General features: G+C 52.2%; 10 protein-coding genes across 21 annotated transcripts; 4 read left to right on the top strand and 6 right to left on the bottom strand.

Annotated features, from left to right (window-relative positions):
• Positions 1 to 5,076: 5,076 nt before the first annotated feature.
• Positions 5,077 to 17,186, bottom strand: PGGHG (protein-glucosylgalactosylhydroxylysine glucosidase). Of its 3 annotated transcripts, none has more exons than XR_008714485.1 (14): positions 16,753 to 17,184; positions 16,198 to 16,481; positions 15,615 to 15,825; positions 15,106 to 15,541; positions 14,401 to 14,520; positions 13,892 to 14,023; positions 13,585 to 13,696; positions 13,338 to 13,410; positions 12,865 to 13,001; positions 12,588 to 12,721; positions 12,374 to 12,469; positions 12,204 to 12,301; positions 11,918 to 12,047; positions 5,077 to 11,843 (listed from the first exon to the last, which is right to left on the bottom strand). XR_008714485.1 is itself a non-coding variant. In XM_055580407.1 (14 exons), the coding sequence occupies exons 2-14, from the start codon at positions 16,454 to 16,456 to the stop codon at positions 11,788 to 11,790; spliced, it is 2,076 nt and encodes a 691-aa protein (XP_055436382.1). In that variant the 5' UTR covers positions 16,457 to 16,481; positions 16,753 to 17,184; the 3' UTR covers positions 5,077 to 11,787. The 3 variants fall into 3 exon arrangements, 2 of the variants coding, with proteins under 2 accessions (XP_055436382.1, XP_055436381.1); XM_055580407.1 differs by having other exon boundaries at positions 11,918 to 12,129; XM_055580406.1 differs by having other exon boundaries at positions 12,374 to 12,721; positions 16,753 to 17,186.
• On the top strand, positions 7,431 to 8,578 carry IFITM5 (interferon induced transmembrane protein 5). The gene is made up of 2 exons (XM_055580408.1): positions 7,431 to 7,645; positions 8,311 to 8,578. Exons 1-2 carry the CDS (start codon positions 7,454 to 7,456, stop codon positions 8,521 to 8,523), a joined length of 405 nt encoding a protein of 134 aa, XP_055436383.1. The 5' UTR covers positions 7,431 to 7,453; the 3' UTR covers positions 8,524 to 8,578.
• A 1,891-nt stretch (positions 17,187 to 19,077) lies between the features above and the next one.
• Positions 19,078 to 24,849, bottom strand: NLRP6 (NLR family pyrin domain containing 6). Its single transcript, XM_055583241.1, has 8 exons — positions 24,570 to 24,849; positions 24,363 to 24,401; positions 22,406 to 24,119; positions 21,461 to 21,553; positions 20,260 to 20,430; positions 20,016 to 20,183; positions 19,287 to 19,554; positions 19,078 to 19,180 (listed from the first exon to the last, which is right to left on the bottom strand). The coding sequence occupies exons 1-7, from the start codon at positions 24,847 to 24,849 to the stop codon at positions 19,416 to 19,418; spliced, it is 2,604 nt and encodes an 867-aa protein (XP_055439216.1). The 3' UTR covers positions 19,078 to 19,180; positions 19,287 to 19,415.
• A 19,248-nt stretch (positions 24,850 to 44,097) lies between these two features.
• Positions 44,098 to 45,691, top strand: LOC129652162 (cytochrome c oxidase subunit 8B, mitochondrial). The gene is made up of 2 exons (XM_055580405.1): positions 44,098 to 44,282; positions 45,525 to 45,691. The coding sequence occupies exons 1-2, from the start codon at positions 44,172 to 44,174 to the stop codon at positions 45,624 to 45,626; spliced, it is 213 nt and encodes a 70-aa protein (XP_055436380.1). The 5' UTR covers positions 44,098 to 44,171; the 3' UTR covers positions 45,627 to 45,691.
• Positions 45,692 to 46,090: 399 nt separating this feature from the next.
• PSMD13 (proteasome 26S subunit, non-ATPase 13) lies at positions 46,091 to 57,300 on the bottom strand. 2 transcript variants are annotated; one of them, XM_055580392.1, is made up of 14 exons: positions 57,079 to 57,300; positions 55,766 to 55,844; positions 51,367 to 51,401; positions 51,230 to 51,285; positions 50,960 to 51,003; positions 50,689 to 50,775; positions 50,484 to 50,588; positions 50,058 to 50,229; positions 48,922 to 49,001; positions 48,720 to 48,845; positions 48,282 to 48,344; positions 47,607 to 47,687; positions 47,292 to 47,408; positions 46,091 to 46,580 (listed from the first exon to the last, which is right to left on the bottom strand). In XM_055580392.1, the coding sequence occupies exons 1-14, from the start codon at positions 57,171 to 57,173 to the stop codon at positions 46,485 to 46,487; spliced, it is 1,236 nt and encodes a 411-aa protein (XP_055436367.1). In that variant the 5' UTR covers positions 57,174 to 57,300; the 3' UTR covers positions 46,091 to 46,484. The 2 variants fall into 2 exon arrangements, with proteins under 2 accessions (XP_055436367.1, XP_055436368.1); XM_055580393.1 differs by lacking the exon at positions 50,484 to 50,588 and having other exon boundaries at positions 57,079 to 57,291.
• A 139-nt stretch (positions 57,301 to 57,439) lies between these two features.
• Positions 57,440 to 81,316, top strand: SIRT3 (sirtuin 3). Of its 3 annotated transcripts, none has more exons than XM_055580395.1 (7): positions 57,440 to 57,596; positions 64,779 to 64,967; positions 65,057 to 65,289; positions 67,814 to 67,914; positions 77,783 to 77,944; positions 79,109 to 79,318; positions 80,806 to 81,316. In XM_055580395.1, exons 2-7 carry the CDS (start codon positions 64,921 to 64,923, stop codon positions 80,827 to 80,829), a joined length of 777 nt encoding a protein of 258 aa, XP_055436370.1. In that variant the 5' UTR covers positions 57,440 to 57,596; positions 64,779 to 64,920; the 3' UTR covers positions 80,830 to 81,316. The 3 variants fall into 3 exon arrangements, with proteins under 3 accessions (XP_055436370.1, XP_055436371.1, XP_055436369.1); XM_055580396.1 differs by lacking the exon at positions 57,440 to 57,596 and adding an exon at positions 57,831 to 57,849; XM_055580394.1 differs by lacking the exon at positions 57,440 to 57,596 and adding an exon at positions 58,051 to 58,196.
• A 708-nt stretch (positions 81,317 to 82,024) lies between these two features.
• Positions 82,025 to 87,333, bottom strand: RIC8A (RIC8 guanine nucleotide exchange factor A). 2 transcript variants are annotated; one of them, XM_055580391.1, is made up of 11 exons: positions 87,157 to 87,333; positions 86,815 to 86,862; positions 86,439 to 86,729; positions 86,139 to 86,318; positions 85,565 to 85,656; positions 84,944 to 85,094; positions 84,039 to 84,134; positions 83,808 to 83,952; positions 83,590 to 83,734; positions 83,108 to 83,227; positions 82,025 to 82,701 (listed from the first exon to the last, which is right to left on the bottom strand). In XM_055580391.1, the coding sequence occupies exons 1-11, from the start codon at positions 87,238 to 87,240 to the stop codon at positions 82,581 to 82,583; spliced, it is 1,473 nt and encodes a 490-aa protein (XP_055436366.1). In that variant the 5' UTR covers positions 87,241 to 87,333; the 3' UTR covers positions 82,025 to 82,580. The 2 variants fall into 2 exon arrangements, with proteins under 2 accessions (XP_055436366.1, XP_055436365.1); XM_055580390.1 differs by having other exon boundaries at positions 86,139 to 86,729.
• Positions 87,334 to 88,310: 977 nt separating this feature from the next.
• Positions 88,311 to 102,560, top strand: BET1L (Bet1 golgi vesicular membrane trafficking protein like). 5 transcript variants are annotated; one of them, XM_055580400.1, is made up of 5 exons: positions 88,336 to 89,148; positions 90,307 to 90,398; positions 90,638 to 90,694; positions 90,823 to 90,922; positions 92,641 to 93,398. In XM_055580400.1, the coding sequence occupies exons 1-5, from the start codon at positions 89,130 to 89,132 to the stop codon at positions 92,697 to 92,699; spliced, it is 327 nt and encodes a 108-aa protein (XP_055436375.1). In that variant the 5' UTR covers positions 88,336 to 89,129; the 3' UTR covers positions 92,700 to 93,398. The 5 variants fall into 5 exon arrangements, with proteins under 5 accessions (XP_055436378.1, XP_055436375.1, XP_055436377.1 ...); XM_055580401.1 differs by lacking the exon at positions 92,641 to 93,398 and adding an exon at positions 102,211 to 102,560 and having other exon boundaries at positions 88,338 to 89,148; XM_055580403.1 differs by lacking the exon at positions 90,638 to 90,694 and having other exon boundaries at positions 88,311 to 89,148.
• On the bottom strand, positions 94,741 to 97,579 carry CIMAP1A (ciliary microtubule associated protein 1A). Of its 2 annotated transcripts, XM_055580397.1 has the most exons (6): positions 97,471 to 97,579; positions 97,090 to 97,290; positions 96,517 to 96,618; positions 96,219 to 96,340; positions 95,217 to 95,357; positions 94,741 to 94,830 (listed from the first exon to the last, which is right to left on the bottom strand). In XM_055580397.1, the coding sequence occupies exons 1-6, from the start codon at positions 97,577 to 97,579 to the stop codon at positions 94,741 to 94,743; spliced, it is 765 nt and encodes a 254-aa protein (XP_055436372.1). The 2 variants fall into 2 exon arrangements, with proteins under 2 accessions (XP_055436372.1, XP_055436373.1); XM_055580398.1 differs by lacking the exon at positions 95,217 to 95,357.
• Positions 99,196 to 100,544, bottom strand: SCGB1C1 (secretoglobin family 1C member 1). The gene is made up of 3 exons (XM_055580404.1): positions 100,490 to 100,544; positions 99,668 to 99,867; positions 99,196 to 99,228 (listed from the first exon to the last, which is right to left on the bottom strand). The coding sequence occupies exons 1-3, from the start codon at positions 100,542 to 100,544 to the stop codon at positions 99,196 to 99,198; spliced, it is 288 nt and encodes a 95-aa protein (XP_055436379.1).
• Positions 102,561 to 114,009: the final 11,449 nt, after the last annotated feature.

The raw sequence follows: 114,009 nt of genomic DNA, 5'->3' as shown, positions 1-114,009 counted from the left end.
GACACTGTTTCCACTGTTTCCCCCATCTATTTCCCATGAAGTGATGGGACCAGAAGCCATGATCTTCATTTTCTGAACGTTGAGCTTTAAGCCAACTTTCCTACTCTCCTCCTTCATTTTCATCAAGAGGCTTTTTAGTTCCTCTTCAATTTCTGCCATAAGGGTGGTGTCATCTGCATATCTGAGGTTATTGATATTTCTCCCGGAAATCTTGATTTCAGCTTGTGCTTCTTCCAGCCCAGCGTTTCTCATGATGTACTCTGCATATAAGTTAAATAAGCAGGGTGACAATATACAGCCTTGATGTACTCCTTTTCCTATTTGGAGCCAGTCTGTTGTTCCATGTCCAGTTCTAACTGTTGCTTCCTGACCTGCATACAGGTTTCTCAAGAGGCAGGTCAGGTGGTCTGGTATTCCCATCTCTTTCAGAATTTGCCACAGTTTCTTGTGATCCACACAGTCAAAGGCTTTGGCATAGTCAATACAGCAGAAATAGATGTTTTTCTGGAACTCTCTTGCTTTTTCCATGATCCAGCGGATGTTGGCAATTTGATCTCTGGTTCCTCTGCCTTTTCTAAAACCAGCTTGAACATCAGGAAGTTCACGGTTCACGTATTGCTGAAGCCTGGCTTGGAGAACTTTGAGCATTACTTTACTAGCATGTTAGATGAGTGCAATTGTACAGTAGTTTGAGCAATCTTTGGCATTGCCTTTCTTTGGGATTGGAATGAAAACTGACCTTTTCCAGTCCTGTGGCCACTGCTGAGTTTTCCAAATTTGCTGGCATATTGAGTGGAGCACTTTCATAGCACCATCTTTCAGGATTTGAAATACCTCAACTGGAATTCCATCACCTCCACTAGCTTTGTTCATAGTGATGCTTTCTAAGGCCCACTTGACTTCACCTTCCAGGATGTCTGGCTCTAGGTGAGTGATCACACCATTGTGATTATCTGGGTCGTGAAGATCTTTTTTGTACAGTTCTTCTGTGCATTCTTGCCATCTCTTCTTAAAATCTTCTGCTTCTGTTAGGTCCATACCATTTCTGTCCTTTATTGTGCCCATCTTTGCATGAAGTGTTCCCTTGGTATCTCTAGTCTTTCCCATTCTGTTGTTTTCCTCTATTTCTTTGCATTGATCACTGAGGAAGGCTTTTTTATTTCTCCTTGCTATTCTTTGGAACTCTGCATTCAGATGGGAATATCTTTTCTTTTCTCCTTTGCTTTTCACTTCTCTTCTTTTCGCAGCTATTTGTAAGGCCTTCTCAGACAGCCATTTTGCCTTTTCGCATTTCTTTTCCATGGGGATGGTCTTGATCCCTGTCTCCAGTACAATGTCACGAACCTCCGTCCATAGTTCATCAGGCACTCTGTCTATCAGATCTAGTCCCTTAAATCTATTTCTCAGTTCTGCTGTATAAATCATAAAGGATTTGATTTAGGTCATACCTGAATGGTCTAGTGGTTTTGCCTACTTTCTTCAATTTAAGTCTGAATTTGGCAATAAGGAGTTCATGATCTGAGCTACAGTCAGCTCCTGGTCTTTTTTTTGCTGACTGTATAGAGCGTCTCCATCTTTGGCTGCAAAGAATATAATCAATCTGATTTTGGTGTTGACCATCTGGTGATGTGCATGTATAGAGTTTTCTCTTGTGTTGTTGGAGGAAGGTGTTTGCTATGACCAGTGCGTTCTCTTGGGAAAACTCAATTAGCCTCTGCCCTGCTTCATTTTGTACTCCAAGGCCAAATTTGCCTGTTACTCCAGGTGTTTCCTGACTTCCTACTTTTGCATTCCAGTCCCCTATAATGAAAAGGACATCTTTTTGGGGTGTTAGTTCTAAAAGGTCTTGTAGGTCTTCATAGAACCGTTCAACTTCAGCTTCTTCAGCATTACTGGTCGGGGCATAGACTTGGATTACTGTGATAGTGAATGGTTTGCCTTGGAAACGAACAGAGAAGGGATCAGAGGGCAGACAGACTGAAAACCACAATCACAGACAGCTAGCCAATCTGATCATATGGACCACAGCCTTGTCTAACTCAATAAAACTAAGCCATGCCGTGTGGGGCCACCCAAGACGGACAGGTCATGGTAGAGAGGTCTGACAGAATGTGGTCCACTGGAGAAGGGAATGGCAAACCACTTCAGTATTCTTGCCTTGAGAACCCCATGAATGGTACAAAAAGGCAAAAAGATAGGACACTGAAAGATGAACTCCCTAGTTTGGTAGGTGCCTAATACGTTACTGGAGCTCAGTGGAGAAATATCTCCAGAAAGAATGAAGGGATGGAGCCAAAGCAAAAACAATACCCAGTTGTGGATGTGACTGGTGATAGAAGCAAGGTCTGATACTGTAAAGAGCAATATTTCATAGGAACCTGGAATGTTAGGTCCATGAATCAAGCAAATTGGAAGTGGTCAAACAGGAAATGGCAGGAGTGAACGTTGACATTCTAGGAATCAGCAAACTAAGATGGGCTGGAATGGGTGAATTTAACTCAGATGACCATTATATCTACTACCGTGGGCAGGAATCCCTTAGAAGAAATGGAGTAGCCATCATGGTCAACAAGAGTCCGAAATGCAGTACTTGGATGCAATCTCAAAAATGACAGAATGATCTCTGTTTGTTTCCTGTTTTTTGTAGGCGCAGTTAATAGATTACTTCACAGTTACATCCAAAGTGAGATGGCATCGCAATGCCTAGACCCATTAGAGAAAATCAGGCAGAACAGTAAAACTTTCTTCTAGGGCTTCAGAAAAGAGATTCTGACTACAGATATCCTGCTATTTTCTGTCTCTTTAATACGATTTCATTGTCATTTTACCGTCTCCCATCTGTCTTGCAGTAGAATTGATGTGTGCCAATTCCAATGCTGGATAGGGTTAATTTGTATTTGGAACATGAATATGATACACGGGAATAGGGTTAAATGTTTTGGGTCATATAGTTAGCCATCAAAGTCAAGGTCTTAGTCACTCAGTCACGTCCAATTCTTTGTGACCCCATGGGCTGTAGCCCACCAGGCTCCTCTGTCCATGGAATTCTCCAGGCAAGAACACTGGAGTGGGCGCCATTATCTTCTTCAGGGGATCTTCCCGACCCAGGCATCGAACCCAGGTCTCCTTGAGCCATCTTGAGCCACCAGGGAAGCCCTATAATTAGCCATGTTGAGTTTTCAAAACAAATTTCAGATTTGCTACCATTCTGGGGCTTCCTCTGTGGCTTGGTGGTAAAGAATCTGCCTGCCAATGCAGGAGACGAGAGTTTGATCCCAGTCGGGAAGATCCCCTGGAGGATGAAATTGCAACCCACTCCAGTACTTTTGCCTGGAGCGTCCCGTGGACAAAGGAGCCTGGTGGGCCACACTGCATGCAGTCACAGAGAGCTGGACACGACTGAGCCACTGAGCATAAAAGCCTTTCTCTCCTTGGCTGCTCTGCCAGCCCTGTGCAGAGCTGAAGTTCCCAAGGGTGGAGCATTTGGCCAGCAGGATCCTGGGGGAAGGAGCCTCCTGTCTGCTCTAGGTAAGAAGAGAGCATTCCCAGGTGGTGCTAGGTCCACAGGGCCGCACAGAGTCAGACACGACTAAAGTGATTTAGCACACGTGTTGAATTCAATTGTTGACAGGTATTGTTTAGTTCCCAAGTCATGTCCAACTCTCTGGGACCCCATGAACTGCAGCACGCCAGACTTCCCTGTCCTTCACTATCTCCCTCAAACTCATGGCTATTGAGTCAGTGATGCCATCCAACCATCTCATCCTCTATTGCCCCCTTCTCCTCCTGCGCTCAATCTTTCACAGCATCTGGGTCTTTTCCAATGAATCGGCTCTTTACATTAGGTGGCCAAAGTATTAGAGCTTCAGCTTCCGCATCAGTCCTTCCAACAAATATTCAGGTATAAACTGCTTTATAAAAGGGTGGGGACAAGGGCAGGGCCATAGCCCCAGGTGCAGGACCAGCAGTGGACAGGGGAGCTCGTGGGGTGCCTGTCATGGGCAATAGCCTCTGCTATCCTGCACAAACTATAAAGTCCTCTGGTGGCGGTCAGGTCTGCACACACAAGAACAATCAACCTGATGGTCAGAAGGAGGCCCAGGCCCAGGGCGCAGATGTCCAGGCACTGGGCAGTGGAGCGTGGCTCTGGGCCCCGGTGGTATTGGCCGCCATCTTCCGGCCCCTAGACTAGGGGAGAAGAGGTCGTGAGGGTCCAGGTGATAGCCAGGGGCCGTGACTCAGGGGCCCCCCTGCTGGACCGCAGTGCCCATCCTTCCCGATGGGGACCCACCCCTGCCCATCCCCTGGGGCCTGAGCAGGCCAGTGCCTGGTGGGCCCCCCACTCCTGGGCCTCCATCTCTTCCTCCCAGACTCTCAGCCTCCCCAGGAGCCTCGGGGCTCACCCTCCCTCAGCTCTGGCCCCTCCGCTGGCCACTCACCCACCAGGGGGCAGTGTCCTTTCAGCACCTTTCTGTTTTCTGGACCAGATTCGAGATCTGAATTTATCTGAGTGTGAAGGATGTACCTTTTCTAAGGAGGCTGGGAAGGAGGACGTCTTGGGACAATGGAGACAGAGACCCCCCCACCCCCGCCCCTTGGGCACCCACAGCCTTGCCTTGGTCGCACTGGGCAACCAATCTCTCACTGGGAGGGTCCCTCAAGCTGCAGTTTTCAGAGTTCCCTATTTTGGATGTAAAACCCCAGCCCCCCAAATCTGTCTCAGCACCTATGTGGGAACTGTGAATCCCAACGCACAGTTTCCGGTCGGTGTGGGGCCCCCAGCTGCACTATTCACATGTGGAGTTCTGCTGGTCCAATCCTCTCCCAGTCCTCAGACTCCACATTAGGAACTGTTGGTGTTTACCATCTGGAGTCAGGCTGGGTCTCATTTAAAAACCGAACTGCATCTTGAAATGAGTTACTTCCAGTTTAAGCTGGAGTGGGTCTCGTGCAAGTCCTACTGGGAATGCAGAATTTGCAAGTTAGAAAGACAAGCAGCAAAAACTGGTAGTGCAGATTAAGCATTTAAAAGCTGCTACACCACTGCCCTCCTGACCTAAGGACTCACATGTTAGGGCAGGTTGGTTATGGAATTGGTTGTATTGACTCCAGATTGCTCATCAAACCCAAGAAAACTGAGCAGCGAGGTACACCACGAATCACGCACAATCTGCATTGCAGCGGCATGTCCTTTTGAGGTATTAGTTTGTCTCAGACAGAACCCAAGGATTAGATATAAGAAAGGAGCTCGCCACCTGCCGGCACAACTGTTTACTTTATATCTAAGAACTGTCCCAGAAGCTGTATATATCACAAAAACGCCAAAGTCCTACTAAAACCTAGAACAGAATGGCCATTTATGAGGGATATTCCAAATAGGTAAGATCACATAAGAGGTGGACCTGGAAGCAAACTTCCTGAATCAAAGAAGTTGAATGGAACATGTGCTTCCTGCTGTAACAAGCCCACTCTGGCTGCTGTAGAGGGAATGCAGAGCAGCTGCGCTAATCCAGGGGAAGGGCGCTTGACTTGGCCTCAGTGGCGCTGAGATTCTGCCCAATCAGGAATTGGGACCAAGTGGATTCGGTGTGAGGGGCAGGGGAATGGGTGGAGCTGGATGGGTGAGGGACGTATAATTAAAGCCCAATACATTAAAATTCCTTTAAGAAATGAGTAATACAAAGATTAAGGCACATCTGATACAGCTTCTTGAAGGGCTGCTCAAAGATTTATAGGCAGAGGATAAATTGGCTCTGATGAGAGAAAGAAGACGATGTGTCTCAGCGCTCACCTCTTCCAGTGGCAGGTAAAGTGTGCAGAAGAGGACCATCATGCAAGATGGCCAGTGGCCACCTCCTGTGCCGGGAGCGGGGACTGGGCAGAGGGTACAGTGGAGTGAATGCTTGTGTTCCCCCAAATTCCTACTGAAATCCTAAAGTGATGGTATTAGGAGGTTAGAAGGTCATGAGGGTGGATCCCTCCCTCAGCTCCTTCCACCAGTGAGGAGCAGGGAAAAGTAGGCTGTCTGCAATAAGGGCCCATCCACGCTGGCACCCTTATCTTGGACCTTCAAGCCTTTGGAAAAGTGAGAGATACATTTCTATTATTTATGAGTCACTGGTCTGGGCACTAGCTATAGCAGTCCCAACTCAGACAGAAGGTTTGGGAGCCTGAGGTCTCTCTTAGAGGAGCAGGCTGGAGAGCCAGGAGCCCTCCTCCACGGAGCGGGCACTTGGTTACATCAATCTCAGTCAGTTCACTCAGTCGTGTCCAACTCTAGGACCCCATGGACTGCAGCACCCCAGGCTTCCCTGTCCATCATCAACTTCTGGAGTTTGCTCAAACTTACGTCCATCGAGTCAGTGATGTCATCCAACCATCTCATCCTCTGTCGTCCCCTTCTCCTCCTGCATTCAATCTTTCCCAGCATCAGGGTCTTTTCCAATGAGTCAGCTCTTTGCATCAGGTGGCCAAAGTATTGGAGTTTTAGCTTCAGCATCAGTCCTTCCAATGAATACTCGGACTGATTTCCTTTAGGATGGACTGGTTTGCTCTCCTTGCAGTCCAAGGGACTCTCAAGAGTCTTCTCCAACACCACAGTTCAAAAGTATCAATTCTTTGGTGCTCAGCTTTCTTTATAGTCCAACTCTCACATCCAATCTGGCCCTTGACATACATGTAATTCGCAGGCACACAGATGCTGCTGGCCCGTCTGGAGGGAGATGAGACCAGGCTTAAGACATAAAAAGCTCATCCCCCACAAACAGCTCTGGACTGGGGAGGAAGAAGCAGCCAGCCTGAGCGGCAGCTGACTGCCATGAGGGAGGAGGGCTCCCTGCAGCCTCCACCAGCAGGGCCAGGTCACAGCCCGCCCCTCAACACGCGCACCGCAGGCTTTCTCTCTCCACACTCCGTTTTCTCCTTAGCACTGTCCAGTTCCACCTGGACGTGGCCTGCTTCCTTCCATCGGCACTCACGGGGACTGTCATATCCCTAAGGCTGGACACGGGTGATCAGACGGTGATCTGGGCATTGCCGAGGACAGCAGAAGCCAAGGCGGCCACCCAGCCACAGCGGCCCTGACCCGGTGCCTCCACCCGCTTTTGTCCGCGGGGGAGGGGGCTCTGGTGGGCAGACCGCAGCCACCGCGTGCCTCGGCCGGCCGCCTTCGATGGGGGCTTCCCAGCTGGACCCCAGGATAGGAGGCGCTCTGGCGGCTCCCCACCGCCCGCCAGCCTGTGGGGTAGCGTTTCCCGGTGAGGGGGTAGCTCTCTGAGGGGCGGGGCTCCCTGCGGGGCGGGCGGTGGGCTCGCGGGCGGGGCGGCGCTCGGCGGGCTGTCATTTGTCGTTATATTTAGCGGCGGGCGATCAGCCGGGCGGCGGCGACGGCTATAAGCGGCGGGGCGCCCACCCTCGAAGCAGGAGTCCGAGCGAGGAGACGGCGCTGGAACCCATGGACACGTCGTATCCCCGCGAGGACCCCCGGGCCCCGACGCCCCGCAAGGCGGACGGCAACGCCCACACGGCCCTGACGCTGGGGGCACCGCGACCCCCACCTCGAGACCACTTGATCTGGTCCGTGTTCAGCACCCTCTACCTGAACCTGTGCTGTCTCGGCTTCCTGGCGCTGGCCTACTCCATCAAGGTGGGCCTGGGGGGCTTCATGGGGGCCCAGGAGCATTTCATGGGGGCTGCTTGTCAAGCCGGGATGCAGGAGGACTCTGCTGGGTTTCCTCCAGCCTGATGGTGGGGGGAGGCCTGCCTCCCATGAGGGCTTCTGAGTCTGACTGCTGTTCATAAAAATGAAGGGCGGTGTCTAGTCTGTCCCAAAGGACCCAGGGTAGATCAGACCTTACCCAAGGGGGTCTCTTCTTTCAAATGGGGCTTTTCACACGTGGGGGCTCCTGTTAGCACAGCTCCCTAGCTTCAGCTCCTGTGGTGGCGCCCTCCCAGCACCAATGAGGACTCCCTACCCTTGGGAGTCCTAGAAGGTAGATGCTGGCTTGAGATGGCCACTGGGTCATTAACTGGAGTGGGAGGGTGCAGAGGCTCCCTTCAGCCCCATCTTAGGCTGAACCTTTTACCACCCAAGGCCCCCCAAGGAAGGTCATGCCCATGTGTCCAGCTGGGGGCAGTGAAGGGAGTGACTCCAGCCCAGACAGTATCCCCTCAGGCCTCTCCCCTCCATCCAGGTTTTGGGTCCAGCATGGGTCCCCCAAGGTGTGGACCCAGTGGCTGTGTGGGATGGGGGTGGCGGGGCCACCAGTCCCCGCGAACCTGTAGAGACCTGGCCCTGCTGCCGGTTCACAGGCCCGAGACCAGAAGGTGGCTGGAGATCTGGAGGCAGCCCGGCGTCTCGGCTCCAAAGCCAAGTGCTACAACATCCTGGCCATGATGTGGGCGCTCGTGCCACCGCTCCTGCTCCTGGTGCTGGTGGTGACCGGCGCCCTGCACCTGTCTCGGCTGGCCAAGGGCTCCGCTGCCTTCTTCAGCACCAAGTTCGACGACGCCGACTATGACTGACAGGCCGGGCCCTGTCCCTGTCCTGACCAGGGACCCCAACCCCGGGGCTCTACCCCAGCCCCCTGGAGCCCTGACCATCTACAGGGCTGAGGCCCACCCCTGCCCTAGCCCGGGCACCTAACACTGACTCTGAAGGTCTTTCACTTGGGCCTCAGGGACTTCCCCTCAGCTCGATGCCCCCAGTTCCCTAACCCCTGGCCCTCAGGCCAGCTCCTTCCTCCCCACTCACCAGCCTCGGCTGTTCAATTAAAAAGACCTGGTTCCAGAAAGTGCCTTCTGGGACTGTTCCTGGCTGGGGCTGGGGAGGGCGTCTTCCCGAGGGGAGCTACCCTAGGGACCACCACAGCCAAGTCCCCCTGGACTGCCCCCAGCATCCGCGGCGGGCCGCTGTGTCCCGCTGGCTTGGCCGTGCCGACTGTCCCCTTCGTGCAGGCACCAGGCAGCTTGCGGCTTCTGGGTGGAGGCGCCTGAGTATTTTAGAATGAAGTTGGGAAACTTGGGCTTTTGATCTCTGCCACGCTGTGGTTTAGTGGCCTCACTTCCAGAACATGTGTGGTGAGTCTCCGAGTCCACGTGTGTGCCCATCCTCGAGTCAGCGTGTGTGCACGAGTGTTAAGGGGAGTCCCTGGCCAGTGAGATCCATCCTTGCCCTGCACATTCCTGTCTGTGGCTGGGCCTGTGCTGACCTCCTTCTTTGTGTCACGCTGTCCTCCTGACCTCACATTCCTTTAATTCTGATTGATCTCCGTCCCAGCAGTGGGTTCCCTCCCTCCTAGATCGGGGGGCTGGACAAAGACACACAAGCAGACAGGCGCGGTCACACCACCATCTGTGCACACGCCATCACACACACAGGCGCAGGAGCACCCCCCAACGATTGTACAGAGAGGGGGACACTTGGGGTGAGGACATTTCTAAGTGTCTTTGGCACCAGTGCCTGTTCTCGTTTCATTTTACCTCCCTGTGCAACCCCCTACCAGATGCAGAGAAGGGGGTTGCTAAACACACACGCACACTCTGTGTGGCTGGGGGCGAGGCCCTTGGGGCCTTGCTGTGGCCAGGCCAATGACAGGGCAGGCTAATTGCAGGGGCCTTAACCACAGGGTGGCTCAGGGCTTCGAGCACCCCACCCATGGTCCCTTCCCACCCGGCCTGGGCTGGGGGTGGAGGTCTCTGTGGAGCTGCTGCATTTGGAGCCCCTGGAGCGGCCCCTCCTGTGACAGCCAACAGCTGGCCCAGCCACACGCCAGCAGTGCGGAGCCCCAGCTGCAGGCCAGCGGAGCCCCAGCCCCGTGCCGAGCGTGTGCTGCTCTGAGCCAGCCCGGGACAGAGGTTGTGCTGGAGGGACCTGGGGTGGAGGAGTTCTGCCCCTTCCTGGGCTGGTCCTACACTGGACCAAGGGCAAGGCCAGTGCTCAGACTAGCATGGAGGCAGTGTTTCAACACGAAGCTCCAGGTCTGACCCAGGACGGGAACAACCCATGCTGGACACAGAGGCTGGGAGCTGGGGTTAGCCTGTGTGTGGTCGAATACACGTCTCCAAGCAGGGGATGGTTTGCTGGTCCCATTTGGTGAGGGGAGCCGAGTGTCCAGCCCATACCCAGGTGTGAGGACAGAGAATGCGCAGTTGAGCAGGTACAGGTGAAGGCCACCAGCAATGCTTCCGGCCCCAGGAAGGGACCTGGTCAAGTTCAGACAGTGGGCTGCCGTGGACTGGATCAGCCAGGCAGCACACACGTGTTGCCACCCTGTTAAGGCCCCTCAGAGGGTTGCCCCTTCCCCTGCACAGGTGGGTGCACACACACACGCCTGGCACACACGCCTGGGGAAATGTCAGCTGATGTCAGTCCTGTGGACAAAGGGCTGCCTGCCAACCCCACCTAATGCCTGCGCCCACATCTGGCTCCAGGGCTGCAGAGCCAAGTGTCTGCTTCATGGGGACCATCCATGGCCTAAATGCTTGGCTCCAGCAGACCTCCTGGGCCTTTGCTGCACTGCCAGCAGCTGAATGAGAGCCTGTGGGCACCCGGGGGAGCCCCATCAAGCGCTGCCTCCATTCTGAGGCCACGTGCACTCAGGAAGCTGGTCTGCAGCTCGGCCACGCTCCCTGCAGCCGCATGCAGGCAGGCCCTGGTGACCCCAGCTCCTCCGCCACCCCGTCCTCTCTTCCTCAGGGGCTTCAGTTTATCACAGTTCACCTGCTGGTCTCTGCTTTTGGGAGAACTTGGGCTAACTCTCCACTGAGAAGAGAGAGCAGCAGTTTGCCAGACGAAGGCGGCGGGGGGTGGTGGTGGGGTGGGGAGGGAGGCAGGTGCAGACGTGATGGGACCCACTTACTTGTTCCACACGAGCAAGGGAAGGGAAGCCTGACTTTTGACCAGAGCCTCCCTTTCAGGAGGGTGCCCGTTGGCTCCTCAGCACAGACACAGTTTGCCCGGCACCGACCGAGCTTTACTTCCCCAGCAGATGCCGTCCCACCCTGGAAGACCCGAGAGCCCAAGTCAGCTGTGCCAGCTGGGGGGCTCAGGCCCGGAGCAGACAGCAGGTGGAGCCTCGGCCGAGTCCGCGTGCCCAGGCCAGGCAGGCCCAGCACCGTGGCCCCATCCTTCCCGCTGGTCGGGGGGAGAGCAGGTCCCTGCTCCACACCCCACACCCCTTCCTTCCTTGAGGAAGGCACGTGACGGAGACCATCAGATGTGACCGAAGTGGCCCAGAGGCAAGAGAAGCCAAGGACTGAGGGTGCTGGGCCCCCAGGCAGTCCAGGAGCGCCTGGGCTCAGGCGAGTGACACAAAGTCCTTTGTGGTGAAGCTGCGGCCTAGGTCCTAAGTCCTGCCCACGCCCCGCACCCCGCGGCCCTCCCCAGACGGGCCTGCACCTGCCTCAGTCTTCTTCGCAGAACTGGCCCCTCGGGAAGGGCACGAGGGGGCTGGGAGCAGACAGGGCTGAGCAGCAGGGAAGCGGCCTGTTCACGGGGGTCACTGGGGGCTCGGCTAGAGGCAGCGGCTTGAACTCAGGCCAGAGGGAGCCTGGCTGCCACATAGAGGCGGGTGGGGGTCCAGGAGAGCATTGAGAAGGGGCAGGTACAGCCACTCGGGGTCACCCGTGGGGGGAAGTGTCGGGGGGGGCACCCCTGGCCATCTGCGGGGAGGGGTTCATGAAGCTTCAGGGCCCAAGGGTGTCCCAGAGCAGGGCCTGTGGGCTCGGGGCAGCTATTCAACGTCTTCAGAAAGCCTCCCAGGAAGTTCGTGGGGCAGTGCGTGCGGCCTACAGGCCTGACCTTTGTATCCGGCCCGCTGAGCAGGGAAAGCAGACTCTCTGTCCTGCAGGGAGAGGGGCATCGTGGGGCGAGCCACACACTGGGGCCGCCTTGGGTGGGGTCTGGGCGGTGGCCTACCTGGAGGCAAGGGGAGGCGAGTACATGACGGCCACAGCTCGGCTTCCAGAGAGGGGGCCCAAGGCCCTGCCTGGGACGTGACCTCTACTGTCACGAAGCCCACAGAGACGGAGAAGTTAAGCCTGCTCCCCTGGTAGGAAATGCCAGAGACACACACTGCAGAGATCCCCACTGGACACATGGGGTTGAAAGTCAGACCGGCCCTGGTGATTCTGGGGGGAAGGGAAGGTTCTGTGAGGAGGGCAGGGGGCAGCAGGCAGTCGCCCTCCGCTGCTACTGCACTCACCTGAACCCCGTGACCCCGAAGAGCACCGCCTGCAGGAAGCCCCCCATGCCCGTCAGGAAGTTCACAGCACCCGACCCGTCGGCATTCTCCGTCCACACCTGCAGGGGTGAGGCGGTCAGGGCAGAGCTGGGCACGGTGGGCATGGAGGGCCAGGCTGGGGCCAGGCTGACCTTGAAGGGCTCTGTGACGTTGGCGAAGCTCCTCTCCAGGAGGGCCCATGCCCGCCCTGGGTCCTTCAGCTCCATCCAGCCCACTGCAAACATGCTCTGGGGTCAGAGGACATGCTGGCGTGAGGCCCACAGCACAGGGAGGGGATACTGAGGCCAATGGGACAATGCCAAGGTGCTGTGAGGACCACCACCCCACGCCCCGCAGTCTCCTTACCCAGGTCATGGCGGGGCCGTGGGGGGACGTCACAGCCTCATAAATCTCCAGGTTTTGCCTGCGAACGTGGGGACTCAGGGGGAAGGGGACAGGATACCCCAGGAGCACAACATCTGCCTGCTTCACTTCCTCTCCTGGGGAGGGGGGGGAGGGCAAGGTGCTGCTGAAGGGGTGGGGGTGGGGCGGGGACTGCTCTGTTAGGAAGGGAGTGTCCAGGGTGGACACAAGGTCCTGTGGGAGGAGAGAAGGGCCTTGAAGGAGCTGCGAGTCCACTCACCAGGCTGGTACCCATCAAACTCAGGGTGAAAGTTCAGTTTTGGGTCAAAGGGCACCTTGATCTTATCAGCCACCACCAGCCACTGGTTGGGGACAGGATGCCCCAGGTCCTGGGCCAGGGCAGCAGCAAAGCGCAAGCTAGGAGCAGAGGTGGCAGGGCAGGGGTGAGGTGGGGGTGGGGGCAGGGAAGGGGGCAGGGGTAGATGGGAGGAGGGAGCAGGGGGAGGCAGGGGAGGGGGCAGGGGGAGAGGGCAGGGGGAGGGGCAGGGGGAGGTGGGGGGAGGGAAAGGGGGTAGGGGAGGGGCAGGGGAGGTGGGGGAGGGGCATGGGAGGTGGGGGAGGGGCATGGGAGGTGGGGGGAGGGGAGGGGGGGCAGGGGTGAGGCAGGGGGAGGTGGGGGGAGGGGGCAGGGGGAGGCGGGCTGCAGCCACCACACTCCTTCCCCTTCTCAGTGGAGGCGGGGTGGGGTCTGACCTGTTCTGGACCAAGACGTTGGTGTACACAGAGTTGTTGACCCCTGGGTGGTACTCATCGGGGGGCATGACTCCTGGGCACAGAAGGGCAAGATGGTACTTCTTGGAGGGGCTTAGGGACCTGCCCTGGCCCAGCTGCCACTGTGGGGCTGGCAGTCACACGTGTCCACCTGCCCCTCCACTCGTGACTGTCCATGCTGCACATCCCTTGCCTGTCACCCACACTCCCGTGACGGCCACGGTCTCACCCTTCAGGTGGTACTTCTCCTCCTCAGGGTTCCACTCTACACGGCTGCACCAAAACTCAGCCACGGCCCTGACCACGTCCCAGCCACCAGCCTCTCGGAAGAGCTCCAAGTCCTGAGGGGAAGGGGCATGTCAGAGGCCACAGCGCCTGTGATTCTAGCTCCCACCGGTGACGGCATTTCTCGTCAAGGCCCGCCGTCTGAGTGCCCAGCAGTGAAGGCCTGGCTCCGAGATGCTCCACAGGACTAGCCCCAGACAGGCAGTCATGCAGCGTGGAGAGTCGCCCCGGGGGGCACAGTGACACCTCACCTGGGTGGTGTGGTAGTACAGCTGGAAGGCCAGCACCACAGCCCCGTTGACGTGGATCTCCTGGGTCCCGTAGATGGCTTCAGGGCAGACCTCCAGGCCAGAGCCCGCGCTCTCCCAGGCAAACTTGGCTCCCTGGGGGTTGGGGGATGGAGCAGATGACTGTGTTCCTGGGGGCCAGGGGTAGCCCACCCCTTTCCCTTCGCTGCCAGCCTTCAGCCATGGAGGGCAGACAGAGGCGGGGGCCGTTGTGGGCCCCTGCGGGCTCTGAGTGCCCACGGTGTCCCTGCCGTGGGCCAGCTTACTTCCGCCCAGCATCTACTGTGTCCCTGCCCTGGGGCAGGGCAGCGAGAGAAGCCCTGCAGGGCCCCTCGGGCTGTTGTTCCCACTTGCGCAGTACAGGCTGGGGGAAGAATCCAAGACGTCCAGGTCCCACCCACTGAGGGGGCCTGGGGCGAGGGGTGAAGGCCTGAGAGGGGTGTGGGGCCTCAGGCCCTTTGGGGGCCCCTTACCTGGTAGCCCAGACTCCGGGCGTTGTCCAGGGCCCCACTGAGCGTCCGGATGCGGTACTGCAGGAGAGCCTTGGCGGCCTCCGGGTGGAGCAGCAGGAGACCCGGGAGCACCCAGAGGTCCTGGAGCACAGCCATGGAAGAACCCCTGGTCTCTCCCTGCAGCCACATCCAGCTTCCTCCTCCAGCGCGCCCCCAGGTCTGTCCCCGATGACGCTCTGCACGCCAACCCCATGGCCGCATCCCCCAAACCAAGACACTCCTCAGACCTGGTGGGCACTGCGTCTGTCGGGGCTCAGGCCAGAGTCTGGGTGTGGGGAGCGGGTGGAGGGCCCCGCGTCACCTGGTCCTGGCTGCCTCACCTTCCTCCGCCCCCCTCCCCTCAGCAGCCCCAGGGGTGTTTCCAGAGCACACTGCTGGCAGCGCCCTTCCCCAGGTAGAGTCTGCGTGGCTTCCTCGGCCCCCCTGCAGTGACTCCTTTCCCAGAGGGGAGTACCCCTCGCCCCGGCCAGGAGTCCTGCAGCTGCGTAGCTCTGGGCCTCTGCACCTTCTGGTCTGACCCCTCCTCCTTCAGCTGCGACTCTGCTGCCCCCAGCAGGCCTCCCCTGGCCACGTCCCTGTGCCTCCCCAGCCGCAGCCCCAACCGGGCAGAGCAGAGGCCCGCAGCGCACGTGGACTGGGGGGTGGGGGTGGGGGGGTGGCGCGCACCTGGTCCCAGAAGACGTGGCCCCAGTAGCACTCCTCACGGCTCCCATTGGAGAGGCCCCCGGGGCTGAGGCCATGGCAGACGTATCCTGAGGCCCCGGGCTGGGGCAGGGCGCTGAGCAAGTAGTAGAGTGCGCCACGCAGGGCCTGGCGCAGGGCCAGTGGCCCTTCCACATCCAGGCCACAGTCCGCCCAGAGCTGGGCCCAGGCCTGGGCGTGGGTTGTGTAGAGAGCGTGCCTGGCCTGCAGCTGCAGGGCCTCTGCGAGGCAGGCCTGGGCCTCAGCCTGGCTGCCACCCACCACCGTCAGGAACTCCCACGTCGCATCCTCCTGCTCTTCTCCGAGGGTCAAGGCTGGGGGGACCGGTGTCCACAGCATGTGTACCTCCTGCTGCGCGCCCCCAGGCTGCTCTGGGGTGAGCGTGTGGCCGCACAGGTACCTGCAAGAGGGCAGCTGTGTCTCAGGGACCAGCCTCTCCTCCGCCACCCAGCCGGCCCCCTGCCCATCCTCACCGGGCTCCCTGGAAGTCAGGACCCAGATGCAGGTCCAGGTCTGGACTTTCTGGGGAGAAGGCTGACTGCAGCCGCACTGTGACCGGCCAGCTCCCCTTGGCCAGGCGGGTGATGGACACACTGAAGGCCAGGACATGAGGCAGCGTGCGGTGGGCATAGATGCGCTGGGAGGCGCGGAAGCTTGGGCCCTCCAGGGTGTGCAGGAAGGAACCTGGGAAAGGGTGGAGAGGAAGACGGGGCAATTCTCACACCCGCCCTGGGGCCACTGAGGACAGGTCCAAACCAACGGTCTTTCTGGACTGGGAATGAAGTCCCCCTCTCCCTTCAGTGAGGGAGCCACCTCCAAGCCCCAGCTGTCCTGTTCAGGAAGCAACAGCTACATGGGGGCTGCCAGGCTCCTGCTCGTTCTGGAGGCCTGCCGGCTGGAAGCCTCACAAAGCGGGCTCTCAGAGCCTCCTTTTGCAGGATGCTGGCATCCTGAGTGAGGAGGTGCCGGGGTAGTACCTCTGGCCTTCTGCTCGCTTGGAAACGGCGGGGGGTGGGGGGTGGGGTAAGGGGTGGGCAGAGGGCAAGCAGTGGCTACCTGTGTTAGTGTCCAGAACATAGGTCTTGGTTAGCTGCTCTCCGGTCCCTGCTGGGGCCTCCAGCTGGACATTGAGGGGACTGGGCAGAATGGCCCGGTGGGTATCCCCCAAAGCCCCATTGTACACACCGCTCACATGCAATGTCTCATGATACACGCGTGTGCCCAAGTATGCGTTGGTCACGGTGGCCAAGAGCCGGGGGTCACTGGGCAGAGAATGGGCAGTGAATCTGGTGGCGTCCTTGCTAGCATCCTCCATGGAAAGGGTGACTCCGCGGAGGGGCCTGCAAAAGTGGGGGACAGAGGCCCCACAATTGGCTGGGCCTCTGTTTTCTGTAACTCCCAAAGCTCTCCTTGGAACTCGACTAATGGCCCCAGAGGTGGAGGGAGGGGCGTGTGCCCTCCTGGGTGGCCCCGATTTTCAGGCCGCCCCAGGAAACACCCTCCGTCCCAGGAAACACCCTCCGCCAGAAGATGCCCACCCCCACCCCCCACTACTGATCCAGGGACCCAACGGATGCCCCAGCTCCCACCTCAGGGCCGCACCCCACGAACCGGTCCTGCTGGCAGGAAGGGCGGAGCCTCAGCCCGCGGGCCTCACCCTCCCGGAGGCCAGTCGGTACAGGGCGGGGTGTGGCCAGTAGCTGGGGAAGGGGACGGGCAGGCGGGCCAGAGGCCCCGTCTCTGGGTCCGCAGCCCCGCCGCGTCCCTCGGCTCCAGCGGGAGCTGCCTCTCAGGGGCAGGAGGAGAAGCAGCCAGCGGCGGCCGTGCCACCGGAAGGTCCCGTGGTCCCCGCCCCAGGGCCGCGCGGGGCGGGCCAGACGCGCGTCCCCACCCTCGGGCGTCCTCGAGGAGGGGCGAAGGGCGGGCCGGGCCGCCTCTGGCGCCCAGCCTACGAGGCCGAGCAGAGACAAGCCCAGTTCCAGCTTTGTCCTGAGGCTTCTCCAGGGTGGATCTGACAGGGCTTTCGGCTTTCACCGCTCCCCTCTCCGGCGGCCGGTTCCTTCCTCTCTCCCTGACCGCCCTCTCCCAGGAGAGGTGGGGCCGGGGTTCTCCCCTGGAGCCCCGCCTTCCTTTGTCCCCGCCCCACTGGCTGGCTTTGCACCCCCTCCTCAGTCTCCATCTTCCCCACGTGCCGCCCTGCCTCTGGAAGCTCCGGGCTCTGGGCCTGTCTGGACCTTGTCTCTCTAACCCAGGCCTGACCCAAATGACTGCTGGGACCACTGGCCCAACCAGACACTCGGATTTAGCCTGTGCCTGGAACCTGGCCTTCCTCCCCCTCCCCCCACAAGCAACGGTGACCTCACCATCCCCCCCAGGCCCCCCCGGGCCCCCTTCCCGGCTCTCCCCATCCACAGGCGCCGCCTCCTCTCAGACCAGGCCAGCCTCCTGGGTTGGTGCAGGCCTGCTCTGGCCCCACAGCTCTTGGAGCACAGCCACAGCCACCCTGAGAGTAGTCGGGTTCTGCTCGAAGCCTGCAGCGGTGCCCACCTTACGGCAGGAGGCGCCCCGGCCCCTCCGCTCTCACCGCCCCCCCCAGCCGCTATCTGGCGTCCCTGCTGCTTCTGCACCATCCCAAGCAGGCTCCCTAGTATGGGCTCAGTGTGTCCCCCCACATCCATCGGTTGGCTTCTGATCCCCACTGTGATGGTGTCTGTAGGTGGGGCCTTTGGTACATAGGTCAAGAGCAGTCAAGAGTAGGATTAGTGCCTTTATAAAGAAGGTATTTTGAGTAAACTGCGGGAGTTGGCAATGGACAGGGAGGCCTGGTGTGCTGCAGTCCATGGCGTCTCAAAGAGTTGGACACGACTGAGCGCCTGAACTGAACTGAACTGAAGAAGAGGCCTTAGATCTCCCTCCTTCTACCCTGTGAGGACACGGCTGGAAGACAGCCATTTGTACCAAGAGGGTCCTCACCAGACACCGAATTGACTGGCACCTTGAGCTTGGACATCCCAGCCTCCAGAACTGAGAGAAAGGTACTTCTGTTGTTGGTCAGCTACCTGCTCTGCGGTATGTTGTTAACAGCAGGCTGAGCCGCTGTGCGGCCTTTACGCTTGCTGTCCCATTGCCTTTTCCTCAAGACATCCTTAGGTTGGCCCCTCACTTCCTTCCATTTTCAAGTGCCCTGTCTTCCCTAGATTGTCCCAGACTCCTTACAGGTAAGAGCAAACCCTTTGCTCCATCCCCCACCCCTTCTTTTCCTTCCTTCACAGCATTTATCAGCTGCCTAGAATGCCAGCTCCAGGAGGGCAAGGATATTTTGTCTGTTTTGTGGAATGAATAACTGGATTTGAAAATGGGTTATGGAATGAAGTTTGGAGGACATGAAGGGACCCAGAAGGCCCTTCTGACTAGGGCCTCAGAAGCTGGTGGAGTCCAGCAGCTTTGAGCAGAGAAGACTTGAGGATTCAGGCTGTCTGCTGCTGGCCCTGCCCGTCAAGGCCAAGCTTCCCATCAGAGCTTCCTGAATCCAGCTGTTCCCTCGAGCTCACCCAGGAAATGGGGGCTGCGGCCCTGCCCCATTCAGATGGGCTGGGGAACAAAGGCAAGGGCATGAGCACCCGTGAGGATGCCTGGCTAAGTGCAGCAGAGAATGACAGAGCTGAATCCCAAGGAGAATTTATTATCAGCACATGGGGCTCATACCATCTGTGCCATCACGGCCCCGTTTAGAGCTCCATCCCCACTCCCCTTAGTCTCTGAAGTCCTCAGGGAGCAACCGGACTCCTCTGGGCGCCTTCGGCCCCTGCTTGGTCCCCTGTGGCCAGAGCAGAGTGGCGGGGCTCTGGGTGCCTGTACTGAGTGGGGCAGGGTCTGCAAATGGGTCATCTCGCGCTGAGCTCACCAGGTGGAGGCCACACATGGTCGGTGCTCAGTGCCTGGTGCTCTCAGCTTCACCCTGCAGTGACAGGGCTGGAGGGTCGCTGGAGAGAAACCTGGGTGGAGCAGCGGCGAGGGTTAGGGGAGGAGGCCCTCTTCCCTGTGGGGAGGACAGAGACATAAGCTGTCCCCAGGGTGTGGGGGAAGGGACATGTCCTGGGCCTGCCCCGAAGCAGGTGAGGGGTGTGTCTGTCTGAGTCTCCCACCTGCCTGTCCCGGGCCCCTCAGGCTCAAGGGTTGCCCAGAGCAGAGAGCACCATCCTCTCGCCCTTGAAATGGGGAGGTCTGCTCTGTAGGGCTGAGCGGATTCCTCCCTAGTTCTGGCCTGCAGGACCTCAAAGGGCACTGATGGACACTTCGGGGGGCTTGGGATGGGCGTCCAGCGCTGAGTGTGTGATGACTAGTCTTGGGTTTGCCGTCTCCACAGCTCGCAGCTCCTGCAGGGACTGCTCGCTCAGCTCCACAGAGGTCAGCCTGTAGCCGTGTGCAGAGAATGGCAGCGGGGTTGGTGAGGGAGGGGGCCTGCAGGTGCAGTGACGGGGAGCAGCGGCAGGGGCAGTGCTGGGCTGCTGGCCTGGGTTGTGCCAAAGGCACGCGGTGACAGGAGGTGGTCAGTCGGGGACTGCCAGAGGGTGGGGAAGGGGCAGGGACTAGGGGCCAGAGCCTTCAGGGCACTAAGGGGGATTTGGGGGCACTGGTCCATATTCTGGGCACGGGCACCTGACAATGGGCATTTGGTCTAATGGCGTGGTCCAGGCCCTGGGCCGGAGCCAGGGAGTTAGAGGGTGGGGCTCCAGGGCCTGAGTTACAGCGGGGTTACCTCAGGAGGGCCCTGGGAGAGATTCCTCTTTAAGGTTTGGGGGAAGCCCCGGCATCCACCCCAGCCCAGGGCTGAGAGGCTGCGTTCCCAGCACCCTTCCCAGCCCTGTCTCCACCTGAGGGTTTGCAGGCGGCATCCTGGGCACTTAAGGGTGGTGCACAAGCAGGTCACCGTAGGTCCTGACAGCTGGCAGCCACTGAGATCCAGGGTGGTCAGTGCTGGGATCTGCTGGAGCTGGCCAACCATGTACTGGAGTGCTTCCTGCAGGCCTGGCTGCTGAACCCTAGGGGAGGGCTGACCTCAGGAGCTGCTGTGGGGGCCCTGGTCCCTCCCTCAGTCCCTCCCAGGCTGCTCCTCACCTGAGTGTCTGCACCCGGCACTGGGGCGAGGCCAGGCCCTCGCTCAGCACACGCAGGCCGGCCTCGCTGAGCCCATTGTGGAAGAGGCCCAGCTCTGCCAGGGCCGGGGCCTCCCTCAGGGCCTCAGAGAGATCTCTGCAGACCGAATCGGGGAGTTTGCAGCGGGACAGCCTGTGGTCAAGAAGCACACGAGTCCGCAGTGTGCGAGCTGCGTGCTCCCTGAGGGGCTGAGGTTCAGTCTGCAGACTTGGCTCCACACCCGCCTCCCTGGGACCCACAGAGCTTCTCCTGCACCATCGCCACCCGTGTGCACACCTCGTGTGCACCCGCTGGACGCACTCCCTTGTCTCTTAGGACATTCTCCACGAGCTTGCTCTCGACGTGTCTAACTCCATATAATTATCCACCAAGTACAGGGGGACCAGGCTTATTTAGTTAGCCAGTCCTAACGGTTGGGCAGGGTGTCATTTCTACTTTTTTGCCATTATAAATAATGCTGTGATGAACATCTTTATGCAGTTAGTTTGGCAGCAGAATTGATGGGTTCCTGATGTTTATGCCAAGTTAAGTTACCATGTCAGCATTGACACATGACTGTATCTAATTCACCATACCTAATCAGTACTAACTCGTATAATGTATCTTACTATCTGCTTACTTGGTGGTAGTGAAGAGTAATTGAAAAGATTACATACTAAGTACTGCCTCAGTAAGTCTCACATCAACCTTCTGAGGTGGAAGCTACAGGCTCCGTTCCCCGGGAGAAGACTGAAGCTCAGACAGACTGGCCTGCCAAGGGCAAAGAGGCAGGCAGGCTGGCCTCAGAGCCTGCGCCCTGAGCACCTTCCACAACTACTTCTGAGATCCAGAAGAACCACCCAGCAGTGTCCAGTAGCCCTTAGCAGCCTTCCTGGAGAAGGGAAATGACAGTCTGGCCTTTATCCCTCTTCCAGAAGCTCAGCGTACTCTGCTCCCCGCTCACACAGGGGCCAAACCCTCTGTTCTAAGTAGCACCCAAGTGCTTCCCTCCTCTGTCCTGTGTGGGCAGAGCCTGCTGATCCTGCCAAGGGACCATAGGCTCTCAGCCTGTCTCAGCGCCCCCTCGGTCAGCCGTCCCCAGACAGGGCTACACCCCTGCCCCTGCCCAGGGTATCCTGCTCTGTGTCCTTTCCAGGGGAAGGGCTGGGATTTGTTCACTCACGTCAGGCTGTTCAGACCACACTGCCGGTCGGTCATGGCCTCACGGAGTGGGCGCAGGGGGGAGCCTGGGGATTTTCTTGTGGTGGCTCGAGAGCTACGAAGAAAGAAAAGAAGGTGAAGGTCCCTGCCCCTTCCAGTCCCTCACTCCTGAGAAGGACTCCTTCCTGCGGTTCCGAGACATTGGAGCTGCTTCTGCCCTTACCCTCAGGCTGGGCCAGGACCCCCTCCCTCTTCATCCCGAGCCCAGAGTGAAACCACTTCTCTGTGACCTCGTCCACCTCCCCACGGAAGCTGTCTGTGTGAGTCCCATGGGACAGGTGGGCCTGTCCTTGTGCCTGCAGTGGGTGTCCCCAGGCCCAGCCCCGTCAGCATCCTGACATTCATTCTCCCAACAGATGCTGAGCACCTGAGTCAGGTGAGGGTTGGAGTCAAGTGCACAGAAACAATGGCACGAGCTTTGCCCAGGAGACGAGGGTCTGGTGGAGGAGAGGGGTATGGGCAGATGTCATGGCATGCAGTAGTCAGTGGGGGCACTTCTGAGGCCAGACGGCTGCAGACTAGAGAGGAGAGTTTGGAGCGGCTTTGAGGATAGGCAGTGCTCTGGGTGGAAGGGACGGCAGGAGCAAAGGCTCAGAGCACAGCACGAGTGGTGTATTCCAGAAATCATTACGAGAAAGCCTCGTGTCGGTGATGGGAGAGGGAGGTTTGCCTTGGACATGGATGCTAGGGTGGGGAACATGGTGAAGGCACCCTGGGGAAGAAGATGGGCATTGGGAGCTGCCTTGAGGAGGTAAGAAAGACCAGCCATGAAGTCGTGCCTCTCCTCTGGGGAGCAGGCATCAGGTCTGCACACGCTCCCCAGGCCCAGGTGGACATAAGATGCTCTGGCACACATGCCCCACACAGAGGGCCCACAGAAGAGGGCAGCCCTGCCCTGGAGACTCACGAGCTGCCACCCAGGCTGCCCTGTAGACGTTTCATCAGGCTCTTCTTTTTCTTCTCCTGCGCAGTGGCCAGTCTGCAGCTGACCAGCCGCAGCGCCTGCCCTGCCGGGCAGCACCGCACACAGTAGCTCAGGACGGCCAGGTCCATTCTGCTGAAGTGTACTCGCTCCAGCACCAGCTCAGGGAGGCCGCGGAGGGCCTGGTGCACAAACGAGTCTTCCTGTGTCTCGTGCAGGCAGTAGAGCAGCTCCAGCGGGTAGTTGAGCTGCTCGCCCTCCTCCTCCTCTGACTCCTCAGTGTCCTGGGGTGCCAGGATCTCCTCCGTCCCCTCTGGCGCCGCCCTGGGGTGACCCTGGCCCTGGTCCTGCACCCATCTCAGGACACGCTGCTTCACGCGCTCTGAAACTGTGCAGCCGAAGTGGCGCTTGATCTCGCACATCCTCTCTGTGTTCAGTAGTCCAAAGAGGAAGCGTGTAGTGAGGTTGAGGTGGCCGCGCAGCTCCGGGTCCCCCTGCAGAAGTGCCTCTATGCCGCCAGCAGGTGCCCTGGGAGCCCCGTCGTCCTCCAGCAGGTAGGACAGAGCAGCTAAGAATTCCTGGAAGCTCTGGTCAATGAACTGGTAGGTGACCTCTGTTTCCAGCACGCCTGGCATCTCCTTCTTGCTGAGAAACTGCGTCTGGACCTTGGAGCCGCAGAGCTGCAGGCGTTCCAGGTCCTCCTCCGAGAACCGCGTCCTGCCCCCGAGGACGCCGTCACAGGCCAGGCGGCACAGCTTGCGCAGCTCTCTCTGCAGCTGGGCCCCGTCGGCCTCGGGCGCCGATCTCAGGACGCTGGCCACGAAGAGCAAGTACACGGCCGTGGTGGTCTTGGAAGTGCGCCACAGGTCCTGGCCGCGCTGGAGCTGCTGGCGCAGAACGGTGCAGACGATCCAGCACACGGCGGGCACGAAGCACAGAGAGAAGAGCATCTCGTTCTCCTTCACGCAGCGGTAGGCGTGCTCCGCCTTCCACTCGTCCTGGAAAAACTTGTAGAAGTACTTCTTCCTGTCCTTGTCTGAGAAGCCACACACCTCGGCGCACTGCGGTGAGCACAGGCGGGCCTGCAGCCTCCCGGGGGCGGTGCCTCGCCTGGTCACTAGCAGGCGCGCCGCGGGCAGCAGCTCCTTGCTCAGCAGGCTCCCCAGCACCCGCGCGCCGCTCGCGGCCTCGTGGGGGTCTCTGCAGGGCGCGGCCTCGGCCGGCTCCGGTGTCAGCATTTCGTCTGCGCCGTCCAGGATGAACAGCAGCCTCTCGGACTGCGCCAGCATCTGCTGCACCGGCGCCTCGCGGTCGGGGCACTGGTCTAGGATCAGGTCCGCCAGGCTGCACGTGCCCGGTCGCTCCAGCAGCTCGCGGCAAGACAGGAAGAAGGCAAAGTCCACCTGAGTATGGTACAGCTTGCCCGCCGCCCAGTCATACAGGATTTTCCTGGCCGCCATGGTCTTGCCGATGCCCGCAGGGCCCTGCAGCACCACGGTCAGCCGTCTCTCGCCCTCCTCGTCGCGGCCGAACAGGCGGTTGAAGGTGTGGGTGTCTGAGCGCCGGGCGCGCTCGGCCTCCGGCTCCTCAGCGATGAGCAGCTTGGTGAAGCGCTTGTTGATCTTCACTGAGCGAGCGTCCCGCTCCTTCACCTTAGCGTGCTGCCGCAGCACGTGCTCCCGGTACTTCTTCTTGTACTCTGCGGGTAGGGGGGCGCCGGACGGAGGGAAGGGGAACAGGGGTCGAGGAGCGCTGTGTTAGTGCCGCTCCGGGGCCCGTTGCCCTCCCCGGCGGGCTCCGGCCTCAGTTTCCCCTGTTGCCTCACAACCCCCTCTCCGCGCTCCTCCCCGGGGCCAGCTGTGCGGAACCTCCGAGTGACTCTGAGGACACCCGAAGTGTCCGGACAGCTCGGGGCCTGCGCTTTCCGCCGAGAGAGACCTACCGGAGACGGAGAGCAGCGCCGGGGAGCTGGGGCCGAGACCTGGAAGGGAGAGCTGCGGTGGGTCCCGAGGACCGGGCCGGGTGCAGAAGGGAGCGTCAGGGGTCGGGGCCCCGGGGCGCGCGGGCGCTCTTTGAGGGAAGCGAAAGGAACCTGCCCAGGCGGGAGAGGCCGAGGGGGGACCCAGGTGAAGCCCCACCTGGCACTCACTCTGCAGCCGGCGCTCCTTGAGCCGCGCCGCCACGTCGCGCACGTCTGCCCTCTTCAGGGTTTTCTTGGCCACGTCCAGCGCGCGTTCCGGCCCGTAGAAGTGGACCAGCTGCTCCACGAGGTCCAAGGTGTCCGCGCCCTCCAGCCGCCCCCACGGGATGCTGCGACCATCCACCCGCTCGTCCCGCAGTTTGTGGCGGAAGCGCTTCAGCTGCTCTTGGCTCAGGTCTTCCAGTGCGCCCAGGAGCAGCTCGCGGGCAGCGGCAGCGCGGGGCTCCATGCTGGGGGTGGGCGCACGCGGTCAGCAGGGTGCTGCGCCCCGGTGACCCCGGCCTCTCGCCGTCGTGTCCGACCGCAGCCCCGGGCGCCCACGAGCACCAGGGGTTTTGACGCGCCCCCATCTATCCAGGTGGCTCCAGGCCAACGCTTGAAAGAGCGCTCTACTGGAAGTGTTGTCCTCTCCTCCCAGGATCGCGACCGAGGACTTTCCTCCAAGGCTTTCCAAGGCTTTCATGCCTCCGACCGCATCGCGGTCTGGTGGCGAAATGGAGTTACTCCCAGGCGGGCACTGGCCGCCGCTGACCCCAGCGTTAGGGGGCGCCTTCCTACCCCGCACCCCGCTTTCTGCTCATCCTTTCTAGGCATCCATGTCAAATGTCCGGAGTAAGATGTGTCTGTAAGGGCCTGTGCTCTCCCTTTTCCTGCTTCCCTCCCATTCTCTTCCCCAGGAGCTTGGAGCAGACTCACCACGGGGCCCTCACAGTGCTCCTGAATTCCCCAGGACACCTGTGGTCACTGCACCCTTTAGTGGGGACTAGCCTGAGGGCCTTGCACCAGTCACTGAGACTGAGCTCCTGGTGGGGGACAGACCCTACAGGTACCCTCTGAGGGGATGGTGTCCCCAACACCTGGAGCCTGGGGTGCAGTGGGGGAAGGATGTGTCTGCAGGGTGCCAGGTGGAGGACCTGGAGAGCTGAAGCCAAGCGACCTCTCAGAAAGCCAGTACTCACCTGGAGCAGGAGGCCTCTAGCTGGTCTGCAGAGTCGACCACTAGGTCCAGCACTCAGGCGCAGAGGTGGGGATCCGGGAGCCTATCTGGGGTCAAGTCCTGGGGGATTTCCAGCCCTGTCCATACCCCAGACCAAAGTGTCCTAGCTCAGCCAACTCTGTGATGTCCGTCCAACAGCCACCAAGCTCTCAAACTCAGGGGCTGTGGTGCACGCTTACCACCAGCCTTTAAGAGCTCTGCTTGGTGACCTTTGATTTTTTACTGTCCCTTTGTTCAGCTCAGTGCTCTGAGAACCTGCGGGTGTGGCAGCGAGACAGGCTGTGAGCAGGAAATGGCAGAGCAAGGTGGGCTGCGTGGAGGAGGCATCTAGCTCAGAACGAGACCTTAAACTTCAAGGCCTCAAGATAGGTTAATTTCTGAAGGTAGGGGAGAGCCAGGGCTTCCTAGGCAGAGGGGACAGAGGAGGGACTTACATGGTTATTTTGGGGAAAGGAAGGCTGTCACCTGGTAGCTGTGAGATAATGGGACTGGAAAGAGCTCTGTGGCCTCCCAGACCTGGCTTAAGGAGGTTGACGGCAAGAGGTTTGAATGGGCGTGTGACCGTGTGGGACCCATGAATGTGGGTTTCTACTGACAGTGTCTGCTTGTGTGGAACGTGGGTGTGTGTGTCTGTCTGTGTCTGTCTGTGTGACTGTCTTCATACTGTGTTTGTGTGAATGTATCTGTGGTGGGCTAAATAGTAGTCCCCAAAGATATCGGATCCTAGTGCCTGCTTCGTCTGTCAAAGGGGACTTAGCAGGTGTGGTTAGATCAGGATCTTGAGATGGGTCGTCTCAAGTGTCACGGGATGGAGACAGAGGGGGTTTGGCACAGAAGGCAGTGTGGCTCTGTGGCGAGGTGCCAGGCTGCTGGCTTTGACAGAAGGGACCACAAGCCAAGGAGTGCAGGGGACACAGTCCTAGAAGCTGGAGATGCTACTGGGAAAGGAAGACATTCTCCCCCGGAGCCTCCGGAGTGAGTGCGGCTGAGCCAGTCCTGACCTCAGCCAAATGAAGCTTACTTGGGACTTCTGCCCTCCACACCTGGAAGAGAATGAATGGGTGTTTTTTCGGCTCCCAAGTTTGTAGTAATGGCTCAGGGTCTCCCTGAGAGAAGCTCTGTGAGTGTGGATTTCCGTGAGAGGGTCTCTGCGGAAAGAGGGGCTCTCGCAGCGTCACAGACTCTCAGGCTCCACAAGCCACCCCCACGTTCAGTCCTGCTGCCTTCAGGCCTTGGGAGCTGCCCTGGGGAGGGACCCAGAGTCCTGGAGCCTCTGTTCTGCTGCCCTTCCCCAGGAGGAAAGCATCCACAGAGATGCCCCATCTACTTATGAGTTTTGTTTCTGTGTGAGACAAATAAAACCCCACCTGTCCCCGAGGAAGTCTAAGGGAGAAGAAAGGTAAGGCTCTGTTTATCCACACTCAGGCCTACACAAGGTCGCCTCCTCACTCTCTCCTGCTCCCAGCTCCTGCCGTGTGCCCCCTACACAGGCAGCCTCCTGGGCACAGGCAGGGTGGGTGAGGAGAGAGCCTGGAGGAGACACTGTCGGCACACACCCTGCTGGGAGGGGACCGCTTGTTCCCACAGAACCCCGAGAGGGTGGAGCAGAGAGCCTGCCTGCTGTGCCAAGCAGCCCCCTCGGGCCAGGCCCAGAGCAGGGACAAGACTCTCCTTCCATACCGCAGTGTGGGCAGTGTCCAGCAAAGCAGAGGAGCGGGTGGGGTCTCCTTGGAGTTGAGTCCTGGAGACAAGCCCTGAGCAAAGTCTGGCCTCAGCTGCCAGAGGGACCACTGTGAGCCCTGGGTGAGATCCCAGATGCTTCAACTCGCTGGCCCCTCTCTCAGCCCATCTGACATGCTAGGATTCTGCAGAGGGGGCTTTGCCAGGGAAAGCAACAGCCTAGACCACAAAAGCAGATGGTTTAGAGCTCAGCTGTGGACAGAATCTGGCCCTACACAGCTGTTGGGCATCTCGGGGCCCCTGACCACAGCCCTAGTCCTGATCCCCTCCTTGAGCCTCTTCCTGATCCCCTCCCTGATTTCCTTTAGGAAATCAATCCTAAAGGAAATCAGTCCTGAATATTCATTGGAAGGACTGATACTGAGGCTGAAGCTCCAATATTTTGGCCACCTGATGTGAAGAACTGACTCATTGGAAAAGATCCTGATGCTGGGAAAGATTGAAGGCAGGAGAAGGGGACGACAGAGGATGAGATGGTTGGATGGCATCACCAACTCAATGGACGTGAGTTTGAGCAAACTCCGGGAGTTGAAGATGGACAGGGAGGCCTGGTGTGCTGCAGTCCATGGGGTCACAAAGAGTCGGACACGACTGAGCAACTGAGCTGACTGACCTCCTCCAGGGACCCCTCACGGAGCTGCTGCACAGACAGACGTCACCCACAGGCCACGGCTGTTTCTTCTAACTGCACATTCACTTGTTCCTCTTCACAGTACAAATTCTAGAAAGCGAGTTCTCTGCAAATGAACCATCTCCCTTTCACTGTTTTAGATGGACTACCTGAGATCAAATCCTGGCCCCACAGTCCAGTAGCTGGATGACCTTGAGTTACTTAACCTCTGGGCCTCCATCTCCTCTGCAGAATGGCATGGTGCTGGCACTTCAGTGTGGAGGGCTGAGGGGAGCCAAGCTGGAAGGAATGTGCCTGCCGCATTCTAGGTGTGTTATTATTATCACTTATCTCCTGTGGATGACTTCTCACCATGAAGTCATGTCTTCTGGGGTCACCAAGAATGTCCATATCTCTAAACTCCAGTTCTGATTCCACTTAACCTCTCCCCAGCACTTAACACCTGACCATGAACTTTTCCTCAAAATGGCCTTTTCCTCTTGTCTAAGGCACAAAGATAGCCGTGGGGCCCAAGCAGCGTGTGTCTGGTGCGTTCTGCCACAGCCAGCCTGCGGGGGGCCCTGGGCCCTGTGCTGTGAAGGGTGCCAAGGTCAGCCTATCTCCTGAGATGGACTCTCCCTCAGTGGACTCTGTGCCCCCATAAACTCTTCGCACCTGCTGATAACAGCCCTGGAAAAGCCTTTGATAACAGGAACCAAGGTTTCAGGGAATCTTTGCCACGATGTGAGATGTGGAAGGAGGGGTATGAGGAGGAGAAGAAGGAGAGGAGAAGGGGACGACAGAGGATGAGATGGTTGGATGGCATCACTGACTCAATGGACATGAGTTTGAGCAACTCCAGGAGTTGGTGATGAACAGGGAGGCCTGGTGTGCTGCAGTCCATGGGGTCGCAAGGAGTCAGACACGACTGAGCGACTGAACTGAATAGAGGGAGGTTGGGTATTGTCACCCTGCTTATTTAACTTACATGCAGAGCACATCATGAGAAATGCTGGGCTGGATGAGTTATAAGCTGAAATCAAGTTCGCTAGGAGAAATACCAGTAACCTCAGATATGTGGATGATACCACTCTAATGGCAGAAGGTGAAGAGGAACTAAAGAACCTCTTGATGACAGTGAAGGAGGAGAGTGAAAAAGCTGGCTTAAAACTCAACATTCAAAGAACTAAGATCATGGCATCAGGCCAGGTGTTACTCATGGGGCCACTCCCAGCTGGAGGAAGTATGGGCCACATTTCCAGCCTAAAGTCCATCACCAAAGATTGCTCTCCCAAGACCTGTGGTCTGACCACAGCAGTGCCCTGACCTTGAGAGTATGCCAGGGACCAGCATGGCTCAAGTCTAGCGAATTTGCATCAAAATTCAGCAGCTGGTGGTGCTGGTGCTGCTCTTCCTGGCTCAGGAGAGGATGGTTTCAGTTCAAGGTGCAGCAGACAATTGGATTTAGGTCCGAAGTCCCTACAGATCCCAACAGAACCCTCCTGAAGCTGGATAGCCTCACGGCTCAGGCTCACAGCCACATCCAGAATCATCTGGGTGGTGCTGGGGGCCTCCAAACACAGTGCCCTCTGGGCTTCAGCTCCTCCGAGGGCCCATCACAGCAGGATTTTCCTCGAAGAGACCCTTGGAGCCTCTCCCTCTGCCTGAAGTCCGGTGCTCAGGGCAGTGGCTGACAGTCCTGTCTCCCCTCTCTGTGTCCCCTACCCGCTGTCCGCATGCATCACTCCCTGTCTCCTCCGCCCTCTGTGGTCCCCCAGCACTGTAACAGCCATGTCACTCCAGGGGTCACAGACGGACCAGAGGTGGCAGGCCCTGCCAGCTGCGGACCCAAGACCCATGTTGCCCTTCTCCCGCAGCCCTGTGAGCCTGTAGTTCAGTCTCACCCTATAAAGTCTGATTGCCCAAGACAACCATGGGACAGCGCCTTGGCCAATGAGAGGGGAGAGGAAGCTGCCTGGTGAGTGTCGGGGAGCCAAGTGCTGCTGGTGAGGAGAGCAGATGAGCCGGCGCAGCCTCTGGTCTTGCCCCCTCCCTGCCCCGTGTCCTGTGTGGCCGCGGGCACAGAGCCTGGAGGTCAGGAGTGATGCTCTTGCGAGGATGGAAACAGCTCTCTGAGGGCAGAGGGCCAGGAGGAAAAAAGGAGCCTGGCTGGGGGAGGCCCAGCTCTGAGCCTGCCTCCCGAGCCCTTGCTGGGTGGGAACCCCTCCCCTGTGGGTCTGTGTCCCACGTGGCCCCAGGCAGCGTCCCTGATGCTCAGAGACCCATCTCCGAGGCAGTTCCTGCTCAGACTCCTTTCTGACGCCTGCGTCCCCAGCAAGGCCCTCTGCTGCTTTGTCTCTCGTAAAGAGCAGACCAGCCCCCTGCACCCTGGTACCGTGCCTAGGCATGCCCTCTTCTTCTCCCCCAGAGCAGCGGGAGGCTCCTTCCCCCAGGATCCTGCTGGCCAAATACTTCACCCTATGCAGAGAAGCCAAGGAGAGGGGCTTACAGGGGCCTTTAAAATAAGTCAAATGAGTATTATTCACCCTTCAGAAGGAAGGGAATTCATGCTACAGTGTGGATGGACCTTGAGGACATGATGCCCAGTGGAATAAGCCAGTCACCAAACAACATATCCTGTCTGACTCCACTCACAAAAGGACCCTGCAGGCGTCAGATTCACTGACACAGGAAGTGGACGGTGGGGCAGGGGCTGCAGGAGGGCAGCGGAGGGGAGTGCATGTTTCCGGGGACGGCGTGTCCCTTCGGGAGGGTGAGCACGTCGTGGAGGCGGGTGGTGCCTGTGGCCGCTGCACAGCGTGAACGTGCGTCACGCCCCTGAGCTGCGCGTAGGCACGGCTAAGGCGGTGTTGTGTGTGTTACCACAGTTAAGAAAAAGACAAAGTCTCGTGTCAATAATCTGATTAATGATTAGCTCAAGTGCTCTCCCCAGGTTGGAAACCAGGCCTCTGTTTAGCCGGAAGGGCTGCTGGCAGGACCTTGGCACCAGCAGGGCCACCCGGGGAGAATTGGGGCCCTGAAGTCTGATAAGGCTTGGGGGGCTGCTGAGTGCCCGCCCCATGACCTCCTCCATCTGCGAACTGGGCTTGTAAGAACACTGAGATCCCCTGGTTGTCCTGCTGCAGCTGTGGGGGCCTCCCACCATCACGGAGTCCAAGTCTTTGGCCACAGCCCCACTTGCGGGGAGGGAAGGGCAGGCCCTTCCCTGACAGACCCCCAGGTTCATGTTGGTCTCTGCTTGTGTGTGTGTGGGGGTGTCTTGCTCCTCAGCCCCTCCATAGGTGGGGCTTGGTAGAGGATCATGGATGAGGTTCTTCTTCCAAAGGTGGTCTGGATTCATCAGGTGGATGAGGGGCACCATCCGGATTCTCGGGAGGCTCAGGGAGGATCGGATGGCCGGCAAGTGCCCTGAGCCAGGGGGCACAGAGACGGGGCTGCCCTCTGCACGAAGCTCTTCTTTAGGAGGGGGTTGCTGAGAGTCCCTGTCATCTCGCAGGGCTGGGGGCTCTCCTGGCCGCGGAGGCCACGGAGGGATGGGAACAGGGAAGCCCCCGGGGCCTTGCTGCTGCAGTGGGGAGCCCCTCGCGGGCCCCAGCTCCTCTTACAGACCAGGGAGGGGCCTTTGTCCCTGAAGCCCCGCCCCTGTCCGTGGCTCATGCTCTGCTGTGGTCTGTGGGCTCACCCCGACCCGGCACACACACCTGTGAGCACCTCCTCTCCCTGGGCAAGGCCCACAGCACAGCTCTCGTGTGGGCACGCAGAGTGGGCACAGCGTATCACTCACTTCCTCTGCCTCCTGCTCAGATGTCCCTCCCCAGAGGCCTCAGCCACCTGCCTAAACAGCCTCCCTCCACTCTCCTCCTCTCATCCTTGACCAGGTGTCCACGGGCGGTGAAGTCTGGGGGCCAGCCGGGTCTTGTGCACAGCATAATTCTTAGTTCTGCAACTCACTGGCCACTATGGGACCCTAGAAATGCTCTTGACATTCCTGTGGCCAATTTCCTTCATCTGGTTCATCTGAACTTCTTGGGATTGTGAGCTTAAAGGGAGGAAATACAAGTAAAAATAGTTTAAAGCCCCTAGCTCACATCACATACAGTACCTAACTCAAAGTGAACCAAACAGCTAAATTCAAGAGCTAAAACGATAGAACATAGGAGAAAATCTTCATGATCTTGAATTTGGCAATGAATTCTTAGATAATGACAGCAAAAGCATGAGCAAAAAAACAATTTTTTTACTTCAAAATTAAAAACTTCTGTGCACCAAAGGATACTATCAAGAGAGTGAAGAGACACCCACAGAATGGGAGAAAGTATTTGCAAATCATATATCTGATAAGAGATTAATACTTAGGATATATAAAGAGTTCCTATTGCTCTTTAAGTTAAAAAAACCCAAAAAAGTCCAATTAAAAAATGGGCAAGGATTTGAATAAACATTTCTCCAAAGAAGGTGTACCAATGATCAATAATCACATGAAAAGATGCCCCAAATCATAGTCATTGGAAAAATGCAATTGAAAACCACAATTAGGTACCACTTCACATCTACTAGAATGACTTCTAGTTTTAAAAAAAAGAAAATGGAAAAAACCCCAAGTGTTGGTGAGGATGTGGACAAATTTGAATCCTTGTGCCTTGCTGGTGGGAATTTAAAATAGCGCAGCCACTGTGGGAAATGGTTTGGTTGTTTCTCCAAAGACTCAAAAGAGTTGAAAATAAGGACTTGGATGGATACTTGTACACAAATGTTCTTAACAGCATTATTCACAATTGCCAAAAGATAGAAAGAAGCCAAGTGTCCATTGATAGATGAATAGATAAAATGTGACGTGTAATACAGCGGAATCTTATTCAGCCGCACAGTGGAATGGAATTCTGACCTAGGCTACGACAGGGTAAACCTTGAAAAATGCTCAGTGCAATAAGCCAGACACGGAGGGCAAACACGGCACCATTCCACTTACATGAAGTAAACAGAACAGGTACATCCCTGGAAAATAGACTAGAGAAGTTACAGGGGCTGGGGGAGGGAACGGGGATGGTGGTGAAAGGGTTTTGGAACAGTGGTGGGTGTAACACAGCGCTGTGAATGTGGTCAATGCCACTGACGCTCACACTGCACAGTGGTTAAAAGGAAACATGTTGCATTAGGTATATTTTAACACAATAAACAGAAGGACCTGCCCCACAGCCCCTGAACATGTGGTGTGGAGTGACGGGAACAAAATCTCCTGCCTGGAAGGAGCGTGCACCCTTGTTGGGGAGACAGAAAATAAACAGGATAAATCAGTAAACTACACACGAATTAAACAGTGCCAAGGACAGAGCGGAGCAGAGAGAGGAGACAGGAAGTGGGTGCACAGGTGGACGTGGGGGACGTCACAGGGCACTGTGGGGAGCACCCTGGCCCGGGGACAGCTGTGCTGAGGTCTGGCGGGCGCCGGCCTCTTCAGGACACAGGCGGCTGTGCAGGGAGAGGAGGTCTGAGGCCTGCTGCCGGGGGAGGGGCTGCTGCTGGGACTGGGGGCCAGGAGGGCGAGGGGGGGCGCACTTTCCGCACAGCTGACGAAGCCTCAGGGGGAGCACCGAGGCAAGGGGAGGGTGGAGGTGGGGAGGCCCCCTCAGCCCCCAGGAGGCCTCCCCTCCAGTTCACTCCCCCGGACTCCACCCACCAGGACTGCCAGTCGCGAATCCCAGTCTTCCAAAGTCCTTGTCCCTTGTGTCCACTGGCTCATAGGCCACGGCAGCCACTGTGGTCACTACGAACACCCTGGACCTCCCCTCTCCATGGTTCTCACTTGGATAAAGTCTAACTGACCCTGTCTGACCTGTGGCACTGAGGGCAGCTGGAGAAAGACTGGAGAGGTCACTGTACCCCTGCCAGCCGGGGTGGCCAGACACTCACTGCCTCTGCACCCACGGTCCTCACCCCCCACCCCCGCCGGGCTCCTGCCGTGCTCTGGGCCCACCCTCTGCCTGCCTCCTTTTCCCGTTGGCCGCCTGTGTGTCTCTTACACTTAAACAATTGTTCTGGGGTGTAGTTGCTGTACACTGTTGTGTTACCTTCTGCTGTGCGTGCTCAGCACTCAGTCGTGTCTGATTCTCTGAGACCACATAGACTGTAGCCCGCCAGGCTCCTCTGTCCACGGGGTTCTCCAGGCAAGAATACTAGAGCAGGTTGCCATTTTCTCCTCCAGGGGATCCTCCCAACCCAGGAATCGAACCTGTCTCTCACATCTCCGACATTGGCAGGCAGGTTCTTTATCGCTGTGCCACCTGGGAAGCGCTGTACAGCTATGCATCAGCTATGCATAATCTGTATCTCTTCTTTGGGAAAATATCTCTTCAGATCCTCTGCCCATTGTTAATTGGATTATTTGTTTTTCACTATTGAGTTGTATGAGTTCTTCATGTATTTTGGATATTAATCCCTTATCAGATATATGATTTACGCATATTTTCTTTCATTCAGTAGGTTGCCTTTTCATTTTGTTGATGGTTTTCTTTGCTGTGCAGAAGCCCCCACTTGTTTATTTTTGCTTTTGCTGCCTTTGCTTTTGGTGTCAAATCAAAAAAATCATCACCAGATGTCAAGGAGCTTACCCTGGTCTGTTTTTCCTTCTAGGAGTTTTATGGCTTCAAGTGTTATGTTCATGTTTTAAATACATTCTGTGTTAATTTTTGCACATGGCGTAAGATGGTGGTTCACTTTCACTTTTTTGCATCTGTTCCGTTTTCCCAACACCTTTCATTGGAGAGACTGTTGTCTTTCTTCATTGTTACTCTTGGCTCTTTTATCATAAATTAAGTGACCATTTGTGTGTGGGCTTTCTATTCTCATTGGAACAGGCTGGATTTGACACACAGCCCGCAGTGTATCAACACCTGAGACTGCGTGTTGTTTGGGCCCGAGTTCTGTCACGCGGAGTAACGCGTGTGGGTGCCTCATGTGGCTGTGCATCTTGGTTCCTTTTCGTTGCTGAGTGGTAGCTCATGTGTGGATATCATAGGACACTTTTTAACTTCGTTTGTTCATTTAATAACCGTTATGCTTTGGACTTTTCATGCTGGTGAAAGTGAAGTCACTCAGTCGTGTCCGACTCTGCAATCCCATGGACTGTAGCCCACCAGGCTTCTCTGTCCATGGGATTTTCCAGGCAAGAGTACTGGAGTGAGGTGCCATTTCCTTCTCCAGGGGGTCTTCCTGCTTAGAAGCCTGATCAAGCCCAGGTCTCCCGCTTGCAGGCAGACGCTTTGCCCTGTGAGCATACACCTCATTCTCTGTAGCTTCATCATACTTGCCTGCGGTGTGTGACCAGGGCCCTGATAATAAACACGGGATTAGTCCACTTCCCCTGCTCTAGAGTGCTGACGCGTGACGTGCAGATCAGGAGGCTGTGTACGTCTCTTCCACTCAGGATCGTGGCGCCAATCCTGATGGCAGGCAAGGTGGGAGATGCCGTCTCGCCTCGTGTCAGGAGGGCAGGAGCATTGTCAGGAAGCATTTAACAGGAGGCTTCCTGTGTGCTGTTTTGGATCTGTCAGGAATTCTCTGCTCCTTGTTAATTCCTGAATATTCAGGAATTAAGAGGAGAGGCAAGCCTCTCCCGGGACTGAGGAATCCAGGCATTTCCTTCATTAGCGTTTCTATATGGTGATAAGTACCCTCTTCCTTCTTGTGACCCATACGGTAAAAGTGATTGTTTACAAATCTCTCTCTTTAATATGGATTGCCTATGTTTTGTAAGTCTGGAATTTTAATCTTTATCTTTGCTGAGAATAACTACTTTGTAAGACGGTATATATACCCACACCATGTGATTAAAACACCTTTGCTCCATCAGAGCTCTGGTCCCCTGTCTCTCTCTCTCTTTTTTCAGGCTGATCCCCTGGAGCTCAGAGGCCCTCTGAGTTCACTTTCCTGCCTGGGCTTCTAAGACCTTCTTGAGAAGGCGCTCTGTGTCTTCACCCCATCGAGAGGGCACCTGAGGCCTCCGTGAACAGAGCAAGTCCCGTGTCAGGGGCTTTATTGGCTTTCTGTGTAAACCAAGGAATATCAGCCTCTTTCTCTCCTTTACTTTCTTATCATCGACTTCGGACCACCAAGTTCCGGTCCATTAAAGGACCTCAACAGAGCTTGACTAGCAGTCTCAGCTGTGCTGCTCAGCCCTGAATTCTGCAGAGCTGTCTCTCTAGTACCACCCACAGGGTTACACACATATACATATGCACACACAGACATGTATACATTCATATGTATACACTGTGTATGTAAATTATGTATGCATTTGTACAGAATTACATAAACGTATGTGTATAAACACACACACACGCCATGGGGAAGCCACGTTATGACTGGAGGACAGAGCTTACTTATTGGCAGTTTCTTTTGCCTTTATTCTTACAGAGTCCACTCATTTCCAGAGTTTACTTAGATCACAACTTTCCCCACTCTCTTCCTTAAGATTCTTCTTTTAAAAATTGATTTATTTTTAATTGGAGAATAATTACTTTACAGTATTGGGCTGGTTTCTGCCATACATCAACAAGAATCAGCCAAAGGTATACATATGTCCCCTTCCTTGGGACCTCCCTCCCACCTCCCATTCCTTTCCCTGAGATTCTTGCGTACATCTGTGTTATGGTTAGAATCTTTTGTGACATGCACTGTATTAGTCCTGGAGTACAGGACTGGATTAGTGTATTAGTCCTGGATTCCCTGACATCTCGAGTGATATTTTTAATTTGCAGACATTAATGTTCACTCTTTATGCTGTAAAGTTATGTGAACTTTGACTGATACATATTGTCACATTCACCTGTTGCCCAGATCCTGGTTTCTAATGCCATTCACCAATAAAAAGATCAAGGTTCCTTGGTTTATTCTAGGACTGGGTCAGAATATATACAGGGTGAGTGTGGAGCATTTTATAGTGCAAGTAAGTAAGAAAATGTTCAAGACAAATTAAAAAAGATCAGAAAACTCCATAAATGAAAACGGTTTGCCAAGGGGGCACAGCAGTCAAAAGAAAGAACTCCCAACACCGAACCCAGAAACATTCAAGCAACAAAATGAAGTACAATCAGATCAGATCAGTCGCTCAGTCGTGTCCAACTCTTTGTGACCCCATGAATCGCAGCACGCCAGGCCCCCCTGTCCATCACCAACTCCTGGAGTTCACTCAGACTCACGTCCATCGAGTCGGTGATGCCATCCAGCCATCTCATCCTCTGTCATCCCCTGCTCCTCCTGCCCCCAATCCCTCCCAGCATCAGAGTCTTTTCCAATGAGTCAACTCTTCGCATGAGGTGGCCAAAGTACTGGAGTTTCAGCTTTAGCATCATTCCTTCCAAAGAACACCCAGGGCTGATCTCCTTTAGAATGGACTGGTTGGATCTCCTTGCAGTCCAAGGAACTCTCAAGAGTCTTCTCCAACACCACAGTTCAAAAGCATCAATTCTTCAGCACTCAGCCTTCTTCACAGTACAACTCTCACATCCACACATGACCACAGGAAAAACCATAGCCTTGACTAGACGAACCTTTGTTGGCAAAGTAATGTCTCTGCTTTTGAATATGCTATCTAGGTTGGGCATAACTTTCCTTCCAAGGAGTAAACGTCTTTTAATTTCATGGCTGCAGTCACCATCTGCAGTGATTTTGGAGTCCAGAAAAATAAAGTCTGCCACTGTTTCCACTGTTTCCCCATCTATTTCCCATGAAGTGATGGGACCAGATGCCATGATCTTCATTTTCTGAATGTTGAGCTTTAAGCCAACTTTTTCACTCTCAACTTTCACCTTCATCAAGAGGCTTTTTAGTTCCTCTTCACTTTCTGCCATAAGGGTGGTGTCATCTGCATATCTGAGGTTATTGATATTTCTCCCAGAAATCTTGATTCCAGTTTGTGTTTCTTCCAGCCCAGCGTTTCTCATGATGTACTCTGCATATAAGTTAAATAAACAGGGTGACAATATACAGCCTTGACTTACTCCTTTTCCTATTTGGAACCAGTCTGTTGTTCCATGTCCAGTTCTAACTGTTGCTTCCTGATCTGCATGCAGATTTCTCAAGAGGCAGGTCAGGTGGTCTGGGATTCCCATCTCTTGAAGAATTTTCCACAGTTGATTGTGATCCACACAGTCAAAGGCTTTGGCATAGTCAATAAAGCAGAAATAGATGTTTTTCTGGAACTCTCTTGCTTTTCCCATGATCAAGTGGATGTTGGCAATTTGATCTCTGGTTCCTCTGCCTTTTCTAAAACCAGCTTGTACATCAGGAAGTTCACAGTTCACATATTGCTGAAGCCTGGCTTGGAGAATTTTGAGCATTACTTTACTAGCGTGTGAGATGAGTGCAATTGTGCGGTCATTTGAGCATTCTTTGGCATTGCCTTTCTTTGGGATTGGAATGAAAACTGACCTTTTCCAGTCCTGTGGCCACTGCTGAGTTTTCCAAATTTGCTGGCATATTGAGTGGAGCACTTTCACAGCATCATCTTTCAGGATTTGGAATAGCTCAACTGGGATTCCATCACCTCCACTAGCTTTGTTCGTAGTGATGCTTTCTAAGGCCCACTTGACTTCACATTCCAGGATGTCTGGCTCTAGGTCAGTGATCACACCATCGTGATTATCTGGGTCGTGAAGATCTTTTTTGTACAGTTCTTCTGTGTATTCTTGCCATCTCTTCTTAATATCTTCTGCTTCTGTTAGGTCCATACCATTTCTGTCCTTTATCGAGCCCATTTTTGCATGAAATGTTCCTTTGGTATCTCTGATTTTCTTGAAGAGATCTCTAGTCTTTCCCATTCTGTTGTTTTCCTCTATTTCTTTGCATTGATCGCTGAGGAAGGCTTTCTTATCTCTTCTTGCTATTCTTTGGAACTCTGCATTCAGATGCTTATATCTTGCCTTTTGTCCTTTGCTTTTCACTTCTCTTCTTTTCACAGCTATTTGTAAGGCCTCCCCAGACAGCCATTTTGCTTTTTTGCATTTCTTTTCTATGGGGATGGTCTTGATCCCTGTCTCCTGTACAATGTCATGAACCTCATTCCATAGCTCATCAGGCACTCTATCTATCAGATGTAGGCCCTTAAATCTATTTCTCACTTCCACTGTATAATCATGAGGGATTTGATTTAGGTCATACCTGAATGGTCTAATGGTTTTCCCTACTGTCTTCAATTTAAGTCTGAATTTGGCAATAAGGAGTTCATGGTCTGAGCCACAGTCAGCTCCTGGTCTTGTTTTTGCTGACTGTATAGAGCTTCTCCATCTTTGGCTGCGAAGAATATAATCAATCTGATTTCGGTGTTGACCATCTGGTGATGTACAATATTATTGATTAAAACCCAAAGTATAAGACAAACATGCATGAGCCCGTACTGATCTGGACTGTGCCCTCGATATGATGTGACGAGAAGGGCGCTCCACCTCTGTCGTCATGCTCCCAAACCTCATAACCCCGATAATCCTGAAGAGCAGGAGACAAATGCTAACAGAGGGGCTCCCGAAGACATACCCAAGCAGTTCTCAAAACCTGTCCATTTCATCAAAGTCAAGGAAAGTCAGACTGGTCACAGCCCAGAGGAGACTACAGAGATGAGAGGACTGTCATGTGGGGCCCTGGACGGGGCCCTGGCACATCAGAGAGAAAGTGAAGAAATATGAAGAAACTATGAATTTGTTTAATAATGGTGTATCAATACTGGGGGCTTCCCAGGAGGCTCATGGGTAAAGAATCCACCTGCAGGCAGGACACCGGCTTTGATTCTTGGCTGGAAAGATCCCCTGGAGGGCGTGGCAACCCACTCCAGGATTCTTGCCTGGAGAATCCCGTGGACAGAGGAGCCTGGCGGGCTACAGTCCATGTGGTCGCAGAGAATCAGACACGACTGAGACAACTGAGTACTTACCAGTGTTGGTTCACTGACTGCGACAAAACATGGCACATCAGCTGAAATTCTCCAGAGAAACAGAACTAACAGGATATAGATACAGATGTAGATTTATTATAAGGAGTGGCTCGCATGACCATAGAGGCTGAGAAGTCCCAAGACCTGTAGCTGGCGAGCTGGACTCAGGACACCTGACAGTCAGCTCCGTCCTGAGAAACGCAGGCTTGAAACCCTGCAAGAGGCGAGAGCTAACATTTCAGCTGAGTCTGAAGGCAAGAAGAGACCATGTTCCAGATGAAGCAGTCGGGCAGGAGGAGTCCTCTCACTCGCGGTAGGGCCAACTTTTTGTTCTATTCAGTCCTCTGATTGGGCGAGGCCCACCCACATTTTGGAGGGCAAACTGCTTTACCTAGTCCCCCACTGTGAATGTTAATCTCCCCCAGAAACACCTTTACAGATGCACCCAGAACAATGTTGGACCAAATGTTGGGCATCATGGCCCAGCCGAGCTGAAACATGAAACTAACCACCAAACCAACAGAACTGTGAAAATGCCCTGTTGCTGGGCACCAGCATTTGTCTGTGAGCTCGTCCTGTGTGAAGGGGGTAGAAGCTGAGTTTCAGAGGAGGGGTGTGCAGAGTGGCGGCTGGGGGCAGAAATCGGGCAGCAGGCCTCTCACAGAATCTCTGCCGGTGACCCTCGGTTTCAGTACTTTTTGCTAAACCTGAAAAACACTTAGTGGAGGTGCATATTTGTAGGTTAAGGGAGTGCGAGGTGAGTTTTGCAGCCTGGGTGAGATTTTTAACCTCTCTGAAAGTGGTCATTTAGTTTTCAGTGGTTATGAAGCATAAAGCTTTCATATGACATGAAAATAGTTCTCAAACTTGACTGCGCATCAGTAAAGCCTTGGGTGGGGGACATCTTGTAACAGATGACTGGGACCATCTGGAGCTCCTGGTAGTTCTAACAAGGTCCCAGGTGATGCTGTTGCTCTGGTCTAGAGAGCATACTTTGAGAAGCTATATTTTATGTGTTGAAAACAGATTTCCAATGTAATAAAAATAAGATGCAAATGTTTGCATCCGTGTGCATTTTGTCTGGGTCCTTGATGTCTAGAATGGCTGTGCCCCATGGTCAGTGCTTCTCTTCCTCAAGAGCTTCTGTGGTTCCGAATGTGGACACAGGGTGGTGCCATGTGTCCACAGAGTCTGCCCCAGACCTTCCGGGTGGCCTCTGGGAAGGATGGTGTGCACGGTGGCTATCTCCCTGCCCTGGGGGGCAGTAGGGACAGGTCTAGGGCCTAGATCCAGCTCAGACCCGGATCCACAGACATGTGCTGAGGGTGAAGAAGGGGTACCTCTGTCCATAGAGCCCTGCGAGGCTTTCCTGACGCCACCCCTGCCCAGGACAGGCCAGAACGGGTCTGGCCGGCCCCAGCCTCTGGCTGTGCTCCCTCTGCAGCTCGGTTTGTCCAGCTGTTGCAGGGGGTCCTTGTCCCCACCCTGCCCCCCTCAGGGCCCTTTACTTCCTTGTTCAAAGTGACCCCCACTTGGCCACCACTGCTTTCTCTACAGGGCACATTGTTTTCTTTCCAGAAAAGGCAGACTCCAGTAGAGCAAGGGAGTCGAGGACTTAGGGCTGCAGTGTGTGTGGGGTGGGGGCAGCCTGACCTCGGGCGATGGAGAGAGAGGCTGTGCTGGGCTTCCCACCTCCGGCAGCCGCAGTGTGGGTGGGGGAGCAGGGATTGGCACAGAGTTTGGTTTGAATGACTGGTTCTGGGGGCTGAAATCCTGGTTCGGGTGCAGCCTGAAGCTGAGCCCCAGAAGCTGCGTGAACAGAGGGCGAGGTGGGCCGGCTTATGCTTGGAAAGATTGGGAAGGTCAAAAGGGCTGGGGAAGGTGGATAGGCAGGCTGGAGTGTCCATCCATGCTTGAGCACAGGCTTGGAATCTCTTTCCCCTGGAGAGTGGCCTCCAGTTCCCCTGTCCTGCTCAATTGGGCTCCACCCATTTGCGCTGGGCTGGCCAGGGTCTTTCTTGGGAGCCTGGGGCTCATGCCCCAGAGCACAACGGGCACTCTACTGCCCCCCACCCCCCACCTACACCTCGAGCTCCTCAAGCCAGGATGGGTGGAGAAGGAGGCCTCCCTCAGAGCCAGGCCTGCATGATGGGGGCAGGAGGTCTTATCCGTGAGAGAAGAAATGCCACGGGCAGGGTGACTGAGCCTCTGATCCACAGCTTTATCTCCAACTGAACCCCAAAGCTATAATTAAAGGTTCAGGCGGAAGGGATTATTCTAGGGGAGGGGCAGCGCCCCCCACAGCCGAAGGCTGGAGATAATGTTCAGGACACACTTCCTCCTCTGGCCTCCCGGGACTTGGCTCCTTCCTGGGAAACCAAGTTACAGGACGGTCAGACTGGGGCCCGGGAAGGCGGGGCTGGGAGCCCAGAAGCGAGTCCCACATTTAGAACAGGTGTAGCCCCCAGGGAAGAACAGGTAAACTGATGTTCCTTGGGGAATGCAGTCACATCATCAGTCACCATCAGGGTGTAATCGTTCATGAGGATGGAGGCCAATGCTAAGTCTGGGGCTTAGGACCAACGTGGTGAGACGTCCTGCTGCTTGGCCTGCTTGGCGCCTGGGCTCACACCGAGACTGCCTGGTCTGGAGACAGCTGAGGAACACACTCTGGGCTGTGGCCTTGCTCACTGTCACCAACAACCTTTTAGTCATTCTGACGGTGGGTCGTGACCCCACAGTTTCCTATCATCTCGGACTCTGCACTCCTCCAGCTTAACCCTCAGCGGTGCAGAACTGAGGCTCCGCCCAGCCTCCTAGCTGCCCACTCGTCCACCCATCCCTTCCTTCCCCACCCTCCATCCATCTAACATTGACTGAAAACCTTCTCTGGGCCCCAAAGTGGTGAACGCACTAGTCCCTGCCCTTGTGGGCCTGACAAGATACGTCCGAGGAGACATCACTTGCTCAGGGCCTGCATGCCCTGAAGACACATGAGAGGCTGAGGGGAAGGCCCCCGGACTGAGGCACCGGCGTGGGTCAGGGTGTGGCACGTCCAGGACAGGACAGGAGGCCAGTGCTGGGTGCAAGGGGAGCAGGGAGGGCCAGGTGGCAGCGGTCAGACCGCTCAGGCCTCTGGGCCCTGCTGGAGGGTTCTGGGCAGAGTTGTGCAGAGACCTGAGTACTCTGGAAGGCGCATCCTGGCTGCTTTGGGGAGCACCTGTGGAGGCTGGGTGGGGAGGGCAGGCGTGGGTTCAGTGGGTTAGGCACTCAGAGCCCCAGGCCGGGACAGATGACACCTTTGGCCTCTGGCAGAAGGCAGTCTGAGGGCACTGGCTAACTGGGCCCCACGGATGGCTCTCTGCTCTCCAGAGGACACTGACGGGCCAGGCAGCGGTCTCCTCTGGCCACTTCCATTCTCTCAGGGAAATTAGCACAGGGTTTTCACTGCAGGGGGTGAGGGGTTGTTGCACAGGACTGTGGAAGACTCTCAGTGTGAAAACAAACTCACTAAGCAGCGTTTGGTGTGGGAGGGAATGAATAGCTCATCACCTGCAGAAGTAAGAGAAAGAGGCTTCAGCTCACACGCAGTGACCGGCAGCGCTACAGCGACCTCCCGGGGGCCAGCAGGTGGTGCCGACCCAGGGCATTCAGCCCTGAGTACCTGTCCCTGCACGTGGGCCTGGAGGCAGATCCTCAAAGTGTCTTGTCTGCTGAACTTCCCCTCTGCTCCTCCGCAGCCCAGCCCCTGAGGAACAGCGGCCTCTGGGCTAGACCCGGGCTGTGCCCAGGGTAGAGCGGGGTTGCCCAGTACGTTCAGGTAGAGAAGGCCTGACCATTCAACCAGGAATTCCGGCGTCAGAGAACTTCAGAGTAGCTCCACAGCGCACTGCCTGCTGACTTCCCAGATATTTAGGGTTAACTCTTATTAAATTATGTCACTTTTCCCTGTTGCCTTCTCAAACCAACTTCTCTGGTCCTGCTCTTTTGTTGAGCTCCTTCCCCACAAAGAAGTGAACATACTTTCCAGAGAGGCTGAGGCCCCCTCGGGAGCCATAGCAGGGGCTGGGCCTGGAGTTGCTGGTCTGAGGCCCTTTCTCTCTGTTCCAAGCAGGCTTCCCTCTGCCAAGCCCTGTGACAGGAGGGGACAGCTGCAGCTGCCTCCGTGAGCTATAAAAAGCTCCAGCAACCAAGTGAGCAGAGGGCACACCGTGTGCACACCCGGAACTTCACTAGACTAAGGAGCTCAGCCCTACAACTATGCTGCGGTTGGCCCCCACCGGCAGGCTGCTGCAAGCCCCGCTGAGGGGTTGGGTGGTCCCTAAGGCACACATCACTGCCAAGCCAGCCAAAACACCCACTTCTCCGAAGGTAGGTCCCACCAAGGCAGTGGGGAGTGGGGGGTGAGGGGTGGGGGCCCCTACCCCAGGCAGGGCGAGTGGGTGGTCCTGAGATGTTTTCAGGATGAGGTGGGTTTGGGGCAGGAGGCAGAGGGGAGAGGGGCTTCCTTCAGGCCTGCTTACAGAAGGGACCCTGGTGCTCAGTCTCAGGAGCACCAGGCTGGAAGTGTCCCAAGTTTCCAAATGGGGTCCCTGCAGCCATCGCCCACAGGCCAGGCTCCCAAAGCTGCAGTCAGTCGGTGGGCAGGGGCCCTCTGCTCTCAGGCCCCGCTTGTAAACACTGCTGCCGGCTGAGGTCGGGGGGTGCCCAGGGCATCTCGCTTTACCACCTATTAAAAGCAAAGAGTGGGCTGCTTTGAGGGTCTGTGAGAGCCCAGGTGAAAATGCAAACCTGCGACCCTGGGGCTCCAGGACAGTCAACAACTATCTCTATTTTAAGCATAAATAAGCCAAGGTCACCGCCCAAGGTCATAGGACTAGATCTGAACCCAGCCTTCAGTCCCTATTCTGGGCCAACATTGCTTAAATCTCTGGGAGTGAAAAGTCAGTAAGGAAGGATTGGTCTCAAACCTGGCGTCATGATTCACTCCGGGGAGGGGTGGGGCGACTAGTCTGGGCTGTTTCAGGAGGAAACAATGAAGGTGAAATATAGCTGGTGCTTTAGAACTGGGCTCCAAGGGTGCAGCCGCTGAGAACACAGGGTGCCAGGTGGCGTGGCCTCCACGTATGTATATGCATGCGCGTGCGCACACGTGCACACACACACGTATAGGGAATCCCACCCAGGCTTCTGAACAGGACCACCACTCAGAGAAAGGGCCCTGGACTTGTTCCAAGCAACCTGACACCACACCTGACATGCACAAGTCCGCAGGTAACCAGAAGGGAGGGTGCACATCATGCTCAGTGGGAAGGAGCTCAAGGTCAAGGAACAGGCCGGGCTCTCAGGCAGAGGGTGGGGCTGTGATAAAAGGCCCCACCCAGAGAATAGAGTCCAGTAGGCTGTCCTCCGTTACCACGGCAGTGCTCACTGCTCACATCTTGCAGATAAGGCTATCTGGGGCAGATGGAGCAAACACTGCTGGGCCAAGGGTCCAGCAGGAGCCAAGGGGCAGGGCCGCGTGTCTAGCTCTTCACCCTGCTCTGATTAAGCCCCAGGGACAGAGGCAGTGGGCCTGGGCCAAGTGGACTCGTGTGCGTTTTCTTGACCCAGGAGCAGGCCATTGGGCTCTCTGTGACGTTCCTCAGCTTCCTGCTTCCTGCCGGCTGGGTCCTGTACCACCTGGATAACTACAAGAAGAGCTCAGCAGCATGAAGGCTCTGCGGTCCCCACACCTGGCACAGACAGGAAGATCAGATTAAAGCCCTCCTCTTTCCTCATGTCTTTGGTGATTCTCTGTATGTGCATCATGCACCTCCCCCACTCCCCCTGGATGCCCAGGACTGGGCTGTCGGAAAGCTGGTTCCTATCAGCACCGGGGTACTCGGGCCACAGAAGCTGCTGGCTCGGTGGCAATGGGAAGACACATATTAGAAGGAAACAGACACCACGTCTCCCTGAGCAACAATAGAGGCAGCACTCGCTTCCTTGGCTGCTGTGCCCACCACCCTCTGTTCTGGCTCTGCCCCATGGCCAGTGTGGTCAGGGATGCCTTCTCCTCAGAGTAGACAGTGAGAACCAAAGCCAAATTTCCACCAGGTTCCATCTCCTGCTTTTTAACCACTTCAGGCATAGGCTTAACCTGGGAGCTAAGCCTAAGGAAACTGAACCACAAAAAGGACAGAGCAAGGCATTTATTACAGAAACATCCTCAAGCTGCACTGGAGAAGCCATTCACACATGTGGGTGCAGTGAAGGCCAATGCTGGAATGGGTGCCCTCCACCTATGAGGGGCTTTCCTCCCCATTCCTGGAGGTATCCACACATTCCTGCTGCCTCACCTGAGCCCCAGTGACCCTTCTCCACTGCAGGCTACAGCGGCATCCAGAAAGGAGGCTTTTGCCTATGGCTGGCTCCCTCGTCAATGACAGTCCTCCGTGACAATGTGCACAGGAAGAACAGTCCATACTCCAAACTGACTCCCACTCCCACCCCCGATTAAACGCAGGTCTTCTTGCTGCCTGGGTCACCCGCCACGAAACACCTCTCCAGGGATGGGCTGAGGCCAGGGGCCTAGGTGAGGATGTCGTGGGCCTGGTGCTCCACCAGCATCTCCATGCTCTTCACGTCGGTACACCAGAACTCCAGACGGTCCTTCATCCCCTTGATCTGTGTGCAAGCCAGGACACATGCGTGTTAAGGCGTGCAAGCCAGGACACACGCGTGTTAAGGCGTGCAAGCCAGGACACACGCGCATTAAGGCGTGCAAGCCAGGACACACGCGCGTTAAGGCGTGCAAGCCAGGACACACATGTGTCAAGGCGTGCAAGCCAGGACACACGCGTGTTAAGGCGCTTGGGAATCATGGCAGTTGATGGGGCAGTCCTAAATGTCCATCTAATTCTTTAGGGCAGCATTATTAAAAAGGACATCAGACCTGGGGGAACTGGGTGTGTGAGATGGGATTGTCCCCGTCAATTCTTACCAGAAGGACATTAAGAAAAACTTGCATGAAAGAAAACAGGCAAGAATAGAGGAAATCCAGAGGATTAAATTTCCAGAAAATAAAAATGAGATAGATTTTAGCTCAAATCACAGACCCAGAGGAGTATTCACTCGGAAGCCATCTTAGGGTTGGAGGCATCGCCAGGCACCACCAGCAGCGGCACCGCAGGCCTTACGTGCAGGCTCAGGCCTCAAGCTGGCGCTCAGCCAGGGTCTCGGAAAAGCCCTCAGTCCACAGAGCAGTGATTCATTCTCTGAAATCTCCTGTCTAACCACGCTTTATTCCTAAATGGCTTCCATCCAAAGGAAACTAAAGACAGCACAGACACAACCCCAAACACCCAGGAAGGTGACTCTGTATTTCAAGCACATTACCTGCTGCAAATCCAGCACGCGGGGCTGCACCCAGGTCATGTGAACCCGCTTATCCACCTCGTCAATACTGCCTTTCACCAGCCCCACCGAGAGGGCCTTCATCACCAGCAACTCCACCTGCGCATAGAGGGGCTTGTGTAAGACACTCTGGCGCCAACACGCACATCCCCATGGACCCTGCCAGCTGTGAAACACGAGGGGAGCACGGCTCAGTGTCTCTGTGACCTGAGCCTAGGGGCGGTGAGCTCACACCGGAGTCTGGACCCCAGGAAGCAGCTCTGCCGCTGCAGCATCCTAAGTCTAAGAGCTACATACCTCGTTCACAGTGATTTTAGCACTTTTGGCAATTTCTTCAAAAGTGAGTTGCCTATGATTGGCGGGTCGTGTAAAAGTCATCTGAAAAAAGTTTTTGTAAGTCAGAGAACTGATAAAGATATTTTTGTCAATACTGCTCTGAAAACACAGACCTTATCAGTGCTCCAGATACTAACACTTTCTTAGCATTAGTCACATTATCTTAACTCAGACTAGGCTTCCCATTCCTAGACGAGAAGGTGAAATAGGCTTTATGGTCATTTTCTAGAACAGTCATTGCTCATTTCCTGCACGAGTACTTGAGGCTGCCACGTGCCAGGGCTGTGTGTGGAGCGGGCAACCCTGCGATGAGCCAGAAACACCAAGCGCCTGTGCTCCAGAAGCTCACGTTCCAGGGCAGGACAGAGGGCAGGCAGACCAACAAAGGCAGGCCGCAGTTCTCTCAGCACAGGTGGACGGGGAATCCCACCCTGAGCAGGGGTCACCCAAGCTAAGGCTCAAATACAAACTAAAAAAAGCAAGTGGTGGCAGAGGAAGAGCAGAGGTGGCTGGCGGGCGGGGCAGGAGAACCACCACCACAGCTTAAGCTGCACCCCGAGGGCCTTCAGAGTCTGCAGGGCCCCACGGCTCCCGGCAGGGTCTTAGGTCACCATGTAGGTCCTGGGTCCTGCTTACCTCCATGAGGCATAGTAACTGAATTTTCCTGAGAAGTTGGGCTTCGTTGGCTGCTAAATCAGGCTGTAAAGCAATACAACATCGGTTACCTAACCTGGATTTTGAAATTCTTTCTACAATCGTCAATAGAGCAAAAAGAAACTGGGCAGGCCCAAATATTTCCCACTTTAGATCACTGAGGCTTATTATTAGCTTCAAGTGATTCGAACTTCATTTTTCTCAGGAAATTATTAGAAGAGTGCTTAGCTGAAGACCCAGGATTTTCCAAGACAAAGAATTTACAAAGTAAGATTTGTGCCATTGTCACGAACACCAGGGGCAGGACCACAAGGCGCATGCTGGCGTTTCAAGAGGACTCTCCGCACAAGCAAAGGCAGGAAGGGTGAGGGTTAGAGAGCAAAGTGACCCCAGGCGCACAGCCGATCCCACGGGACTGACCTGCTGGCCCCAGGCGGTCTTCAGGGTCTGGAATTGCTCCACGTTGCCGCTGTTGAAGGCGTAGAGGGTGTCGATCAGCCACTGCCGGTCCGTGTCCCTCAGCGACTCCAGCACGGGGTGCATGAGCTGCGAGGACAGACGTGGTCAGCGACAGCAGCTCAGCCTCCCCGGGCTCAGGAAGCTGTGCCCCTGGTCCACGTACCAGCTCGCCAAAGTTGAAAACTCCCTCGCCAAGAAGTCCTGCCAGTCCCAGCGTGAAAGCTCTCTCCTGCTGCTCAGACACTACGGCAACAACACACCTCCAGTTACACTCCAGGCCTAAGAATCAGTTCTGTTTTGCTTCAGAATTCTCCCATAAGAAATAAACTGTTTTCTGTAGTGGTTATATTACAAAGCCCTAACATCAGTTATCTCGTTTCAAGTACTGGACTGACTCAGACTGTACCTGGAACCATATATACAGCTTTGGTAGCAAAGGCATTCGTTGCTTGTTTTTACCTAAGTGTGTGTGAATCTACTTGTATTTTCATTGTACCCACTGCCTGGTGGGGTGTGCGCCTCACCCCTGCTGTGGAAGCAGCACTGTTTCTTATCCAGCTTAGAGCCACCACGTTTAGCCTCCTCTGACTAGAATTAACCTACATTTTGTGCCCTTATTCTCTTGACCATATTAGTTGCTTTTTCCAATATATTTTTCTTGAAATGTAGCAATTAAAACTGCACTAACAATTTTAGGAGTTGCTCATCTCCTTAGCTTCAACAGTATACTCTGCAACATCTAAAGTATGTTAAAATAGGGTAAAATTTCTTTTGTAAACACGTCTTTCTTGCACTATCCCCCAAAGTCGCTGGTCACTCTTCTTCCACCCCCAAACCCTTGGGAGATTTTTGTAATTTACTGCCCTGGGTGTAGCACTTCCGTTTCATGACGAAAGTCCCCACCCCCAAACCCTTGGGAGATGTCTGCAATTTGCTGCCCTGGGTGTAGCATCTCCGTTTCATGACAAAAGTCCCAGGTTCAGGGCCGTCACGGTGCCTTGTGGGGGGTCAAGGCGTCCACATCGCCCTACGTCTCACTGACGCAGACCACAGAAAGGAGCAGTTCTGGAGCAGGAACAGTAAAGGGGCTATGAGGGTCAGCCTCACTGTCAATGAATTAAAGGCTGAAAACAAATGCGAAAACTAAGGCTCAAACAACGCTTCCTAGCACATGGGCTTTCTTCTAGAAGAAATACACACATTTGGGTAATTTCTGAGATCAGCTGCCTCAGGCGCGTCACAACTGCTAGGTCATGTGAGCGAGCTCCTCATGTGACACAGACCTTTTGGTCACGTTACCTGGCAGATCCTTGATGTCCACACAGCCCAGAAACCGCAGCGCGTCTTTGTAGTAGGACGCGTGGTTTCCAATTGTTTGATAGTATTTACTGGAGAGGTCGTAGAAACGACTGTGAACGGATGTCACCCCAGGGAGGTTGCTGAGCATTTCCTCAACATCTTCGATAGTTTCCTATACACAGGAAGAAAGAATGCTTTCTAACTTAAACGTTTTTCAAGTAACGTATGACAAGGTGAAAAGCATAAACCACAAAGACTGATAAATTTGGCTACATTAAAATGGAAAACTTCAGTTCATCCTGTGTGGTATCCTGCTGGATGTACGTGCTCCTAAGGGACAGAACTCTGTTTAAGGGTAACAGGCATCATATTAGCAACTTATTCTTAAGCGGCTTTGGAAAAAAAAAAAAAAAAAAAAGAACCTACATGCACACACACACAGCACAGAATGGTGGGGCAAAGAGGAGCGATGTGAACAGCAACCTGAGGTGAGGGCAAAGGAGGGTCTTCTGTGCTATTTTTGCAACTTTCCTGTAATTTAAAATTATTTAAAAATAAACGAAGAGGAACATTAGGATTTTTTCCCCTTACAGTTTTAAACAGCGACCAATCTGTACTGTGGCAATCTCACCTTTGTAACCTGCAGGTCACCGATATTTAGCTTCAGAGCTCCAATTGCGGTTTTGCACAGGATCACCGCCTCATCACTACTTTTCACCTAAAGACATCAGAAATGAGGGACCCTCAGAAGTGTGGGCAGTGGAGTAACAAGGAAGGTATCTGCACACTGACTTAACGTGCACAACTACGGACACACTGGTCTCCAGAGTTGTGAACAGTGGGCACAGACACAAACTGTAATTCACATGTTTTAAAAGATCTGGCTCAGACGTCACGTTTACCTTCTCACGAGTCTTTTCCAGAAAACTAAGAGCCACATTAGGATCTAGAAAAGAAAGACCAAAGTCAGAAGCATTGCCAACAGAGTGTCTTGTTGTACCTGTAAAGTATCCACCTTTACAGGTGGGATAACCTTTAGGCTTAGACCATAAAATACAAAACTCAGAATTTTATATTGTCTATTGAAATCCAAAAGCTCAATTAACTTATACTTTGAGATCATTTTAATTACCATTAGGATCTGCTCCTTTATGAAACAAAGTGAGACTCACCAGTCATCTGTCTAACTACATGTAGAATGATTTCTACCAGGGACAAAGGATTCACCCTGAAATAAAAACCCAGTCTTTGAACGTCAACAAATCAATGTCTTCATTTTCAAAAACAAAAACAAACAAAAGAATTTTACCTGTGTTCAAATTCACTGATGAAGTTTTCATAAAGCTGTGGAACCAAAACACGGAGAGTAATTACAAGATGTCTTTCATTCTGCAGAATCAAGACTTCAGACACTGGCATGACACCCATCACACAGCATGCACCGCATAAGTATGTGCTGAGTAACAGAAGACCCAAATTGGGCCTTATTAAGCTCACATAAATGATCACCACTAGGGACTTCCCTGGTGGTCGAGGCATTAAGAATCCACCTTGCAACACAGGGGTTATGGGTTCAACCTCTGGTTGGGGAACTAAGATCCCACATGCAGCAGAGCAATTAAGCCCATGTGTTGCAACAACTGAGCTTGTGCCACAACTAGAGAGCCTGTGTTCCTAAACAAAGATTCTTCACGACTCTAGAAAGATTCTGAGTGCCACAACTAAGACCCGACACAGCCAAATAGAGCTAGAGTTGGTTTTTTTTTTCCCCTAGCATTTAGAATTAGAACCTTGTCCCATGAGACTCTCCCAAGGACCAACTCATCTATTTGTCCTCCAAAGTACTCTGAATAAAACAGACTATCCGTTTGAAAGGCTCATTAACTAAACAGAAGTCAGAAGGTTGCAGGCTAATTATGTCCCATTATCCAGTATCACAGTCACTCAGCAAACACTTGAGCGCTTACTGAGACTGTGTACTAAGTACTACAGCACAGAATGCGGAAGATGAAAACCGAACTTCTGAGGAGCTTCTGGCCTAGGGGAGAAGCCAGACTTGCAAACAAATGGCAACACTGTGAGTTATAAAGCAAGGAAAAAAGCACACAGCTGGATTAGCCAATGAGAGAGATTGCCAAGGTTATTTCAGAAACTGATAGTTGAGCCTTAAGGAATGAAGAGCAATAAGAGGTGGACAAATTTGATGTGGTAGACAGGGTAGTTGGGACACCATTCCAGACAGGAACAAACATACGCAAAAGCACCAAAGAAGTAACTGCATTATGTTTTAGAAGTACTTCGGAAGGACACAGAGACTGGGCCTTGGTCTCTATCCTAAAGTCAAAGCTATACCAGTGGACACATACAACCACATTTGTATTTTATACACATGGCTGGATGCAAAGAGGACGGGAAAGAAAATGACTGAGGAGACAGAACAGCTGAGGTCATGAGTAGTCATGACAGAAGAGAGAGGAGCAAAGGCAGTGAGGTTGACAGTGTGTCTGAGAAATCTGCAAGTGAACTGCAGACCTGCTCAGTGTGGGCAGGTCACACAGAGGGGAGCTGCTGACAACCTCTGAGCTCACAGCTAGGCAACAGGGTGGCAAAGGGAGTGCCTAGTATGGGCAAAGCTGGGAGAGGGAACCCTCAGACAAGTCAACTTTGGAATAAGGAGCATTTAAAGTTCCCCTGGGTATGAAGACTGAAAGATGGAAATGTCTCTGTGAAACAAAATGTGGTGAATATATATACACAATGGGATATCACTCAGCCTAAAAAATGAAAGTCCTGCCATCTGTGACAACGCAAATGAACCTTGAGGGCATTATGTGAAGTGAAATAAGTCAGAGAAAGACAAGTACTATTTAACCTCACTTAAACGTGGAACCTAAGAAACTAACTCATACAGAAAGCAGAAAGCAGAAAGCTGCCAGAAGCAGGGGTAGAGGTGGAACAGGTCAGTGTGCAAACTCCCGTCTATAAGGCACCGAAGTCCGGGGGAGTATGGCGCACGGCACGGCGACGACAGCTAACCGCTCCGCACAGCACATCTGAAGCTGCTAGGAGAGTGGGTCTCACAAGTTCTCATCACAAGAAAAACCAATCAGGAACAACGTGAGGTGATATGCTAACTAGATTCACTGTGGTGAGCATTTTGCATACATATGTACATCAGATCATTACACTGGACCCCTTAAACTAAAACAAAGTTCAGTTCAGTTCAGTCGCTCAGTCGTGTGGGACTCTGAGACCCCATGAATTGCAGCACGGCAGGCCTCCCTGTCCATCACCAACTCCCGGAGTTCACCCAAACTCATGTCCATAGATGTCAATTATTTCTCAATAAAACTTAGGGGGAAAAATGAACCTGTAGCAGCCAGTTAGATATTTATATCAGGCACCTGGCAAAGAATCAATGTAATAAAGTGGATTTTTCATTACAGACAACTATTTGAAAGATACCTTTATCATTAAGAGGGAGTGTTTCAACTTCTCTGATATGTTATGATTTATAAAATTACCTAAAAAAAAAAAAAAAAAGCTCTCTAAGGCAAAAAGTTCACTAAGTCTAGAAAGTCAAAATTATTTCCGGGGACTGAAAATTCATGAATACTATTGATGAAATAAATTTATATTAAACACTAAAATATATAAACTTAAAACTTAATAAAGAATACGAACAATTCATATTTTTAAGCAGGACAAGAAAAACCACGCGTGCGTTTCTTGCTCTGGGCCTCCTGTCGCCCTCATCTGCACTGCGCATCTGCACTAGGGCGCCTGCTCCACCACACACACCGATGCTTCCTTTCTTCTGACAATGTAACTTCTTAAGTGAAGGGCGTATTTTTCCAGCTCTGTAGTGGTCAAGGTGACTTGCTGCTCTCTTTGTACGACCCTACCTGGCCGTGCATCCTTGATGGACTGTATGTAAAGGATCAGGACGTCATTCTGGTGCACTGCCCTGTGTCTCACATGTGTATGACTGTGCTTTTGACCGGGGCTTGGTTTCTATCCTAACATGTTGCACAGTTCTCTGAGCATTCTGAGAGTCTTGTCTCCCAGGTTATAACCCTCAATTTGGCTCAAATAAACCCCCCCCATTCCTTTTTGATTATTAATTTGCATTTTTGTCAACACTATCTATCTGAGAATGATGAGGGCTGGGGCCCAATACTTTTTAAAGGTTTATTTTGTCCAAGGAAATAGCAAACAAATCTACTGACCTAAATATGATGTCACATTCCCAAGAGGCTGAGCAAATATTTTGCTATGAGGTGAAAGTGATTTGAAGATAAGAAACCAAAGAATAGAAATGAGCAAAAAAAAAAAAAGAAATGAGCAGTTATGAGTTATCCACCGCTATGATACAGAACCTTAGGGAATAAATATTGAGACAGCTCTAATTTATCATTTTTTCACATAATCCAGAAGATAGCATGGCCAGCAAAATCTCCAGGCTTACAGAAGATTACAAGTTCCTTTGAGTAGTAAAATGTCAAACGGACAGATATAAACCACAAGAAAACCTTAGAAGCCCAGATGGTGGAATATCAAAGTGGTAAGCTTCACTATAAGTACAATTAAAGCAAATAACTGAAACAATCATTACAAACCAGCTTTCAGTTCCAATGCATTTATACACCTCTGATTCATTCAGAATCCAAGAGAAAGGCATCAAGGAGAAAGATATCAGGAAAGATTTCAAAGAGTAGTCCCAGATCAGTTCAGTCGCTCAGTCATGTCCGACTCTCTGTGACCCCATGGACTGCAGTAGATCAGGCTTTCCTGTCCATCACCAACTCTCAGAGTTTGCTCAAACTCATGTCCATCAAGTCAGTAGCCTGCTGCTGCTAAGTCACTTTAGTCGTGTCCGAGTCTGTGCAACCCCACAGATGGCAGCCCACCAGGCTCCCCCGTCCCTGGGATTCTCCAGGCAAGAACACTGGAGTGGGTTGCCATTTCTTTTTCCAATGCATGAAAGTGAAAAGTGAAAGTGAAGTCGCTCAGTCGTGTCTGACCCTCAGCGACCCCATGGACTGCAGCCTTCCAGGCTCCTCCGTTCATGGGATTTTCCAGGCAAGAGTACTGGAGTGGGGTGCCATTGTCTTCTCCGAGTCAGTAGTCTACCAGTATACAAATCTGGGCAAAGGGAGGGGTTTGTGGGGTGGAAAGCAGGGGATCTGGGAAAGGCTCGGGCAGAGTGTGTTTTTCTGTTGACAAAATTCTACAAGGCTCTATTAGAGGCAGCGTGATACTAAGCAGCATTCCATGATACTGAGCCTCCCACTCCCAGTGAAGCACATCCTCCACACTATCCAGGACCGTGTTGGGGGAACAAGCAGAGTCGGTGGGGGAGGGGAGGAGGAGAGAGGGCAGGCGTAACAGATGTCGACAAGGCTGGGGTTGTAGAAGAAGCTGGAAAGTCTATGTGTGAATCTTCCTTTGTCACGTATCAGCTGTGATCTATGACGAGTCACCTAAGGTCTTGGTGTCTGCCTCTACATAAGAAAAACAGAATAGCAGTAGTACTAATCTACCAATGTTGTTATGAGGAGTAGATGTGTAAAGCACTCAGAATGGTACCTGACATAAAGTGACTGCTGAGTAGACATATATATATATAATTGACAAGTCCACCTTTTATTTTTAAAAAGTACTTGAGCATAGTTCAATACTGTGACATGGCATGGCAAATCATTTACCTTAATGAGACCATCTCCTTGGGCAAAGCAGGGGTCCTGCACAAAATCAAGCACTTGAAGTGTCAGCTGATGCCACAACCTGAAAAACACAAGGCTCGTAAGACCTATAACCTAACGTCAGTCACAGACACCTTCACCTTTGATGGTCCTATCATCTCTAATGTTTAACACAAGAAAGCTAAAGCACATGCTTTTTAAAGCTTAGTTCTTTCCCTGTCTCTGCCACTCAATGGTTATGTCACCGAGAGATCACTTTCTTTTCTCAGCTATAAATGGAGAACATCTTTCTAGATTACCTCAAAGGGTTACTGCAAGGCTTGACTGGAAACAAGAAGTCTGGAATCATATGTATGGAATTTGAAATTCTGGCTCTTCTACTTATTAGCTGACTACCTCAGGGAAGGAGCTTAAACTGAGCTTCAGTTTCCTCATCTATGAATAGGATGAAGGACTGAATGAGCTAATACAGAAAATCTCTAAAACAATGACATAGCGCATTTGAAAGCAAAGGCTAATTCTTAAGAATGCAAGTAAAATGCATGAAAAGTACAAAGGGCTACACAAGCAATTATTTGCCAAAAACTAAGATTTTTTTCCCTCAAAATCTGCTAATAGCAGAAGGCTGCTATCATCAAAACACATATTGAATATCCATGCAAAAGACACAATGCTTAAAGGCTAAGGTTGTTAACAGGGGAGCATTACCAGAGCTGTGTTTTCCTGTGAAAAATCACTAACCCACTGCTAACATTTTATTCTATATTTAAAAAGAGATTGTTGTTTAGCAACTGATACTGTTTGAAATTCATCCTGTTTCTAAACAAACCCATACTCTAAGATCTTTCTAGGCGCACAAAGCCCAATATGAAACGCAAGGGAAGCAGGGGCCATGGCACGCGGAGAAGGGGTTGCACGCCAGCAACCACTGGTCACTAGTGGCAGAATCAACAGGGGAAAAATATGCACTGGTCTCTGGTTTGTCTTGTTTCTCCAGACTGCTGAGAAAAACAACAGTAGGTTATGACAAGGCTAAATGTAAGATATCGGTATCTGTTCAGTCACAGGTCCAGAAGGCAGTGAACGCTAGATCCCAAAACCCAGTCTGGCTCTCCTCCTCAGTCCTCTGGGATGTCACCCTTTTCCCTCCTCGGTCCTGCCTTCCGGGTCCCTCAGCACACCTTCTCTGTCTAGCTTGTCCCCATTCAATCCACAGGGGTCCGAGCGCCCTCAGTCCACCAAGATCCAGGCCCACCCCGTCCCTTCTGTCGCTCTCCTATCCCAGGAGGCCCACGGCCCTTCGGCTCGGCGCTCACTTCTTGGTGTAGAGCTCCTCCAAACGGTGCCACACGGCGGCCTGGCCGGGCCCGGAGCTCTGACTCTGTTGTAAGAAGCCGGGTACGTCCTTCATGACTGCAGGAACAACCGGGGAAATGAGTACCGCGGAGACGCCAGGGCGAAGGGGAGGCCGCCGGAAGTGCTCACTCACTTCCGGCGCTGCGTCACGCGGGGCAAGCTGGGAGCACTAGGCTCAGCTTTAGGCGCCGGCTGGTTGTCATAGTAACCGCGCCTCTTGGCTTTGGACCCAGTTCTCTCCAGGGTTTGTAACGGATTTCCCCTCGAAGCTGGCCGTGCTACTGAGGCATTGAAGAGTACGGGCGCCTAGGTCGAGCTGGCTTTGTGACCTTTGTGACCCAATGTTCTTGATTCAAGTGGGGTTAACAATACCACCTTCCTAGTAGTGGCTTGCGAGGACTAAGTATAAATATGATGCCTGACCACAAAAAGCGCTCCCCAAAGTGTTAGTTCTCATCTCCATCTCAACAGAAAAAAGGTGAGAGCGAGGGTAGAGAAATGCAGGTTCCAGGTTTGGTCTTGGGAACCAGAGGCTGGAACTCAATAGAATAGGAAACCACCCCCACCTAACGTCCACCTCCACCTGGGCTGCTGGGAGGGGGAAAGAGAACGTGAGGCTAGGGTAAGGGCTCGCGAAGACCTGGCGAAGGTGCGCTTGGAGGGGCGGGACGAGCTGAGCGGGACGGCCAGGAAGGACGCGCAGGAAACACGCACAGGGGCGGGGAAAGAGGGTGAGGCTAAGAAAGGGCGCGCTCGCGGGGGGCGGGGCGCGCTCGCGGGGGGCGGGGCGCGCTCGCGGGGGGCGGGGCGCGCTCGCGGGGGGCGGGGCGCGCTCGCGGGGGGCGGGGCGCGCTCGCGGGGGGCGGGGCGCGCTCGCGGGGGGCGGGGCGCGCTCGCGGGGGGCGGGGCGCGCTCGCGGGGGGCGGGGCGCGCTCGCGGGGGGCGGGGCGCGCACGAGACCCCTGGGCACCTGACCTTGCGCGCTGCGGAGAAGCATGGCGCTGTTTCGTTGTTCAGCTGTTCCAGCCCTCAGGTTCTGGGGCCTGCGAGGTGCGCGGGCGTGGACCCGCTGGCCTCGGTTCGTTCCGGGCGGGGGCGCCTGCGGTGCCGGGCGGGGCCCAGGGAGGACACCGACCCCCTCAGGCGAGCAGGGATGTCAGGCTTCCCCCTGAGTGGTCAGTGGGACGATTGGAGAACCTGAAAAGGGCAAGTCACGGCTCAGGCGGCTCAGAAGGGCGTTCTGGAGTCCCGGATGGCAACGGTTTCTCGTTTCTTCCCAGGGGTATTTTGGACGTGTGTAAACAACACTTAATGTTCATTCTTGACATCCGGACCCCGTTTTAGTTAGATTCTGTTCTGTACCTCTCCTTTTTTTTTTTTTTTTTTTCCACTTAACGTGTTTTGGGGTTACTTCCATTCTAAACTTAAATGCTTTCTCAGTCTTTTATGCTAATCTGTAGAATTCCATTCTTTGGACGTTTCATACTTAATTTAACCAGTCTCGTGTTGAAAATGTTTCTAATCTTTAGTTATTACAAATAGTGCTGTGTTGAATAACCTTGTTCGTACTCCACCTTTTGGATAAATCTCTAGTAGTGGAACTCCTGTGTCAACATTTTATTGCCCCACATAAACGTCGTGCAATTAATACTCCCACCAGCATATGTTCCTACCCTTACTCAGGTTCATACACTGGAATTGCACATTTTGAATCCTTGCCTAGAAATCGGACGTTCAAGTGGAAAAATCTTAAGACCATAGTTGTTAATCACAGTTGTTAGGAAACTAACTTCATGCCCAATAATGGACAAATATTTCAGTAAATAGTGGTACATTCACTTAATGCCTTCTTACACAACTACCAAAAATACTGAAGACTTTTAATAAAGAGGTACCAAGGAGGAGTCTTTCTTTCATCCAAGAAACTTATCATCTACCAGACGGTTCTAGGTGCAGTGATGGAGCAGGGGTCAAATTGTTGCCTCCATGGAGCTTATTTCAGTTTCAGAATCTGCAGGCAGTTGTGTGGTTGGGGCCTGGCTAAATAGTGACCTTATCAATCAGTAAATCCTTGCTACCACTTGCAGCCCAAACTGGAGGCATGAAGGTACCTGTGAAGAGCAGTTTGCTTGCATAGGCTGTCTACAATTTGGAATTTCTGCCTTTTGAGCTTGTAGGGGCTCCTGTTTGAAAGTGTCCTTTGTCTCCATTTCCCAAGCAGCATCTGTGCTTGCTCCTCAGCTTACCCCTACTCTCAGTAGATCTCATTCCATGGAGCATTTACTTTAAGTCATACATCTTCAGTATTTTCTAGACGTTTGGTAAAATTCAGTCCGTGTGTTTTTCAGTGGCAGACGTTTTACTTGTGTAAATGAGAAGTACACATTAAGTACTCGAGTAAGCACTGAACAATGGGTTTTATTTCAATACCAGCGAGCAACTTTTCAGTTTTCCACAGACACCAACCGGATGTCAAATGTAACTGAATCCTGACTCTGTCAACCTGGAGACCGCACCAGATTCCGAAGGTTAAGGGCTCAGTCCCATAGGACTGACATCACTTCAGCCACTGATCCAGGCCCACTTGTGCTTCTGACCAACGGACTACAGATCGGAGCTTCCTGTGACCCCCTCCTCTGATGTGATTAATTTGCTAGGGCCGCTCACAGAGTTCAAGAAACTGGTTTACTTAGTAGATTGCTAGTTTATTATAAAGGATATTAAAAAGTATGAATGAACAACCAGATAAAGAGATGCCCAGGCTGAGGTTTGGGAGAATTCCAAATGCAGGAGCCTCTGTCCCTGTGGAGTTTGGGGCCTGGCACGTGGAAGCTTTCTGAACCTCTTGCTTTTGGGTTTTCATGGAGATTCCAACCCTCTAAATGGTGGTTGGTTTCCCTGGCAACCATACCCCATCCTTAGGGGATTTCCAGTAATCACCTCATTAACATAAACTCAGCCTAGTTGTAAGAGGCTTGTTATGAATAACAGGACACTTATTTCACTTCATAACTCTGAAGGGATTTCAGGGCCTGAGGCCAAAAGACCAAATACTGTAACAAAAGGTGTTCCCATTGCTCTTAGGAAATTCTAAGGGTCTGGGACTAAGACTGAAAATATATATTGTTAGATATAGTCAAAGCTATGGTTTTTCCAGTAGTCATATATGGATGTGAGAGTTGGACTATAACGAAAGCTGAGCGCCGAAGAATTGATGCTTTTGAAGTGTTTGGAGAAGATTCTTGAGCATCCCTTGGACTGCAAAGCGATCCAAAGAGTCAATCCTGAAGGAAGTCAGTCCTGAATATTCATTGGAAGGACTGATGCTGAAGCTGAAACTCCAATACTTTGGCCACCTGATGTGAAGAACTGACTCACTGGAAAAGACTGATGCTGGGAAATATTGAAGGCAGGAGTAGAAGGGGTGACAGAGGATGAGATGGTTGGATGGCGTCACTGACTTGATGGACATGAGTTTGAGCAAGCCTTGGGAGTTGGTGATGGACAGGGAAGCCTGGCGTGCTGCAGTCCATGGGGTTGCAAAGAGACACAACTGAGCGACTGAACTGAGCTGAATAGATATATATGATTCTAAATCACAGTATCACAACTTTCCTCTGATTCCTTTTGTATTTCCCATAATTTGCATTTGGAAGGAGCACAGAAATGTTTGGTTGAGGACCTTAGGTGAACAGATGTTCTTGACGCTATGTGAAGTGGACATTTAATAGCTGTGGTTGTAGCCAGAGCCATCTTTTTCCTTCCTAACTATGGTTTTCACTGGAAACCCCCCTTTGGAGATTTCATTGATGTGCACTCAGGAGAGCTGCCTTGTCTTGTGCTTTTATGGAAGACTTGGGTGGAGCAGAACTTTCTTCAGAATCCATGGGCATCTCTGGAAGAGCATGGGGAGGAGTGGGAAAGCATTGTTTCTCTGCTGTATTTCCTGTACTTTCTGCTGGGAGATTTACAGCTGTGGGTTTTTTCAAAAGACTGTTGGAATAATCTCTGGCTCCCTTGCTTTTGGCTTTGGCAGCCAAGGCTCAGGGTGCTTGAGTGACTTAATGAGGCAATAGTGACTAGGGCTCTGACTCCCCTTTTCGTGCCCTCAGCCCTGCCTTCCCTTGCCAGTTCCTCTTTCTCATTACATACTTTTCTGAGGCCTGTTCTTTGGAAAACCAAGATGATGGTTTGCCAGGAGAGGCATCACAAGTGGACTGAGTGGCCAGTGAGCTCCTGAGTTGCACTGTCATTGACCTCAGAGTGGACTGTGAGAGGCAGCTGTGCAGTGTTACTTCAGGAGGGAAGGGGTGACAGGCACCCTAAAGTGAAGAAGGGGAGCCAGTATTGTTACTCTTTAGAGGAGGGCAAAGGTGACTTCTTACTGGGTTGGGCAGTGGCTTCATGAAGGAGGTGGCCTTGGCTCTGGGAGATTCTAGACATGCTGAGGGGTAAAAAGGTCTTTTCAGGTAAAGGAGCTGGGTTTAGAGTGAGTACAAAACCAGGAAAGGAGAGGTCTATGAGAGGGAGTAGCGGGCCTGAAACTGTCACTGGGGTGGGGTGTGTGGTGCTAAGATGCTCTGGCACTGTGGGGTCCGAGGGCATCAGGGAGAACCTCAGCAGCAGGGTGTAAGCAGGTGAGTGTGCAGATTGTGCAGGAGCAAAAGGAAAACCAGAGACAGCGGGCAAAACAAAGTGAGCTAGGACCACACTCCTGGAAGATAAGCTCTGGATTGTCCTGGCCTGTATCTGAAGATATGCTTTTAGGGTGCTTATTTCTTAACTGTATCACAAATGAGTAAAATAAATACTCTCTTTCCTCTTTTTGTGTCTATTCACTTTAGATTTATCAATCATTTGGGGTGGGTTTTCGTTTCAGTTTGTTTAATCTCTTCCTGTCAGGGTGGAGGGGTCTATACCGAGGGCCGAAGTCCTAGCTGTGGGTCATCGGGGCCTTCTGGAAGATGGGCGTGGTGGCTGCCAGCCTTGGGGTGAGGGGCAGATGCTCTGTGGAGTGGGGCTGGCCGTCTTGAACTCTGGACAGGTTGCCAGCATGCTAGCAGCAGGTGATGAAACTGTGTAGCTCAGGCAGATACCGAATGAGGCCCTTGAGCAGATCAGGAAGTCTAGTGCCTTCAGGCCCGCACTGGGCCCTGCCTGTGTGCCCCACTGCTGCAGACTTGCCTCAGGTGGGCGTATTCAGGCGCTGCGCCTGTTGTGCGGTTTGTGTTGTCTTTGTCTTCTTTCTGGTTGTGGAGCCTCTTAGTCCTGATGCCTCTCCGAAGCCTGTGGCATCTTTATTGTGTGTTTTGCTCTTTTTCTCTTGTGGAAAACCATCTCATACTCCAAACAGTTAGTGTTGTGAGTGTCTCAGTTCCTGGCTTCTGCAGATGACCTGAGACTCCTGGAGTTTTGTAGGGTGACCCCCAGCTCCAGTCGGCTCTTGCCTTGCCTGGGTTGTTTCATATGTTTGGCTGCTATAAAAAATGAGCAGCCTCCTGAATGGCTGCGAACATAGAAGATGGAGGCTCTGCAGCAGTTTGAATCCCTCGGTGTCAGGATATGAGTGTTTCTTTTTGGAATGGTGTCTTGAACCTACTTAACATTCTGTTAATATTTGGCAAAGATGGGTACAGTAAAGGACAGAAATGGTATGGACCTAACAGAAACAGAAAATATTAAGAAGCAGTGGCAAGAATACACAGAAGAACTATACAAAAAAGAGCTTCATGACCCAGATAACCACGATGGATGGTGTGATCACTCACCTAGAGCCAGACATCCTGGAATGTGAAGTCAAGTGGGCCTTAGGAACCGTCACTACGAACAAAGCTAGTGGTAGGCAATGGAATTCCAATGGAACTATTTCAGATCCTAAAAGATGATGCTGTGAAAGTGCTTCACTCAAAATACCAGCAAATTTGGAAAACTCAGCAGTGGCCACAGGACTGGAAAAGGTCAGTTTTCATTCCAATCCCAAAGAAAGGCAATGCCAAAGAATGTTCAAACTACCGCACAATTGTACTCATCTCACATGCTAGCAATGGGATGCTCAAAATTCTCCAAGCCAGGCTTCAACAGTACATGAAATGTGAACTTCCATATGTTCAAGCTGGATTTAGAGAAGGCAGAGGATTGATCATCATCGAAAAAGCAAGAGAGTTCCAGGAAAACATTTACTTCTACTTTATTGACTATGCCAAAGCCTTTGACTGTGTGGATCACAACAAACTTGTAGAAAATTCTTAAAGAAATGGAAATACCAGACCCACCTTACCTGCCTCCTGAGAAATCTGTATGCAGGTCAAGAAGCAACAGTTAGAACTGGACATGGAACAACAGACTGGTTCCAAATTGGGAAAGGAGTACGGCAAGGCTGTATATTGTCACCCTGCTTATTTAACTTATGTGCAGAGTACATCATGTGAAATTCCAGGCTGGATGAAACTCTAGCTGGACTCAAGATTGCCAGGAGGAATATTAAGAACCTCAGATATGCAGATGATACCACCCTTATGACAGAAAGGGAAGAAGAAATAAAGAGCCTCTTGATGAAAGTGAAAGAGGAGAGTGAAAAAGTTGGCTTAAAGCTCAATATTCAGAAAACGAAGATCATGGCATCTGGTCCCATCACTTCATAGCAAATAGATGGGGAAACAATGGAAACAGTGAGAGACTTTATCTTTTTTGGGGCTCCAAAATCACTTCAGATTGTGACTGCAGCCATGAAATTAAAAGACGTTTGTTCCTTGGAAGAAAAGCTATGACCAACCTAGGCAGCATATTAAAAAGCAGAGATGTTACTTTGCCGACAAAGATCTGTCTAGTCAAAGCTATGGTTTTTCCAGTAGTCATGTTTGGATGTGAGAGTTGAACTGTAAAGAAAGCTAAGTGCCAAAGAATTGGCGCTTTTGAACTGTGGTGTTGGAGAAGACTCTTGAGAGTCCCTTGGACTGCAAAGAGATCCAGCCAGTTCAATCCTAAAGGAAATCAGTCCTGAATATTCATTGGAAGGACTGATGCTGTAGCTGAAACTCCAATACTATGGCCACCTGATGCAAAGAACTGACTCATTTGAAAAGACCCTGATGCTGGGAAAGATTGAAGGTGGGAGGGGAAGGGGATGACAGAGATGGTTGAATGGCATCACCGACTCAATGGACATGAGTTTGAGCAAGCTCCAGGAGTTGGTGATGGACAGGGAAGCCTGGTGTGCTGAAGTCAATGGGGTCACAAAAAGTCGGATGCGACTAAGTGACTGAACTGAATATTTGGCGTAAAGTCTGAGATGTTTAATTTGCTTTAAATGTCACTGAGTATTTGTCACATCCTTTCTATGTTAGGGTGTATGGCTCTGCAGAGAGCATCCCCAGGTGTCTTGGCTCTAGCTTGAGCCTTCACTAGCTTTTGATAACAGGAATTGTGAAATGATACTTTCCTGAATTGCACAGTTCCCATTAACCTGAAATTTTTGCTCCCAAATACATCTTGATTTCAGAGTTTCTGTTTTATCCCACGATAAGAAAGATGGTCGTTTGTGGGGCGGGAAGGAAGTGTAGTCATTTTTAGTGGTGGGGCTGGTGGAAGTCAGACATTGCTCATTCTTGCCGGCATCAGCTCGATTATCATCGGTTACCTGGCTGCTCTCCTTTTCTATCAGTATTCCAGGTGGAGGATGGTCCATATCTTGTTTTGCTGGTGCCTCAAGTGACACTGGAGGTGGAGGCCACAGTCAGAAGAAGTTTCTCCTGCAGGACATCGCTGAGCTGATTAAGACCAGAGCCTGCCAGAGGGTGGTGGTCATGGTGGGGGCCGGCATCAGCACACCCAGCGGCATCCCAGACTTCAGGTGCCTTGCACTCCCAGAGCTCTTCCCACAGCTCCCTCCACTCCCTGCTGTCTCTTGAAGGGCTCAGAGCCTCTCGCTTCTCTCTGCAGGTCTCCAGGGGTTGGCTACTACAGCATCCTCCAGCAGTACAAGCTCCCCTACCCTGAGGCCATTTTTGAGCTCTCATTTTTCTTTCATGACCCCAAGCCATTTTTCACTTTCGCCAAGAAGCTGTACCCTGGGAACTATAGGCCCAATGCTACTCACTACTTCCTCCGATTGCTGCACGAGAAGGGGCTGCTTCTGCGGCTCTACACACAGAACATCGACGGGCTCGAGAGAGGTGAGCCTCGTTCCTGTTCCACACCTTTTCGATCCCGCAGGGAAGGCTCAGGTGCCTGTTTCTAGGTAGGGCTGAGTCCTAGTTCTTATTCCCCATCCTTGTGGCTGATTTTGACCCAAGAAGTTTTGCCATCATCTCCAGCAAAAATGTCCTCTTTGTGTTTTAAGTATCACTGTTAGGACCTCATTGGTGGACCCACTTTCTAGGTTGTGAGTTTGGGATAGAGCTAAAGTTGACATTGGGAGCTTCTGGTTTTGTTGATCTGATGGTTTTCTTTTTTCAAGTTTTCATTATGGAATTTTTTGAGCACACAGTGAGAGGAATGTGATGAACACTCATGGCCTCATTATCTCATCATGGCCATTCTGTTTAACCTGTGTCCTACCCCCGTCTTCTCTCACCCCTGAGTATTTTGAAGCAAATCCCTCTCATCATAAATTTAATCTATAAATCCAGCAATGGGTATCTTTAGAAGATAAAGACTTCTAAAACACAACCGTGATATCATTATCACAGAAAGAAATCACTAACAGTTCCTTAATATCAAATTCAGTGTGGTGATTTCTTGACTGTACCTAGATGGTGGCCACGCGCAGTGACTCGTGGGTCATGCTGACCTCTGGCCGTGCACCCTGGAGAAGCAGTTGCTGGGCCTTTTCTTTTCTGCAGGTGCTGACAGGCAGCTCTCTGCGAGCCAGCGGCAGCTCAGCCAGGCTACAGGTGTCTTGTGAATTGAAAAAAGGAGCTGTCTCAACTCCAGGAAAATGTTTACTTGCTAGAAGGACTCTACAACTTGGAACCGCATAGGCAGTAGTGAACACCCCAATGGGGATGATCTCTTTCCTGGAAATGCAGCAGCGCAGGCTTGTGGGAAGTGGGAGTGTGCGGCTGTGACCTTCACATGTATAGAGTGGGGACGGTGGGAACATGGCAGCAAGAACCAGGTCTTCATACCCATGGCCTTCCAAAGCTCATGGTGGTAACAGAACTTGCATGATAAGTCACCTTTTGTTTGTTTTTCCACAGGTTTTTGGAAATGTATTTATATTAGCAGTATTTTCTTACTCTTGGTGTCTGTAGCATAGAAAATGTTTTTCTTGGTTGGGTGTAATTTGATCTAGACTTACGTCAAATGTTTTTCTACTGTGTTTTCACAGGCTTTGTTTTGTTTTTTTTTTTTGCTATTCATTAATTAAAAAAAATGTCCATACATTAACATGAATCAGCCATAGGTATATATGCGTCTGCTCCCTCTTGAGCCTCCCTCCCGCCTCCTGCCCCTGTAGGTTGCCACAGACGCACAGCTGAGCTCCCCGAGTCATACAGGGAGCTATAAAAAGGAATGCATCTGACAGCAGACGAGCACCGGCGGTCCAGCGTACAGTAGTGTGTGTGTGTTTCCATGCCACTCTCTCCATTTGTCCCATCCTCTCCTCCTCACCCTGTGTCCATAAGTCTGTTCTTTATGTCTGCATCTCCACTGCTGCCCTGTAAATAGGTTCATCAGGACCATCTTTCTGGATTCCACATACATGCATTAATATACGATGTTTGTTTTCTCTTTCTGATTTACTCCACTGTATAACAGGCTCTATGTCCATCCACCTCGTTAGTACTGGCTCCGACGCGTCCCTTGTTGTAGCTAGCACTCCCCTGTCTGCATGTGCCACAGCTGCTTTATCCACTCGATGTCGATGGACATCTGGGTCGCTTCCGTGTCCTAGTTATTTGTAGATGGTGGTGCAGTGAACATTGAGGTACTTGTGTCTTTTCAGTTATAGTTTTCTGAGTTTATGCCCAGTAGTGGGACTGTTGGGTCATATGGTAGTTTTATTCAGTTTTTTAGGAATCTCCATATTGTTTTCCATAGTGGCTGTATCAATGTACATTCCCTCCAACTGTGTAAGAGGGTGCCCTTTCCCCCACATCCTCTCCAGCATTTATGGTTTGTAGATTTTTTTGATGATGGCCATTCTGACTGGTGTGAGGTGGTATCTCATTGTAGTTTTGGTTTGCAGTTTTTTAGTTATGAGTGATGCTGAGTATCTTTTCATGGGCTTCCCTGGTGGCTCAGATGGTGAAGAATCTGCCTGCCATGCAGGAGACTGGGTTTGATCCTTGAGTTGGGACAGTCCCCTGGAGAAGGGAATAGCAGCCCACTCCAGTATTCTTGCCTGGGAAATCCAATGGACAGAGGCGCCTGGTGGGCTATAGTCCATGGGGTTGCAAAAAGTACCAGACACAACTGAGCAACTCACACACACACACACACACACTTATGAGCTATGTTGATAATTTTTTCCACGTGATATTAGACTTTGTTTTAACTGTGATTTGCCTCCTTGTCAGAGCCTCATCACGGAGCTTATTCTGATCAGCAGGCTTTTGTCTGTGGGTTATAGAGGTAAGGCTTCCACAGAGGGCTGAGGCTTCTCCTGGGGGCCTGCCATGCCCAGAGGTGACACTGGGGGGCTTGTGTCCCCACCCCAGAGGCAGCAGCACTTACCTTCAGTTTGAATTTCAGCATCTGGCATCCCTGCCTCAAAGCTCGTTGAAGCTCATGGATCCCTTGCCTCTGCCACGTGCACCATCTGCCGAAGACCCTACCCAGGGGAGGACTTCTGGGTAAGTTGTCACAGAGACTTCTTTTGCTCTGCACTTCTCACTGGGAATAATCTTGAGAAGTGGTATTTTATAAGCATTATGTTGGAAGGACAATAGAACAGTAATACTATGAAAATGATTTTCTTTAATTTTAAAATAAAAAATCAATATTTACTTGTCAAAATTAAGGCAGTACAGACAACAAGGATTTACTGTACAGCACAGGGAACTATATTCAGTATCTTTGATAACCTATAAGGGAAAAGAATAAAAACAGAATACACACACATACATGTGTATAGTTGAATCACTTTGCTACACGCATGAAGCTAATGCAGTGTTGTAAATCAGCTGTACTTCAATTTTTTTTTAATGTGCAAGTCCTAACTCCCAGTATCTATAAATATAAACTTATTGGGCCATAGGATATTTGCAGATTAAAAAAAATTTAAGCACATACAAAATATGTAGGGAAAAGTGAATCTGCCTTCTGGCAGTTCCTGTAGCCCATTGGGTATGTGTGTGTATATATAAACATACATGCACATTTCTATGTACCTACACCCACACACAATCAGTTTTTTCCATTAATGAGATAACTAATATTCACATTGCTTTGTCCCTGGGCAAATTTCATAGATATCTTGTGTCAGTAACTACAGCTCCGCTTACTGTTTTTGGTTAACTATAGAGCATTGCTATTGTTCATTTGCTATGTCGTGTCTGACTCTTCGTGATACCGTGGACTGCAGCATGCCAGGATTCCCTGTCCTTCACTATCTCCCAGAGTTGGCTCAAACTCATGTCCCTTGAGTCAGTGATGCCATCCAACCATCTCATCCTCTGTTGCCCCTTCTCTTCCCGCCCTCAATCTTTCCTAGCCTCAGGGTCTTTTCCAATGAGTCAGTTCTTTGCATCAGGTGGCCAAAGTATTAGAGCTTCAGCTTAGCATCAGACCTTCCAATGAGTATTCAGGGTTGATCTCCTTTAGGATTGACTGGTTTGATCTCCTTGCTGTCCAAGGGACGCACAAGAGTCTTGTCTAGCACCACAGTTTGAAAGCATCAATTCCTCAGAGCTCAGCCTTCTTTATGGTCCAACTCTCACATCTGTACATGACTACTGGAAAAACCATAGCTTTGACTATATGGACTTTTGTTGGCAAAGTGATGTCATTGCTTTCTAATACGCTGTTTAGGTTTTTCATAGCTTTTCTTCCAAGGAGCAAGTGTCTTTTAATTTCATGGCTGCAGTTACCATCCACAGTGATTTTTGAGCTCAAGAAAAAAAAGTCTGTCACTGTTCCATTTTTTTCCCCATCTATTTGCCATGAAGTGATGGGACTAGATGCCATGATCTTAGTTTTCTGAATGTTGAGTTTTAAGCCAGCTTTTTCACAATACACAGCCTTGATGTACTCCTTTCCCAATTTTGAACCAGTCCATTGTTTCATGTATGGTTCAAACTGTTGCTTCTTGACCTGCATACAGGTTTCTCAGGAGGCAAGTAAGGTGGTCTGATATCCCCATCTCTTTAAGAATTTTCCACAGTTTGTTGTGATCCATACAGTCAAAGGCTTTAGTGTGGTCAGTTAAACAGAAGTAGATGTTTTTCTGGAATTACCTTGATTTCTCTGTGATACAACGGATGTTAGCAATTTGATCTCTGGTTCCTTTGCCTTTTCTAAATCCAGCTTATACATCTGGAATTTCTCTGTTCACGTATTATTGCAGCCTAACTTGAAGGATTTTGAGCATTACTTTGCTGGCATGTGAAATGAGCACAATTGTATGTTAATTTGAGCATTCTTTGGCAAAGCATTTCTTTGGGATTGGAATGAAAACTTATCTTTTCCAGTCCTGTTGCCACTGCTGAGTTTTCCAGATCTTCTGGCATATTGAGTCTGGCTAATGTTTTGTCAATTTTGTTTATCTTCTCAAAGAACCAGCTTTTAGTTTTATTAATCTTTACTGTTTTTTCTTTCATTTTTTTTATTTATATGATTTATTTCTGTACTAATTTTTTTTTGTTCTTCTTTTTCGAGTTGTTTTAGGTGTAATGTTAGGCTATCTATTCGATGTTTTTCTTGTTTTTTAGAGGTAGGATTGTATTGCTATAAACTCTCTTAGAACTGCTTTTGCTGCATCCCATAGGCTTTGAGTTTTTGTGTTTTCATTGCCATTTGTTTTCAGAAATTTTTTGATTTCCCTTTTGATTTCTTCAGTAACCTGTTGCTTATTTAGAGATGTGTTGTTTAATCTCCAAGTGTTTCTTACAGTTTTTTTCTTGTAATTGATATCTAGTCTCATAGCATTGTGGTCGCAGAAGATGCTTGATATGATTTCAGTTTTCTTAAATTTACTGAGATTTGATTTGTGACCCAAGATATGGTCTGTCCTGGAGAATGTTCCATGTCCACATGAGAAGAAGGTGTATTCTTCTGCATTTGGATGGAGTGTCTTGAAGGTATCATTGAGATCCATCTCATCTAATGTATCCTTTAAGACTTGTGTTTCCTTATCAATTTTCTGTTTTGATGATCTGTCCACTGGTGTGAGCGGGGTGTTAAAGTCTCCTGCTTTCAGTTTCTGCCTTTACGTCTGTTCGTGCTTGTCTTATGTACTTTGGTGCTCCTGTGTTGTGCTTGTCTTATGTACGGCGGTGCTCCTGTGTTGTGCTTATGTACTGCGGTGCGCCTGTGTGTCGTGCTTGTCTTATGTACTGCGGTGTGCCTGTGTCGTGCTTGTCTTATGTACTGCGGTGCGCCTGTGTCGTGCTTGTCTTATGTACTGCGGTGCGCCTGTGTGTCGTGCTTGTCTTATGTACTGCGGTGCGCCTGTGTCGTGCTTGTCTTATGTACTGCGGTGCGCCTGTGTGTCGTGCTTGTCTTATGTACTGCGGTGCGCCTGTGTCGTGCTTGTCTTATGTACTGCGGTGCGCCTGTGTCGTGCTTGTCTTATGTACTGCGGTGCGCCTGTGTGTCGTGCTTGTCTTATGTACTGCGGTGCTCCTGTGTCGTGCTTGTCTTATGTACTGCGGTGCGCCTGTGTCGTGCTTGTCTTATGTACTGCGGTGCGCCTGTGTCGTGCTTGTCTTATGTACTGCGGTGCGCCTGTGTCGTGCTTGTCTTATGTACTGCGGTGCGCCTGTGTCGTGCTTGTCTTATGTACTGCGGTGCTCCTGTGTCGTGCTTGTCTTATGTACTGCGGTGCGCCTGTGTCGTGCTTGTCTTATGTACTGCGGTGCGCCTGTGTTGGGTGCAGAGGTATTTACAGGTGTCATGTCTTCCTCTTGGTTCGATCCCTTGATCATTATGTAGTGTCCTTCCTTATCTCTTGTAATACACTTTATTTTAAGGTCTGTTTTGTCTAATGTGAGGATTGCCCCTCCAGCTTTCATTTGCTTCCCATTTGCATGGAATATATGTTTCCATCCTCTCCCTTTCGGTCTCTGTGTGTCTTCAGGTCTGAAGTGGGTTTCTTGCAGACAGCATATGTGTGGGTCTTGTTTTTGTACCCATTCAGCCAGTCTGTGTCTTTTGGCTGGAGCATTTAATCCATTTTCCTTTAAAGTAATTATTGATATGTATGTTCCTATTGCCATTTTCTTAATTATTTGGGGTTGATTTTTATCTTTTTTTTTCTATTTCTTGACTATATAAATCCTTTTAATATTTGTTGTAAAGCTGGTTTGGTGGTACTGAAGTCACTTAACTTTTGCTTGTCTGAAAAGCTTTTTATTTCTCCACCAATTTTGAATGAGATCCTCGCCGGGTACAGTAATCTTGGTTGTTGATTTTTCTCTTTCAGTACTTTAAACATATCCTGCCATTCCCTTCTGGCCTGCAGAGTTTCTGCTGAAAGATCAGCTATTAAACATATGGGGTTTCCCTTCTATGTTACTTGTTGCTTTTCCCTTGTTGCTTTTAATATTCTTTCTTTGAGTTTAGTCTTTGTTAGTTTGATTAGTATGTGTCTTGGTGTGTTTCTCCTTTTGTTTATCCTGTATGGGACTCTTTGTGCCTCTTGGACTTGATTTACAATTTTCTCATATCCTTTCTTTTTCTCTTCTTCTTCTGGGACCCCTATAATTTGAATGTTGGTGCATTTGAGATCGTCCCAGAGGTCTCTAAGACTATCCTCAGTTCTTTTCATTCTTTTTACTTTATTCTGCTCTTCAGAAGTTATTTCCACCATTTTATCTTCCAGCTCACTGATTCATTCTTCTGCTTCAGATATTCTGCTATTGGTTCCTTCCAGGGTATGTTTAATTTCAGTAATTGCGTTGTTTGTTCCTGTATATTTATTTTTTAATTCTTCTAGGTCTTTGTTAATTGACTCTTGCAGTTTCTCCATTTTGTTTTCAAGGTTTTTGATCATCTTTGCTATAATTATTCTGAATTCTTTTTCAGGTAGTTTGCCTATTCCCTCTTCATTTATTTGGACTTCTGTGTTTCTAATTTGTTCCTTCATCTGTGTAGTATTTCTCTGACTTTTCATTATTTTCTTTTAACTTATTGTGTTTGAAGTCTCTTTTTCCCAGGCTTCAATGTTGAATTCTTTCTTCCTTTTGGTTTCTGCCCTCCTAAGGTTGGTCCAGTGGTTTGTGTAAGCTTCCTATAGGGTGAGATATGTGCTGAGTTTTTTCTTTTTGTTGTTTGTTTGTTTTTCCTCTGCTGGGCAAGGCTGAGTGAGGTGGTAATCCTGTCTGCTGATGGTTGGGTTTGTATTTTTCTTTGTCTGTTGTTTAGATGAGGCGTCCCGCACAGGGTGCTGCTGGTGGTTGGGTGATGCCAGGTCTTATATTCAGGTGGTTTCCTTTGTGTGAGTTCTCGCTATTTGAAACGCCCTAGGGTTAGTTCTCTGTTAGTCTAACGTCTTGGAGTCAGTCTGCCCACTCCAAAGGCTCAGGGCTTGATCTTCAGTGCCGTCTCAGAGAGGGCCTGGATGGAGGAGGACCGGCAGGCCAAAGCCGGGGGGCTTGTAACACACAGTCTGGGGAGAGTTCCCACGTGGACGCTGGAGGACCTCACACAGTGGCCTGGGCTAAAGGCAGGCAAACACCGTCTCTCCTCTCCTCTAGACAGTGGTTCATCCGAGTGTGATCGCCAGACCTGCAGCCTTGGGCTCCTCTGAGCACGTGTTCTGGAAGTAGCTTCTGGTATCCCTGTGCTGTATTTTAGATTCCACATACAAGTGATATCATATGGTATTCATTTTTCTCTGTCTGACTTCGCTTAGTATTATAATCTCTAGGTCCATCCATGTTGCTGCAAATGGCATTATTTAATTCTTTTTAATGGCTGAGTAATATACCATCATGTATATATATATATACCATATCTTTTTAATCTTAGAATGGCTTTTTTTTTTTTTTTTAAGTAGAGTAAGGTAGAGTGGAAAATCTTAAATAAAGGTGAAACTGAAATAACGACATGGCACAGAAGCCTGTCTTTTTTTAATTGAGGTGAATTCACATAACATAAAATTAACCATTTTAAAGTCTACACTTTATTGGTATTTAGTATTTTTACTATATTGTGCAAACACCACCTCTGTCTACTTCTGGAGTATTTTCATCACCCCCAGGAAAACCCTGTATCCAGTAATCAGTCAACCTTAATTCCCTCCCTGAACCCAAGCCCTTAGCAACCACAGATCTTTATGATCATTCTTATTATTTTATTGAAGTATAGTCAAACCAGTCAATCCTAAAGGAAATCAACCCTAAATATTCATTGGAAGGACGGATGCTGATGCTGCAACTCCAATACTTTGGCCATCTGATACATGAAGAGCCAACTCATTGGAAAAGACCCTGATGCTGGCAAAGACTGGGGGCAGGAGGAGAAGGGGGCAACGGGCTGAGATGGTTGGATGGCATCATAGACTCAGTGAACAGGAGTTTGTGCAAACTCCAGGGGATAGTGAGGGTCAGGGAAGCCTGGTGTGCTGCAGTCCATGGGGTTGCAGAGAGCTGGCCACGACTGAGCAACTGAACGACAAACGACAGTAGCTGGTTGGCAGTGTTGTTAGTTTCAAGTGTACAGCACAGTGATTGAGTTTATACGTGTGGATCCCTTTTCAGATTCTTTTCCCATGTAGGTTATTACAGATTACTGAGTTCCCTGAGCTATATAGTAGGTCCTTGTTGGTTATCTGTTTTATGTTTTATATTTAGTAGTGTGTATATGTTAAACTCCTGATTAATTCTCCCTACCACAGTTCCTCATTGGTAACCATAAATTTGTTTTTGAAATCTGTGTGTCTTTTTTTGTTTTGTAAATAAGTTCATTTGTATCATATAAAAAATTGGATTCCATATACGACAGACACTTCATGATATTTGTCTGCGTCTGACTCGGTATGATAATCTCTGGGTTCATCTATGTTGCTGCAGGTATCATTATTATTATTTTTTAATGGTTGAGTTATATTCCGTTTGTGTGTATGTGCCACATCTTCTTTATCCATTCCTCTGTCATTGTGTCAGTGTTTCATTTAGGTTGGCGATCATAACTTTGCCTTTTCCAGAACATCATAGAGTTGGAATAACACAGCATCGGCCTTCTCATTGACTTCTTTCACTTAGTATTATGTATTTAAGGTTCTGCCATGTCTTTTCATGGCCTGATAGCTGTTTTTTTTTTTTGAGGCTGAGTTGAAAAAGTTGGCTTAAAGCTCAACATTCAGAAAACTAAGATCATGGCATCTGGTCCCATCACTTTATGGGAAATAGATGGGGAAACATGGAAACAGTATCAGACTTTATTTTTGGGGGGCTCCAAAATCACTGCAGATGGTGATTTCAGCCATGAGATTAAAAGACACTTACTCTTTGGAAGGAAAGTTATGACCAACCTAGATAGCATATTTAAAAGCAGAGACATTACTTTGCCAACAGAGGTCTGTCTAGTCAAGGCTATGGTTTTTCCAGTAGTCGTGTATGGATGTAAGAGTTGGACGGTGAAGAAATCTGAGTGTCCAAGAATTGATGCTTTTGAACTGTGGTGTTGGAGAAGACTCTTGAGAGTCCCTTGGACTGCAAGGAGATCCAACCAGTCCATCCTAAAGGAGATCAGTCCTGGGTGTTCATTGGAAGGACTGATGCCAAAGCTGAAACTCCAATACTTTGGCCACCTCATGCAAAGAGTTGACTCATTGGAAAAGACCCTGAGGCTGGGAAGGATTGGAGGCAGAAGGAGAAGGGGATGACAGAGGATGAGATGGCTGGATGGCATCACTGACTCGATGGACATGGGTTGGGTAGACTCTGGGAGTTGGTGATGGACAGAGGCCTGGCATGCTGTGATTCATGGGGTCACAGAGTCGGACACGACTGAGCAACTGAACTGAACTGAATATTCCATTGTCTGGATGTAACATAGTTTGTTTATCCATTCGCCTACTAAAGGACACCTTGGTTAATTCCAGGTTTTGGTAATCATGAGTAAAGCTGTTACAAACATCCACATGCAGGTTTTATGTGGATGTGTTTTCAACTCCTTTGGGTAAATACCAGTCAATGTGATTGATGACCCTGTGGTAAGACTGTGTTTAGTCTGTGTCTTCCAAAGTGGCCACCCCATTTTGCATTTCTAGCCACAGTGAATGTGAGTTCCTGTTGCTCTGCATCAACAACACTTGGTGTTGATTTTGGCCGTTCTTATACGTGGATAGTGGTATCTCATTGTTTTAATTTGCAGTTTCCTAGTGACACATAACGGAGAAGGCAGTGGCCCCCCACTCCAGTACTCTTGCCTGGAAAGTCCCAGGGACGGAAGGGCCTGGTAGGCTGCGTTCCATGGGGTCGCTGAGAGTCGGACACGACTGAGCGACTTCACTTTCACTTTTCACTTTCATGCATTGGAGAAGGACGTGGCAACCCGCTCCAGTGTTCTTGCCTGGAGAATCCCAGGGACGGGGGAGCCTGGTGGGCTGCCGTCTATGGGGTCGCACAGAGTTGGACACGACTGAAGTGACTTAGCAGCAGCAGTAGCAGCAGTGACATATAATGTGGAACTTGTTTCTTATACTCATTTGCCATCTGTATCTTCTTTGGTGAGGTCTTGGGCCCATTTTTAAATTGAGTTGCCTATTTTCTTATTGCTGAGCTTTAAGAATTCTTTGCATTATCAGATTTGTCTTCTGCAAGTATTCTCTCCTAGTCTGTGACTTCTCTCATCCTCTTGACATTGTCTTTCACAGAGGAGAAGTTTTTCATCTTAATGAAGTCGGATTTAGCATGTTTTTCTTTCAGTGATCATCTTTTTCCATATTGTATCGGCTAGTCTGAGTCTTCCGCTTTCTGTATAAACTTTGGGAGCACTTTTCGCTCTTCTCTGACCATCTGAGAGCTCCTGTCTGTGGGGTTTCGCGCTTCACTGCTTTGTCTCCATGTTGTTGCTCAGCCCTCAGTTGTGTCTGACTCTTTGCGACCCTCTGGGCTTCTGTAGAGCTTTCTGAATCTGTAGTTTGATATCTTCTTCATTTTTGCTTAAAAAAACCCAAGCCCTCAGTCATGGTGATTCCTCTGGACAGTGGCTGCCCCATGCATGTGGACCCTGTATTCCCTCTTTGGACCCTGGGTTAAACACCTCTGAGATTGGCTCACGCTCCGCCCAGAAGCCTTGGCCACTCTTTTCTGCATCCTGTCTTGTTCCCCTGGGTGCTGCATTCTGAGTCTTCCTCCTGATCTACTTTCCAGTTTATTGATACACTGTTCTTCCATAGAGGATAAAGCCCCTCCACTGAGCTTTAATTTTCAGTACTCTACTTTTTATTACTTCAAGCCCTATCTGGTTCCTTTCCAAATCCACTGCAATGCTTTGTATAGCTTTTTATCTCCAACAAGTATTTCAAACCTGTCCTTTAAAAAATTTAAGCATAATACAGTTTTTATCTGGATCTGCTAATATCTAAGTCTTTGAGTAGTCTGTTTCTTTTGTCTGTTGCTTCTGCTGCTCCTTACTGGGTTCAGCCTGCAAAAACAAATTTGCATTAGCGGTAAAGGTTTACCTTATAAGGCAAGTGTCTTTTCCCGTAGTTTCCTCTTCTGATGTCGAGCCCAAGCATGGACAAGTGTAGCAGGATATAATGACTCACACTGCTCCACCCTGGCCTGCAAGTAGGAGGTCTGTGGATAGTGTTGAGAGTCCTAACTCCAGCCAGTGAGTTCAAGCTGACCTGAATGTCTTCAGGGCTAAGGTCACGTCAGGATCGCTTCAGCTGAAATCAGGGACGAATTTATACTGTCGTTTTCACTGAGTAACACCTGTTGTAAGCCAGATGCCTACAGAGTACTGCTGAGGACTATCTAAGTAGTACAATTGACTTTGAACATGGGTTTGAACTGTGTGGGTCCACTCATACGTGGATTTTTAAGAAAATAACTGTGAACTCTGGGAGTATATGATCCACAGCTGATTGAATCACAGATACAGAACCACAGATATGGAGGAACCATGTGTACAGAGGGCTTAACCTACATTTTGTGCAGATTTCAGTTGTGCAAAGGGTTGTTGCCCTGGCCCCTGCGTTTGAGGGTCGGCTGGGTTTCCTCACCAGCTGAGAATCTCTGACAAGCGCTCCTGCCGAGTGCAGAGCATAGTGTTCAGTCTGTCAGATGGCACGTAGTGTCCAAGATCTGCTTTCAAATACTGCGACCCCCCCAAAAAAAATTACTGCCATCTCCCCAGGTTCTGGGGGCTGTATGAGATAAAGCTGGCAGTGTTAGTAACTGCTGAAGCCGGGTTCTCCATACACAGGGGCTTCACTGTGCTACTGTCTCAGCTGTTGGGACTGTCTGACACATTCTCAGTAAGAAGTTGGTTTTCCCTTTTCAAGTGTGCCGTATGGCTCCCTTGGACCACTCTCTCCATGTCACCCAGGCCGACGTGATGGTGGACAGGGTCCCCCGCTGCCCCGTCTGCTCTGGCGTCACGAAGCCTGACATCGTGTTCTTCGGGGAGCCGCTGCCTGCTAGGTTCCTGCTGCATCTGGCTGACTTCCCCATGGCAGACCTGCTGCTCATCCTTGGGACCTCCCTGGAGGTTTGTCAGCAGGCCTAACGGTGCACAGACGTGTGGGGAGGAGGCTAGCGAGACAGGCAGAGGAGGTGAGGGCTGGTGGGACACTCTGGGGCCCTACCTTTGGAACATGAGTGGATTCATCATGTGAGGAGGCAGTGGTGTTCCAGGCCGAGAGAGCAGCAGTCCACGTGGGAGGACTGGGGGGAAGGAAGGTGTCCAGGGTGTGGGTGGGCACGACGCGTGAGGGCAAAGATGTCAGGCAGGAGCAGGCTTCCAAGGTCACATCTATCACAGAGACTGATTTTCTGTAGAAGCAGTGAAACCAGGGGTGTATCTGGTCATCCTTGAGATCAGAGCGATCTGGGAACAGGATGAATTGAGCACATGTCCAGGAGGCTGAGCATAGTCAGACTTGGGGACTGTGAGAGATGGCAGAGGGGAGGAGGGCTGGACTTCGAGCCTGGCGTCTCTTTGAGGACTGAAGGGGGAGGTGTCTGTCTCTCCTGTAGGAAGTCAGGGCCTTTGCTGAGGAGTCTGGGTTGGGGTTGCTGAATTCAGTTCTGCACATGCATTTGAGGCGCTTGGGAGATGCATCTGGACTGGACGTTCAGGAAGCTTCTAAAGGCTGTGATGAGACCCTGAAGGCACCGTGCCTGACTGGATGCAGGCACTACGGGGGCAGAGGGGCCAGAAAGACCTGTGCCCAGGCCTCCAACCAGCCAGAGACCCAGAGCTGTGTGTGTTTTCCCCGAGTTTGCCAGGCCCTGTTGTAGCGGGTGCCTCGGGAGCCCCTCAGTGGTGGTCCCTCTGAGGGTCGGGCACTTGCCCTCAGGGAGCAGGAACAGATAGATGGGCTGTCATGTCCCTGGTGAGCCGGGAGAAGACAGTGCGTGGACGGGGAGGGCAGGTGAGATGGTGTGGGTGAACTTCAGCAGGAAGACCTGGGGGAGCCAGGAGAGGCAGGAGAGAAAGGGGCGTGGATGAGAGGCAGGCTCAGGGGAAGGGATGCAAGGCTGCTGAGACTGAGCAGCAGGAGCACTGGCGCAGAATTGAAGCGGTGCTGGGTTTTCTCCAAGGTCTCACCTTGGTCAGCTGTGCCTCCAGGGCCTCAGGGACTGTGGCACAAAGGTCCTGAGGGCCTGGGAAGGTGAGCACCCCGCTCCTCACGTTTGGGCAATTTTTCAGGTGGAACCTTTTGCCAGCTTGTCCGATGCTGTGCGGAGCTCGGTGCCCCGACTGCTCATCAACCGGGACTTGGTGGGGTCCTTGGCTAGGAATCCTCGAGGCAGGGACGTGGCCCAGCTGGGGGATGTGGTCCATGGTGTGAAAAGGCTGGTGGAGCTTCTCGGCTGGACGGACGACATCCAGGACCTCATCCAGAGGGAAACTGGAAAGGTATGGCCTGCTGCACAGTCACAGGAGGGGTCTCTTCTGCTCCGGGGTCTGGTTGAGCTTGAGCAGAGCCCTGTTTGGCTAACACTGTAACAGTAACAGGTAATATTGCTGTTAACTCTGCGCCAGGCACTTTCTGGGCCGTCTGTGTGCTTATTAATGGGGTGCTGTGATGGGGTGAAGAAACTGCCACCTCGTGCCCGCTCTGAGTGGCAGATGAGGGTCCAGGCCCATGGGGCTGTCGTTCTACAATCATCACACTTCAGCTCTTTGTACCCTAAACTGAAGGAGCACCACACAGCTTCAGGCTAATATGTAGTTCTCAAGTTCTCTGAACCAGTATGGGATGATGCTTGTAGGACAGTGTGAGAGCCATTGACTTATCCACTGGCAGTAGAAAGCCAGAGCTTTCATTGCTCTAGATATCAAACCTCCTACAAGTGAAGTTTTCCATGAGAATCAGTTAGCATGCATAGCCTTCATGCGAGGGGTTATTTTCTACAGGGGCAGCATTAAACGCTGAAGTCTGTCTCTCAAGAGGATTGTTCATGATTACAGCCAGGTGTAGCACTGCCCCAGGTGGACCTCACCGGAGCGCTCATGGCTTCGTCTAGGGAAACCTCCCTGCCTTTGGCTGTGCCCTGCCTTAGGGCTTCTGCGCCACGGGTCAGCCCTTTCCTTTCATCTCCACTGGCAAAAGCCCCCAGCCTCTGGCTATAATAGGCTATTTTCTTACCAATTTGGACCAAAGTGAGCATATGAGGCTTTTTAAGGCTATGAGAACTTGCAGTATATGTTTTCATGGAGTTAGACATCATTGCCCCTCAATCCAGAGTCTGGCTCTTGGGGATAAGCTAAAGGGTGGTGTCACTTCTCAATTCATTGGAGGAAATAAAGACCATCGTGTCTGTCACATTGCTGTATCACCTAGTAAAGTCCAGCTAACACGATGCTTTCACTTTGTGTCTCCAGAGGAACAGTAGCAGATGCCTCACTCACAGGGGAGTAGAGGCCTCGGTCATATCCACTTGGCAGCTTACACAGGAGGCTTTCCTTACCTAGGGACTGACTTCCTCCTTTCATATAGTCACAAGTCAAGTAGCCGCTATGGGCTTTTGGAATTAGTCCTACAGGATTTGACCTGAGCCATTTTCTAGTTCCAGAGAAATTTGTGTAGTGTTATGATTTTAGGGGTTTATTTTAAAAGAGTTGCTGCCCAAGAGTAAACACTAAGGGGTGAATGGAAGTAAAAGTTGGATCTCTTTTCCAAATAGTGAATGTTCTTGAGCACGTGTGCCTCAGTATGTCTGTACTGGTTACTTAAGCAAAGCCCTTCTAGCCGCCCAGTTTTGCCCAGCCCTGCTTGGCATCGTCTTAACTTGGTTGAATAGCATTTGCAGACAGAAAAGCTTCCGTTTCACGGAACTTTGATTCCAGGCCCTCGCACGTGCCCAGTGTTTTCAGTAACCGACTTCCTCTGTGTGTTCCAGTTTGATGGCTGGGACAGACTGTGAGGAACGCCTCTCACACCAGAGGTTACTTGGGAGTCACCGCCCATTTCTGATGAAGACTTCTGCTTGAAGAAGAGCTCGGGCACGTTTACAAATTGTGGCTGAACCAGAACACACAACCTGAGGCTGCCCCTGGAGTGTCTTCCCGGGTCTTAACCCCGTGCACTCAGGGCCACTCGCCACAGGTGTGACAGCGCTGCCTGGGCTGACGATGCTGCTTAACTCTTCACGCTGCTGAAGCTCTCAATGTCAGAAGCTTTCTCCTGATGGCGAATCTCTTGAATCAGACTGCCTAGAACCCCAAGTTGGGATCCATGTGAAGGGCAGGATCAACATCTGTCCACCTGGGGTGAGCAGCCCCAGCCACTTTCCAGGAGTGGGTCTGGGTCCCAGGTAATGCACTAGAGTCTTCTAGCACCCTGGCCTCTTTAGTAGGCTTATTTTTAGTCTGTCCTTCTTTTCTGGCATGAAATAAATTTTAATATAGAAACTGGGCATCCCTTCATTTTTGTCACCTAAACGGGACAGGAATATGGAAACTTCGAGGTGTGGGTGTTTCTCCTCTACTGCCTGAGGACTGAGAACATCTGTCCCTGAATTCATCCACCGGCCCTTCAGAGCACCCCACACACCTTTGTCCCTGATGCCTTTCACACCAACCCCAGAAACTCATCTGTTTCGGACCATTCTAGCAGCCTTCCTCTCCAACCAGGCCTTTTTCCATTAATGCTGCTTGAATTAACCTCTAGGACAGAAAAGGTTACTTGTTAACAGCCACACTGCTGTTTGCGTAGAACCTACTGGGATCTTCCTGCTTTGGCATAGGCCCTGTCTGGGGCTGCCCCCAGGCCCAGCTCCTGCCCCTCAGTGTTCCTTCCTTCTTGGAGTCTTATCTCCCCATGGGATCCCTGGGCTAGAGCCCCCTGGAGCAGATTTCACTGACAAACTGCTCAGGAGACCTGGTGGCCTAATACATGAGTGGTCATCCAGGAAAAGTGCTGGATTTTAAGAAAGACATAATTCTACTTCTACTTAACGTGCCTTTACTTGATATTCTGCACATAGATTCACACACACGCATGCGCGTGCACACACTCTTGCCTGGAACTCTATTTCAAAAAGATATTTTCATGAAGCTCTGTGGTGCACAACAGAAATCTAGACTTATGGTTTCAGGAGAGACATTTTCCTTCATATATTTAATGATCTAAGCCAGCAGGAAGGATTGAGATTCTCAGAGCCACTGATACGTGGGCACTGAGCCAGGAACAAAAATACAAGAGGCTAACAGCTCTGCTCTCAGTGGGGACAAAAACAGCAGATCAGAAGTGTGTTTCCGGCATTAGCATATAAAGTTCCAGCAGGTTCTTTGCCCTGTGAAATGTGGTACCTGCTCAACATCAGCTCTGGGCCAGCATGCCGGCTGTGCTCATGCCTGTTCCCAGGCTCAGTCCTACCCTCCCAAATGCATGTACACTTTTGCCTTCAGTTAAGCCCTGCCCTCAGGCACACACAAAAGAAACCACTTCATTTACAGAAAGAAAGACCAGGTTCCCAGAGTTCTAGCAGGACAAGAGCCTCACAGTCCTACAGAGAAGAAAATGGACCAAAGGCAAATCATGAATAGAACTTTGGAAGTAAAGAGAAAGGGACCTCCAAGCTGGAGGGAGGGGCATAGCTTCCCCACGTCCTGGCCCCAAGGACACCTCTGGAAGCAGCACCGGTTCTGAAGGGGAGCAGAAGAGCGGCCATTCTCAGTCAGGGTCCGAGTCAGGGTCCGAGGACAGCTGCCCCTCCATGGTCTCGCACATGGCGTCCTGCAGGGATGTGAGCTGACCCCGGGGACTCATCCCCATGGGCTGGATGACCCTGTGCCTGTGGGAAGAAGGCATGGTGGGGACGGGAAAGGGAGCCTGGAGGTGGAGCAGAGGTCCCCCTCTGTGGCCTGCTGCTTCCCCGAGCTGCTCCTGTGGCCTGGGGAAACCTGGAGGGGCTGTCCCGGCCAGGCCCAAATCCTCACTGCCAGCTCAGCTCTGAGACTCGGGTGGTCTCGCACTGTCTCCGGGCCTCAATTTCCATCAGTTGAAAAATGGACATGATACTTACCTCAGCCCTAGCCTTTTGCTAGAGAACTTTCTCCAAGACAGAGGATTTCCAACATTAGTAATGCAGTCTTGCCAGAACCTAAATCCCACTCTGATCCCACCCCCTCAGCTCGCACGACGGGGCACGGGTCGTCCTCCTCTGCCCCAGCCCTGGCCCTCCTTGCCATGCCACGCACCTGGAAAGCTTGTCAAACATGTTCACCAGCTTCATGGCCTCGTGTTCCTTCTGCTCCTCTGTCATGCCCTCCATGGGGTTGGGAGGCTTTTCCTCTACCCTTCCTGTCACTGGGTTTATGCTGTTTCCCGAGAGAGAGGTGTAGGGAATTAGTGACTCCAGGATGGGAGCGCTGCGTGGGGGGTGGGGTTCCCATCTTCCCGCCTGGGTCTGGAATGGTGCCGGGAAGGCAAGGCAACTGCAGAAGGGCCTCCCTCCAGGAGCAGCAGGTCACCAGCTCCTGCTACCTGGTCCCCCACATTGGTCAGACCCCTTCACCCTGTGTTCTCAATGGAACACCCTGGTGTTGGAATATGCCCTTAAAAAGAGAGGCCTGGTTCTGTAAGGGTTTACCCATTGGTCACCCTTATCCCATCTACCCTGCAGGTCCAAATGGGTGTGGTAACAGGGATGGGGGCGTTGAGTAAGAGTCTCATCACATACCTGGCCTTGGCTTCCTTGTACTCGTCCGTGTCTGTGTCCTCGTCCTCCGAGTACTGGCCCTCAGGCCGGCCCCCTGCCATGAGGCCCCTAGCAGCCAGGAGGCCGGCGGCATTTCCATAGCCCGTGTACTTGATGAACCGGGGCACTGAAGGGCAGGGCAGAAGTCAGTGTGGAAGCGTGACTGGGGAGGGGCAGGCGGGGGCAGGCCCCCAACTCACCGCTCTCAGAGCACAGGACAAACAGGAACTCGGCTGCCACCCTCTTCACGTCAGTGTCCAGGTGTGTCATGAGGCGAACTAGTTTGTTCCGCAACAGCTCCCCCACCTCAGGCCGGGTCCTCACGTCCCGCAGCGGGGGCAGCACCTGAGGAGGCAGCTGTCTCTGAGCCTGGGCCTGGAAGGACCAGGGTCTCCAACCAGGGCCTGGCCACAGCCCGGTCTGCCCCATACCTGGGCCTTCAGGAACTTCCTGGCGGGGCGGTGCATGCGGGCACACTCCGTCAGCACGCTCAGCACGGGGGCCACACTCTCCTTCAGCCTGTGTGTCTGCAGAGGAGCCTCGGTCACTGGACTGGGCCCCCCTTACTCAAGACCAGGGGGCCAGGCACCTGCCCCAGACGATCCTGGTGGGAGGCACTCGGGAAGTGGCCCAGCTGAGGGACCAGGAGCGAGCCGTGGGTGTCTGTATGAGCTTCAAAAAGAACAGGCACAGATCCTAACTCAGAAGGCCATTCGTACGTCGGGGCAAATCATTTAACTACTTTCCCCACCTTTGAACGGAGGGGGTGGAAACAGCGTGTTTAAAGCCGTTAACCACCAGCACACAAGGCAGCCCACAAGGCCCTGACTCTTCAGTCTGCCACACTCGAGCCTGCACGATGCCTGCAGACTCCCAGAGAGGCTGGTCAGAGCGCCGGCCAGCCAGCGTCCCGTGGTGCAGCTGCAGGGATCAGGGAGCCACCGGCTCTTGAGGTCCTGTGGCTCCTCTGAGGGAAGCCAAGGCACAGCTGACGCTCATCTCGAGGGCTGCTCATGCACAGTGACATTCTGAGTCTAGGGTAGCAAAGAAGGACGGGGAGCATGGTGGCGCTTCAAGGGGGAAGGGGTGGGGAGCTTCTCAGGACCCCTCAAGAGGATGCACAAAGAGATCTGAAAAATGAGTACTTTGTCAGATTCTGAAAAGTTGTTTCCACATACTTCTCAGGAAGGAAGGTCTGGCTTGACCATGAAGTTGGAGGCACTGCCTGAATCACACTGGGGAGTTGATCTCCCCTCACCAGTGTGGACGGCAAAAACTCAGTGACCACAGCAGCTAGGAAAGCCTGGGCCAAAGCCACAGTCGTCTCCCTGCCCACCTGATGGAGACGTTTCTCCATGAAGCTGAGGAGGACACGAATCACATCCATGTTCACTCCTAGGAACTCCAAGGAACCTTCGTGTGGCTCCAGCGTGAGAAGAACATCCAGACACTTGACAGGCAAGTTCCCCAGGAGGTTCACTGCGTGGCTGGGGGCAGATGAAAGGGGCACTTGGTAAATACAACCCCCTGCTGCCAGCTGCCGGGGCCATAAATGCCATGAACCAGTGTCTGGGGGCCCAAGCAGTAGAACCAGGCACCAGAGCCAAGGGTACTACTTCCTGCAGATGCCCAGCATACCACATACCTAGGTTGAGGCAACACAGCTCAAACTGAGAACCGGCCTAGGCACAGGCTACCAGGAACGAAAGTGAAGAAACATACTACCCTATCGATACCACAGTGCCCGCTGCCCCTAGCCAAGGCCCCCTGGCACCTTCCTGCCTTGGACTCACACCTCTGATCCTAGACCGTAAGTGCTGGAGCGCCCCAGAAACACACTTTTGTCTGGTTCCACCCAGAAGGATGAAGACTGTCTAAGGCTGGGAACCAGCACAGAGACCTGTGAGCAGACCACCCCCATTCCTCCCCGCCACCCCGCATGACAGGCACCCCTCACCCGTGGAGCTCCTCTGTGCGGTCTCCAGCAGCAGCAAGCATCACACAGTGCCGCAGAAGGGTGCCCAGATGCCGGTACAGGGCAGCGTCTTCCTGACCAGACAGACAGGAGTTCCTGTGAGAGAGAGCCCCACTGGCCCCCACTGCTGCCAACTGAGAGTCTGCCTTCTGGACGCCCCTGAAGACCACATGCATTAACTCTGCATCTCTACTGTACACCCTGGTGCTTGTCCTCTCCCAGGAGACCTCAAGAGAACTCTCTTGGTTAAGAATATCAATGGATCCCCTTGGGACACAGCTGCTCTGTGCTTTAGCCCCACACTCAGTCTCATCGTGAAGAATGTCAGAGCCTCCCCTGCACACCACACAGCCCTCCAGCCAGGCTGCAAGAGCCAGTTATGCTCTCCAACTCCCTCAGAAAACTTCCGTGAGACCCGTCCAAGATAGGTGTTCCCTGCTTCTCTCGACTGGCTAAGCACACCTAATCCAGAAATTTGAAGGAACCCAGCAAAGAAGCACGTGCAGGGTATGTCCAAGTTGTTAAACTCCACCCACAGGTTGAGGTCAGCCCTCACCTCATCCACCTCCCTCTTGATGGAGTCGAAGGTGATGTTGAAGAGCACTTTGAGGATCTCCATGGCTCGCTCAGTCTCCTGGGGAGGCAGGAGCTCAGGGTGCCTCTCGCCCTCAGTCATTCCCAAAGTCAGCTCCAGCGCCCTGGTCAGCAGGCGCACTCCCTGCAGCTCCTGAAACAGCTGCTGGCGCACGTCGGTGCGGAGTGCAGTTAGCAAAAAGAGAAGACGCAAGTCAAAGAACTGGACGTCGTGTGGGAAGCTGCTCTGGCGGCACAGTCCTACACGCTCTGCAAGCCTCACCACGAGCCCCGCCTCTGCCGCCAGCGCCTGTGCCACGGGGCTGCTTAGCACGAGGTTGCACAGGCACTTAAGGGACTCAAGTACAACATCCATGTTCAGCGGCTCAGGGACCGACCCCTGGGAGGCGGAGATGCCAGCATAGCAGGCAAGAGCCTGCAGGCTCCGGCGACTGGTGAAGGAGTCCAGGCAGCTGCGGTCCCTGGACAAGATGCGGATGCTCTGCAGCCAGATGACGCGGCGGGAGGGTGGCAGGCCCTGCTCCAGGACCGAGACAAGCAGCTTCGCCAGTCTCTGTGGGCAGGGAGAAGAGCCGTTCCACCAGGTCCTTCTACCTGGGCCCCCCAATCATGCCCCTCTACCTCCGGTGAGCACCCACCTTCCTATCCTCCTGTTGCGCATCATCAAACGTGAAACTCTGGGAGTTCTGCAAAGAAACCCAGAGGCTCAGAAGGCACAGGCCTACCGCGGCAGAACCCGGGTTCCGCGGATGAGGGCCTGAGGCCAAAAGCACCTCTATGAACAAATGGCGCCCCAGCCCCACACATCAGCACCCTAGCAACTCCTCAGAGAGTCGGTGCTCCTCCGCATCGCTCTCCCTTCCACCCTCAGCCCCTTGCCACGCTCACCACTCTTGCCGCCCCTCCTGCCGGCCACGCGCGCGGGCCCCACCCGGCCCCACCTCCTCTCTGCACGTCCCAAGTCTACAACTCCCGCTCACCTCCCGGTTGTACGCGCGCAAAGCTTCCATAACTACGTCCTCCTCCCCCGTCTCCAAGGCATCTGCGACTGCCCGGGGCTCCATGGCACCTCCAGGACCCGATGCCAGGGAAGCCAGAGGGTCCTGCTTTCGCGATTCCGGGCCAGCGTCTGCCCGCCCCGCCCAGGCTCGGCGCGCGGGGGAGGCCGGGATGGGGCGTACGCGGCGCCGCGGGGCGGGGTCTGCGCTGCGCTCAGGAAAGGCCTGGACGGGGCGTGCGCGGCGCCGCGGGGCGGGGCCTGGACTGCGCGCAGGGGAAGCCGGGACGGGGCGGGCGCCGAGCTCTCTGGGCTGCGCGGCGCCTTAAAGGGGCGGGGTGTGGGCTGCGCGCGTGGGAGGCCGGGACGGGGCGTGCGCGGCGCCGCAGGGTGTGGCCTGGGTGCGCGTGGGGGAAACCGGGAACCTGCGGGCGCCGAGCTCTATGGGCTGTGTGGCGCCTTAAAGGGGCGAGGCCTGGAACAGCGGGATAGAACTTGAAGGCTTTGCTGCCGAGTCAGCTTTGGCCTTAAGCTCCGGGTCGGTGATCGTCCGACCTATGGGCCGGAATCGCCCTGAACCGAGCGGTGAGCCTCACTCCTTGGGCTAGGATTCCTGACAGGAGAGGGCCTCAGCCGCGCACCTCTCCATCACACGCACACCAACACCCCTCTTGATGCACAGAACGAGTGAAATGTCCAGGGAAAAGTCGAGGAGGAAAGGACTTTACAACCTCCGGACCACTTGGTTTCTAAACAGATGTTTGAGTGCCTACTGCATGCGAGGAGCCGGGATGCGGGTGAATAGAACCCACAGGTCCCTGCCTTCTTGGCGCTTATGTGCCAGACGTGAAGACCAAAACGGGCAAACAAGACAACGTTAGGCAGCTATAGTGCTGTGATTGAATAAGAAAAGGGGCTTGATGGGCTGCAAGGAGATCTGAAGAAGTGCCAGTTTTTGCTGAGACCGGAGCCTAAGGAGTGAGCCCGGAAAGGCTCTTAGGCTCAGGAAGGTTATTCAAGGCAGGAGTGGCCAGTGCAAGGGTGGGAATGGCCGTGGTGGGAGAGAGAAACATCATTGTTGGGGCTGAGAGAAAAGAGAGACTGGGGAGGCGGGGGGGGGGGGGGCGGGGAGGTCAGGATAAAGACAGAGTCTGATTGTGTGCGGTGACTTCATTGCTGTGTAAGCAGGCACACCTGCTGGTCTGCTTGGACCGTTCCCTTTTTTGAAAAGCGGAGATGATAAAAGTTCCCATTTCAATGGATTGTCGAGTAAATGACACAGCAATTGCTCCATTACGATGGGTGGGTAACTTATAATCCATCCACCGGGCAAGAAGGCTTTGTTAAGCATCTGCTTTGTCAGGCCCCTTGTCAGCACCGCGTGCAAGGCCAAAAAGGCTCCTACCTTACCCACTTCCCTCACGCTCCCACCCCTCTTCTTGGTTTCTTGTTTTCTTCGGAGGGCTTCACTCCTGCGACTTCTGCACCGCTCGCTCGTTCCAGGCACTTTCTAGGCACTGATCTCCAGTTTGTCCTGCCGGCAGTAACTGGAACCGGGCTTCCCACCGAGTTCGCTCCAGGCCTCAACCCCCGCTGGGTCGCCGCGAGGAGCCTCTTTGGCCCGGGAAAGGCCCGTGTGCTCTTCCCGGTTAGGACCCGGATACCGCCTTAGGCGGGAGTGGCTGCTGGAGTGTCTGTCGGCACCATAGTTGCCTCTAAAAACACAAATCATCCAGAAGTCCCGAGAGAAAACGCCAGCCCCATCCCCAAGTCAAACGACGGAAGAAACGTCAGATCCCTCTGGTTCCCACCGCCCACTCCGTCGGCCAGATCTCGGCCGGAAGTGGGGGGCCTGAGGCGGAAGGGGTGGGGCCGGAAGCCCCTTCCGGCGACTGCGCCACGTCCGAGGAGGCTGTAATCGAGCGGTGACAGACCCCGGGGTCGAAGCTGGACGCGATGGCGGACTGGGCTCGGGGTGAGCGCGGAACGGCGGAGGCGGGTGGCTACAGGGCTCGCCGGGCCGACTCCGCTGCCCTTAGGAACTTCCTTCGCCTTTCTCCGCGCCACTAGGTGGCGTGGTTGGGAAGACCCTGCGGGCGGGCGTAGTTGGGGAAGGGCGGCCAGGGTGCAGCCCGCCGCGCTGTGGATGAGTCGCTGGGTCCCTGTGGGCGCTCCTGCCCAACTGCTGCGTGAACCTGCGGGGTCCGGATGCTCGCAGTCCCCACCCGTTCCGTCCCTGGGAGATGACTCTGCACAGGACCTCGGCCGGGTCTCCTGGTCGACGGGTCCCGGAGGCTAGGCCCCCTCGGAGTGAGAGCTGCGCGTGATAGGAGGGCCCAAGCATGCCTAGTGCCCACTTGCCCTCTGGGAGTCTCTCTTTTCACCTGCGAAGTGGGATGCTGATTCTTGTTTCCCTGGGCTGTTGTGACTTTTAAGGAATTAATGGTACAATCGATTGGTAGGACCTTTACATCTCTTATTTTGGGGTTTGCAAATATCCATGGTTCCTAGACTGTGCCCGTTTTTGATGAGTCTCCTTGAAGCATCTGGCCCGAGGCAGATATGCATTCCGAACTTTGTGGTAAACAGTTCTCACCAGCCTTATAGAATGGTAATTCTGAATCACCAGGCCCAGCGCCTGTCACGGGCCAGGTCTCAGCAGGTACCAGGCTCTGGGTGACACACAAGACCCTGTGTGGGATCAGTCTCAAGCCCTGTTAGTCAGTCTTTCCAAAGTCTTTACCAGAGCTCATTGGGGTTTATTTTGAGAACAGGTTCTGTGTACCTTGCTAGTGACATCTGCGGAGGGATGGTACAAGCTCTGTCACAGAATGTCTGAGAGTACTGGTTGAACAGAGCCCTTTGGAGGTGCGCGCCCACCATCCCAGCCTGGATACATGCACAGGACCTGTGCTCACTCACACTGTTGTTTGTACAGTCTATCTCACGTGTGAAGTGTTGGATCCTGGGCGAGGGTAGGACCTGCTCAACAGACCCACAAAGGCCCAGTTCCCTTAGACACCTGACTGGGCCAGGTGGGATTGGAGTCCGGAGGCCACAAAGGGCTGAGATACGGGGTCACGGGGATGTTCACGGGTGGATTCATGCTTTCAGCTTCTCTCTCTCCTCGCAGCTCAGAGTCCTGGTGCTGTGGAGGAGATTCTAGACCGAGAAAACAAGCGGATGGCTGACAGCTTGGCCTCCAAGGTCACCAGGCTCAAATCGGTCAGTGGTGGTCCTCTCCTTTTGCCTCCACCTGGCACCATGGAGGGGGGATCGGAGGGCGGTAAAGACCTGGATGGGTTTCAGGTAGTTCCGTTCTCCTTGTCCCATCGTGGCACACTTATCTGTGTGCGGCCCAGGTGGCATTTGGATCTCCTGATCTCTGCTGGTCTTGTTGGGGGTCAGGTGCTGGTCACTGTGTTTGTCCTGGGCTGACCCTGTCCCCTCTGTGTCCTGACCAGCTGGCTCTGGACATTGATAGGGATGCGGAGGACCAGAACCGGTACCTGGATGGCATGGTAAGGGCCTGCGGTTTGCAAGTGTCGCGGTCAGCTCAGCGCCCCACCACCTGCTTTGCAGCCCCCATCTGTGTATGTTTGTTGCGGAGTCGCTGCCCTATGTGACAGCGTTGGAATTTCTCCCCCAGGACTCAGATTTCACAAGTATGACGGGCCTACTCACAGGGAGTGTGAAGCGGTTTTCCACAATGGCACGATCTGGGCGAGACAACCGGAAGCTGCTTTGTGGTATGGCTGTGGGCCTGATTGTGGCCTTCTTCATCCTCTCCTACCTCCTGTCGAGGGCAAGGACGTGAGCCCGTGGGAGCTGGCTTCTGTGGGTGCCTGGGGCAACCAGGATCTTCCTCTGTCTGGTGTTTTGGGCTCCAGAGAACTTGTTTACAAAATACTCCTTTGAAATGATGATCGTGGCTTAGGAATCTTCTTCCTGCGTGGTTGGGAGCCTCTAACCCAGTGAGCTCATGTTAACTGGTTCTGTGTGTGCAAGGGCCCTATCCCTATGGGGTAGCCAAGGCCCGGCTCCCTTGCCACCTTGGGCTCTAGAAGCCCCAGCAGTGTTGGGTCCAAGCAGAGCATCTGGGAATCCTGGACACGGCCACCTGTGAGCAGCAGTCCTTCCCTCGGCCCTCAAGGTCCTGAACGTCTCAGGGCTCCCCTGCGCTGCCTTGGTCCTGATGAGGCTGTGTCTGGTGCTTGAGTTGCCTGGAGCTGACACGGAAGCGGGTGTGGCTGTGAAGCGCAAATCATTCTTGTCACCTCCAGCTGAGTGTCCTCAGCCCGGATATTGCAGTTTCTCTGGCCGGGGCTGCTGGTCATCCACGACCCAGAGAGATTCAGAGGTGCTGCTGAGTGGCTTCTTCCTGCCCTCCAATCCCACGACTGAAACCAGACTCTCAGGGATGGGCAGGGGGATGTGGATGGAGGAAGGAACTGCAGCCTTGGCTGAAGACTTGGGGTCCAGATCCTGGCAGTTTCCCAGCTATGTATCCAGGAGCAGAAACTAATGTTTTCATGGGATTCAGGATCTACCCAGCATCAGAGATCTGTTGCCAGGAGACTAGATGTCTAGAGACAGGTCCATCTGACATTTAAGCGTCAGGCAAGGTGTGAGGCGGGGCTTTTATTGGTGTAGGCAGGAGGTTTCTGGATAATGCCTTTTCTTAGGACCTATAGGTCACTTTTTGAGGGTTTGTGGGCGGTTTCCACTAAGCTAACCCTAACCCTGCAATGTCTGCCCACCCCTCCCTGGGCCCTCAGTGTCCACTTGGTCATTCCCCTGCTCCTATGAACTGAACTAACAGGCCCAGCCAAACCAGTGGCTTCTTTGTACCTGACTGTGAGTCCCCAGTATCCTTGTCTTCCCATAAAAACGCTTGTAAGAAACAAGTCACTGGCTCTGTCTTTGCCGGTTCCTGTTCCCACTCCCCTTAGTTACGCTCCTTACTCCCTGACGTCTGGGCGCGCTGTGCAGCTGCCGCACGCTCATGCCGCGCGGGGCGTTTCGGCTCCTCTCGGCACCTCGCTCTCTCCTCTGGCCAGGCGGACCTCGCCTTCTGGCCCTGCCACTCCTGCTGCTCCTCCTCCTCTCCCTTGCTCCCTGCCCAGCAGGCCTGGCCTCTCCTCAGACACTTGCCATGGAGCCCTTTTCTCTCTACTGCACTTGGCTGGGCCCTTGGCCTCCTGTCACCATCCCTCCAGTGTGTGCTTCTCACACAGTAAGGTTGGCTCACTTGCCTCTGTGTCCCTGGGGCTTGGGTGTTTCTCTGTCCTCCTTGACGTTCCTCCACAGGCCCCTGTGGTCATGCCTTGTTCCCCATTCTTCTGTGTGCCACGGCTTTGACTTCGCCCTCTGCACATCTCACAGTGAACCTAGTCATAGGGACTTGTCCACTGGTCACCAGACGCAAAGCTGCTACCCATATGGTGTCTCCGTCTGATCACTGCAGGCACAGCAGATACCCGCAGACCTGAACTCCGTGGCCCCTGCCTTTTCTGGGCCTGTTAGCCTTGTTTCCTGAGAAAGTGGCTCAGCCAGGGCAGCCCTCCCCCCTGCCCTGCTCCAAAGCAGACCAGGAATTTGGAGTTCGTGTTTCAGCGTGGTCTTTTCTGAGGAAAGTGGAAGTTGCTCAGTCGTGTCTGACTGTTGGTCACCCCATGGACTGTAGTTCACGGAATTATCCAAACAAGAATACTGGAGTGGGTAGCCTTTCCCTTCTCCAGGGAATCTCCCCATCCCAGGGAACGAACCCAGGTCTCCTGCAGGCGGGTTCTGTACCAACTGAACTGTCAGTGAAGTCCCTTCTATGAGGAGGACTTCGCCGTCTCTGCTGTGTGTTTCCCCTCAGGTTGCCGTCTGTGCCTCCCTGCTTCTCCATCTCGATGACTCTTTGTAGCCTTTCCAGCTATTTGGGGTCTGGGTATTTGTTTCTCATTGTGTTAGATGCATTCCTGAAGCGGGCATGGAGCTCTGCTGTGCTGTGTCAGCAGGGTTTCCTGTGGGGCCTTCACCCTCCTCCTCAGCCCTGTACACTGAGCACCTAATACTGTGGATAAGTGGGGGGTGCTGACATTGATTCCTGAGACCATAAAACAGAGAAGGACTTGAGGGCCTTCGGTGTCAGGTGTGGACAAACAGCCAGGCTCTGTCCCTTAAGTCAAAGACAAGGCATTTAGCAATAAAAACTTGAAATAAACAGTATCAAAGTAAACATGGCCTTTGGTGTTTTCATTTCTGTGGAGGCTTCAGAAAGTTTTGTCTGGAACTGACCCTGGTCTACAAACTGGCCACAGGCGCTGGTGGTCTTTACTCTGCTGCTCTTTTTCTGGGCCCTGCTCTGCTCCTCACTTGTCCCCCTGGGCAGGCAGATGTGGGCTTGAGAATTCCTGCTCCTGGACCTTTCTTTGCCCAGGTTTCTGTGACTCAGATGGAAAGATGATAGCATTACTGCTTCAGGATTAAGGGAATATATGCGAGTACTTAGAACAAGTAGCCCGGCATGGTCACAGCTCGGTGAGGTCAGCAGTTGTCATGTGCTTTGTACAGCTGCAGGCACAGGTGCAGCAGGGCTATCGGCTCAGATTAGATTCGTTCCTCAAGGCCGGCGGCCTTGGACTCCAGGGTACCCCCCTGAAACACCCCTCTTCATCCCCGCTCAGACACCCCTTCCCTGTCCACACCCTCCTGTGCTTCCTGTGTGCTGTGTAACAGACCACCTGCAGGTGTAGTGGCAGTGGGGATTATGTCTCATGGGGACTACTTGTGTTTGAGACAGACGGTTCTCTCTGCTTTAGGATGTTAGTTACAGCCTTTTGGAGACACAGGCTGGCACTACCACCCCTGAAAGCTCAACACAAATCTGCAGGTGGTTGCAGAATGGGAGCTAAGGGCCCACCTGGCTTCACTGCCTTGCTGTGTGCTGATCTCACTCACAACATGGTGGCTGATGGGAGGATGAGCAAAGAGAAGGGGGGTGTCCAGGCAGAAACCCTTTGTATGTTGAGTGGCCTGGCTTCAGAAGTCAAGTAACAACAGCATGATTATTCAGGATGGTCACAGGCTCTATTCTAGAATCCAGGGGAGGGGCACAGACTCCATATCTCAGGAGCGAAGAGTCAGTCTCACAGGGAGAAACCATCTGGAGGGACCGTCTGGAGGATACAACAGAACGTGGAGGGCAGGGATGGAGGCAGAATGAGCCCTCCTCTCAGCTCAGACCCCAGGCCCTGGAACCTGACATGGGATGGTGTGATTGCCTATGGGAGCCTCTCTGGAAAAGCTGGATCCTACCCCAAGAGAGACCATTGCTAGCAGAATCCGTGATTTTATTATATATCTGGGCACAGCAAGAAACAAGGTTAGCAAATGGGAACACATAGAAAAAATAACTGATTGCAATTGTCCAAAGAAGCATGCTCTGCCCTCCAGGGCCAGGCCAGCTGCAGCCCAGCTGGAGGAGGAGGCGCCCACAGCCCTCAGCTCGGGGAATCGTTGGTGGGGCGACGTGCAGAGGCTTCTGGCGGTTGCGGGGGGGGGGGGGGTCGCGGGGCTAGTCCACATCCACGACCAGGGGCGTCATGTAGTCAGAGTGTTTGATGCCAAAGGAGACGACAGGGGCGCAGGGCCTGGTCATCGTCACCTGGGAGAGGAGTGGCTGTAAGGAGCCGGCACCGCCGCCCCACCCTGCAGGCTCTGCCCTCACGGACTGGGGCTGTCGACGGTGGTTTTGCTGTACCCCTGGAACCCTGGGCCAAGGTGGCCAGCAGGAAGTCCACTCTGCCAGGCTTGACTGCAGAGCCTGGGCGTGGTGAGCGCTCGGCAGCACTCACCAACCTGTGTCTGGGGGTCTGGGAACACAAAGCCCGCCAGCGGGGGAGAAGGCTGCTGCTGGAACGCGCGTGTCCTGAGGGTACCCGGCCACCATGACCCTTGCAGGCTTGCAGGCCCTTCCCCGCACCACCCCTCTGGGCCACGTCACCCCCACCTGCTCCCACCCCACCCGTCTGGGCCATGCTCTTGCCACACCTTCTCAGGGCTGTGGGCTCCTGGTCCTGGCTTTAGCGTCTTGTCCCCTGGAGGCTCCACCCGGGCAGCCATGGTATACTGTGGAGCCTTGAACTTAGTCACCTGGACATCAGTCTGGCGGTAGGCCGCGGGACCTGGGGTCTGCAAGGTGAAAGAAGCTCAGACAGGCTTGGCCTGCCGGAGTGTGGGGCCTCCAAGGGCAGGGGCTGGCACCAGACACTGGGTTTCAGGCCCCAGGTCACTGTATGTCTGTGTCCGGGGCCTCTTCTGTCTCCAAACAATGGCCATACCGTGGGACAACGCTCCAGTGCTGTGGGCCCTGCTCTGTGTGGACGTCACCCTCTTCAGCCTCACCATGGCAATGACACCCCAGTCTGTGCCAGCCCCAGACTTTCCTTTCCATGAGTGTGTGTGAAAGAGGCCCCTTCCCAATTGGGGATGCAAGGGCCATGGGCTGGGCTGGTGAGATTGGCAGTGCTGTGATGCCAGCCTCGCCAGGCTTCCAGGCACACAAGCACCTCAGGGCCTTGGCACTGGTTATTTCTGGAGCCAGAGCCCTCCTCCCCCAAACACGTCACAGCTCGTTTTCCTCCTCCAGCTCAGCTTCTCCCTGCGCGCTGCGCTGTCTCAGACTCTCCCCCAAACACGTCACAGCTCGTTTTCCTCCTCCAGCTCAGCTTCTCCCTGCGCACTGTGCTGTCTCAGACTCTCCTCGCCTTTCAGGCAGCGCCCACGTTGCTTTCATCACTCCTCAGCACTGTCAGCCTCCTGGCCGAGTCTTAACCTCTTTCACCCTGTCCCCCGTCTGCCCCTCCTCACCTCTGGAATGTAGCCCAGTGAGGGTGGGGCCAGATAGGTGGCAGGCTCCCAGGGGAGGAAGAGCTTCAGAGTTTCATGAGGATGGGGGCCAGGCTGGTAGGCCCTGGGGTCTAGGGGAAGGGACCAGATGGGCCATCTCTCTAGGGGGTAAGCCGTGCTGTGCCCCAGCCAGGTGACCCTTGCCTTGTGCAGGTCGTCGCTGAAGCTGCCCAGCTTGCTGCGGCCCTTGATGGAGAAGGAGGGCTGGGAGACCTTGCCGACGGTGTGGGGACCCATCACCATGGGTAGCATGTAGGCTGCGGGGCCTGCAGATGCACCAGCGTCGAGTCTCAGGCTGGACAGAACCCTGTGCCCGATTCTCCACTGGCTTCTTCCCTGGGCTTTCCACCTCCAGGAGACCAGCCATCAGGGTGGCCCCCTCACCCAACCTACCCAGGGTCCCCAACCCAGTCAGCCATGGGCCACCGAGGCTGCTGCGGACCTGGGGTGCTGTCCACTCGGAAGGTCTTGGTTCGGGCAGAAATAGAGTGGCTGGGGGCCGAGTCGAACACATGCTTGGTAGATTTCTCTGGAAAGTAGTCGCCTGGGATGAGGTGGGGGGAAAAATGTGGGTGCTGGAGGTTAAGGATGATCCTACAGATCAAAACAGGTGGTCAAAACAGCCTGGCGCTGGCCAACTCAAGGAGGACCCCAACATGGCAGGTGTGGGGCCTCTGGGCCCCAGTGAGAGGCAACCGTGGTTTTGCAAGGGGTGTCCGGGATGAAAACTCTGGTTGCAGGAGTTAGAGAGACAGGGGCCTGGAGAGCGAGTCTGATGTGGGCCTGGTGTGGTGACTCAGTCAGGCAAGGAAGGCCCTCAATCAGAGTTGGGCACCAGAGTTTCAGAGGCTGCACTGGGTCCCAGCTCCCCACCAGGTCCGACATTGCCCTGTTGTGAGGAGAAGGTGGGTTGGGAGGGTGAGGACGCCTGCACCCCTCACGCACTCATGCCCCTAGGTTTGCAGAGGCCACCAGCAGGCTTGGGCAGGGCTGGGGCTGAGCCAGGGGCCCTCACCAGGGCCAGGGGTCAGTGTGGTCTTTGTGTGGTAGCGCCCCAGGATGGAGTAGGCGGGGCCAAGATCCTTGCCAGTTCTCAGTATCTTGGGGTTCACGCTGTAGCGGGGCCCTGGAGAGCAGTTCTCTGCCAGGAGCATGGGAGCCCCACGGAAGCTGTAGGCTGGTGCACGCAGCTTGGTGGGTGTGTGCTTCACAAAGCCTGTGGGGCAGGGATTCTGAGCGGCCTGGAACCAGACGGTGCGCTTCCCCCCAACCCCCCATCGACCCTAGAGGAGTTGATAGGCTGGGAGTGAGAGAGGAGCCCAGGCTCACCCCAGGCCCACCCCAGACCTGGCGTCTGTTTCCCCTGCCCCACCCTCCCAGAGTCCCAAGGGCTTACCCGTGGTGGGTGGAATCAGGTACTTGGGTCCAGGGCTGCTGTAGAGGGCCATGATGGGCCCCCGGGGACGATGGGGCCTCCAGGTGCCCACCCATACCTCTTCCGCCATGACTGGTTCTGTCCATGGATGGGAGGGTGACCGAGTGCTGGAAGGCCTGGGCCCTCCACCCTCGTCACTGCCTTTGCCCGCACTGATGGGCAGAACTGCAGGCAGTGTGCCTCCTCAGTGCGGTCTTGACTTGGGGCCCAGACCAAGGGTCACTGGGAGCCTCTGCTTAGAGCAGTGGGTTGGCTCTGCTGCACCCCCCCAAGAGGAGGAGCATCAGAGCCTCACAGACAAGCCCATGAAGCTCTCTTAGCGCTTGTGGACCTGCCCACAGTGGCTTTGAGGGGGTCTGGGCAGGTTCCTCCTGCTCAGAGGACTCTGAGTGTGACTGGGTAAGGAGCATGGACAAAGATGGGGAACTTCTTGCATGAGACTTGCCCTGGAGTGGGGAGGGGGCCGCTCTGGAGGGGCCCTCACCTCTTTGGTCTGGGAGCAGCACTCAGAGCGACCTATGGACTGAGCCTTCTCAGAGGTGGTCCCGTCCACCAGCCTTGGTGCCAGGGTGTTCCAGAAAAGGAGCATGGAGAGGAAGGCCTCCCCTCTCCCCCTGGGGGCGTCAAGAACTGGGGAGGCGTCCCTGCCTCTGAGCTCTAGAATGTGGCTCTGTGGGATGGTGGATTCTAGATCACTGTCTATGTGATGGAGACAATGGCCCCAGCCCGCAGGACCTCCACCCACACCATGGCTGGCTCAGGACCAAGACTTTTCTTTGCTCTTCTTTGCAGGGTTCAGGGTAGAGTGCAGAGGACAGGCAGGGGGCTGCTAGGGCCGGGACCAGCACAGCGAGGCAAGGAGTAAGGTTGTTAGGGGCAGAGCTGAACCTGCTCAATCCTGCCCCCAGTTGAGACTACTGACCTGGGGAAACTGAGGCACAAGAAGGCTGTTGGGGGTCCAGGGATCCAGGAAAGGGCAGGCCTGTCCTGGTTTGGGGGCAGGTGTTGGCATGGGGAGCTGCTGAGGGGCCTTCCTCTGACACTGCTCGCCCCCGACCACGCGGGCTGTGCCCACCATTGGACCCTGAGCGTCCTCACTAGCAGAATCCTCCTGGGGCTCCAGCTGGGACTTTGTCTGTTTCCTTGAGTAACTTCTCAACCCCTGGACCCATGTCATGTGTACGTTGTGCGCATTTATTGTCTCAAAATGATAACCTTCAGACGTAGAGCGCCCCCACACAGCCTGTACCCTCAGCCCTGGCCACTGCCTCTCTCTGGGGCTCTCTGCCGCTCCTTGCTCTAAGCCCCTGCCCCTGCCCCTGCCCCTGCGTCTGCCTCTGCCGACCTTCTTGTGTCCAATGCCTCCCTGCATCTACATGTCTGCCTACACGCTGGCTGGCTTTGTCTACCTCCTTACAAGGGTGTCTGCCTGGACTTTGGTTGGTGGGTCTGCCCTCTATGTGGGGTTACTTACACATGTGTGCGCCACTACATGACCCTGTGTATGGGAGTCTGTAGTGTCCCTGAGGGTGGGGAGAGAGAGGATCCAGAGCCTGAGCTACAGGAGGCTTTATTGATTGGACGACTTGAGGATAAATTCATGCGTACGGAAGTGGTAGGGGTGTTGTCATCATGGCTGCTTGTGTAGCTGGTCCTATGGCTGCTTGGAGCCACGTCTGGGGTCCACTAGGCATCGTCCTGACTGCCCAGCACTTGCACCTGGAAGGCAGACACGTGTGGGCCAAGGGGCCTGGCGGTTCCATGCCCAGTGATCATTAACTGGAGAGCCACAGCTCCATCAGGCAAACAGGCTCAGGCCCGCCTCTGCACATTGCAGCCAGTCCCCTCCCAGCAGCTGGGGAAGCAGGGTGTGTGCATGTGTTTGCATGTGTGTGCAGAGGTGAGCATGTGCGTATGCATGTATGTGCACGTAGGGGAGGCTGAAGGCTGATGTGGGCGGTGAGGTCTGGGATGTTCCCCTCTGCTGGCGGAGGTGGGGGAAGGTGTCTGTGGGATGGTGGGGCGTGGGGTTGCTATACTGGGTGCGCGATGAGGGGCTATGGCATTTAGTCAAGGGCCTAAGGAATGGGGCTGTGGGTCCTGCCAGGGTTGCAGGCCTTTAGGGAATGGGTGTCCCCCCCACCCCCGGCCACAATACCAGCAGCTTGACCAGCTCCGCCTTGTGCATGGGCTGTAGGCCGTCTATGCAGGACTTGAGCTCTTCTATTGCTGCCTTGGCATCTGCATTGATGTTGTACCTGCTCAGGGGCCCCTCATAGAGCTCCTCCGTAGACCCCACCAGCAGCGTTTGCAGGAAGTCCATGAAAAGCTCTTCGGTGTCCTCCCCTGTGGCCAGCCCTGTATTGCGGGGGTGAGATGATGCCAGGACAGGACTCTTCCCAACCCCAGCCCCAGACTTCCCACCTCCAGCCTCAGTGGTTCTCCAGACCCTCCCCATCAACGCCCACCCCACCTGCCCCGGATTTTCCTCCACAACATCCCCCAATTCCCCCTGCCCTCAGACCCCTCCCGTTACCCTAACCTCAGCTGCCTCTTTTCACCCTGGGCTCCCTGGCATCACTGAGGAAGGAAAGCCAAGCCTCTGATGTGGTGGGAATTTCCCCTTCCTGTGAGGTTGGCTTACCTGGAGCTTGGATTGGGGTCAGGGTCAGCCTGAGTTGGGCTGAGTTGGTGACATTGGGCTTGGTGGTGACCCAGGGGTTGAAGCTGGGCTGGGGTCGGGGCCGGTTGGGATCAGTCTACGGTTGGGGTAGGGTTGCCTGGGGACTGGGGTCAGCAAGGGCACCAGGGTCATTGCCCATGTCTACGTTCTGTGATGGAAGTGGGTCGGGGTGCCTGAGGAGGAGGGCATCAATCACTGCAGGTCCAGTGCCTGGATGTCTAGTTTCCGAGGTTCCCACCTGCTCCTCTGGCCCCAGCCTCCCGAATGTGCTGGAAGCCCCTGTCAGTGCAGACTCACCGCAGGTGCAGAGCACAGTGAGAGCCGCTAGCAGGAGGGCGCTGCTTCTCTTCATGGTGCAGAGCAGTGGTGACTCATGAGCTGCCTTGCCGGCTTTATGCCTCACGGGCCAGTCTGGGGGCAGGTCCAACCTGCTTGTCAAGGCCTGGCCAGTGAGAGCACAAGAAGGGCAGCTGTGGGTGTGTCCTCACCCCCTGCCCTGAGTGGGTGCCAAGCAGCAAGGGGCCCAGGGTGCTCTGTGAGGGCTGGTTGGCAAACCGTTTGGGGTGCATGGACATACGTAGGTGGGCAAGGGGAGCCTGGTCAGCGAGGAAGGAAGGGACGCTGAGGGCCTCTAGCCTTGCTTGGCTTGTGGCTGAGAGTGGCAGGCTCTTGGGCTGGGCCCAGGCCCAGGCCTTTCTTTTGGAGAGGAAAACCCCCTCCACTCAATGTGCTTCGTGGACCAGTACTGAGCTCTGAGCCCTGAGATAGCCTGAAGATCTCCACTGGGGTGGGGGTGGGTGCAGAGGGGTGGGGCACTCCTGAGGGCTTCCTGGGTCTTGCAGATTGAGTGCTGGGAGATGGGCCCAGGGCCACAGGAGGCCTGAAGTGGGCAGCAGCCTCCAGGGAACAGAGGGTGGGCCTGAGAGTGACCAAGCGGCGAGGAGCTGGACTGTCTCTGAGGCCTGGTGTGATGACCAATATCACTGCAGGGAGCACCGAGGGGCTCTCTGACTTAGCTTCCTTCGGTGGTCCTCCAGCCTGGGGAAGTCCAGGGCCTGGGGGAGACAGTCCAATGCTGTAATGGAGACATGGGCTGGGCCGCCTGGGCCCCTGACCTGATCTCCCAGGAGCAGCGTGCCATCCTGACCCTCCTGCCCTGGACCCGGCCCCTCTTCTCCTGTCCCATGCTGCCACCTGGCGGCCCATGGCATCCGGCAGGAGAGGCCCACTCTCCCGCAGGGTCTCCGCAAGGACCCAAAGTTTCTGCCCTACCTGAACCCGGGGGACCCCTTGTTCAGAATCGACTCGCACCTTCACCAGACCTCCAGAGCAGCTCCGTCCGGGTTGGCCACCCTGCCCTGTTTGTCTCCCTGCCTCTCACGCGCCTCTAGCTGGTCCTGAGTCTGTCACAGACCCCAGACCCTTGTCCTGTGTCCTCTGAGCACTTAGAGCTTCTCATCCATTTGGCCGTCTGTTTATCACAAGCAGTCTGTAATCCCCTTGCTAACGTGAAATGAAACTCATAGATGATATAACCTACTTGTACACATAGTTCCAAGAGTTGAGGAGAAACAACCTGTAGCGAAGTCATCTGTAACAAAACAACGTGGCTGTATGGGTGAGACTGCAGTCAGCAAACGTGAGCCCCACCCTGTCCCCAAGGCCCGAAGGGTCTAGTCAGTGGGACAGCCCTTGCTCTGATTGCGCTCCGATGGACCCATCACCTTCTTTAACTTTGTGGTCCTCGGGCTGCTTGCCAGGTCACCTGGAGAGATGTTTAAAAGTGCTGTCCCCAGGGCTTCGACATGGTGCAGACCCATGGAAGCAGGGTCCCTGGAGTGGGGCCTGGATTCCTGTCCTTCTGAATCCCTCCGGCCCCAGCAGAGAGGGGCCAGCATCATTCCCCTTCCTCCACTTCCTCCCAGTCTCCAGAGTGCTGTGTGTTGGTTTGATATGATTTCAAATGCACTTTTTATGATGTAAGTGAAGTTGTTTTAATCTACTTCTTTATGACAAAGGCCAAAAGAGATCGTTTTGGAAGTAAAGTTGATTTAAGAATGAAGCAAGCCGTGTCAGGATCATTCCCTAGCAACAGGCCATGGAATGTCGGCTCCTGGCTGGCTCCTGACTCTGGAGAACCTCTTAGAGAAGCCACACCTCAAGCGATAAATAACTTCAACTAAATTTGGACTTTATTCCTGTCATCTCCCCTTCTGTGGAACAGCAGTGTAATTAATTTATCATTTGTTTGGATTATGTTATTTCTTTATTGGTTTATTACAAGGAAACATTATCCTGCATGTTACTGGCTTATGCAATTATTATAATTTTGTGTTAAATAAACTATGGGCAAAGACAATCTCAGTCTCCAAGCATAATTTGCTGTCCGCTCCCAACAAAATAAGTCCCCAGACTGGTGGAGGACGAGGTGCCCCCTGTACTACCTTAGGACTGCTGATTTTCTTTTTCAGCAAACCCAACCCTCTGGGGTGACATGCTATTCAATGGTGCTCCTGAAGCCCTTCACAGGCACTGTCAGTCACAGAATCCCCAGCAATCTCTCACAGTTGCAGAGGATGTGAGCATCTCGATTCTGTCTTGCTCCGCTTACTCCTCCAGGTACCATTCTTGGTGACTTTGCTACACACATAGCTAACCCATCTCACCTGACCCTCATCCCCCAGGCCTCACCTCCTGTGGTCTTGCCCTCCACACACTTCAGTCAGTCACTGTCAAGGTTATTCCCTGGTCTCTGTAATACCGATAAGATAGCTGCACTCCCTTCTCAATTTCCATTTTAAGTGCCCCTGCCTCTGGCTATGTCCCATCCCTCAGCTTGCTGCCTCTGGTGCCCAGCAGTTACTTAGAAACTGCTCTGGTGAACCTTCATAGTCCACCTGGCCTGGATCTCTGGGCCATGGCTAGGAACACTCCTTCAGTCACACCAAAACCCGTCCCCTCCCACCCTCTTCCCCAGCACTGGCTAGTGCCACCTCTTTCTCTCCTCCTGCCCACTCAGCAGGATGTGCTGACCTCATGCTAAGACCTTGCCTTGTGAGAGAGGACCTGTCTTCACACACACCAAAGACAATCCTCCTCCCTCGCCTCTCCCCAAATAAAGGCTTTGTCATCTCTTTCTGCAGTATCCTGTCTTCTTGTCTACTGCGTCATCTCTTTCTGCAGTATCCTGTCTTCTTCTCTACTGCGTCACCCCTGTCACATGTGCTCCTGCTGTGACACGACCCACCTGGAAGCCGAACGCAGCAGCAGACGCTGCCCGTGGCGCCGGTGCTGGAGGCCTCCTCTCGGCCTCCGACCACGACCACGACCCCTCGACTGCAGCTCACCTGGAGCCCCAGGAGCCTCCCAGTCTCCTGCTTTCAGGTTGGGTTTGGCTAACGGGGAGCAAAAAGTGGACTGCATTCATCAACACTTTAGGCATGGATCTTCTTCTGATGGAAAATTACAGTCAAAATGTTCTTTAAAAAGACCCCACCGGATTCTATCAATCCGTAATTTGCTCAGTTGGAATTTTCAGAGATGTGCAAATAGAAAATCATATTTGTTAAGTTATGAAACTCATCTCTTCAAACTTCAAAGTCTCTGTTCTTCTAGTTTTTGAACATTTATTTGTGCCCTTTGACTTTAGTGCCCTCATGAAAGTATGTGACATTCAGTTCTGGCATTGAAGATATCACATTGGTAAGTCAGACTGTCTGATTCATGTTGTTAATGAGCCAGAGGCTGAAAGTGGCTGTTTTTCTTGTAGAAATACTGAGAGTTCTTTCTGTAGTCAAATTCTCTTAGTAGGAATCCTCCCCTGGATAACCATCGTATCTGAAAATGGTTTAGATCTCATATGGCTTAGAGCTAACAGTTTTGTTGGTAATAAGGCTAAAATTCAATATATGTTTTTTTACATCATCATAAGGGCAATGGCAACCCACTCCAGTACTCTTGCCTGGAAAATCCCATGGACGGAGAGGCCTGGTAGGCTGCAGTCCATGGGGTCGCTGGGAGTTGGGTACAACTGAGCAACTTTACTTTCACTTTTCACTTTCATGCATTGGAGAAGGAAATGGCAGCCCACTCCAGTGTTCTTGCTTGGAGAGTCCCAGGGACAGAGGAGCCTAGTGGGCTGCCGTCTCTGGGGTTGCACAGAGTCGGACACGACCGAAGCTACTTAGCAGCAGCATTCAAACTACATATATCTTGGAACAATTGCCATCTTATCAATAACTGTATTCACCAAGTTATAATGAAAAATAATGAAACCAAGCAGGACCTTGTGGGGCCCTCTTGGCTACAAAAGCCTTTCCATGTCCCCTGTTTCTTGTCTGTAGGAAAAAGGCTTCAACCTCCTAGACCTTCTCTGAATTCCAAAGGACAGATGCAGTTACTGATTAGGGAAGGGAGGTAATACAGAAATAAAAGAGGAGCAGCCAAGTAACAATATAGCAGCAATAAAGCCAGGTCCTGATTCCTCCTTGAGAGATGGACTTAACATATCTTTGAGTTCTTCTGCAGGAGCTAAGGCCCCCACCCAGGTGGAGGATGGTAAATTCTGGCTGAATGCAAGATTCCTAGAGCACCACTGTATTACCCCAGAAGAAAGTGACATACTCTGCAGCTCTCACCCTTTAATTTACCTTTAAAAATGCCTCCCCCCAAACCATCTGGGAGTTCCAGTTTTTTGAGCACGAGCCACCTGTTCTTCTGCTCTGCTCTTGCAATAACTTTTCTCTGCTCCAAACTCTGATGTTTCAACTTTTTTGTCCTCACTATGTGTTGAACATACAAACTTGGATCAACAGCAATTTTTCAAGTCAACCAGGAGTCCGTATCCATGGTGGGTGACCCCAGACAGGGAAGCCCCTTCCTTGAGTCTGCAGTAGCTACTGGAACTCATTTTGTTCCAGGGAACTTGAAGGGATTCTTCCTGACAGGCACTGGCCTTCCAGACATGAGACTGTTTGAAGCCAATAAATATCCTGAGCCACAGTCCATACTCAGAGTCATTTGGGGGTGAGTCACTCCAGTTTGCACTGGCTGGGAGTTCTACCTGCTCCATCTGGGTTCATTCCACGAGAAAGGAGCCACTCTGGGTTCCCTTTCGGCAGCTGGGCCTACCTGTTTGGCCACCTCCATCTGGGAGTGGGAGTGGAATATTTGGACGACACCTCATCTGATTTCTTATCTGTATGATGGTGTTTGTTGTCTGTAGCATGTGTGTATCAGTACCTGCTCTGGCTGGTTGTGATGTCTCTGGTAATGGAGCTTGAGGGTGATGACACTGAGATGTTCTTCCCACCACGTTGGCTTTGCTTGCAGCAGAGCATTGGTTGGGACTAAGGCTTGGTCATTTGACCCCATCTCAGATGGGGCATTGGTTGGCGTTCTTGCTTTTGGACTCAAGCTTGGTCTTTTGGATTCATCTCTGACTGATGGGGTGTTGGTTGGGAATCTCCCTTTCTAGGAGCTGGGAACTGTGACCTTTTTATCATTATTATTAATTATTTATTCAGTTTTGGTTGTGTTGGGTCTTCACTGCGCAGGCTTTTCTCTAGTTGTGGCAAGCAGGGGCTACTCTCTGGTTGCAGTGTGCAGACCTCTCACTGCCGTGGCTTCTCTTGTCATGGAGCACGATCTCCACTGCAGCGCCTGGGCTCAGGAGTTGCTGCTCCTGGGCCTAGAGCACAGGATCGATAGTTAACACAGTTTTAGCTGCTCTGCAGCACATGGGATCTTCCCATATCAGGGATCGAAGCTGTGTCTCCTGCGTTGGCAGGCAGATTCTTTACCACTGGGCCATCAGGGAAGCCATGGGAACTGCTGCCTTAAGAGACTGTTCTGCCCTGGTTTGATGTTTGTTTGATATTTGACAACACTGGTAGTGAAAAATAAAGTGTGGGTGATCAGAGCTCTGCTCCATCCTGTAGTCCCCTAGGGTATACTTTGCAAAGCTGGGAAGATCTTCAGCTATACTGCTATGAATAAAAGAAATGGTATTTTATTGCAACCCTACTCATTACTCCTTGGGATCTGAAAAACAATGGTTCTAAATTATAACACCGTCTTTCAACCAAAAGACACAGCAGGATGCTTGACTGCGTTTCAGCTCGATTTTCCAAAGGGTACTGTATGAAGCAGATCTGCTAACGGTGTGGGGCCCGACTGGACTGTGCGCTTGCGTGGCCTGTGCTTCCCTGACGCCCGCAGTGACTGAGGGGTAGCTGATGGGAGCCGGGTCTCCCCAGGACCTGCCAGGAGGTGGTGCTGTTGGAGGAAAAGGTGGGGAGAGGTTTTCTGTGCCTGCCTGACTCCTGGGAGTCTATCCTCAGAGGATCCAGGAGGGAAAGGAATTGATGTGGACAATTATGGGGTCTTGGCCAGCTTGTGTCCGTGGTATAGACAGTGCGGCGCTGCTCTTTGATGTGCGGTGTCCGGTTTTCCAGTTCCGTTTATTGAGGGGACTGTGCTTTCCCCGGTGTATGTTCTTGGTTCCTGTCTTGTGAATTAACTGACCACACGCCCTTAGGTTTATTTCTGAGCTCTCTGGTCTGCATGTCTGTTTTTGTGCCTATTCAATACTGTTTTGGTGATCACAATGTTGTGATGTAGCATGAAGTTAGGGAACTGAGATGCCTCCAGCCTGTCCCGCCCCCGCCCAGCCCCGCCTCCTCAAAATCCCTCTGGCTATTCAGGGCCCTTTGTTGTTCTCCACAGATGTGAGGATGGTTTATTTTAACTCCATGAAAAATGCCATTGGAATTTTGGTAGGGTATGTATATACACTGGTAGAATGGACATTTTAGCAATATTAGTTCTTCCATTCCATGAACACAGGAGATTATTTATTTTTGTCTTCTTCAATTTGTTTATCAATGTCTTACAGATTTCAGTGTGCAGGTTTTTCATGCCCTTGGTTAAATTTATTCCTAGGATTTTTGTTCTTTTTGATGTAATTGTAAATGGGATTGTTTTCTTAATTTCTCTTCTCAATGGCTTATTAGTGTTTGGAAAGGCAACTGATTTTTGTACTTTGTTTTTGTACTCTGCAAATTTAGTGAATTTATTCTCTCAATTTTTTTGTGAAGTGATGTGAAAAATTTTAATCATAAAATCCCACTGTTTCTACCATATCCCAGATCATCCACAGCACCCAAGATATGATGGCTTCTAATATAATCTTCGCAATGTTCCTTAATAAGCAGTGGACTCCTAACAGGGTCTTTAGCAACTTTGGTTGAATTGGACCTCAGTAAGGCCTGGCCTCTATAATGAGGCTTGATGTCTTCCCTGCTTCTCTGATGTGGTATTGCCATGATTGTTTTGAGAAATAATCCACTTTTCAGTAATTTCCAACATGCGTTTGATACTTGACTCAAAATACTCCAGTGTGTTTTACCCCAAACAGGGACATTCTTCCCGGGAACCAGCACATAACCCTCAAACAAGGAAATTTTATGGTTCCACTTTATAATCCTATCCACAGGCCCACTTCAAACGTCACCAGCCATCCCAACTGTATGGAAATGCATTTTCCCATTCCTATCCCATTTTCTTTTGCTGGAAACATTACTGAGATGATGAAGGAAAGGGCAGCCTGGAGTGCTGCAGTCCATGGGATCTCAAGACAGGACGAGCGACTGAATACAATGAAGGTCCTTTGAACGCTAAGAGCACGTAGGAACTGGTTTCACATTTGTTGTTACAGGATGTGGTCACAAGGTGGAAGCGTTTCTTCATGCCTGACTTGTTCCTTGGGCAAGCAGAGCCTCAGGGAAAATTCTGTGTGCAATAATTGTCCATTGGAGTGGAATGGGCTAGGAGAAACATCTAAGGCTTGTGTCTCTTCACTTTTTCCCTTTACCTTTGATTCCCAGGACACATCCTAGCTTCTGCTAAACCACACTGAGAAGGATGTGATCATCCATATAGTGGTCATAGTAAGATGACCAGTGGCCAGTGGCGAAAACCCCAGCCCAAGAGACACATGGAGCCCAGGGTCTTTTGAAAGCTCTTGCAGCCTAGAGGCTCCACTTTGTTTCTGTGTGGTGGACTTGGATTTCCTCAAGGAGGGCCTGCCTGCATCAGGGGTTCTGGGGGCTTACATTGCTTGTAGTTTCCTTTGGTGTATGGTGTTAGGAATCTTCCCATCTCACTCTCATTTTCATTGTTTAAGGAACCTCCACAATGTCATCTATTGTGATTGTTACCAATTTCCATCCTCAGCTGCAGTGGGGGAGCCCTTTTGTTCACACCCTCTTTACAACATACTGTCTGTGGAGTTTTAAACAATGGCTCTTCTGACATTTTGATTTCCATTTCTCTAATATTTAAAAAATTCAATTATTTATAATTGAAAGATAATTGCTTTACACACTTCTGTTGTTTTCTGTCAAACCTCAATATTAATCAGCCATAGGTATACATACATCCCCTCCCTCCTGAACCTCCCTCCATCTCCCTCCCCATTCCACCCCTCTAGGTTGATACCGAGCCCCTGTTTGAGTTTCCTGAGACATACAGCAAATTCCCATTGGCCATCTATTTTACACATGGTAATGTAAGTTTCCATCCTACTCTCTCCATACTTACTTACTCTCACCCTCTCCTCCCCTCTCCCCATGTCCATAAGTCTGTTCTCTATCTGTTTCTCCATTGCTGCCCTGAAAATAAATTCTTCGGTACCATCTTTCTAGATTCTGTATATATGCATTAGTATATGATAATTTATCTTTATCTTTCTGACTTACTTTACTTTGTGTAATAGGCTCTAGGTTCGTCCACCTCATTAGAACTGACTCAAATACACTCCTTTTTATGGCTGAGTAATATTGCATTCTGTATATGTACCACAGCTTCTGTTCATCTGTCGATGGACATCTAGGTGCTTCCATGTTCTAGCTATTGTAAATAGTGCTGCAATGAACACTGGGGCTCAGTTCAGAGACTCAGTCATATCCGACCCTTTGCGATCCCATGGACTGCAGCACACCAGGCTTCTCTGTCTGTCACCAACTCCCAGAGCTTGCTCAAACTCATGTCCATAGAGTTGGTGATGCCATCCAACCAACTCATCCTCTGTCGTCCCCTTCTCCTCCTGCCTTCAATCTTTCCCAGCATCAGGGTCTTTTCTAATGAGTCAGTTCTTCGCATCAGGTGGTTAGGGAAGAATCAAATCAATAAAACTAGAAATGAAAATGGAGTAATCACGACAAACAACACAGAAATACAAAGGATCATTAGACACTACTATCAGCAAACATATACCAATAGAGACTCTCTCTCCTGCGTGCATGCGCGCGTGCGCGCGCGCTCTCTCTCTCTCTCTCTCTTTCTTTCTCGCTCTTTCTCCCTCCCCACGCACTCCTCCACTCCCTTCTCTTCAAGTCTTGGATTTTCCTGCTATCTTCTAAATAAAATGGAGCTGTAACACTGATTTGCCTAAGAGCTGTAACACGGTTTGTCCAAGACCCGATAGCTGTGATGTGCCGAGGGCTTTAATGTCCGTTGCTCCAATTCTTTGTTGTGATTGAGACAAAGAACCAAGGAACATACACTCGTGTGACATCTATGGTGCCGTGACTCGGATTTTAACCTGGCTGAAACAACCTCTATGTGGAAGAGGCCAAGCACAACAGGAGCCCAACTCAGCAGAAAGCTTACGCGGCCCAGTCTCAGATTCCAGAAGACCTCCAGTTAAGTGGAGCAGATGTGGCCTCCAAGGGCCTGTATTGGAGCCTCAAGCTGCTTGCTGGTGTGGGACCTACACGTCGGGATGCTCACAGACTCAGTTCCTTCTGTGTGAGACAGGGGAGATTCAGCGTGCTGTGAGCGTGCGCTCCCTTGAGCTACCCCGCCGCAGTAGCGGAGAGCCAAGGCAAAGGCATGAGGTGGATGGGGCTGAACTGTCAGCTTTATGACTGGAGCACTTTTGAGTGACTGCCCACATGGGCCTGTTGACTCCCCAAACCCAGACTGGACTTCGGAGGAAACAACCTGTGAGCACACTGGAGTCTGCAAACAGCACATTCTGTTAGGGCGAAGAGGACGCAGAAGACCAACTAATCTTTGCTAGTCTTTGACACACCAGCACCACCCATTTAAGGAACAGACAGAGGGCTCTCGTTTGCCCACCAACTAACTCATGGTCTCCCCAGGGAATAATGAGAGGTGGAACAATAGGCCAGGTGTGGTCAGGGGAACCCCTCTCACCACAGTGAACACACAGAGTGGGGAAAACATGTCTCCTCTGAATGCTCCCCCATTTTTGTCATTGTCAACCTGAGGCAGGAGGCTGTTGGGCCCCCCAGGGTAAAACAGTTGGAAATTTATTCTCTACTGATCAAAACTCCAAGACAAGAACAGCAGGACAATTAAGGGATGAGGCTGGACCCTGCACAGACTCACAAAGTCAAGAGACATCTTCAACCACACAGGTGAAGAAAAGGCTCCTTGGAGGCCAAAGAGGAGTCACGTCAAGAGATGTTCTACTCAGATGCCTTTTCGATAGGATCCATCTTGGCTAAGAGATGTGTGTGCACACATGGGAGGATCCTGAGATATATTAAATATGGCCTGTGAACCAGGCAAATCAGAATGATTGGCCAAAGGAGACTCAGAAGAAATATCCCATAAAAGTAATTCAAACTGCCATGAGGGCTCAACCTAGCAACTCAGGGACTCTCCTTCTGAGCCTGCCCGTGTGTCTCTCCAGATGTACTGTATGTACTCTTTTTCCTCCTAATAAATACTTAACTTGCTTCACTAAAAAAAAAACAAAACATATACCAATAAACAACTTGGAAAAAATGGACAAATTCTTAGAAAGGTATAATGTTCCAAAACTGAAGCAGGAAAAAATAGAAAAGCCTAACAGACCCAGCACAAGCATGGAAATCAAAAATGTAATAAAAAAATCTTTCAGCAAACAAAAGCCCAGGACCAGATACCTTAATAGGTGAATTCTGTGAAAAATTTAGAAAAGAGCCAACACCTATCCTACTCAAACTCTTCAAGAAAATTGCAGAGGAAGGTAAACTCCCAAACTAATTCTATGAGGTTACTATCACCTTAGCCAAAACCAGATGAAGATGCCACAAGAAAGAAAACTACAGGCCAATATCAGTGATGAACATAGATGCAATTATCCTCAACAAAATTCTAGAAAACAGTATCCAACTACATATTAAAAAGATCATACATCATGACCAAGTGGGTTTTATCCCAAGGATGCAAGGATTCTTCAATATTCCCCAATCAATCAATGTGAAACACCATATTAACTTAAAACACTAGATTAAATTGAAAGATAAAAACAATATGATTATCTCAGTAGATGCAAACAGGCATGAAAGGAACATACTTCAACATAAAAGCCATCTATGACAAACCCACAGCAAACATTATCCTCAATGGCAAAAAACTTAAAGCATTTCCTCTAAAGTCAGGAGTAAGACAAAGGTGCCCACTCTCAACACTACTATTCAACACAGTTTTGGAAGTCCTAGCCACAGGAATCAGAGTAGAAAAAGAAATAAAATGAATCCAGTTTGGAAAAGAAGAAGTAAAACTCTCACTGTTTAGAGATGATGAGATCCTTGAGTAGAAAACCCGCAAGAGACTTCCAGAAAATTACTAGAGCTAATCAATGAATGTAGTAAAGTTGCCAGATATAAAGTTAACACACAGAAATCCTGTGTATTCCTATACACTAACAATGAGAAAGCAAAGAGAAATTAATGAAACAATCCCACTCACCGTTGCAACAAGAAGAATAAAATACTTAGGAATAAATTAAAATATTTAGGAATAAATTTACTTATAGAAACAAAAGACCTATAGAAAACTATAAAGCACTGATAAAACAAATAAAAATTGACACAAATAGATGGAGAAACATACCATGTTCATTGATCAGAATTATCAATATAGCGAAAATCGGTATAATACACAAAACAACCTATAGATTAAATGCAATCACAATCAAGCTACTAATGGTATTTTTCACAGAACTAGAACAAATAATTTCACAGTTTGTATGGAAACACACCAAAAAGCCTCCAATAGCCAAGTAATCTTGAGAAAGAAAAATGGAACTGAAGGAATCAACCTGCCTGACTTCAGACTATACCACAAAGCTACAGTCATCAAGACAGTATGGTAAATGCACAAAGACAGAAATATAGATCAATGGAACAAAATAAAAAGCCCAGAGATAAACCCATGTACCTATGGACACCTTATCTTTGACAAGGAGGCAAAATATACAATGGAGAATAGCAATGTCTTTAACAAGTGGTGCTGGGAAAGCTGGTCAGCCACCTGTAAAAAAATGGAACTAGGAGACTTTGTAACCACACACAAACATAAATTCAAAATGGATTAAAGATCTAAACATAAGACCAGAAATTATAAAACTCTTAGCAGAAAACATAGTCAGAACACCCTCTGACATAGGTCACAGCAAGATCCTCTATGACCCAGGTCTCAAATAATAGAAATACAACAAAAAATAGAAATAGGATTAAACTATTTTAGGATTAAACTGATTAAACTTAAACATTTTTGCACAATGAAGAAAACTATAAGCAAGGTGATAAGCAGCTTTCAGAATGGGAGAACATAAGAGCTTACAAAACAGCTGATGAAGAATTAATCTCCAAAACATACAAGCAGCTCAATAACGGAAAAATAAATGATCCCATCAAAAAAAATGGGCCAAAGAACTAAACACACATTTCTTCAAAGAAGACATACACATGGCTAACAAACACAAGAAAAAATGCTCAACATTGCTCATTATCAGAGAAATGCAAATTAAAGACACAATGAGTACCACCTCTGCCAGTCAGAATGGCTGCCATCAAAAAGTCTGCAAAGAAGAAATGCTGGAGACGGTGTGAAGAAAAGTAAACCCTCTTAGACTGGAGGAAATGCAAACTAGTAAGCCACTGTGGAGAACAGTGTGGAGATTCCTTAAAAATCTGGAAATTGAACTTTCACACACCTGAGCAATCCCAGTGTTGGACATACGCATGGAGGGAAACCAGAACCAAAACAGACATGTGCATCCCAGTGTTCACTGTAGCACTGTTTCCTATAGCTGAGAAATAGAAGCAGCCTAGCTGTCCATCCGCCTATGAATGGATAAGAAAAGTGGTACATATACACAATGGAATATTACTCAGCTATAAAAAAGGAACACATTTGAGTCAGTTCTAATGATGTGGATGAAACTGAGTATATTATACAGAATGAAGTAAGTCAGAAAGGAAAACACCAATACAGTATATTGACACATTTTTATGGAGTTTAGAAAGATGGTAACAACCCTATATACAAGATAGCAAAAGACACAGATGTAAAGAACAGACTTTTGCACTCTGTGGGAGAAGGCGAAAGTGGGATGGTTTGAACGAGTAGCATTGAAACCTGTACATTACCATCAGTGAAACTGATGACCAGTGCGAGTTCAATATATGAAGCAGGGCACTCAAAGCCAGTGCTCTAGGACAACCCAGAGGGATGCGAGATGGAGGGCGGTGGGAGGGGGTTACAGGATGGGGGGATACATGTACACCCATGACTGATTCATGTCACACTCTCTTTAGCCTGAAGCACAAGAGACATGGTCCTCAGTAAATTACACTTTTCTCCCGTGATTTATCTCTGGCTTTTTTATTTCCCTCCTTGGGACTTTTTTTTTGGGAGGGGAACAAGATTAATTGGTCGAGTGTTACCTAAAAGTTTATGTAAAGAAATATACGTAGATATGCATAGCTTCCTTGGACTTGAGGTGTCCAATTCTA

The sequence above is a fragment of the Bubalus kerabau genome, chromosome 5 (assembly GCF_029407905.1).
Source record: "Bubalus kerabau isolate K-KA32 ecotype Philippines breed swamp buffalo chromosome 5, PCC_UOA_SB_1v2, whole genome shotgun sequence".
Classification (NCBI taxonomy): domain Eukaryota; kingdom Metazoa; phylum Chordata; class Mammalia; order Artiodactyla; family Bovidae; genus Bubalus; species Bubalus kerabau.
Note: the sequence above shows the minus strand (reverse complement) of the source record. Positions and strands in the feature narration are given on the sequence as shown.

Excerpts from the sequence above, each read along its gene's own strand:
- IFITM5 (XM_055580408.1), top strand. The coding sequence starts at position 7,454 with ATGGACACGTCGTATCCCCGCGAGGACCCCCGGGCCCCGACGCCCCGC. Across the intron at positions 7,646-8,310 it reads CGCTGGCCTACTCCATCAAG|GCCCGAGACCAGAAGGTGGC; the intron begins GTGGGCCTGGGG and ends GCCGGTTCACAG.
- PGGHG (XM_055580406.1), bottom strand. The coding sequence starts at position 16,456 with ATGGAGGATGCTAGCAAGGACGCCACCAGATTCACTGCCCATTCTCTG. Across the intron at positions 13,411-13,584 it reads GGAGAAGTACCACCTGAAGG|GAGTCATGCCCCCCGATGAG; the intron begins GTGAGACCGTGG and ends TTCTGTGCCCAG. Across the intron at positions 12,722-12,864 it reads GTTTGATGGGTACCAGCCTG|GAGAGGAAGTGAAGCAGGCA; the intron begins GTGAGTGGACTC and ends CCCCCTCCCCAG.
- NLRP6 (XM_055583241.1), bottom strand. The coding sequence starts at position 24,849 with ATGGAGCCCCGCGCTGCCGCTGCCCGCGAGCTGCTCCTGGGCGCACTG. Across the intron at positions 20,431-21,460 it reads TGTGGTCTGAACAGCCTGAC|GCTGTCCCGCTGCAAACTCC; the intron begins GTGAGTGAACAA and ends TCTTGACCACAG. Across the intron at positions 19,555-20,015 it reads TGCCGCCTGCAAACCCTCAG|GCTGACCTCTGTGGAGCTGA; the intron begins GTGGAGACAGGG and ends ACACGGCTACAG.
- LOC129652162 (XM_055580405.1), top strand. The coding sequence starts at position 44,172 with ATGCTGCGGTTGGCCCCCACCGGCAGGCTGCTGCAAGCCCCGCTGAGG. Across the intron at positions 44,283-45,524 it reads AAACACCCACTTCTCCGAAG|GAGCAGGCCATTGGGCTCTC; the intron begins GTAGGTCCCACC and ends TTCTTGACCCAG.
- PSMD13 (XM_055580392.1), bottom strand. The coding sequence starts at position 57,173 with ATGAAGGACGTACCCGGCTTCTTACAACAGAGTCAGAGCTCCGGGCCC. Across the intron at positions 50,230-50,483 it reads TGTGCTGTGTGTGTGTGCAT|GAAACTATCGAAGATGTTGA; the intron begins GTAGGTTCTTTT and ends TCCTGTGTATAG. Across the intron at positions 48,345-48,719 it reads AGACCGCCTGGGGCCAGCAG|CCTGATTTAGCAGCCAACGA; the intron begins GTCAGTCCCGTG and ends ATTGCTTTACAG.
- SIRT3 (XM_055580394.1), top strand. The coding sequence starts at position 58,114 with ATGGCGCTGTTTCGTTGTTCAGCTGTTCCAGCCCTCAGGTTCTGGGGC. Across the intron at positions 58,197-64,778 it reads GCGTGGACCCGCTGGCCTCG|TATTCCAGGTGGAGGATGGT; the intron begins GTTCGTTCCGGG and ends CTTTTCTATCAG. Across the intron at positions 64,968-65,056 it reads AGCGGCATCCCAGACTTCAG|GTCTCCAGGGGTTGGCTACT; the intron begins GTGCCTTGCACT and ends TTCTCTCTGCAG.
- RIC8A (XM_055580390.1), bottom strand. The coding sequence starts at position 87,240 with ATGGAGCCCCGGGCAGTCGCAGATGCCTTGGAGACGGGGGAGGAGGAC. Across the intron at positions 85,657-86,138 it reads TCAAGAGGGAGGTGGATGAG|GAAGACGCTGCCCTGTACCG; the intron begins GTGAGGGCTGAC and ends CTGTCTGGTCAG. Across the intron at positions 84,135-84,943 it reads TGGAGAAACGTCTCCATCAG|ACACACAGGCTGAAGGAGAG; the intron begins GTGGGCAGGGAG and ends GCTCCTCTGCAG.
- BET1L (XM_055580399.1), top strand. Across the intron at positions 90,399-90,637 it reads AGGTCACCAGGCTCAAATCG|CTGGCTCTGGACATTGATAG; the intron begins GTCAGTGGTGGT and ends TGTCCTGACCAG. Across the intron at positions 90,695-90,822 it reads ACCGGTACCTGGATGGCATG|GACTCAGATTTCACAAGTAT; the intron begins GTAAGGGCCTGC and ends TTTCTCCCCCAG.
- CIMAP1A (XM_055580397.1), bottom strand. The coding sequence starts at position 97,579 with ATGGCGGAAGAGGTATGGGTGGGCACCTGGAGGCCCCATCGTCCCCGG. Across the intron at positions 97,291-97,470 it reads CCTGATTCCACCCACCACGG|GCTTTGTGAAGCACACACCC; the intron begins GTAAGCCCTTGG and ends CCTGCCCCACAG. Across the intron at positions 95,358-96,218 it reads TCAGCGACGACCTGCACAAG|ACCCCAGGTCCCGCGGCCTA; the intron begins GCAAGGGTCACC and ends TTCACCTTGCAG.
- SCGB1C1 (XM_055580404.1), bottom strand. The coding sequence starts at position 100,544 with ATGAAGAGAAGCAGCGCCCTCCTGCTAGCGGCTCTCACTGTGCTCTGC. Across the intron at positions 99,868-100,489 it reads CACTGTGCTCTGCACCTGCG|GGCTGGCCACAGGGGAGGAC; the intron begins GTGAGTCTGCAC and ends CCCGCAATACAG. Across the intron at positions 99,229-99,667 it reads CGGAGCTGGTCAAGCTGCTG|GTGCAAGTGCTGGGCAGTCA; the intron begins GTATTGTGGCCG and ends TCTGCCTTCCAG.